At 35.9% G+C, this 133,452-nt stretch overlaps 4 protein-coding genes across 4 annotated transcripts; 1 reads left to right on the plus strand and 3 right to left on the minus strand.

Moving 5' to 3' along the window:
- Positions 1 to 14,015: 14,015 nt before the first annotated feature.
- Scox (Synthesis of cytochrome c oxidase) lies at positions 14,016 to 20,630 on the plus strand. The gene is made up of 5 exons (XM_085960348.1): positions 14,016 to 14,387; positions 15,962 to 16,085; positions 17,494 to 17,575; positions 18,020 to 18,146; positions 19,176 to 20,630. The coding sequence occupies exons 1-5, from the start codon at positions 14,109 to 14,111 to the stop codon at positions 19,329 to 19,331; spliced, it is 768 nt and encodes a 255-aa protein (XP_085816474.1). The 5' UTR covers positions 14,016 to 14,108; the 3' UTR covers positions 19,332 to 20,630.
- A 1,757-nt stretch (positions 20,631 to 22,387) lies between these two features.
- On the minus strand, positions 22,388 to 36,324 carry LOC147078660 (uncharacterized). Its single transcript, XM_085960325.1, has 13 exons — positions 35,890 to 36,324; positions 33,856 to 34,034; positions 32,992 to 33,293; positions 31,985 to 32,126; positions 31,789 to 31,880; positions 31,038 to 31,111; positions 30,666 to 30,885; positions 29,240 to 29,408; positions 28,921 to 29,088; positions 26,981 to 27,111; positions 25,961 to 26,081; positions 24,773 to 24,900; positions 22,388 to 22,988 (listed from the first exon to the last, which is right to left on the minus strand). The coding sequence occupies exons 1-13, from the start codon at positions 36,235 to 36,237 to the stop codon at positions 22,447 to 22,449; spliced, it is 2,616 nt and encodes an 871-aa protein (XP_085816451.1). The 5' UTR covers positions 36,238 to 36,324; the 3' UTR covers positions 22,388 to 22,446.
- Positions 36,325 to 41,842: 5,518 nt separating this feature from the next.
- On the minus strand, positions 41,843 to 61,324 carry LOC147078661 (triokinase/FMN cyclase-like). The gene is made up of 13 exons (XM_085960311.1): positions 60,917 to 61,324; positions 59,021 to 59,087; positions 55,943 to 56,053; positions 54,594 to 54,682; positions 53,029 to 53,121; positions 51,039 to 51,156; positions 49,961 to 50,209; positions 48,839 to 49,068; positions 47,821 to 47,983; positions 45,746 to 45,896; positions 44,241 to 44,343; positions 43,247 to 43,383; positions 41,843 to 42,006 (listed from the first exon to the last, which is right to left on the minus strand). The coding sequence occupies exons 1-13, from the start codon at positions 61,043 to 61,045 to the stop codon at positions 41,889 to 41,891; spliced, it is 1,758 nt and encodes a 585-aa protein (XP_085816437.1). The 5' UTR covers positions 61,046 to 61,324; the 3' UTR covers positions 41,843 to 41,888.
- Positions 61,325 to 70,830: 9,506 nt separating this feature from the next.
- LOC147078662 (phospholipid-transporting ATPase IF-like) lies at positions 70,831 to 115,082 on the minus strand. The gene is made up of 17 exons (XM_085960445.1): positions 114,866 to 115,082; positions 97,737 to 97,935; positions 96,213 to 96,338; positions 94,418 to 94,639; positions 93,404 to 93,586; positions 90,246 to 90,548; positions 88,526 to 88,791; positions 86,503 to 86,844; positions 84,311 to 84,482; positions 82,340 to 82,539; positions 78,194 to 78,475; positions 77,158 to 77,294; positions 76,462 to 76,597; positions 75,081 to 75,226; positions 72,895 to 73,065; positions 71,147 to 71,302; positions 70,831 to 71,020 (listed from the first exon to the last, which is right to left on the minus strand). The coding sequence occupies exons 1-17, from the start codon at positions 114,965 to 114,967 to the stop codon at positions 70,831 to 70,833; spliced, it is 3,333 nt and encodes a 1,110-aa protein (XP_085816571.1). The 5' UTR covers positions 114,968 to 115,082.
- Between the last annotated feature and the right edge of the window lie 18,370 nt (positions 115,083 to 133,452).

Genomic DNA, 133,452 nt, shown 5'->3' on the forward strand with positions numbered 1-133,452 from the left:
AAACACTACATTAACGTTTTTCAAATTGTGTTTTAGTTCAAATTAAAACTTAATTATACAATTAAATTACTTATACAGTGAATTATTGGCGATTTTTAATACATCTATTTTAATAATGGAGCTGTCGAGTATCGACACATAATAATCAAAAAATATATTGCAAAATTATATAAGTAATTGAAAGTGTTCGACTTTTTTACTATTAAAGCTAATTTATGATGTGTGTTTATCTCACTTATCTGGTCAACCCGACTAGCCGGGCCCCCACAGCCCGGGCCCCCAGGCTAGAGCCCTGTCAGCCCTCCCCAGCAATGACCTACACCACTCCGGAATTCGGGTGGACACCGAGAATTTTTTGACAGTTCCATTAGGGATTGGGTTTCTAAAAAAACCTGACATTAGTGTATCGAAATTGTTGTGTTAGAAATTAAGATCTAAGAAATTTTTCTAAAAAGGGTGCCGGAGAATTATTACAAATCATTTTTTTGCCGTGTTTTTATTTGTCTAAGCCCAAAGGTATAGTTTATTGGTTTTCAATTTCAATGTTTAAAATCATCCTGATAATTTTCATGTTTGGGGGGTGCCATAAGATCCTGCAGGTAGATTGTTTATGAAGAAATGTCAATGTCTTCTAAAATTTTCACCTATCTTAAAATAATATTCATATCGCATATTCTGAAAAAAATGTATCAGGCTCGCATAGAACCCTGCAGGTAGATTGTTTTCAAAAAATGGCAATGTCTTCTAAAATTTTCACCTATCTTAAAATAATATTCATATCGCATATTTTGAAAAAAATGTATCAGGCTCGCATAGAACGCTGCAGGTAGATTGTTTTTAAAAAATTGGCAATGTCTTCTAAAATTTTCAACTATCTTAAAATAATATTCATATCGCATATTTTGAAAAAAATGTATCAGGCTCGCATAGAACCCTGCAGGTAGATTGTTTTAAAAAAAATGGCAATGTCTTTTAAAATTTTCACCTATCTTAAAATAATATTCATATCGCATATTTTGAAAAAAATGTATCAGGCTCGCATAGAACCCTGCAGGTAGATTGTTTTAAAAAAATAACAATTTCATCTAGAATTTTCACCTAGCTTAAAATAATATACATATCGATTTTTTTTTTTTTTAATGTATTAGGCTCGCATAAGATCCTGCAGGTAGATTGTTTATGAAGAAATGACAATGCCTTCTACAATTTTCACCTATTTATTACTACGCTAAAAATAATATTGATATTCCATATTTAAAAAAAATGTATTAGGCTTTCATAATATAGATAAGGTAGATTGTTTGTGAACAAAATATAAAATCATCATAATGTTCTATTTTTCAAATATTATCGATGCACTGGAAAAAATGTATTAGGCACTCATAAACTTATGTAGGTATATATTGCTTTATAATCAATTAAAGACAATTCGTTTTTGATTATTGTTTAATAGTTACCATGGTAATTTCTTTTAGAATTTTCGCATTCTTACTAAATTTAAATAATGAATAAAGATATTTTCATACTAGGCGAATGTATTAGGTTCTTATAAAATCCCTGTATAGTGTAGGTAGTAGATGATGGTTTATGAAATACAAAAGTAGGTGTCATGATACTATTTACTTTAGTCTACATTCTTATAAAAGCACTGGAAAATGTCTAGGCACTCATACAACCCAGGCGATGCTTTTTTTTGAAGTTATACTTATATTGGCGCGTTTAGGAAAACAGATTTTTTTGCGTGTGACCAGCCGCGATGTAACACATAATTTTTATAATTTATATTGCATTCTGGTTGCGTAATACTTTGAAATATTTATCGCTGTGTTAGGCGGAATAAAATAATTTTAAACCAGCGGCACTCAAATAAGGGCCTTTTTCTGACTGTGTAATTTAACAAGATAATTAAAATAGTAATAGTAAATAATATTAATAAACACGGAATTAAGCAACAAGATAATTTTAAACCAGCGGCACTCCAATTCAACTTCTTATCAATAAGAAAAACAAATAATTTGGATAGTTCGATGAACAAAAGAAACACTTTTATTTATTTTGTGAACCTGATTCTAAATCACCACGCCAGAGCTAGCCGAAGAATCTAGGTTATTACAAGTTTTGTTTTTGTTTAGACGCCAAAGAAGAATAACTTCTAACGCGCGTACATAAGTACACACACCGATTTATGCAATATTTTTGTTTGTTTGAAACTAAATACTGTAATCTAAGCTCAAATTTTGTGGTGTGAATACGCAAAATAGATGCGATATGGTTGTCTGTTAATTTTGATATTAAGTTTGATTTATTAATGCTCATTGTAGAAAATGTTTTTTCACAAATATAGGTACTTCCAAAGAAAGAAGCGTTTTTAACTATATTTGGATATACCTCAAGTAAAAGTCCTTTGTAGAATTCAATTAAAATCTTATCATGATAAGATGTTTTTTTACTTCCACGTTCTCTTGCAAATCTATTTATTAAAACTGCATATTTACGGAAACAGCGTCTGTTTTACATAAAAAGGGATCTTGAAAAATAGATCCTTAGCAACCAAGGAATTTCCAGACGCTACATAAACATATTGAACAGTATATACAGTGATGCCACAGCATGCGTGAAACTCCACAAACGTTCGTGTAAATTCCCCAAAATCAAAGGTGTCCGCCAAGGTGATATCATTTCACCTAAACTATTCACCGCTACTCTTGAGGACTTATTTAGGACACTTGATTGGGAGGAGAAAGGTGTTCCAATTAATGGGGAGCACCTCAATCACCTGCGCTTTGCAGATGATATTGTTATACTCTCACAAGACCCAAAAGAGTTGCAAGGTAGAATGCAAGAACTCGCGGATGTCAGTCAAACGGTCGGCCTAAAGATAAACGTCTCAAAGACAAAAGTGATGAGGAACTGTTTTTCGGACCCTGTTATTATCTCTATTAATGGCACCCAACTCGAACAAGTCAGCAGCTACTTCTATCTAGGACAGCAGGTGTCCATAGACGGAAGCATGCACGATGAAATTGCTCGCAGAACAAAGCTGGTATGGAGTGCTTTCGGACGTCTGTAACGACGGACTGTAACCGGACGAATAGTATCTTCAAGAGTGACCTACCATTATGTCTTAAGCGTAGGGTATTCAACCAATATATTGTGCTACCCGTGCTCACGTATGGCTGCGAGACGTGGACCCTCAACACGAGAGATGTCCAAAGGTTAAGAGTCGCACAGCGAGGCATGGAGAGGTGTATGTTGGGCATCACGCGAAAGGACCGTAAGAGAAACGAATGGGTTAGGAAGTAGACAGGAGTACGTGATGTAACAGACGTTGCCAAACAGCTGAAATGGAGATGGGCGGGGCACATTGCTCGCCGAAAGGACGGCCGCTGGACAAACGCCGTCATCCAGTGGTATCCAAGGGGCACGAAACGGCCACAGGGTCGCCCTAAAAGCCGCTGGATTGACGAACTGGTAAAGTTCGGCGGAAATACGTGGCAGCGAAAGACATAGGACCGAGAGAGTTGGAAGAAGCTTGGGGAGGCCTTCATCTAGCAGTGGATTGACCCCGGCCGATGATGATACATAGTTCATATCACAGAATAGATTAATAAATATCATTCCGATAGTCTATTCCCCAATACATTACATTTTGAAGCAGGTTTTTGAATGTGTGAGTGTCCTACGAAAATGAATCAAACATTATAGACGTGCAATAGTGTGTGTTGCAACCTTCAATACACCAATATTGAATGAGCGTCAATGCATACACCGAGAGCAGTTGTCAGTATTTGACGTGTGACATTCTTGACACGTCGTGTTTAATTTTATCTCATATTCTTCCACAATCGCGATCGGTTGCCTGTTACTCCACACCAGCACCGTCTTTAGATTAATAAAGCCTGAGCATATCTTTTTGCACAAGCAACGAGCGGTCCACTGTTTAGCTGTCAAAATCAGATCCCAGATTGCTTGACATATTGATTCGCCCTTTCTCGTTTCAAATTGAATTATACAAACATCTCAAATCAAAATATATTAACTATGAGTGTTATTTATAAATAATATACATTCCTGTTATTCATCACCAGGTCAAAGTCAGACTAGTATTTCACACAAAAACCGTTGGTAATATCGATTTCCAAAAAATATGTAGCATTGATCTATGCATTACATTTGTAGAAGGTGTGTTAATGCTAGTGTATTATTTATCATGTAACTTATCTATTCAAATCAAACCATTCCCTGTGTGAACACGACAGACGCGTCAGTATGAGCACTCTATAGAACAATGACAGGTCATCCATAGACAACAACGAGAGGGGCGGAAAAAGTACGACCAGTCGTTGTGAATGTATCGGCTTTCTACTTTAGTCGCCAATGTCCACACTCAGAGTTCCCTGATAGAGTATATGCTTCATAACTTTGCACTCCAGCTCTAGGATGAAAATGATTTAAAATATTCTAAATTTTTTTTTTTTTACATGTTTTGTTTGTCTATTTATTTATTAGTAAATAATATATTATATTAATACAAGTAAATATCATTTGATCTAATTTTATGCGAGGTAATTACGCAAAGAGGCTTATCAGTATAGTAAAGAGTGCAAAAACGTGCAAAGTTATAAAACGTTTACTCTGGCAACCCTTCGATATGCAGTATTAACTAAATTAGCCGTACAATTTTAGAATATTAATGGAAGGCGTTGCATTATTTTATTCTGCTTTAGGGCGGCACTTTACCTAAAGACGTCACTGTGTCTATGTGCTTGGTCAAACGGAATCTTTGATGGAATCTACTAATGTTATTGAATATATATACAATTATAGTTGATTACAGTGGCGCACCCAGGATTTATTATTAGGGGGGGGGGGGGGGGGGGCGAAGGTGGAGAATGGAAATTGGTCCCATAGGTTCTTTTTCTTCTTCATATAAATATTTTTACATAATTTCACAATACACGGCGATATATTTGTACAGTTTCTCCTAGTTTTTATTAAATTGGAGGCATAGTGGCGGTAACCGTTGAGCGTGTCATCAGCGACTGGCGGATTGGAAGTGAACAGCGACCATGCTGGACATGTGTACCTAGTATGCTGAAACATTGCTTAAATAATATCGGCTGTGCTACCCGCTTGGTCTAGAGCAGTGTTTCCCAAAGTGTGGTACGCATACCCCCTGGGGTACGGGAAGAGTTTGGTGGGGGTACGTGCTGCACCGGGTTATGGCTACGCCTGGTGCAACAAGCATTAATACAACATCCATGCTAGGTTTATCGCATGCGGAAGAAGAGCAATTGTTGGAATTATTAGCTTCAGACGGATTCTTGCAAAATAAATATAAGGAGTGTACTTAAACATCATTTAGGTTGCAAATGCAACATGTGTATCCAGTTTTAACAGAGAAATTCCTGAAATACATTGCCTTTTTCAACTTCATATCTATGTGAAGTTGCTTTTTCAGCATTTGTAGACATTAAGTCAAAAAAAGTAACAGCCTTTGGGTGTGGAACGGCATCTCAGATTAAAATTAATAACCAGGGAACCAAATTATGATGATCTGTCGTTTCAACATAAATAATTTCATCCTTCTCATGGTTTATAATGAATGTTATTTTTTATAATATAACTTTTATTTATATTTTATTATGAATGAATTTTATTTTTCGTTTATTATTATTTTGTTTATGTACTACAAAAGGAATATATATTATTTTGATTGTTATTAAAGTACTTATACGCATTTTTCTTTGACGAGGAGTAATCAGTGTTACGAAAATTATAGAAGGGGTACACAGATGTCGAAAGTTTGGTGAACACTGGTCTAGAGAGCTACAATATTTATGCCGAATTCCACCGAAAAAAATGTTCTTTTGATTTACACCACCACCGTAGTGGGTGTAGTCGTTCTTTTAGCCGAATGTTTATCGCATATTTTTGGTTTTTTAATATTGAGGTTTCAACATATTAATTGAAAATGGACAAAAAAGTATTATTGCTTTTAAATTATACACAACCTACTCAATACAACACAGCCTAATATCTCGTTTATCGGTCTTTTGTCTATTGCACTCGGTGTACCTACACCATGGCCCCCACATCCTGAAACGGGCCCTCAGGCTAGGGCAGTGGTCGGCAAACTGCGGCTCTTTGGCCCCTTGAGCGCGGCTCTGCCACAGATGCTCTCTGCCATATTTGATATGGCTACAAAGAAAAAGCAAAGAAAATGGAAGAGGATAACCGTAAATGTAATGTTGAATAGACCGAGACTTAAATGGCTTACCAACCTTTATTTATGTGTCCGGAAAAATTAGCGCATTCAAATTTAGAGAGATACTACAACTAAAAACGCGTAATTTTGCGCTAAATATTCTGTTTATGATGCGAGGAAGAAAGCAGCTGAGGAGAAGAGTCAAGAAAAATAAAGTTCTGTATTTAATTAGGTACTGAATAAAATCTTTCAACAATGTTAATATTGCAAGTTTTGTGATTAGTAAAAAGATTTCCAAGAGAGGAAATCAAGAGTAAATTGAGAAATTGATCTATTGATGAGAACCTGGAATCGTGCTTAAAATTAAATCAACAACATACGAACCTGACTTACCCAAACTTTACAAGGAGATGCAAGGCCATTATTCACATTCAGTCATTGTCATGATTCAATTTTATGGATACCTGACTTACAATTTAATTTTTAATAATAAATAAGATAATTATTACGTATGATATTCAGTTTTATTCCTACCTATAATTTAATTAGGACTTAAAACTTTAACTAAAGTCTATTAAGTGAATTAGCAGTGTACCTACTTACTACCTACGCATATAATTTCAGTTTAAGAAATTTGGCTCTCAAAAGAAATCTCAATCGTTGTACTGTTGATATTTGGCTCTATTGACTAATGAGTTTGCCGACCACTGGGCTAGGGTATTTGACGGGCCCCCTATCCACCGCTTAGATTAAAGACAGTGTGAAACACTACATTAACGTTTTTTAAATTGTGTTTTACTTCAAATTGAAGGTACTTATACAGTGAATTATTGGCGATTTTCAATACATCTACTTTAATAATGGAGCTGTCGAGTATCGACACATAATAATCTGAAAATATATTGGACAATTATATAATTTAAAATGTTGTGATGATGTGTGTTTATCTCACTTATCTGGTCAACCTGACACGCCGGCCCCCCACAGCCCGGGCCCCCAGGCTAGAGCCCTGTCAACCCTCCCCAGCCATCACCTATACCACTCCAGAATTCGGGTGGACACCGAGAATTTCATTAGGGAACGGGTTTCTAAAAAAACCTGACATCAGTGTTTCGAAATTTTTGTGTTAGAAATTGAAATCTAAGAAATTTTACTAAAAAGGGTGCTGGAGAATTACAAATCATTTTTTGCCGTGTTGTTTGTCTAAGCCCAAGGTATAGTTTATTGGCTTTCGATTTCAATGTGTAAAATCATTCTGATGAGTGAAACACTACATTAACGTTTTTCAAATTGTGTTTTTGTGTGTTTGTAGTGCCATGGCCCCTTTCCCCCCACCCCCTCGGTGCGCCACTGCTATATTCTATAAGCACATGGCTGTTCAATTATGTATTACCCATTTAGGTAGATTGGTACATAAATACATAATTAAGTAATATTTACTAGTAGTAAGTAATTCTTTTCGGCGCGCGCAACTTCCGTCCCACGCCAAAAATACACTCTGATCTGTTTTCCCAAACGCGCCAAAAGAAGTATAACTTCAAAAAAATGGAGAATTTGAGAAACTCTGAGAACCATTTATCATTTAGGTTACCCTTTCCTACCAAAAATGCGTACCGAAGAATTCAAGAAATTTAATTTTAAACCAAAGTTAAGGGATTTTTTTACGTTTTTCGAGCAATTTTTTTTTCCAAGTTCTCCAAATCTTCATTGCGAAATTATAGTACTTTGCACCAATTTATCCAACGGAAATATCGATATTTTAGTACTTTTTAGATATTTTTTCCGATATTCAAAATCATAGTATTTTTGGCGTACTATACATGTTTTATATAGTACATAGTACGCGGACCAAAATTATAGTACAAATACTATAATTATAGTAGGGTTGGCAACACTAAAGAGGATGCTAATCTGTATTGCCCTCTGATAAAATATTAAATATACCATAACAATTTTTTCCCTAGTAATTTTTCGGGTTATATCAAAGAGATTGAAAGACTTCTACTGCTGTAGAAAAAAACAATAATAACTTTTAGTCTAAATATAAAGAGTTAGTATTGATGTTTTTAACAATTGTTTATATAAAATAATATCCTCAATAGGTTGACTTCGTAGTAACACTATGTTTTAAAGGCCAACAATTATTTTTCAACACGCAGCCCTGAAATTGAATCGGCTGCAGTGTTGCCAACCGTACTATAATTATAGTATTTGTACTATAATTTATGTCCGCATACTATGTACGAAATAAAACAGCTATAGTATGCCCAAAATACTATAAATTTGGAATATCTGAAAAAATATGTAAAAAGTACAAAAAATTCGATATTTCCGTTCGATAAATTGGTGCAAAGTATTATAATTTCGCAATACCTATAAGAAGAATTGGAGAACTTGGAAAAAAAATGCTCAAAAAACATAAAAAAATCCCTTAACTTTGGTTTAAAACGAAATTTCTTGAATTCTTCGGTAAGTATTTTTGATCGGAAGAGTTACCTAAATAAAAAGGGGTCTCGGAGTTTCTCAAATTCTCCGTTATTTTTTTTCTGAGATACAAAAAACTTATAGTAAGGTAAACGTACCAGTAGTTGACCATTTAAGAAAAAAAATCAACAAAAATAATGATTAACGTTTAGCATTAGACCGAATGTTGGCAAAGCAAGTCTACTCATAATGAATCAAATGTCTTAATTAATATGACAAGACAAAAGTTAAGAAAGGGTCTTTTACAAAAAAATTGTGCTCAATTTTTCAAAACCATGTTGCTGTTTCAGTAGTTGACCATTCAAAAAATTGCAAGTTCCATTAGTTGACCACTATATTTTTCAGTAGTTGACCATGTCTAATCAGGAGGCTTCATGGCAAATCTGTCATCAGAGTTGCCTGAGGACTTCCTGTCAGACCACTCTAGCCCATAGCTACTTGAATCAACTTAGTAGCAATGGTTAGGTTAGAAGAAGATTGAGGTACCAAATGAGATACCTAAAGACAGGAGCAACAAGAGTGCTGCCCTAAACGCTCCGAAGCTGCCCAGTCACGCAAAACCTCGACCCCACCCTGGACCCCGAAATGAGGCTATAGAGATCAAGAACGAGGGGAAGGCTTCGTATGCGGAGACTTTGCGTCGCATCCGAAGCGAAGTCGTGCTCTCTGGCTCTGCCATCCGGAAGACCAAAGCTGGAGACCTGCTCCTTCAAATGAAACGCGGGACGCAGCAGACGGAGGAGCTGGTCAGCTCCATCATTAAGGTGCTGGGAGACGGTGCTAAAGTGCGAAAGCTGACCCCTAGCATCGTTGTAGAAATTCGTGATATTGATGGCGCAACAGATTCAAAGGAAGTCATGGCTGCGCTGGAGACCGCATCTCCAAGGCTTGCGGATGCGTCCCAAATCATATCACTGAAGCCTGCCTTCAGTGGAACCCAGCTGGCGATTGTGAAGCTACCGAGGGATGCATCCGCAGGGATCCTCAAGGCAGGAAAAATCCGCATAGGATAGGTTAACTGCAGAGTCAGACCTCGAGCTCATTTACCAAGGTGCTACAGGTGCCATGGACTCGGGCACATTGCAAATGATTGCAAAAGTCCAGAAGACAGAAGCAAAGAGTGCAACCGTTGCGGGCAGGAAGGCCACAAAGCTGCCTCCTGCCAAAATAGTGCGTATTGCAGGACTTGCGCTAGCCTCAAAAAGAGCCATGAGCACAAACCGGGAGCCGAAAATGCGTGGCATTTGTAACTGCTCTGAAGATGAAGACGAAACAAAAATGATCCGCTTCCTCCAGATTAACCTGAATGGATGCCAGGCTGCCCAGGATCTGATGGCCCAAGTAGCAGAAGAGCGACGAGCGGATCTCGTGATTATCTCCGAGCAGTATCGCAACGCTCTTAACCGGTGGTACTCAGGAGGCGCAGGCTCGAGGTCTGCTATTTACGCACCGTCTGCCCAACTGCGCGTAACTGCCTTCGGTACTGACAGTGGAGGCATCTGGACATGGGTGGAACTTCAGGCCCTCAGAATGTACAGCTGCTACTTCTCCCCCAACTCTTCTATTGTAGAGTTCACGAGCAATCTTAATCGTCTCAAAGATGATGTGAAAACATCATCCCTACCTGTGATTCTCTCCAAAGCTCCAGAATGGGGTTCTTCTAAAACAGATAGAAGAGGAGTCTTGCTCTCTGAGATGGCGTCTCATCTGCATCTACATGTAGCAAATGTAGGAAGCAGCCTCACCTTTGTTCGGGGCGGCAGTGGCTCAGTCATCGATGTCACGTTCGCAGACGAAGCAGTCGTGGGAGGAATCAGAAACTGGCAGGTCATCGAGACATACTCCCACAGTGACCACCGCTACATCAGCTTCGAAGTGGGGGCACACGCCACCAGACCCCAGCCGTATCCCACCAACTCTGGCTGGGGGGTCCGAAAGCTCAACTTGACAGCTCTTGATGAGGCCGTTGCTGAGGGAAGGAAAGCAGTGATGGACACAATTGATGGTAGTGCTGGAACTGAGGATGCTGTTCGCTCCCTAAACAGACTCTTGAAACAAAGCTGCGATGCCTCAATGGTAAGACGAAGCCAAAAAAAACCAGCGAAGGCCAGTCTAGTGGTGGACCGACACTATTGCTGACCTCCGTCGCGAGTGCCTTTACTCTAGACGCCGAGCACAGCGAAAGCCCGGAAACAACGACTACCAACAAATGCATCAGGACACAAGGAAAGCGCTTCGGAACCCCATCAAAGAAAGCAAAGCAAGATGCTGGGCTGAGCTCTGCACTTCGGTCAACAAAGATCCCTGGGGAATGCCATACAAAATTGTGAGGAAGAAACTCCTGACGGCAGTTGCGGATCCCTACCTGGAGATTCCAGCTAATCTGGAGTCAGTTATAAATGGCCTGTTCCCACACCACCCTGCAAGAGAGCAAGTCCACTTGCAGACGACGATGTACGAAACCGTCTCACCATTCTCCGAGGCAGAACTGCTAGCAGCAGCTGAGCGCATCAAGACCGCAAAAGCTCCAGGACCAGACAGTGTCCCAAATGCGATCATTAAAAGGATCGCACAGACCGATCCTGCACTGCTGCTGGCAGTTTTTAACACGTGCTTGCTCGAGGGAACCTTTGCTTCACCCTGGAAGAGGCAAAAACTTGTTCTTATACCGAAAAGCAAAGCGACGCCCAGCGGCCCTTCTTCGTATAGGCCACTTTGTATGCTGGATGGAGCCGGAAAGCTTCTCGAAAGATTGATCCTGCAGCGTCTCCAGAATTCACTGGAAAATGACGAGAAAGGGCTATCGAACAGCCAGTATGGATTCCGGCCTGGGCGTTCCACCATCGATGCGATAGCGCAAGTCGTCTCAACGATTCGTCTTGCCTGGCAGGGAAGCGTGAATGCGAGCAAGCACGTTCTGCTGGTCACGCTCGACGTCAAAAACGCCTTTAACACGGCGAACTGGGAAAAAACCCTCAGGTCTCTAGTTGAAATTGACGTCCCAGCAAACCTCATAAAAATAATTGAGAGCTACTTCTCCGAGAGAGTTCTTGAATACGAATGCAGTGGCAAGAAGTGCCAGCGAAGTGTATCGGCGGGTGTTCCACAGGGCTCAGTTCTTGGGCCAGCCCTGTGGAATGCAATGTACGATGGCCTGCTGAAGGTGAAAATGCCCGAAGAAGCGCGCCTGGTGGCCTTCGCTGACGATGTGGCAATCCTCGTCACAGCCAAGAGGACAGAATCCCTACGTCTTGCCGGAGAAGAAGCCATCAGGCGGGTTAAGAGATGGCTGGACAGCAACGGGTTGCAGCTCGCAGTCCACAAAACGGAAGCCGTTTTCTTCACCAGGCGAAGGTAACTGTTGCCACCCAAACTTGAAGTCGACAACTTCGTGCTGCCGTTTTCCAGGTCACTGCGGTACCTCGGAGTGTAGATCGACGACAAGTTGCGGTTCACCGAGCACGTTGAAAAGGCGGCCTCAAAAGCGACCGCCATAGCAGAAGACCTTGCCAGGCTGATGCCCAACATCGGTGGACCAAAACATAAAAGACGGAAACTCTACTTCGAGATGGTCCACTCTGTCCTACTGTACGGCGCCCCAATATGGGCCGACGCCACCAAAAAAGAACGGACAAAACTCACCCTGGCAAGGGTGCAAAGACGAAGCGCACTGAGAGTCGCCTCAGCATACCGCACGGTCTCGGGAGATGACATACTGGTGCTGACTGCCATCCTACCCATTGACCTGCTCGCTGCCGAAAGGCAGGCAGTGTACAATGGGCAGAAAAGAGTCGATGCCAGGGAACTGACGATGCAAAAATGGCAAGAAAGGTGGAACGCTTCCGCAAAAGGCCGGTGGACGCATCGGCTCATTGGTGAGCTCATGGCTTAGTGCCAGCGGAAACACGGCGAGCTGTGTTACCACCTTACGCAGCTACTCACAGGGCACGGTTGCTTTGGAAGTTATCTTCACAAAATAGGGAAAGAAGTGACCTGTGAGTGCCACCACTGCGGAAGCATCAAAGATGACGCCGAACACACCCTGTTTGCATGCCCTGCATGGGAGGAAGCCAGAAACGGTTTTAAAATCAAAGTCGGCGAGGAAGCAATGACGCTGACAAAAATGGTTCCTTCCATGCTGGAGAACGCTGCATCATAGTCGGCGTGGGTGGAGTTTGCATCGTCAGTGATGCAGAGCAAGGAAGAGGAGGAAAGATCCCGGCGAGGGGACAAAGAGTAGCGGCATAATATAATGCAAGGACATAGCTGCCCTCCTGAAGCAATGCATAAAAGCGGATTCCGGGAGGGCAGCTGGGAAGAGGAGGGGGGTTTTAGTGGGTAAGAATCCCACACTACTACCAGTCAGTCGCCGCTGACTGCTAGTGGTGTCTTAAGAAGATTTCCTCCCGCCGCAAAAAAAAAAGGTTGGGTTAGGTTAGGTTAAGTTAGATTAGGTTAGGTTAGGTTAGGTTAGGTTTAGTTCAAAAAAGATACTTATACAATCTCATGACGGCATCTGCGCCACATTTACCAAAATTTATATCGATGAACCAAAAAAAGATATAAGTACCTAGGTGATGTTATTTGGTTGTAGATTTACATCAACTAATATATTATGAACGATAGCAGCACGAATATATACATATTTATATTACTGCGTTAAACATAAATTATATTGTCACCTAAGCATCATTTTTGCGATTGCCTTCTAATAAATTGTATTGCTGCTACAATTATTAGTTTGAAATTTGTGAATTTCTACCTTTTCTTTGTGCGATATATTATTTAGTGTTATTTTCAAATAGCTGCTATGACGCTCCTATGACATATGGTGATGTGTTAGTTCCTCAATCCGACCACAGATGGCTTCACTTGTCTGAACTTTACAATTTAGAGCAATCCCGCGTCTACGTTTCTTATTTTGGGCATTTTATTGAAAAAAGATCAACTACTGATACAGTCAACTACCGGTACATTTACGTTACCTGCATATTCAACAGATGACAACACGTACTATATTTTTTCCCCAAATACTATAATTTTGGAGGCTCTGTACTATAATTCCACTTTGAAAAGCTGGAAACACTGATCGGCTGCAGTGTTGCCAACCGTACTATAATTATAGTACAGTACTATAATTTTGAATCCGCGAAAAATGTAAAATACTATTATTTTAAGTAAATATACCAAAAATACTATAATTTTGAAGGATTCGAGACGAAAAATGTTCCTGTACTATATTTTTTTCAGAAATACTATAATTTTTACCATTTGGTACTATAATCAACATATAAACAGATGGCAACACTGATCGGCTGTCAAACACAAACATTCTAACCTATAATTATAATTCCGCTGGGTAGAGTGTCTACCTACTCTGTCATTAATATTATTCAGTCTCTAAAATATAATAGCGATGTCTAGGTCAATATTTAACTATTTACATTCTTCGCTTGTGAGGAGATTCGTTGCGGTACCCGTCCGAAACTACGCTGTTGCAACTCCTAGCAAGCCAAAAAATTCGCGAGTGCCAATTACATGGAAAACTGCCGGCGTAACGGCTGCCATTGGCGGCTCATTAATGGCTTTTATGTTTTACGTTAAAAAAGAAAAGCAAGATGCGATCGACAGGGAGCGCAAACGTACTCTGGGAAAAATTGCCATCGGGGGTCATTTTGAACTTGTTGATAGCGAAGTAAGAATATTGTGATGTTTTTTATTTCACCGTATCAACGTTTAACTAGTACATTCAGCATGTTACTAAATAATTTGCCAATTCCAAGAATTGAGACTACTGTGCCACTTAATATTGTCAGTTCTTCAAAAGGGACAAACCGTCCTACGACTATAACAGTGGTATGGTAAAAGTTACCTCGTTTTCAATCAATCTATGCATTGGGTCGCGGGCTTGAATCCTGTATCTAGCATTCCTTTTTTCACTGTGTTTGATTTAGGGTACAGTACGTAAATGAGGAATACACCCGGGATGTAGCCCTCAACTTCTCAAGAACCTCAAAAAATAATCCAGTATTATCGGTTATTTTCAAAATATGTTTGCCGCTGTATTCCCAATAACCGAGTTCAATGATTTTGTCACTACGCCAACGAAACGCCCTGCCCTTTGCTGGCTTTTTTGAGAAGTTGAGGGCTACATCCCGTGTGTATTCCATCTAACCGTAATGAACCGAACAGTTATGTCCAACCTTTAAGGTGTCAAGAGTTTGTGTGAGGAAACTTGTACGTATGCAGTTCGCCGTACCACATTTCACTGTGAAATATTGTATCGGAAATATATGGCAGCTTATTAAAGACCGTCCAACCTCTTTGTGTCATATAGTACTGACATAAAATTCATGTCTAAATAAAACACGGTTCTTGTCGGTTGACAGGAAGCCAGCAGAAAACAAATTTTGAAAATAGCCGATATACTGGATTATTTGTTAGGTTAGGTTTTCATTCTTAAATTCATGAATATTGCCAAAATCAGCCATGAAAATTGAATAAATGTTCATATTGAATCTAATAAAATTAGAGACTTTATAGTATACTATCATCTCTTTCCGATAAGAAAGCTCACGGTGAACTGTGCCACGGTGAAATGTTTTATGTACAATTTACATGTAACCTTGAGAGTTACCTTGGTTATTTCAAAATTTTTGGCATGGCCGGACACAATCATTGTGTGAGTTATTGGTGTTATTTGAACAACAATTATACAAAACTGCGCCACAGGTGACATTTTTAGTGTTGAGTTAAGATTATGGGAATGTGGAATGAATCTGATTCCTTGGAATTATTCTGGTTTAATCAATTTTGTTCAAGAGCGTTTTTAAATACATTCACGGGCTACCAAGTGCTCACGAGTTACTGGTTAGATATCACCAATCTAAAGCAAGGACCCAATGAATTGGGTAAATGGCTAATAACCATTTCTCGTAAAACAGTATATAGGAACAGGAAATATCCTACATTACATAATTTTGGCCCATAGCTCTGCTGAAAATGATAATTCACCGTTTTATCTATTATGGTTTGGTTTAGGCTGCGTTCAATTGAATTTTAAAAACTAACCAACACCATCCGCAATTTGTATTCTTAGTTCAATGAAAATAAATAAGTATGACTGACAAAGGTTAGTGTGCACTATTTATATTGGATCTCCACAGCCTACCTCTACCCTTTGCCAATGGTAAACCTACACTGCAAGAGTTTGCTGTGTATGTTTACTTTTAGAACAGCAATAGGTAATGAATATTTTTCTGTTTACAGGGAAAGGTGCGAACGAGTGAAGAGTTTTTAGGAAAATGGCTGATCATTTATTTTGGATTTACACATTGCCCAGACATTTGTCCGGATGAACTGGAAAAAATGGCAGAAGTCGTGAATATCTTAGGTAAGACATCTCAGCTCATTTTACCATGGTAACAGTCCCAGTTTCAGAATAAATGGTATGCCTGACTTACCCAATACGGGAAAGGAAGTCTTAATTTTAGACACCGGATACACAGTAAAAATTATTTCCATATTGTGAATTTGTAGTTTTCGTTTATAATAATACCAATTTCAATGGGCTATAATAATAGTGGTACCATGCTGAGAGTAAGGTGCACAGATACCATTTCTTCTTCTTTCCGTGCGCAATAAGGTCGGGCTACTTTGCGTATTGTCCATGTTCGCTATTGTTGACAGTATTTATGTCTTCCTCGGCACCCATCCCACTCTTCTACACACTTATTACATGCAATGTAGTATTAATTATAACCAAATTTTCTTACAGAACAAAATCTAACACTAATCTAGATCATGGTTTCCCAAACTATGGGTTGCGACCCACCAGTGGGTCGCGAGCGAATATTGAGTGGGCCCTCGCCACTGTATGTATACATGAATTTAAAAAAAATAGGAAGTAATAATAGTAAATAGAAGAATAACTTTGATGACTATTTTGGGGAAGAGATGAAAAAGTTTGATTCGTTGCGTTGGATTTGTAACCCATTTTAAGACGACTTACCAACTAGTATGTCAACAAAAGCAAGTGAAGAACTCATTGATTTATCAGAAGATACACACTGAAAAATAGTTTCAATCGTAAACAGTTAACGAAATTCTGGCTCTCAGTTGCTGATAATTATTATCCTTGCCTGTTCGATGAAGCTATGAAAGTCCTCCTCCTCTTTACTACCTCATATATTATATGTGAGGTCGGATTTTCGGCTATGGTTAACATTAAAACTAAATACCGAAATAAATTGGATATATTATCAAACTCACTGCGATTAAAAGTAACTAAAGTTGAAGTTGATGCTAAAACTGTAATGAAGAAAAATAAGAAACAAATACATCCTTCCCATTGAAATAACTTTGTAAAAAAACCTTGCAGGTGTAGGGTATTTAAGTATTAATTTTTTTATTTAAGTTGTGTTTCTTATTTCAACAGTCTTTCATTTATATTGGTAACACTTATAAAAAATATTTTTTTTATTTCAATTAGAACAAATTTAATAAGACAGCATTAAGTAGTTCCACGACTCGCTACTAGGGAATCTGAGCATTACCAATATTTATGCCCTCTTTTCTCTAAGACAACTAAGAGGGGGGTCCCAAGATTGGAAATTTTTGTTAGATGGGTCGGAGCCCAGTCAACTTTGGGAACCACTGATCTAGATTATATCAATGCCATTATCAGCTGGAATGTTTTTGTAATTTTTTTTCATTTTCAGTTTCATATATTTAGGTAGGTACCATCTTCTTGAAAGTTTTCTTTGACATTTTTTATTTTAATTAAAATTGCTTTATTTTAGATAAATCAGAAAATCCCCCACCTTTGCAGCCGATATTCATATCTGTTGATCCAATGAGGGATACTCCACCGATCGTTGGAAAGTAAGTGTGTGACTAATCACTCAGTAAAGTATTTACCATTTTTCTTTAGACCACCGATTTATATGATGCAATCTTTTGAAATAACCTTATAAGCCGTGTACACATGCATGGATTTACTGCTCACAGTACATATTATTGTGCAAGTTCCAAGATTGCATGCATGGATCAAAAAAAATTCAGCAGCTTCTGAATTTTTACGTGACAGTTGGAACTTGTGTGATATCTGCGTCTGCGCAGTAGAACGATAGTGGCGAACCTGCCAGAAAAAATACGAACTATGCCAGTAAGCCCATGCACATGTACAAGCGCTATCACTTTATATTTGAATACATTTTGACGTAATAATCAGAAAAAAACAAAACAAACAGTTAGTTTATCTTATACAATAAATATTTAATTAACAGAATTGAAAACTTTAAGATATAATACAATTATATTTTTCAGATACGTTAAAGAATTTTCCCCACGGTTTTTGGGACTGACCGGTTCAATAGATCAAGTGCAGCAGGCGTGCAAAAATTATCGAGTGTATTTCAGTGCTGGGCCTCGGGATAAAGATGAGGATTATATTGTAAGTATTGCAGTGTGCACTCCGTATTATAGAAATGCTAATCAACAGTTTCCTGATACAAACTAATTACATATTGTAATGTGGTCATGATTGCGGTCTACAGTTTTGTTCATACACAACTGACTTGGAGTATGTGAGTGCCGTGACACAGTCGTACATCAGATTTTATGTGCATGTGTCATGATTGATTCGAATGTCATGGTGTATGTGTATAAACTATATTTCCATCTAGTCAACATCTTTCATGAATGCTCTGAAGAGAGGAGTGAGTCATTAGGTACTTTGTGAACGGTGTGAAAGCAGGAGTGAGTCGGGACAGTACCTAAGTAGCTCTGAAGACCGAAGCAAGTCTGAGCGTTTTCTGTGAATTTGATTGATGAGAATTGAAGACTTACGTTCAAAAAATTTACTAGTTTCCCATGAAATGGCTCAATGTAATAAATTCATTTTACTTAGTAGCTGACACTTGATGAGATCGAGCCCTTTACTATTTGCTATTTAAGTAAATCAAGTTATTCACAGCTTATAAAATAATGAAGGAACCTTTGTGTTTATTGAGTACCTTTCTTATCTCAAATATCAACGAATCGACGAATGAATCTCTGATCATAGCCTAATGTCTAATACATCACAGTTTTATAGAATATATAATATATATACTGAGAAGCATTCTCTTAAAGTTTCAATAGAAAAAAATGAATGCTAGAATAATAGATGTAAACATATTCCGTTCGTGCTCTGGGCCCAAACACACTTTGAAAAATATATCAATTTGCTAGTAGACGCTGTATTCGAAACACACGACCAACAGCTTCGTCTATTGTAGGCGTCATTAATTTATTGCCCTCTGAAAATTTTGATAATATGAACACGTCATGTACTATCCACCTCCGGTCGCATTTGAGAGGGAAATATTTTCTCCCTCTCGCTCGGTTGGTGACAATTTTGGGGGTGTAACAATCCGTATATAAAATGAGATGACATCATAATGAACTTTATTATTAATGTTAACCTTTCCATTTGTTTCAGGTGGATCACACTATAATCATGTATTTGGTTGATCCTACCGGCCGATTTGTTGATTACTACGGTCAAAACAGATCGTCATTCGAAGTTTCCACCTCAATGATCATGAACATTGCTAAATATGACAAAGCGTCCAAAACTGGGTGGCTATCTTCATAATAATATGTTCAGTGATTCTAAACTCATGGTCATTATATTTTTGTAATTCTGTTAACGTTGTCCACTAGTCTTGAAATGATCCTTAATGCTCTGCCGTTACAAATTCAGGAATGTAAAAATGCACGATACCACTACAGTTTTTGTACACTAAAATCAAACTAATCATAGTTTCTACTGTGGTGGATATTCATCGGAATGTTTTAATTTTCAAGTGCAAGCCTAGTTTATCAGTAGTAATATTTTTATAACTTTACAACATTGTGATAGTGCCCTACAAGGATTTTTTTTATAATATTATCTCAAAGAATGAATATGGTTCTATAGTGTTGTAAAATAATTGGCTTGAATAATTATGCAACAAATAAGTATTATGTATCTAAAAGCGGCCTCCAAAAACTTATCGGTACACACCTATTTAATTTGGCCTTTGTGACAAGAAAGTTTGCTCATGTAAACAATCCCAGTAAATGCAATCAATTATATACCAGCTCCTAATTTCTTTTCGTTACCGTGAAGCATCCTCCGTCATATTGCCCTTAAAATATTTACGGCTCGTCTTAGGTAAGCGCGTTCGGCAGCGCGCGCAACTCAAACGTATAACCGTAACCAAAGAAAGACTTTGTCTACGAACATTTTCACACACGGTTATACGTTTGAGTTGCGGGCGCCGCTCAACGCTCCGCCGACTTCGCCCAGTTAGACTTGCGTACATAAAATTGTATTTACAGAAAGAAACTATGGAATTTATTAAAAAACATCCTGTTATCTTTTGTTATATGTATAGAGCCCTCCAACTCACAATATTGGTTAAATTACCTATTTATATGACCCAAGCAAACACTCAAAAAATAAACTGACATGCTTATGCAATTCAGGTTTAGAATGAAATGGACGACCGGATTCCAGCTTCTATTTGGCTGACATTACTCGTTGTTCATATGCTTAAAATTTGACCTAGATTGGCTTATGGTGTCTATGGTCTTATAGATTTGAAGCAAAGATGTATTATACTGATATTATCTGAGTGTGAGATTTTAATATTTCAAATTAATTCTATAACAATGTAAAGTTCTGCGATTTAGGTTACGTAATGCATTTACATTATTTTTTAAATGACTTCAGTGTGGTATAGTTAAACAGCTGTTACTCGTAATTTACGAATTTTAGCACTAAGATATTGTTATGTCTAAGAATACCAATTATTTATTTTCGAAACTGTTAAAAATTTTAACATCTTTACGGTTAGAATTAGTTATAGATAATATAGACTAAAAATTGTAAAAAATAAAATAACTCATTAAAACAAAACGTTGTTTACTTTAATATAATTCATCTAACCCCAAAGATGTTGACAAAAATCTTCATTACTATATAGATTTCAGTAGCGAAGGCCGGAGGTAGGCTGTTAAGATCCGCCATAAATAGTTCATATTAAACTTTGTTAGTCGTTAGTATTTGTTTTTATTAAACAAAGACTGCAATTTACAGATGGTGTTGGTTAGTTTTTAAAAATCAATTAAACCCTGCCTAAACCAAACCATACTAGTTTTGGTATACATACTTTGGGCGATACAACAAAATTGTGCACACTTTTTCATTCATATTTATTTGTTTTCGTTGGATTAAGATGTATATTAAACACGTTGGTTCATTTTTTTTAAATTTATTAAGCCCTGCCTAAACCAAACTATAATAGATAAAAAATATTATTCTATCTATAGAATATTCAAAGTTATGAATGATTTAATTGCATAATTTTAGATATTTTATAGATAGACAAGTATTTTTTGACTATTATCTGTTATGGTATGGTTCTCGCAGGGTTTAATTGAATTTCAAAAGTTAATCAACACCATCTGTAAATTATAGTATTATTACAATGAAAACAAATACATATGACTGACAGAGTTTAATGTGCACTATTTATGGCGGATCTTAACAGCCCACCTCCACTCTTCGCCACTGATAGATATACCATCATAATCATCCGGTGTTCGAATTTAGAACTAAGCTCATCGCTGTGGATCGATAGACAGTCTAAATATATAAAAGTACTCATGGACTCATGTTGAAATCAGTTGGTCATTTCGCAATGCAAATTCATTTGTGATGCATTTCATACTATTCCCACTGGCGACTGTCAATAACTGCAGGCATTTTAGTGGCTTCACACAAGAGATCTTCACGTTGACAGTATGATAACAAAAATATGGAAATCCAAACCAACCCGCCCCACACATACTAGTCTTAATCTGGCTTATCACAAGGCCCTACATTTGGTGTGAAGCATCAGCAGTTGTTTACGCCTGGGAATGTATCAGGAGCAGATAACCAAGTCTTGGGTTGTCGCCACGCTTTCAAGTGAGCTTTGACTGAGTTTAATGAAAGACATAATTTATTAATTGGGTGGGAGAGATAACACTATAAACACCCGTACACTGGATCGAGATACACAACGTGTTGATTAATACAAATATGTGAATTTTACCCAGTTAGTAGAATTTAAACCTGTGATCCACTGGTTGTAACAGCAGTGTAGTATTAGGTGGGTAAGGGTATTATGTACCCTTACCCAACTAATACTACACTGCAGTTACAACCAGTGGATCACAGGTTATTTTACTTTATTTACTTACTTATTAAGCTTATTAATTTATTTACTTATTAAGCCCATAGACGATGCTATCACTTAACAAAAACACAATGTAATCTGACGGGTGCACAGGCAGTTTATCTCCATGAAAATTTGCTTACGAAATTTTTCATGATCAGTTTCCAGATGTAAAACACCCACACCCTCGCCATTCTACCTTCCTAGGGCTTTTTATCAAAAAGGCATTAGGGACCTTATAAAAAATTTTGTTATTCGTGGGGTTGTATTATTAACGTCTCAAAAGTATGTTGGCGTCAGCCGTGACAAAGATTTAACGAAACCAATAAAATTCTTTTTCAAATTACTCTCTTAAGACTGTTTTGACTTAGCAAAGTTCATATTATGCTTTGGAAAATGTGAAGTACTGTAGGGGTTAAAAAGGGAGTAAACGAAATATTTGAAAAACATTTTGAAATCCTTATATTTAGCGTCAAATAAAACAAAATCTTATGCATGGTACTATCACGGACTCTCTTCTTCGAACTCATTGATTGTCAGCTGGGCGGGCTGGACAATACCAGAGACGGGCACCCGTCGTATCCTCAGAAGATTTCGCTGGATCTGATACAATTTTTCTTGCGACACAAAATGAGTGTTGGTAACAATGGCGCCGGGCGTATCGCCGTCGGAAGACAATTGATGTTGAGCGGTAAGTGTCGCGACATTCAGAGCGTTCGCTGTCGTTATGCTAAGCTCACCGTTAGCATTTTCGACCGCAACCACATTCAGAGTGTTTGAAGTCAGCGTCAGAGTGTTAGCAACGTTGATAACTTGACCGGAAGATATCACTCGGTCAGGTGTTATATCACCGTTGTCGTTAGGGTCCATTTCGCAGTCAGTGGTGTCTATTTTTTCTTCTTTGGGAATTTCCATGGGTGTCGGAATGGGTATTAACGTGATGGGTTGTAGTGCGATTGCATTGTGAGACTTTGACATGTGTTTTTTGAGGTAACTTGACGTAGCGCAGCCTTTGTTGCAGATTCCACATATATATGGCCTTTCACCTGAAACAAAATTGTAAAATAAATTGGAGAATTTATCGCAAGATTGGGGTGCGTCACGAAAACCATAACTAATATTTATTTGGTTTTGAGTATGAGTAACAAACACCTATTACTGCTATGATGTTTTTCAAAATCCTAGCGAGAAATGGTTAATAAAAAATTGGTATTATTTTAACACCCTACTTTTCTTCTGAGCAAACATGTTGGCCGCGGGGCTAAAGCGTCGCGGGTCCCAGGTTCGAATTCTTGGTCTGACAAGTACACATTGTTTTTCAATTTGTGTATGAGTCGGAGTATGGACCTAATAGGTTAAGCAAGTCGCTGACATGCATTTCTTGTAAAAAAAAATCTGTTAATACAAACCTCCACTCTGTAGAGGCCCATATGATCCTATTAGGATCGGACATGGTCGAAGAAGAAGAGACTTTTCTTATTGATTGTGCGAGAATGGATTATTATTTGAACACCGAGTGTGTGGGAGGACTAATAACAACTTGCAGTAGGTTGAATTGAATAGAGGATTGCCCAATTGCCTGAAAACTTGCCAATTGAGGGTAGATGAATCTACATTCCCTGTTTACACATACGCCGTTTTTCTGTCGCAAAGAGTGGAGGTAGATTGTGGAAATCTAAAATAAATATGTAGTGCTAACTAAATTTTCGTCAGTCATACAGTAAAACCTCGTTAGTAAGAAAACTGATAATTCGAAATTTTCCCGAAAAAAAAGTCCCTTGAACATTATTTTCATATAAAACCATACCTTTAATTAAAATTTTGTAATTCGAAATGATTTCAGAGTCCCTGGCATACAAAAATTTTAAATAAATTGTAATAAAGTACACTATTTCATGAGCCAGTCATTGAAAATTGTGACAGACTTTTCTTAAAAAATCAAAAATTACTTATTTTAAGAAGGTAATAAAAATAATCCTGACATTTTATGACCCAATTCGGTAGGCACATCTATGATCGGAAACAAATTGAATGAAAAACAAAATTTTAATATTTTTCCTTCATACATTTCATAAATTTGAATTTTTTTTTGATTTTCGGTCCCATGGAATTCGTATTAACGAGGTTTTACTGTACTTATTTATTTTCATTGAGAATACAAATTGCAGTTGGTATCAGTTAGTTTTTAAATACACTACAATTATTGATATTAGATAAAAAATATTCTTCCATCTATAAAATATCTAAATAATGCCAGTAAATATTGTCACCGTACAGGCCAATTGGCGTAACCCTCACTTTTCACCGAAGTGGCATTTTGATGGCAATGGACTTATTGCATACTCTTACACAAACTGCCAAATATCATAAATCCCAAAAAAATATTTCATATCAAAATAATTCAAGACTATTTTTTTAGCCATTTGTAACTTGACAAAAAATATTCCAGCCAAATGCTGTAACCCTCTAAACGCAAGCCACTGGTGTGTCAATAAAAGAAAATTCTCAATTTGTAATAAAATAATATAAGTAAATCCAATGCACACAGTTTTTTTCACTTCCTGAACATTTTGATATTTGAGAGTTACGCCAATTGGCCTGTACAGTGACGTTATGTAACTATATAATTTTTGATATTTTATAGATACATAGAAGAATATGTTTATGGTTTGGTTCGCCTGCGATGGCCTGTATACATAAAGTGTGAAGATGCTGTTTGGCGAAGCCACGGTTGTGAAAAATGATAGATATTTAATATTTTATAATGAATTTGCATATAATTATAATTACTAATAGTATAAAATAATAACATATAGATTTAGATACTTACCGGTATGTATCCGGGTGTGCTGGTGTAGTTGACCAGGTGTGGTGAACCTTTTGTGGCAGACGGAGCAGACAAAAGGTTTCTCACCGGTGTGGGTCCGCATGTGAGTCGTCATATCGTGGCGTGCAAATCTGAAATTTGATTTTAAAGCAATACTAAAATTCCACTATTCTACAAAATGTTTCCTACAAATCATGAAGATGAGGATCTCTGCCTCTGCAATTATGTTTCATGTCAGATCATCGCAAATTATCAATATGTATGTGATACCTAATACAGTACAACCTCGATATAATGGACTAACGTTTTATATATATAGTATATTTTAATAACTTGTAGCTTTGAGTTTGTGCGTGTGAGTTGAGCGAGTGCAGATTCGTTATATCGTGATCTTTTTTTAAAACTGGAAATTGTGGAAAGGTGAAATTATCTACCAAATAAAATTTTTAATGTGGATGAGACGGGAATCTATTTGAAACGAATGCCAACACGTACTTTATTTCCATAGAGAAGACTGCTTTTGGATTTAAAGCATCCAAGGATCGTCTAACTCTTCTCTTAACTCATTGAAGAAACTGATGGGAGGTGATAGAGATGCCATACGGGTTTGGTGGAAACAATTTAATATTATAAAAGCTATCAGAAACATCGACGAAGCGTGGAATGAAGTCACCCAGTCGTTTATGAAGGGTGTTTGGAAAAGGTTATTCAGTGAAATTGTTGAAGTTCACTGCAATTATGAAAATGATATTCAAAATATCATCGAAGATCTTATAGCCATATCCGGAGGCATCGAAGGTGTTGATGTAGATGATATTCAGACTTTGTTAAAATCACACGGCGAACTGTTAACTAATGAAGAGCTGCAGGAAATGGACTGCCATACGTCCCTAGAAAATTACGTCTCCGAACCTGTTCCCGTGCGAAAGTTAAGTGTTAAAACCATTCAAAAGGCCCTTTTTCTTCACAATCAATGCATGGAGTTGTTAGAAGAGAACAATGAAGATTATGAGCGAGTGAGTGCTGTAAAACGTGGCTGTAATGCATTACTTGACAGTATGTAATCACAAGTAAGGGTAGCGCGACCATGTTCAGAACGTATCCTCCGCGATGAACGGAGGGTTACCTGTAAAATATATAAATTGCCATGCTGATAAAAGGAAGACGAAATTAGTGATAATATATTCATACCTTTTGTCGCATATTTTGCAGAAATACGGCTTCTCGCCCGTATGAATTCGAGTGTGTGTCGTAAGAGCCGATGAACTCGAAAATTTCTTTACACAATATTCACAACTGTATGGCTTTTCTCCTGAAATTATAAGCACGACAGTCTCAGGATTGTAACCATTGAAGACAACACATACATACATAAATGCAGATATTTTATATTCTATTCTATCTTCCTTAGGCAGAGAGCAAATAGAAAATGAGGTGTACAATTTGCTTGACTCTGGCGGGGAGCTTTCGTGGCAGTCAAAGCACACAATATGAAACTACCCACCCCACTCTGTAGTTATAGGGCCTGTATACGTGCATGGATTTACTGTGTATATTTTAAACTATCCGATAATAACTGTTTACATGTAAAAGTGCTGACTGTCTTTCTAATTTCATTCGATGTTGTCATTATGTGGCGCTATTTGACAGGTTTGTAGATAATCGGTAAACGTCAAAATAAATTTCTGTGTGGAGTAGTTTATATTTGTTCCGGCATGTTCTCCATTATCGTTCTATTGCGCATGCTCTTCCGCCATGCAAGTACCAATTATTGCATGATAATTCAGAAGCTTCTGAACTTTTTTGATCCATCCATGTGATCTTGCAACATGCAGGATGAGGCCTGTTTACACGTGCATTTTCTTGTTATGACAGCGATAATACGCACTGTCGGCAGTAAATCCATACACGTGTAAACGGGGTAATTAAGTCGCAAGATCATCAATAGAGAAGTTATTTTTTCAAATGTGTGCCTTTAATTATCTTGGAAAGTAGATTGATGGCATAGTTTTTTGTAACTGACCACGAAGAATCGATGGTGAAGATTTTTAGATCGATATAACTAATAAAAAATATAGTTTTCGGCAAAACATGACTGGCAACTGGCGAGATTGTACGTCCTTTCCCTGTTATTCATCAATATTTTTCAGACAGATGTTGGGTAATTTAAAGTTTTGGGAAAGAATAATTTTGATACAGAGAGTGACTTACTCGTGTGTGTACGCATGTGCAATGATAGGTTGGAGGACTGGACGAAGGCATTTCCACAAACGGAGCATATGTAAGGCTTTTCACCGGTATGCGTTCGTACGTGTGTCGTCAATGTGGACTCGTGTTTAAATCTGCCAATAAAATATTATGTTTATATAGCATAGCTAAAAAGTAATTGTAGGCATTATTTTACTTATTAATGGACATAGTAACTGAAAAATAAAAATGCCCTCATAAACAATTCTGCACATACAAATTTCATTATTTTGTAACATAGATAATAATGTGGTTGAAAATTTAACTCTACCTACATTGCAATAAGAGTGCATATTGCAAATTCGTATTCATGTCTTTACAACATTGTCGTATTAGTCTGTTAACATGTCAAGTACAATACTATTGTATGCGATTACATGTCAATTGTACGTATTACATTTCACCGTAGCATAGTTAGCGGTGAGCTTTATCGGAAAGAGATGAAAAAAATACGCATTGTCCGTGGAGCATTTTCATAGCCGATTTTGGCAAAATTCATGAATTCAAGAATGCAAACCTAACCTAACCTAACAAATAAACCAGTATATCGGTTATTTTCAAAATTTGTTTGCCGCTGGCTTCCTGTAAACCGAGTTTTATTTAGACGTGAATTTTATCTCTGTACTATACGACCCAAAGAGGTTGGACGGTCTTTAATATATCGAGGGTATACTGACAGAAAGCATTAAGTCAATAAAACAAGTTCTGAGATGATCGCAAAAAGGACTTAATTTTTTTTTTCAAAGCGTTCTCCCACGTAGATTTTTTTATGATTTAAAAACATTTTTTCTACATTATAAAGACTAACCTTTATGGCAAACACAATATACGACATGTTACAAGTCCTGTATTTTGTATACGCAGAACGCATTAGGTCATTATCATGCTTTCTATCAGAATAAAAAAATAACAATATGATTTAATAATGTTTCTATTTTCTCACCATTATATCCTATGCTTTTGTGCGTTTTATCAGGACGTAGAGCGTAAAATTGTATACATTTTGGCATTTAAAACAGAAAAACAGCAAAAACTGAGTTAATGCGTTCTGTCAGTATACCCTCGATATGACCATATATTTCTGATACATTTCTCGGTGAAGTGTGATACTGCGAACTGTTTCCAACAAATTTCCGGACACGATTGTATGTATATTGCAGTGGCGAAGAGTGGAGGTAGACTGTGTAGATGCAACATAAATAGGGCACATTAAACTTTTTCAGTCATACGAATTTGATTTCATTAAACCAATACTACAAATTGCAGATGCTTAGCAGTGCTGGTTAGTTTTTTAAATTCAATTAAACCCTGGGGAAACTAAGCCATAATAGATAATAGTCAAAAAATATTCGTCTATCTATAAAATATCTAATATTATAGCATGAAATCATACAAACATCATTTTGGATATTTTTATCTACATATTATTATGGTTTGGATTAGGCAGGGCTTAATGAATTTAAAAAAAACTGACCAACGCCATCTGTAATGTAATTCAACGAAAATAAATAAGTATGACTGAAAAATTGTGCACTATTTTTGTCAGATCCCCCTAGTATAAAGTTTTAGTTCAATGAAAACAAATATGTATAACTGCCAAAGTTTAGTGAGCACTATTCAGTCTACCCTGACCCTTCGTCACTGCTATACTGTGACACAGAAAGGATTATTAAACTGATTTTTGTCTCATTTCATCATCCGCGTGGGGCGGAGGTGTCGTGCGCTTTACGAAATATCCAAAACAATTGATTTTTGAACAATTCACACATATAAGCAGGAAAAAATTACAAATTTGATAAATGTATCCCAATACTTTGAGGAATAATTTATATTTTCAGTATGATTCGCTGTGATCCAGTAAATGGCAACGTAGCGTAATAATTACTTGAGTTGTGGGGACTTACGTTTTATCGCAGGTTTTACACGCATAAGGTTTGCTGTCGCTGTGTGTCTTCATGTGGGAGTTAAGGAGGCGCGAATCGATGAAGCCCTTCCCGCATTTGCTACAGATCCATGGTTTTTCTCCAGTGTGCGTGCGCTCATGGATTCGTAAGGAGTGACGATCGTAGTAACTACAAATTCAATTCATCATTTTCATTAGAATGAAAATAATATTATGTACTTATAATATATTATTGTATCCAATATCAGTTTGCGCGGTTTCAGGTATTTTCTCAGAATTTCTCAATTAACTAAGCTAAGTAATCGTTTAATCATACTTACGACTTTCCGCAAATACTACAGACATGTTTCTTCTCCCTGGTCTCTCCCGTGTGTTTTCTGAAGTGCCTGGTGAGGGAACCCATTTCGGGGAAGCCTTTGTGGCACACCCGGCACTTGTGAGGCTTATCTGACAGGTGGATTCGAACGTGTCTTTTCAATTGGAGAGAGCCTGTTGATATCACAAATAATTATTAATATTAACCAAACTGCAAAATCTCTTTGAATCAAATATGGTGACCAGTTACAAGATAATAGATTTCTACTTATTATCATAATCACCGGTAATTTGTAAATTTAAGCCATCGTATAGTGGATATCTCTCCTAAATTTATTTATGATGTAATGCAGAAAATCAATAATAAGCATTATATTATAATCGTGTATGCTGTTTCCAACATAAATAAATAAACCTTCCTGCAAAAATTATTCAATAATACTGAATATTTCTCTTCAATCATCATGTAACAAAACCCCAACAATTACTCCTTCTGGAAAGGTATGAAGCCTTAAAATAAACTTCATACATTAAAGAAACATGTATGAATTTGCTGGAATATATTTCTTTTTGACACATTACTAAATATGAAAATAAACATTCAAACAAACCTATAAACTTTCATCATTATGGGTCATTTTGAAAGTGTTTTCACATTTTTCTGTATGGTTTTCTGGTAATTTATCTAGTATAGACTTTTTTCAAACTATATATTTACTAGTGGAGGCTTGTCCGCCAGGCCACCTTCAGCCCAACACTCGGTCGGCCTCCCGGTAGGAGACTTCATCCCCACTACAGAATCCCTTGCCTTTACTGCATGCGCAAAATGACAATATGCACTAATAATGACAATAACTGTTTACACGTAAAAGTGCTGACTGTCTCTTCAATCTCATTCTTCAAGAGTAAGCGAGGCGCGATGTTGTCATTTTTGGTACTATTCGACACGACGTATTGAAAATCGGTTAACGTCAAAATGAGTAGTTGGTTTTTTTACCGGCAGGTTCACCATTATTGTTCTACTGCGCAGGCGCAGATCTTATTTGCGCATTAAAATTCAGAACCTTCCAAACTTGTTTGATTCATGCACGCAATCTTGCCAACTGCAGGATAATACATGTTTCCCCATACATTTTCTTACTGTGCACAGTAAATCTATGCATGTGTAAACGGGGTATGATGTAATATTTCTCTTCCATCATCTCGAGTATGCCATACCAGATTTTTAATCTTCGAGACCTTAATCGTGGTGCAGTGCGTAAGGCGCTGGCTTTCTATTCGGGAGCTCTGGGTTCGATTCCCGATGAGGTCAAAATATATTTACATAATCTAATATGTAAATTCCTCAAGGCTGGGAGTTTTGCCACTGTAATTGGGCTTCACGGCCTGTGGTGGTGTTTAACAAATTTAAATAAAAAAAAGAATACTCACTGTGGAACTCTTTCTTGCAGTGGTTGCATTTGATCATTCCCTGGCCAACTAGATGAATGGAGGAGTGGATTCTGAGGTCTCCCTCGGAACTAAAGGTTAGGTGGCATTGTTCGCAGGGCACTCGATCCCCGTCTTTCTCATCCAGGCTCTCTTTGCTCTTGTCTAAATCTTTGGCATGCTTGCGAGCGTGTCTAGTCAGATCGCCGGATTCATTGAAACCCTATCGACATATTTAAAAACAGTGTCAGCTGAATGTACAAACAAGTCAATTTTAAATAAGGAAGTCTTTAATGCACCCCTAACAAATGCAATTCTGAAAACCACCGGCTGCCACTGATATGTAGTATGGTATTAATTTGTTTGAAAACCTACCTTTCTGCAAATATTGCAATGGAACGGTTTCACTGTTAGATGGATTCTTTCGTGCCTTGTCAGTTTACGTTGATCTATAAGAAAAAATGGATATTACATAAACGCGTGGCAATAATTATTGACCTACCAACAGTAGCGGAGGTAGGCTGTTAAGATCCGACATAAATCAATAAACTTTGTCAGTCAAACGAATTTGTTTCCATTGAACTAAGACTTCAATGTGTATATAATGTTTGTTAGTTTTTAAAATCCAATTAAACTCTGCCCGAATCGAAGCCATAATAGATAATGGTTAAAAAATATTCATTTATCTATAAAATATCTACAATTATGCCATTAAACCATACAAAATTTTAAATATTTTATAGATAGAAGAATATTTTTACTGATTATGGTTTGGTCAGGCAGAGCTTAATGAAAATTAAAAAAACAAACCAACACAATCTGTAATATGTATTCTTAATTTAATAAAAACAAATAAGTATGACTGATGTGTGCATTATTTTTGTCGGATCGCCCATAGTATACCTAAACTATTATGGTTTAGTTTAGGCAGGATTTAATTGAATTTTAAAAACTAACGAGCACCATCTGCAAATTGTATTCGTAGTATAATGAAAACAAATAAGTATGACTGACAAAGTTTATTGTACACTATTTATGTTGAATCTTAACAGCCTACCTCCACCCCTCGCCACTGCTTACCAACCTAGGAAGTGTGTAAATATATGGTGATACTATATTATCTTACCAACGAAACCTTTTCCACACGAACTGCATTGAAATTTATGACTTTCGACTTCAATCTTTGGCGTCAGAAACTCAGAATCCAGAGGACTAAAACTGAAAAAGAAAAATATGTATTTTTAAAAGTAAACGGCGATAGATAAGATTGAAAACAAAGGTATATAATATTATAATATATATTGGTTGAAAATAATAATTACCGGCCGTCATAACTGACTGCATTATCGATTTCGTATTTTCTTTTCACCACATCTTTGTATTTCCTAGATAGGTTTGCCAATGTTCTCAGTGGTCTACTTCTTTGGTTCGATGAGCTATTTATATCTAGAGATCTGGAAGAATCTGCAAAATTACAAGAAATTGGAGACCTGGTGTAACAAATGATTAGTGAACAATAAGACAAAAATTTCAAGTCTTGTATTATGTTAGCCATTATATTCGTATATCGCTCTTAATTACAACTCGAAAAAATTACTAGTTGTCTTCGTAGGGTCAATGATTTTGTCAGTTTAATTAGTTTTGTACAGTTAATTAAGTCAGTTTAGGTATGTCAAAACTTTGATCAATCATGACTCAAAACTACTAATTCCTAGTTGTAGCACTATGAAACTGAGCCATCAATATTATTGGTGAGAAACGAAAAAATCTCAATACATATTCTCTACTTATATAATGTTGAATCTATTATAAAAACAACTGTTTAGAAAGGATGGTAACATTCACATAATATTTAATATAATTGATGCTGCATTACATACAAAGTATAATTATATAGCAAAATAGGAAAACGACTTGTTGCTTTCACCTTAAAGATAATCCTGCCATCATTACTACATGACCAAATATTGTAAAATCGTGAATGCAAATTTGCAAAATACACCCTTATTGCTATGTAGGTACAATTTGTTTCTCAACTAAATACATTGAGACTAACAATTTCAACAAGACGGGCGGCCATGATGCAATTAGAGTATTGCGAGCACATTTGTTTTTCAAGCTGAAGAACTTTACAGTTAATAGGTCGCAGTCTATATGGATCTGTGTTAAGTATGAAAGAATGATTTTTTTAAGAGACAAGTCGAGGGGGTTCGTTATATTATCAATGGATAACATAGAATATAAAATTTTCCACCAATTACAGTGAGGTATAATATTATAAATTAAATGAAGATATCTGTATAGGGCATAGGCAATAAATGTAACTCACATTTCCTACGTTTCCCGCGTCGAACTTCTTTTCTGAGTCTTCCTGCAGGGTTGATTGTCACAGCGGGATTATTGATGATGGATAGTTTTTTTATGTTCGATTTGGATGAGTTCTTTCTGGAGGAATTTTGAAACATCTTTCTAGTAGAGGCACAGTCGGTGGTTACATTCGAGATAACGGGTGACGAGGAACGGTGGAAGTCATCGTCCAGAAATTCCTCATAGTCTGGAGGTTCCTCTTTGTTTTCAAACGAGTTTGCCTGATCGGTGTTGTCTTGTTTTGAACCATCGGGTGAATCAGTTCTGTGAAAAGGTATCTAATGTAAAACTCTATTATAAATCTAATAGTAATTGAAGAGTAAATTCTTCCAAATACTTAATAATTGTAAAATGATTATTCAGAAACATCAGACGATGCCTGGCATGTAATTGAAGACAGTGTTTTACAAGCTGCTAATGCACATTGAAATATAACTCTACATATACATTTTACAATTTCACCCGTAAAACTAGATAATTTAAAATACTTCTATATCTAATTTATTCTTTATGGCATATTTTTTACCTTTGATACAAATTCTAAATTCAATACTTGAAGACAATGAAGACAGATGGTTCTAGTTATTTTTTAACATTATAATGTCTTTAGTATATTTTTTGTAGAAAGTAAATGTTAAATAATCACCTAGTATGGAGCCTTTGCCTCTGATATATATGGTACATTTATTTAGATTTTGATTGTATGTGGACTTAAATAGACACCTTACATTACATCCACCGTTAACTGCTCATTATCGCGGATAAGATTAACATCCGATGTTCTCAAATACTTTTACCTTAAATGAAATTTTGTAAAGATGGTCACCTTTCATTAGCGGTTTCAATAGACGGTTCTTGTTTCATTCCCTGGAGGTGTCCTTGCGTGACCAAACACCGCAGCATTGACTCTGAGCGTTCGCACAGCTGCTTGAAGGCAAAGCACTTGCCCACTAGTTCGCTGCATTCTCCACACACACTCTCGGGCAGTCCGTCTCCGAAAGATAACTGCAATTTAAATACAGTACACTCTCAGTAATCCCTGCTCGATTATCCGACAACTACTATAATCCGCCGTTATTTTTACTAGTTGAAAGCACAAAATCAAGCTCTATAATTCACCGGTATTCGATTGTCAAATTCAGCAGTCCGCCGCATACAAGTATACAATGCAGATGAGACGGGTTTATTTAGGAAACTTGTAATTCGAAAGAATTCTCCTTCGAATGTAATGTATCAGGGAAGAAAGTGCCCAAGGACCACGCTCCAATGCAACCGGGACACACAAAATGAAGCTTTTAGTCATAGGGAAAGCCAGGAATCCTAAGCCACTCAAAAATATCTGCCTTACTGAACAACTGGTTGTGTCAAGTGATTTACTGTTTAGTCTTTAGTTAATAAACTTTGTTTATAAATATGTATAATTTAGTAAATACTTGATTTATATGCTAGTACAAATTTCTGAAAGAAACTATTTTTACGAAATACCTGTTTTAATTTTAACATATTTTGTATGTATGTACTAAAATCCGCCGCTTTCACTGATTGGACACTAGTCTGGTTTTTGGGGTGGCGGATTACTGAGAGAGTGTTGTTCTCATTAATTTTCTTCTTGTTTTCGAGAGCTGCATAGTAATCGTATGAAATAAAACTACAATAGAACCTTGATTATCCGGACTAATTGAGGATGAAGATAATCAAAAAAATAATTTAAAAAACTAAAGAATTAGGACTACAACAGAAATAACATGTAAGGCTTCCTTTCCTCTATTTATAGTACAAATTCTTTGGTTTTTACGCAATTGACTTTCTCACATGCAGTTGTAAATGAGTTTACGTGTTGTATTATTGGCTTCTTATCTACTCATTGTGACGAATTGTCTTTTTGTGACAAGCAAATTGGCAAATAAATCTCATAGAGACCGAAAAGTTTAACATGAGGCCTGGCAGCGGCGCTCGTATTGTTTTCGATTTTGAAGTATTGTGAGAGTGTTGCCAGGATTGAAAGATATTATAATTTAAATTATTATTAGATATTATTATTAATTAGCTTATTTGATGGCACCGTAGAAGTTGATTTGTTTTTTATTAACTATATAATGTTTGTGGACGTATTAAATAGGCTAAATTTATAATTGTATAAATTATCATATTTCATTAATATTTACACATGCTGTCTTTTTATTGTTATTTGTAATTAAGATATTTTTATACATTTGTATTTATTATGTATTATGGCGCATTGGCCAATAGTTGTAATGCCGTAATACTCTTTTTATAAATAAATAAAATAAATAAATAAATTTCCCACTTCCTTAAATAGGTATATATTTTCGCAAATTTCAAATACAATGATTTATACATTTTTCCCAATAACTTATATAGCAACATTAAAATTTCAAGCGTGTAGCGTTGTAGCTGTCATTGCGGCAACTCTTTCGATAAAGTTGTTGAAGAGCCGAATGAGCTTATTTTATAACACGTCTAAATGACTGATACCGCCCACTTATAAGAAACGTCAATGCGTTCAAGGTGAGAGGAATGAATACTGAAACGCGAGAGGAGGGGATTCGAGTTCTTCAAGCCACCGCACATCAACTTAAACTTTTTGCACTCTAGTAAAGTGAGAAGTTCTCATCCAATGAACCTGCAATACGAAGTCACTTGTATCTAGCCTGATCAATAGACCAGAGGTCCTTTTCTTTGCATCGCTTTCATAATATGTTTAAGCTCGATATACAGAAGGTTTTCTTCAACATTTTTGAAAACATTTTACTTCCGGAATAAACCTTTTTAATAACAATTGCTGAAGATTATATGCTAGAGCCAACCCACCGATTTAGCTAGAATGATAATAACGAACCTGTACTGCTGCAAACGATGTCAGCATTTCGGCTATTGTTTCTACTTCCCATGTTTCAAATAGAGGGTGCATGTCTGATTTCTCACACAGGCAAATACGGCATACCTTCGCAATTTGGCTCGTGTCTACTGATATGTATTTATCAAACTCGAGAGGTAGATTGAGCTCAATTTCCTCCGCAGGTATGGACGTAGCATCACCGTTCGGTCCGATAGCGCTTGCTGTTCCGACCACCAGAATTCGATCGAGTCTGGTTCCATTTATAGTTCCTACAACGGCTGACTGTAATGATTCACCGAGAGCAGCATCCAGCTCGTTCTCATCAGCTTGCAAAATAATATCACCCATTATATTATTTTTCAAACTGATAAAACCAAGTTATTGGTCATTGGTTGTCAAACAACAAACCACAACCACTTTCGTGAAATACAAGATGGAGTTTTGACAGCAACTCAAAATGTTACTAGTAAATAAATCGCATCAATATGAGATTAGTGCTACAAGAACTAATAATATTTTTGATAATAATACTTAAACATTAGGGTAATTATATTATAATTTCTAATTTTTTACACCAGAAAACTTTTATTTCTATAAAAACTATATATTTACTATACAATAACATTTCAATATGTTTATTTAATGTTGGATAGGTATATTAAATACTTTTGAAAAACTAGGTAAGTAAGGTGAATTGGGGTTAGTGTAACTTTGGGGTAAGTGTAGCTACTAAGATATCTCAGTATCTTCTACAAATTGGATGATGCCATCTATGGAAAGGTGATAGCAAAGTCACTGATTTATAAAAATAATCAGAAATTGTGTCGATACCATGTTTTTTGAGGAGACTACATGGATTATTCTCCAGCCGACATTTTGAAGTTGACGAGTGAGATAGTAGCTGTTACTGAACTATTTTTTAAAACACGGAAATCTGCACAGTGTGGTTGTAAAATTTGGTGAGTATATGTGTTTTGATACCCTGCTTCACGTGTTGTTATCGTTTTACTTATTGATAAGCATTTTAAAGCTTTAATCGAGTAGAAACACTTTCCCCAGAAAAGTAAACGCGTGGGGTAAGTGCACCTTTGTTTTGTGTCACACTTCCCTTATATAGTTTCTATGAATTTGCATAGACATTATTTTAACTAGTGATGGGACACGATGCATTATTTATATCGATCGAAAAAATGTTCGTAATTCAGGGCTCGAAATTGACCGGAGCGCCGTTCCGGTTCGTGAAATCGGTTAATCGGGAATTATCGCTCCGCCTCGTGGAAAAATAATTTGACCGTCTGATTAATTTATATGTAATTTGATAATTACGAGTAATGTTAATATCTTCAAGAAATTGTCGAGCGCTCCGGTTCGTTAACTTTTCCATTTCGAGCGCTGTCGTAATTAAAATAAAATGTTTATAATTTTATTAATATAGTTTTATGTTAGCTAAGTAGGTACTCGGATGAGTGCATGTGTTTCAATTTAATACATAAGTTTTTAAAATAAGTGCTTATCTAACATGTGATAATAAATTAATGTGCATTTTTTCCACATGTAAATATAAACGAAAGACAGATAAAGAAGCTTACAAAAAAACAGATGAATGTATAAAAAACAATCTATTAACAGGATATGAAGCTGCGAGAAAATACGAGATCCACGATCTACAATAAAATTATTTTTCATGTTTACGAAAGAAGAGAAGACAGTTTTAGCAGAAGTACAATATTACCTAAAGAGATTGAAACATCTTTGGCAGAACATTTTCATACGTTGAAAAAGCATGTCTCACAAAAAAAGTAGTCCTTGAATTAATTGGACAGTATAAAAGAAAATAATATTAACACACCGTTTAAAAACGAAGTACCCGGTTACAATTGGTTTAGGTATAGGTTTAATAAAAAAATAAGTTATCATTTAAATATGATGGTTACTTCAACCCTGACAGCTAAAATTATAAAACATGGAACATGTTTGCCCACTGATTCTCTGAATGCTGGTTGTCCAAATTCAAAGGAAAATAAAATAAATTGCGTGGCGCGGGTCACACGCCATTCCCGAAGCGCCGGACTGAAGCCACTCCGGTCCGCGCTGCGCTACTTCGTGAATTTATTATTTTGTTTTCGTTACCGCTGCCTGTGCGATGTTTTCGTAACGAATCTGCCCGGGTGGTCAAGACAAAAGCATGTTCCATGCTAAAAACCGCAAGCGGTAGAATATGTTCGCAAAAAAGTTTGGATTCCTTTTGTTATCAATTGGTACTATAACTTGTCTTATTAAACAGTACAATCATCAACCTGAATTTAAAAGATTGTCCACAAAGGATATATAATTTGACATAACAAGTTTTTCCCATGATCCTTCAAAAAGTAAACTTGTTAGTTGCATCGGATTTCCGTCAACTAAGATATGTTAATTAATAAAAAATACGTCGTTTTTGTTTCGGGACATCACTAGCGCTTCATACATTAATTAGTATGACACACTTACCCCAAAAAAAAAATATTTTAGTCCATATTTGTTGAAATTCTATACTGTAGTTTTAACTCAAGATCCATATCCATTAAATGAAATATTACCTTTCTATGCATGTAATACGTTATGGTTTTGAACTACTTTTGGAATAAAGATGAATTTAGTTACACTTACCCCAATATTGGGGTAAGTGTAACAAACTGACTAGTGACCAAAAAATATTAAAATGTCGTATTATAGTAAGATATACAGTGGGTTCCTTCTGTACCTACATATTAATTGTAATGCTTTTGTAGATCCTACGGTAAAGTTTTCAACTATTTAAAAGACACAATGTTCATCATGAACCAGGTTGAAATTCATATCATTGAATTATATGTCACACTTACTCCGACTCACCTTACTTCGATTATAATTTGATATGCAGGTAAGTACAAATGTTCGAACAAAAAAAATTATAATGAAATAAATACATACGTATGCAGTGTTTTACAAAGGGTCTTATTATGTGGGTAGGTCCTACCCATATAGGCAGTGGCGCACCTAGGATTTAATATGGGGGGGGGGGCAAGGAGGAGAATGTAAATTAGTCCTATTGGCTCTTTTTCTTCTTCACAGCCTAATTTCTCGTTTATCGGTCTTTTGTCTATTGCACTCGGTGTACCTACACCATGGTCCCCAGATCCTGAAGCGGGCCCTCAGGCTAGGATATTTGGGGGGGGGCTACCTACCGTTAATATAAAAGGCAGTGTGAAACACTACATTAACGTTTTTCAAATTGTGTTTTAGTTCAAATTAAAGGTACTTATACAGTGAATTATTGGCGATTTTTAATACATCTACTTTAATAATGGAGCTGTCGAGTATTGACACATAATAATCAAAAAACATATTGCACAATTATATAAGTAATTGAAAATGTTCTTGGCCATGAAGTATAATAGCGCCGCAGGCGACTTTTTTTACTATTAAAGCTAATTTATGATGTGTGTTTATCTCAGTTATCTGATCAACCCAACACGGCGGGCCCCTCACAGCCCGGGCCCCCAGACTAGAGCCCTGTCAGCCCTCCCCAGCCATGACCTACACCACTCCGGAATTCGGGTGGACACCGAGAATTTTTTGACAGTTCCATTAGGTATTGGGTTTCTAAAAAAACCTGACATTAGTGTTTCGAAATTTTTGTGTTAGAAATTAAAATCTAAGAAATTTTCCAAAAAAGGGTGCTGGAGAATTATTACAAATCATTTTTTTGCCGTGTTTTTATTTATCTAAGCCCAAAGGTACCTATAGTTTATTGGCTTTCAATTTCAATGTTTAAAATCATCTCCTATATATTATTATGCTAAGAGATTTTGAAAAATGCACTAACAGCTCATTTAAGCGACATTTTATTGTTATTTTTACATCTTCACTTCGAAATGTGCGCTACCGATTCATCTACCGATTGAATTGAACACATTTCAGAAATTTTCCATGATTGTACATGTACGTGATGTTTATATCCGATATTTTCTTACACACCGTACGAAAAAGCAAGGACATAGTTATTAATAATTCTAAATTAAAATCGCCATATTTACTGTTTACGCCTCACAGAATGACGTCTTCGTCGCTTAAGACCTTCTAATCCTTTATTTGACAAACGGATTCGATTATTTTTATTCAAATATCGTAATGTAGGCATTGGCGCACTTTTTTCCGGTGAAAAAACCATAATATTGGTACAATTCACTACGTATAATATCTTTTGACAGCGGGGTACGCCACTGTCCGCCATTTCATAGATAACGTGATATTCCAAATTTGATTTTTTTAAAATACTTTGTGGCTGTTCACTCAATCTTTTTTTATTGAATAATTACCTAGGCTACTAATTTCCATAGATCAGATAGTCATATTAAACTAATAAAGTTGCCATTGCAAACAATGAAAGAAATTAATACGAATTGTTATAGTCATCAAAATGTGAGATATTGTATAATATCTACCTATTTTAATCGTCCGTATCATCATCAATCTTGACCTATCCACTGCTGGATGAAGGCCTCCTCAGCCTTATTATACTCCTTACTTACATGAAATGTTATATTTATCAAAATCAGTGATATTATATTATTATCTACCTATCTATATATAATGCCATTATTATCACGAGCCTCAATAAATGCACTGCTGGATGAAGGCCTCTCTACGTTGATTGTATTCTCGACAGTATTGAATTTCTAATGTTATTTATCTACATATTCATATGGTCGTCATAATCATCATCATCATCAACCAGGATCAATCCACTGCTGGATGAAGAGTTCCGCAACCTGATTCTACTACTATTGGTTTAACGAATTTGTGATATTATACATATTTCTATCCATCTTATCATCATCAACCAGGATTAATCCACTGCTTAATAAGGACCTCCCTAGCCTGATTCTACTCCTTTCTGTCATATGAATTTCTGTATTTATCAAAATCGGTGATACTATATTTATCTACATATTCATATTGTCATCATCATCATCATCGACCTGAATCAATCCACTGCTTAATAAAGACCTCCCTAGCTTGATTCTACTCCTTTCTGTCATATGAATTGCTGTATTTATCAAAATCGGTGATATTATATTTATCTCCATATTCATATCGTCATTATCATCATTATCATCATCATCATCATCGACCTGAATTAATCCACTGCTTAATAAAGACCTCACTAGCCTGATTCTACTCCTTTCTGTCATATGAATTTCTGTATTTATCAAAATCGGTGATATTATATTTATCTACATATTCACATCGTCATCATCATCATCATCGACCTGAACCAATCCACTGCTTAATAAAGACCTCCCTAGCTTGATTCCTGATTGATAACTGATTATACTCCGTTCTGTCATATGAATCCCTGTATTTATAAAAATCGGTGATATTATATTTATCTGCATATTCATATCATCATCACCATCATCATCATCAACCAGGATTAATCCGCTGCTTAATAAAGACCTCCCTAGCCTGATTCTACTCCTTTCTGTCATATGAATTTCTGTATTTATCAAAATCGGTGATATTATATTTATCTACATATTCATATCGTCATTATCATTATCATAATCATCGACCTGAACCAATCCACTGCTTAATAAAGACCTCCCTAGCCTGATTCTACTTCTTTCTGTCATATGAATTGCTGTATTTATCAAAATCGGTGATATTATATTTATCTACATATTCACATCGTCATCATCATCGACCTGAACCAATCCACTGCTTAATAAAGACCTCCCTTGATTCTACTCCTTTCTGTCATATGAATTGCTGTATTTATCAAAATCGGTGATATTATATTTATCTCCCTTGCCCCCCCCTATTATATTTTCTGATTACATTATGTCCATTGTTTCAAATAGGCGGATGTCCATTTGTTTCAAGAGGATAAAATAAAAATATGATATTTGTTTTGATTATTTTTATTTTTATCAATATTATTCTGGTGCAATTCAACAATCATAATATTATATTAATCATATAAATTCAAAGACAATAGTATTTACAATGGCTTCAAGCCAGCAGACAAATCCAAAAGCTCCTGCGTCGACTTCTGTAAGATGTTCTTCACTTACATAACTTGCTCTGCCGGCTCTGAGAAAACATAAATAAAATGGCAGATATTAATAGAGAATAATTACCCATTATTACTGTAATATTGTATTTTGTGCAGTCGGAGGTAATTTTCAATGAAACACATGAGTGGTCAGACAGCCAAAGCGTAAAAATATCCTGGCTCCATAACTTTACGATACCTAGCTGATGTACTTTTAACATTCAATGACGTTTTGTCGGGTAGCGGACGTGGATAAGTGGTATTCGATATCATATTAAAGCAAGTATTGTATGCCCCAGATCAGTCTTTCTCAAAGTGGACGATAACGCCCCCTTGTGGGCGCTGGAGGCTTTCAGGAGGGCAGTAGAAGGCTCAAAGGAAATTAGGGGGAGTTAAGAAAATCTAGAGGGGTGACGACAGACAAATTCTATTTATAAAAATCCGACAGAATCTAGACACGACACCACTTGAGATGCGATTTACTAATTTTAGTTTTTAATTTTGGCTGCAAAAGTGAATCTTTCAACCGTAACGTGTAACGATTTCTGATAGCATTCCCATCGTCGTATTTGCGTGAACGTGGATTTAGTGCTGTAGCAACGTTGCTAACTAAAAAGAGAAATCGGCTGCAAGTTACTGAACGCGGGCGACTTACGGCTGTTTTTAAGTGAATTCGAGCCTGATATTAACAAACTCGTCGAAATTCATCAGATTCATCCTTCACATTAGATAAGTTTTAAATTCAAAACCTTTTTTGGATGTAATAAAAATATTTCTAAATATGATTAAGTATGAGTTTTATTTCATCTCATTGAAAAACATTCTTTGATCTCAGAAATAGGATATGGGTCACATTCTAACCCTATCTATCATATTATCCTTATAATAATGCATGTTTAAAAATTATATTTGCAATAACTGCTTTTAAGATACGCAACAGATGGTTATGTAAAAAGGTAAGTTAAAAAATATGGGGAGCACTAGATTTTTTTAAATCTCAAAGTGGGCGGTGGTCGAAATAAATTTGAGAACCTGTGCCCCAGATCGTTGCACCATTTTATGAGTGCCACGGGTCCTCCAGTGGCCACGTCAGGTCTTGCGTAATTATACTATTTACCTACCTACCTAAATAATTGGTATTTTTTTCATTTCTTGTGTGCGTGCCCTTGTGGTGCTAACATTAATAATTTTGTCTTTCACTTTCACTTATGTATACCAATAATTTAATAATATTCAAAATTTATCTGATATCGTGGAACAAATTATTAATACACTCACCGAGCTTTCATGCCCTTTGTCTCCTCGCAGCCCATCTTGGCAGCATCGAGAGCCTCCTTCAATGCATCGTTGATATCGGTGTTTTCCAAAATCACCAAGTCATGAAATTTATCGATGGCTGGTTTCATAGCATCTACCTGAAAAACCATTAGCTGATTAACATACATACTTACATGTAAAATCAGGCACAGTTCATTCAGTAAAAGAATGCCTTATCTCAATAAAATTTCTGATTCCTAGCCTTCCACCAGGCTGTCGCTTTTACCTGCCCATTACTATACACATGGCCCCCACAAGAGGGGGGCTGACATGGGTCTAGACTGGGTCCGGGGAGTCCACAGCGTGGTGGTTCGAACAGTTAAATGAGATAAACACACACCACAAATTTTCTCTAAAAGTCGCCTTTACTTTGAAAGTTTTGGCTGTGTGATGGAATTTCATATCATATCATGATTGATGTAATTAAATAATGATAATTCACGTGTAAAATTGTATTCTATAATTATTTTTAGTGTGTTTTCTGTCTAATAAAAATGTTACTTGGCTATCACAAAAAGTCGTCGCTATTAGTGCTTCATAATATGATGAATTGTAATTCAAGTGGATTTATTTGAAATACAAAAAATCGCTTAAATATACACGGAATGCCCTTAATTTTACCTTGCGGAACTCTGGGGTTCCAAACGCGCCAAACATCCTGACCTAAGGGCCGCTTTCTGGATGTGGGGGCTATGACTATACATTTATCTATTCGTTGAGGTTTTCTGGAATACATTATCCGTGAATATGAAGGTTTTAGCATTGCCTGACTCGAGACACCGCCACAATTTGTCCTTAAGACTGAAGAGCCACATCACAGGGCATTCAGGTGTCGAGAGATCGTGGATATGGTCAAGATCCATACCGGATTGTAGGTTTTACTGTGACATGTTTCTTAAATGCTGTTTTACATCATTTCAATAAAATTAAAGCTAAAATAGCATGGTGGGCTTACAATTGTTCTGTCTCCTATACTAGCTCGGCCGTACTTCATTATTACTTCAACACCTGATGCGCAGGCCTTGCTCCAAACGATGGAGAGAATGTCATCAGATGAACTAGAACACAATTCGAATCAAACAAAATAGTCTATAAAGATCCGTGGCGTACCTTAGGCTCGGCAGGTCTTGCATTGCTAAAAGGCTGCAAACGAAAGCATGGATATTAGAACTTTTGCGAGAAGGCCTCATGAAAATGAGTTATTTATAGTAATAGATTTTTTAGTGATTCTGATTCTGGTTCTACTGAATATCAGAAGATGACGTGTAGGTATGTCATTCTTTTATTGATATTATCCGTTTAAGATAAACGGCAATCGTAGTCAAGTGCGTAAGGCATTGGTCTTTCATCCAGGTGCAGCTAGTTCGATCTTAGTGAGGCCACAATATATTTATATGATTTTCTCAAAGCCAGGGTGTTTGGTGATTATTTCTCTTATATTACTAAACACTACTGTTTCACTACACGTAACACTAGTTGTAGTGTTACGTGTATGCATATATCAGTAGCAAAGGGTGGAGGTAGGCTGTTAAGATCCGCCATAAATAGTGCACATTAAACTTTTTAAGTCATACGCATTTGTTTTTATTGAACTAATACTACAATTTACAGATCGTGTTGGTAAGTTTTTTTAAAAATCAATTAAGCCCTGCCTAACGACACCATTAATAGTTTTGGTATACTTTGGGCGATACGATAAAATTGTGCGCACCCTTTCCTTCCTACTTACTTCTTTTCCTTGGATTAAGAAAAACATTACACATATTGTTTGTTCATTTTTTTAAATTCATTAAACGCTTGCTAAACCAAACTATAATATCCAAAGTTATGTATGATTTAATTGCATAATTTTAGATATTTTTATAGATAGACGAGTATTTTTTTTACTGTTATCTATTATGGCTTGGTTTCGCAGGGTTATTTGAATTACAAAAACTACCAACACCATCTGTAAATTCTAGTACCTATTATTTCAATGAAAACAAATACGTATGACTGACAAAGTTTAGTGTGCATGGCAGATATTAACAGCCTACCTCCACCCTTCGCCACTGGTATTTACAATATACGCGTCCCCAGAAATGAGAGATATTGTAAATATATAATACTAGTAATAATATTCATATTACATAATATTTATAATGCAATATATCTATGGTAAATTAAATATAACATTGATTTTAAAGGTTTTATGTTTATTAATGTAAGTATATTTTAATATACTCATTGGGCTACAACATCACACAACACTTCTACATCGGCTGCTCTTTAAGATTCAATTAGTTATGTACAACATCCTGAGTAGATGGTACACAAGGGAGATCAATTGAGTTAGTTGCAATGTGCAATTGTAAATATTATATTGCTAAAATAAATACTCCACTATGGAGATGGGTTGGAAAACATTGACTGATGAAAGTAATGAATTATAATTAGTTATTAAGTGTGCAGTGTTCTTACTCTAAGAAATATTTTCTCATTGACGAAAAGCACAAGCTGTAAATGGCGCCAGAAGTGCCCCCCATGTTGGTTTCTGCGACTTGCGATAATAGCTGTAAAATTTGCGCCGGGCAGTCTAGATTCATTATCATTGGTAAGATTTCTAAAACACCTGTAACAATGGAGTTATTATAAAAAAATATCTTAAGCGAAGAGACAGGGCCAGCGGCAATCTATCGCAAAGGAGAACGCAATCGATTCCTCAGAAGATTTAAAAGGGCTCCCCGAAACCAGTCATATAATAAATTATTAAATTACTCTAAAGTCTTAATGGTTAAAAATGAATTAAACTCAATACTCAAAGCATAACAAAATCCCTGCAACAACATCAAAGGACCTATAACATATAGATTAAAATTTGCATGAACGAGCTCGGGTAAATTAAATATGGTAAATACATGTACTTATCATGTGGTGTGTAGGCAGGTCATGCGTTGTATAGGGGTGGCAAATGAAGGAACGAATACAAATTTGACAACTTTTGGAAGCAGTAGCGGTTTTCCACGAAGCAGACAATGTCGTCGCTACGTTACAAAGTTATTTTCAAAAATAATCTCAGCATAAAACATCCTGGCAACATAACTACATAGTATTTTTTTTTTTTTTTTTTATAATAACCATACCCTTGCTTTTTCGTACAAGGTGGTTGGGTGGGTTAGTTGCATTGATGTGGGGCTAATTAGGTGCCTCCATTTATATCTTTAATTTTCTTTATGGCCAGGATTAAAGATTTTGTGTAGTGTTCTTGTGTTGTTCTATTGCTTAGTGCTTCGTGAGGCTTTTGGAGGTCAATTTCGTGATTATGTTGTCTACATCGAGTCCTGAGAGTCCATCGCTCCCTTTCTAGTATAGGGCAGTCGTTGATGACATGCCACACAGTTTGAGATGTGTTGCCGTCACATGGACAACAGTCGTCATCCCTCAATTTAAATCTTTTTAGATAAGCTCGCACCGATCCGTGGCCTGTTAGTATCTGTGTGAGTTCGTGTGATATTTTTAAGTTCCTGGCAAGAGTGATGGCACAGTTTATGTTTGGAATAAATTTCTGCGTTATTGATCCTGTGGCGGATGTTGTGTATCTGTGGTTCCATAGCTCTATGGTATCTTCGTTTAGTTTTTGTTTTGCGTAACTCAGAGGGAAGTGTGTATAGGTTAAAGGTCTTTTGTCTGTTGTGGCTTGTTTAGCGTATTTATCAGCTTCCTCGTTTTCGGCTATCCCTGTGTGACTTCTTATCCAGAAGAATCTGGGGTTTGTTCCTATCATTCGAAGCTGTGTTGACAGTGTTAAAATGTCTCTTACAAGTGGGTGTGTCGATGATGGGTTTTGGAGAGCTACCAGACTGGATTGGCTATCTGAGAATATGTTTACATAGTCGTGTCTGTGGAACTTTAATCTTTTGAGTGTCCACTCGAGAGATTCTCTGATAGCAAATATTTCTGCTTGGAAAACAGTGCAGTAGCTTTCGAGCTTAAATTTTCGGGGTGTTATTAATGTTCCATTTTCGTAGGCTACAAAAGCTGCCCCTACTTTGTTATCGATTAGACTGCCATCTGTGTAGATCTCCAATCCTGTGAAACTACATAGTATTATTAACTAGTATTGTATTGACCTATGTACCTAATATAATATATTATAATGGCGGTTTATCATACAAGCACAGTTTTTGCTAGGGTGCTCCCAAATCTGTAGTGTCACATACCTTCACAAACCTGTACCTAATTGTCTGTTTAAGATCACCGAAAATAAGTAATTATTAATAGGTAAGCAAGTAAATTTGAAACTAAAAATGAAAGGGTACGGCCTTAGATTATAGGGTACGGCGTTCTAAATCTAAGGACGTCTTTGTGCGTAAGGGGCATGGTGTTATTTTATTATTCACACACTTCGTTACGTCAATGCCTCACGATGTCAGTCCTAATTCTGGGTACCTACATCGTGAACCATGACTGACGCTTAGCAGTGAAGGACCAATAATATTATATTATATAATTTCCATAAAAACTATGAACTAGTAAATGACACTATGACTCCTTACCTTCCGCCAGACGTTTCAAGGTGGTTCCACAGTCGCCATCTCCACATCCTCCATCCAGCTCATTCAGCTTGGATTCATTTTTGATTAACTCACCAGAAGCGCTGATGAGACACTGTTTTAGTAGACTTTGCTGCGTTTCAGACAATGTATACTGTGACTTTATCTAAAAGAAATATTTAAAAATAAATCAATATCAATAAACTTTCTCTTTTATTCAACGAATAAGACACAAGAATGTAACATTCTATTTATTGAACATCTAATTTGAAAACATCTTATGCAATATCCAATAGAAAAAAATTTGGCTACCTTAACTCATTCGACGCGGATGACACGGATCGATCCAATTAACATGTTATTTAAATACGGTATTTAAATTAATTATTAATTAAAAGTAATTAAAAGGTCCGCAGTGATTGTGTTAAACACAATGACTAGTGCAACAAAAATCGTTTAAAAAATGAGATAACTTCGTAAGTATCATCTACTGAGAACTGAAACTGAAACATACTCTCAAACAGCGATATTTTACATCAAATCGAGACCATACCTAAATAAGATTTGATATAAATAAAAAGGATTTCAAGTTATACACATTTATATTTTTTATAAAAATCGATGTTTTTTAAAATAGATATAAAAAATATTACAACTATGAATTAGTCAAAAATCTAAACGCTGAAAATTTGAAAACTTAATAAGTATACTAAATTTTGTAATTAATTAATTAAGTAATTAATAAAAAATAATATAATAATAACATAACCTATGTACCAAATATGTAATAAATTCACATTTTTTTTACAATTGTAAGCTTATCTTTGACTTAAAAAAAAATATTTTTAATGTTTTCAGATAAGTACATATTTATTGATTAATACAGTTGAAATTGTAAATTATCAATCAAAAATCTCAAATTGCAAGCTTCGTATTTTTCCGCTAGGTTCTCTGTTGGCATTTATGACCCCCCTTAAGATAATTTGGTATAATATTCATAGGTAAGCAGTAAATTAATTACATTTTCTGACGCCAGGTTGTAGTCTATGGTTTTCCACTTCCTTTGCGAGTTGGGTAGTGACATAACTGATCCCACCCAGCCGTGGGCATCAGAAGTTTGATCCAAGAGTTTCAGCCAATCATCTTTGACTTTAGCCGGTAGCCTGAGTAGGCAAACTTGGAAACCTGCCATGTCCAGCGATGTCATGAGCATTCCCGAATACATTCTTTCAACAATTATTCCTCGAGCAGCTGTGAAAAAACGACAATATGAATGTTATTTATCTATTCATTTATTTTATATGTAGCTAATAATACGTAGGTATGCACTGTTTTTTTTTTTATATATTATTTAATATAATAATTATTTACTCTATAGTAAAATGTATGTTTTCTGTCACCCAGATACAATAATATACATATTATATTTCAGTTTATGGTTGGTCTGGTACTCAAAAAATAGGTCTTCATACAGCGTTTTTAAAATAAACAACCTTCACTACTAGATTTCAGATAAAAATGTAAATAAAACAGAGGTGTCGTCGATGAACTTTTCAAGATAATGGAATTTAAACATTCCATTGGTGTGCGTTGTAATTTTCCACATTAGTAACAAAAAGTCGCTAATGGGTCTGGTGTTTGGTATATAATATAATATTATCTTAAGACATTATAAAAAACCTTTCATCCAAGGAATAGCATTTGGTGTTTTTTTTACAGTCCCACGATGGCCCCGCGGCTTAAGCGTCGTAGGTTCCGGGTTCAAATCCTAGTTCTGGCAAGTACTCAATATATTGTTTCTCAATTTGTGTATGAGTCAGAGTATGGAGTATTGAGCAAGTGGCTAACATCCATTAACACGTAACAACGTAAAAACAAAATCTGTTTATACAAATCCAGCTAAAGGCCCATAATATGATCGGACATGGTCGGAATTTTTTTATCCTACGTAGTGAAATATGCAACACGGAGTTTTAAAAATTGATAGTTTATAGATAGACTGACTACAAACGTATCATTCTACACTATCATTTATCATTCTTTTTTTAAATATTTTAAATGGTGTAGGAGTGGTTTGAGAAATGTTATGAAACACTATTAATAGTCGGCAATGAGCTTAAATGTTTTTTTTTTAAATACATACATAACTGTGAATACACTTCACCGGCAACAATACTTTGTTCCAGCTGCGTTGTCGTGCCCAAATTGTTGATCAAAACGGCAACCGATGTTCCATGTCCATGAATATGAAGATATTTGCATAACCTTTCCAGAACTATTTTAACGGCTTCTTTGGCAGTGGTCATCTTTAATTTTTCAATTCCAGCTTCACCATGCACACCGGTACCGAGCTCCATTTCATCTGCAGCCATAGTGAATAAAGGTGGCTGACCTGATGAGAAAAAATATATAATCTACGTGTAAGTGAAAATAATATTTTATATATATAACGAAGGTCCAAAGCTACCGAAGCCGAAGCGGCTGTGGAATATGCCAAATCGCTGACTAGAAGTTACTGGGCGTCTTTCGTGGGCGAAGTCAGCGAAGCGTTGAGCGGCGCGCGCAACTCAAACATAAAACCGTGTGTGAAAATTTTCGTAGACAAAGTTCTTTTTTTGGTTATACGTTCGAGTTGAGCGCGCCGCTCGACGCGCCGCCGAACGCGCTTACCTAAGACGAGCCGTTCGAGAACAAGAATGTTGACCGCTTTATCATTGCTGCGTATTTATATTTTAAGCAGTTCTTAGTACATGTACAACAAATGTCGCGAAAATCTACATTAAATCGACGCCATATTACCAATGACATTATTAATGGACGACGCACTCAGTACAGTAGCTAGCAAGTAAATTCACTCATAGCGACATTCGCACGTGCATAGGTAGACGTCACGCAATATCCATTATGCGATATCACGCATCGGGAATTTATAGCAATATCACCTTTATTGTAATGGCGTTAGAACAATGTTTCTAGTATCAATGTTCGTTTGAGCGAGCCCGTTCGAACCAAACCATTCGGCAGGGCAGACCCAACAAAAAGCATCGGGAATTTATAGCAATATCACCTTTATTGTAATGGCGTTAGAATAGATTATGCCATTCGGCAGACCCGAAAAAAAAGTGAGTGTCATTTTTTTTCCAGATGCTTCGTCCACATTAATGTCATTGCATATTACCCATACGACATAATATTATTAACATGTGATTTCACTAGTTCACCTGGTAAGGAGCATGGTTCCAGACTAATTCCGAGTGTTGCCATATTTAACATTACATGAGTTAGAATGTCCATTACATGTTGTAAATCTCTGCCATTTTCAGCCAAGGCACCACCTATCTGTTGGGAACGTAAACAAAAAAATAATTAGTACCTAGTTATTATTATTACCTACTAACGATATTTCTAACTTCACTTATCAGTGGCGTACGATACTATGCAGACAATACGTAGCAAATATCAGTGATAATTATGTATTTTCCAACAGTAGACAATTAATTATAGAAATCGCCGATATAACATAATATATCGTTGTCAATGATCGCGAATTTACCACTACCCTGTGCTCAAAATGGAAAATTTTACGTACCGGAGCGCTCGATAATTTTTCGAAAATATTAACATCAAAATAAATAATATTTTTTCCACGAGACGGAACGATAATCTCTGGGAATTAACGAACCTGTGCTCCGGCGCGCTCCGGTCCATTTCGAGCCTTGGCTTTGTCCAAAATAATTAATAATAAGATAATTAAAAAAATATATGGCATTCAATCATATAAGTATTAAAAAGATTGTTTTTAAAAATAATAAAAAATTTTATCTAATGATTTTTGATGTATGTTATATAAATGTTTAAGAAAATACATCATTTAAACTCATCGCTCAATTAGATTTCGTCAGTGAGCTATTGAAATTTCATCGATTTAGTGCAGCGATACTCAACCTGCGGCCCTTTAAGCTTTTATGTGCGGCCCGAAACACATTTATTACCAGGAATTTCATATATCTTGAGATTCGTTTCGACTTTTTCGACACCCGAAGAGGATTGTCATTATGATCCACATCAGATCTGGTATAAGAGTGTTACTAATTGCACACGATTAATTTAAAAAACACGCATAATTTTTAAAATCTCAAAAATGTTTTGTAAAAAAGGGGGGGTTTCATGATTTTTTTCATCACACCAGTAGTGATGCGGCCCGCGTTACTTTACAAATATATGTATTTGGCCCGAAGAAAAAAAAGGTTGAGTATCATTGATTTAGTATGTACTTATTCATCAGTAGGTAGTAATATCGTATTATCTTCGTATTTCCCGTAAGTACATAAGTATACCTAACAAATGTGGTTTTTTTCTCTGATCCCACAGTCTATCTCTTTCCAAACGTCACACTTCGCCACTGGTATACGGAACGTCTTGGTCATTATTATTTGTGGCGAGTGGCTTTCGCATTTCTATCTTATTAATCTCTTCTGTGATCGGGACGATTAGGTGCTTCAAACAATATCCTTCCAAAAAACTATTTTTTAATTTGTGATGCTCTATAGCAGTGGTACTCATGTGAAATCTAGCTGTGGCCGCACAATTGCCATTGACAGTTCTATGGAAACGTCTGGTGGCCGCACCAAATTTCACTTTTTTTGATTGAAAAAATTAAAGCAAAATTTTATTTACTAAAAAAATGGATCAATTTATTTATTAAGTCCATTTAATAGAAGACATTTGAACATTTTAGTACAAATATATAAAAATAATGCAAATGGAAATTCCTCAATACTCCTTTTTCCAATGCGAGCCGCATGGCTGCTTCTAATTTTACATCTGTCAACTGGATTCGATATTTGTTTTTTATGAAGTGCATTACACATTTCACAGTATACAGTAGTAGGAAAAATCGACAATAATAACAAAGCAATTGCTGCCAATTCTTTGAATTGACTTGATTCTTGCTTGGTCAACGTATAACTTCGACCAAAATTTTTCGACCGTGGTATTATTAAAATGGTTTTGAAGTATTTGGCCATGACTCATTCCCAATAACGCATATTTAACGTTAGCCCAGGTAATTAAATTAAATACTGAAAATGATGTTGGTGGCCGCACATGAGATCCCCTGCTCTACAGTGATTGTGAACTAGTGGCATTTCGAAATAATTTAATTAAGATATTATATAGGTAGGTAGGTACCTAGTTAATTTAGTTATCAACCTTATATATGAAAATAAGCCCACACATCCCTCGTCTTCCAGCAATAGAATTGTACCCCGAAGCACAGTCTTCTCCAATAACAATAGTGTCAACCTGCAAACAATAATATTTTCAATAATTAAAAGAATATGACATACCTATTCTTATAAAATAAGTATCGCAAGATCGCCACACCTCAAAAGCCTGTCTTCAGATGGTTCATTTCCTGATTTCTCTACGTCGAGTGCTTATGACGTCTCGATTTCAACAAAATGTGTTTTTTACGTTTTTACAATCTTTTCAAAATCAATCAATTCAATCTATTTTTAAAATCGCTGTCTTAACCTAAACGTCTTCTTTGTATTTGTTGAATAATCGTGAATTTAGCTGACCCTCGCGGGACAATCTATTTTTTTGCTTAAAAAGCGGGACGTCCTACAAAAATCGGGACGTCTGGTAACACTGATCATCATCATCAGGGGCGCGACAACCCGGTGTGGGTCCTGGCCTCCTCCAACAGCTCCCTCCACCTGTCTCTATCCAGTGTGGCCGCTTTCCAATTTGGTACCCCCAGAATACGGCAGTCACTGGCAGCTCCATCTAACCAGCGAATCTTTGGCCTCCCTCTTCTTCTACGTCCTATTGGATTGCTGGACATCACTCTCTTTGCCGGTTCATTGTCATTCATACGGTGCACATGACCTAGCCATCGCAGTCTCCCAATCTTAATTGATTGAACTGCGCTGCAATCTTCGTACAGTCCGTAGAGCTCAGCATTATATCTTCTCCTCCAATTGGTGCCATCCCTGATCGGTCCATATATACGGCGGAGAATTTTTCTTTCAAAGATGTTCAGGGCTCGTTCATTTCGCAGAGTTAATGTCCAGGTTTCCGATGCGTAGGTGAGCACTGGCTTTACAAGTGTTTTGTAAAGAGTGCTTTTAGTTCGACGAGATAGTAAGCGGGACTTAAAATGTCTTAACAGACCAAAGTAGCATTTATTCGCAGACATGATTCTCTTGTTGATTTCTTCTGTAATATCATTATGTCGAGTTACAAGAGATCCGAGGTATATGAAACTGTCGACCGTATCAAACTTGTATGCACCAATATCTAACTTTGGTGCGACTTCTCGTGGTGTGACATAGACAGGCATGTATTTAGTTTTTGCCTCGTTTATTTGTGAACCCATTCTTTTGGCAGAGGCTTCTAGTGCTGTGAATGCCTGTTTTAGCGCCAATTCTGATATGGCAATGATGTCGATATCATCGGCATACGCCAGCAGCTGCACAGGCTTAGTAAATATCGTGCCGCTGCCACGGGCATCAATCTTTGCATCCCGTATCACCTTTTCTAGCGCAATATTGAAAAGAAGGCATGCCAGAGCGTCACCTTGCGTTAGGCCATTCAGTGATACAAATGGCTCGGATATTTCCGCTTGAAGCTTTACCCGGCATTGTACTGGTGTCATTGTCATCTCTACAAGTTAAATTATTTTCTTTTATATCTGGTAACACTGATAGGTAGGTATATTATTAATGCGCGCGATTGCAAGTTCATTTGTCCGAATAAATTTGAGTACCCACCTTTAATCCTTCAGATTTCGCTTGTTCCACCGCCATACCAAAGTTCAGACAATCACCCGTGTAATTCGGAATCACTACCAATAATCCACCTGGAATCGTAAATTCAAATGTTAAGTATTATAACGACTGTATACAGTGAAACCCCGATTCCACGGTTTTCAATGGACCCTAAAAACGATAAATGCGGAATATATAAAATTTAAAAAAAACTCGTTTTTCTCCTTGATTTTTTTCGACGTCTTAAATTATTTTCAGTTTCTCAGCTAGAGTTCTAGTTTTCTTAATGGTGGGCATTTTAGTTGAGACTTATAAAAATTCGTGATACGAGATGCGAGGCAAGTCTGAGCGCCGACCGACCTGTGCAAATAAAGCGACGCGACTGAAAGGTCTGTATATATCATAGAAAATTTTACGAAAGCGAAATGAAAAATATTCAACAAAAACGGTCAATCGGGATAATATTTGTGATGGGACCATACTATTTCGACGATAGATCGAGGAAAACGATAAATCGGGGAACAGTTAATGCGGGATTATTTAACATTGTTCTTATGGGTGTTTGGCGGGACTTTCAAAAATGAACAATCCGTGCGAAAAAACGATTTATGATTATATTTATTTATTATAAATCGGGGTTCCTCTGTATCTATAAGCCGTAAACGGACATGCTCTACCTGTCTTTTGACGTATATAACATTGTATTTACGTATTTTTGACGCGTGTAACATTAATAAATCAATCAATCACGTATTTTAACTATGGATTCACGCAGCGCTTGAAATAGAAAATTTTAAGAACCGGAGCGGTTGACAATTTTCCGAAAATATCAACATATTTATCTAATTTTATGTATATTTTATAAACATAAGTGTATTCGATTTGTTTGTTAATATTCCTACCTTAATCGGTCAAATTATTTTTACCACGAGATGAACGATAATTTCGGGGATTTCATGAACCGGAGCGGTGTTCCGGTGCGTTCCGTTCCATTTCGTGCTACGTATTCACGACATGATTTTTCTTAATTATTGATGATCATAAAATAGCTCCAGAATATTACAAATTAAAAATGTCACTAAAGCTTGTAAAATTTTACATGATATTGACAAAATGTTGATATTATATACCACGTGGTAGCTACAGCAGTAAATTCCATTGGCTATTGCGTGAGAAGACTGAGAAAAAGCAGGATAGCGTGTAAATTTCGGTTATATGCCAATCTACTTCATATCGGCTATAAATATTTATATTGTAAATAAATATAGGTACTCACCATAATTTGTAAAAGAGAAAGAAAAAAATTCGAATAAATATGTTACTCTGTCTTATTTTAACGACAACAAATCAACCTGTATAATAATGCATCAGATATCGTAGGGCCTTGATGATATGATTCTTGGGTGGAGAAGCAAACACACTTCCAGCAACTGCACCAGCCAGCATTCCTCTACCAACGTAACCTGAAATATCAAAATTTTGAAATTTATTTGGGCGTATCTTTTCTTTAAAACAAGATTCACCACAACAAGGGTAAATTACCGCAACTTGGTAAAATACCCCAAATGGGGTAAATGTAAGAATTTTGGAGATAATGAAGGTCTAAGTAAAAAAATACTAATAGTAGTACCTATGAATATAAAAAAAGTACAAAATAATTTCAGAATTGAGGGTGTGGAAGCGACAAAGTTGCTGCTACGTTTTGTAACAATTTATCTTTTTGAACACGATCAGGGCTCTAAATGGACATGATCGCACCGGAGCGCCGTTCCGGCTGATAAAATGTCCAAAATTATCGCCCCGTCTCGTAAAACAATTAATTTCACCATTTCAGCTAGATAGATGATGTAAACAAAAAATATAGCAAACTTTTTTTTGTAAAATACACACAAAATTAGATAACTATGTTAATATTATCGTAAAATTGTCAACCGATCCGGTTCGTAAAATTTTCCATTTCGAGCGCTGACACGGATGCTCTATACCATTGGTCTCCAAAGTGGGGTTTACAGCCAATTAAATCTCACTCCATGGGTTTATACCAGCGTTGTCCAACTGGCGGCCAGAGGAATACAACTTAAAGCACCATTACCAATATATGCATGAACAAAAGTATCATTCGTGCACGGGAAACATGAGTATAACACTTGTAAAAACGTTGAAAAATCAGCGAAACTGTCAAACGAATTATTTGATTAATATTATTGTTTTTATTATTTATTTTCTAGTTATGTGTTATTTTAGATTTTTTTTTGTATAAAAAATAACTTTTGAATTGACATTAACTGACTTTTCATTTACCTATCCTCTTTGGTCCCGAAAAGTTTGCTAAAGAAAAAATGGCCCGCGGCCTAAAAGAAGTTGGACAGCGCTGGTTTATATAATGGACAAAAAACAACGAAATGGTAAAGAAAAGGATTCTGGAATATCATATGCGACCAAATGGGCTGATTCTTCTATCTCTTTGACTGTGGCTAATTTTATGTAAACTTAAACAATGTATACCCACCTAACATTAGATATCGTTCGCAGTTACGTTTATTATCATTATTCGATTCAATAACTAAATTAATCAATTATTGTTTTACGTGTTCGGCAATGGAAATCATTACCAACGAACCCCGATCCTTCACGTGGCCCAGTGGAAGGTGTATATCGGTAATAAGACTCGACGGATGTTAATCTTCGGTGATGTTTATTCATCAATTAAACTCAAAGTACAGTTACATGGTGTAAACAAAAGGGAAATAACTCAGAAGAGTTCGATGCGCAGGAGACAACTGGAGAGTAGAGCTGAGTTAAGTTTGAACAAGTTGAATGGTCGCAGTTGAATGGTTTTTGATTGAGTTATACGCCAAAAATATGAATTATTATATTTTGGCCACGACTCTAGGGAACGATCTAAAATTACATCGTACGATCGGGGGTCTGCTGGTGTAATTTGAGCTTAAGAACACAACCAGGCTGTTCAGGTCAGCGGGCTCAAATGCGGGTATCGCTCTTGCCAACTTTTGTTAGGAGACCGCACAGAATATGACTAGGGTTTGCAATGCCGGTATTCAATTATTTATCGATACCGAATACCGGTTTCAAAAATCCAAAATACCGATATTTTCGGTATTAAAAAAGCATACACGTTTTTCAGCGTCCAATATTCCCGTTTGAACCAAAACCTTGTCATGAGTGTATCTTATGAAAGTATCACCAATGTCTAATGTTTTCATAAAGAATGTCTTGCATACCTTTATCATGTTCCATGTCCATGTGTACCGTCCCATGTCAATTGGTATGACAAATTTGGTTTTCGGTTGGGCATACCTTCCTTTATGCGTCTATATTTTGGTAAGACTTCAAAAGTATGGATCACGATAAAATTACGTTGTCTAACATGTTCTCTTATTTCCCAAAACTTGGTATTGATGACAACTTGACATTGATATGATAACTTAGTTTAACACTTTAGTTTACAATTATCATTGCAAGCGCCTTTGACACACTTAGTTGCAATGATCTTACCAGAAATGGTTACATGCTGTTTACCAAAAGTTATACCATGTATCGTCCTCTGGACACCATTTTTCTCTGGCGCTAACCAACCGACAGTTAGATATTGTGCGCGATTTTTCCCGCGTAACAGTTACTTCATATACTAAAAACAACGCAACTGCACTTATGGTTCATTTGCACTCAACATTACCCATTAACTTGAGTGAAAAAAGAACATATCGCGACATGTGTTGTTTTTTCATTGTAAATATTTTAAATTTGTTAAATAAACTAAGCATCAAAAATGAATTGGAGTGACTAGCAGTAGTGGTGTTTTTACACTATAATTATGTGAATCCTACGGAAATTTTTGCATTTAAAACAGGAAATCACAATTTTAGCACTTATGGTTGTTTTGTTCTGGATGGGCGACTTATTGTAGGTACTTATATTAAATTTAGTGTATAAGATTAATGCTGCCAAAACGCAAATGTATTTAGTGAAACTATTTGTAAAAAAAATAGCAGTTCTAAAATATTATGATCTATACATATTTATAAAGGTCAACATAATAGTTAGGTTAGGTTAGGTCAAGTAGGTAGGTTCTTTAGGGTGCTATAAAAAAGTGTTTCATAATAATGTCAATATATTTTAATAGCTATTATTATTGATATGTAGGTACTTCTTTTCTTTTTTACAATATTTTTTGACGAACACATATCGGTATTCAATAAGAAATACCGGTATTGATATATTCATTCGATATTGCCTAAATATGACAATAGTTTAATGTCTGAAATTTAATGTGAAATTTGCTACATATTTGATTTGAGCAGAGCATTTAGCTAGAGCCTAGCTATTCAGTCCCCTTACAATGTACCTCCTCAATTGTTTTCATGAAAAGCTATGCTACACCTATATAACATTCTTAAAAAAATACTTACCTGCACAAAATGGTTCATGGCCAGATCCACCCCCAGAGAGTAGTCCTATTTTCAGGGTACATTCTTCCTGAAATAATATTTAATTATAAACATTTTAAAGATTAATGTATCGTGGACTATTTGGTATCTCTGCTAATAGTATACTTACTACTTGTATTGTAAATAACGGGTAATAACAATTTAGTATTATTGTTATTGCAGTTATGCCTGTATATTGTGCAGTATGTATGATTATTTTAATCTACTCTGCAAGACTGTAGTGACGTCCCTAGTCAAAGTGCCGACCTTAGGCAGACATAGAATGCCGTCTAATTTAATTTTTAGTTGAAATTGTATTTAAAATTCTTTAAGTTTAAAACACAACTGTCTATTTTAGTAGCATGCAACAAATACCTTGAAAAAAATGACATATAATCTACTGAGGTTTTAGAACAGTGTTTCCAAACTCATGGGTCACGGCCCTAGGGGGCTTCTGCAGGGGGCCGCGAAATGTTTCAGTAGAGGTATAAATATTTATTTATGAATATTTTTTACAATTAATTATTATCGCTTTCCTCTTATTAAATTATTTTTGTAGGTTGCCTTAAAGCATAAAAAATCCCAATAACATAACTATTATTGTATTGTAATGGCAGTTTATCGAACAAGTAAAATTTTTAAAATGGTGTCTCCAATCCTGTCAGCTCTACAAACTTCCACTTACCTAAAACCACCATCACCACTAATTATCAGTTGATGGTGTGCATGTCAATTTAATGATTTTTGGTGTTCTCGTCTGTACCTATATGATACTTAGTCGAAGATTAATAATATAATAGTTAAGTAGGTACCTAACAATTTTGACCATCGTGAGCTGGTTTGGCCATATAGCATAAAATCAAACACACTTATTTTTTATAAAATATAATTAAAAATATATAACGAATGTAGAAAGGAAAAAGGAATCCACACAAATCAAATTTTACAGGAGGCACAAAAACGTTTTTGTTGTGGTTTTCAGTCAAAGGTTAAATACAAAATATGTATACATAATCGTGAAGTACCTATATGATAATAATTAATATTTTGGTTTTTATATTCTTAGTCTGATATTAATTATTAAGTTAATTAAAGAAAAACCAACAAAAATTATGGTTAAGTCGTATTTCTCACTTCAATTCCCTCTTATTTTTTTAATTTCCAGCTAAATTTAGATAATAAATCGGCATTTGCAGCTTACATCTTTTGGACAGAACATGTATCTATTTAGTCGTGCACAACGTTATTATCCAATAAAACCTACTTAAAAAAACTGACGGTTACATCCTTTTTCCTTTCTGCAGTCGATAAGTATATTATTTTTTTCGGAAATTTATCAAGCGCTCCGGTTCGTAAAATTTTCAATTTCGAGTATGTCTATCATAGCCAGCGACGTCCCGTGGGGGTAAGCAGATTGAGCGTCGCTTGGGCGCGGCAGTCACTCGAAGGGCGACAAATCGTGGAGAATCATTTGGTATAATACATAGAAATAGGCACCTAAACTTAGCAATAACGAAAATATCTTTCCACTAAAAAAATCAGCTCAATGGTTGGCAACAAAATGTATTAATTAACATAAAAGGTTTAACAGTTATCAGGTGTATCTTTTAAAGACCTCAGAATCTGGTGATTTGTGTAAGAGTCTAAGTTAGTTAAGTATATTATAATTAGGCGCTTTTTATATCTAAATTTAATTTTGTATGTTTTAGTGGTACTATTTTGTAAATAATGTATACATACAACACATTTTTTAGATATTGAAGTCATGAAAGTATGGTAAAAAAATACTGCATAAAAATGGGGCGGAATTTTGGCGCTGCCTAGGGGCGGCATTTTGTCTAGGGACGTCACTGATCATAGCACTGGGAAATTACTCACGTCTGTCTGCGTTATAAGGCGAATATCGTCGTGAAGTCTGAGTCCAGGGTATACCAGAGTCAATCCTTTCAAAGCGTCGTCGACGGCAGTATATGCATCATTCACCAGTTTCTTAGCAACAGCACTCATATTGATGTTAATAAGATGCACCTACTTATATTATTAATATGAACACTCCCCCACACAGAGTAACACAGACACCGATTATATTAGTTGCTAATCTATTTTAGACACTGGAATATTATCCACTAATGTTTTAATACGGACACTGCTATTATAATTATTTACACAATTGTATAAAATATAAAGTACAATTAATAAATAAATGTATGTATTAAATTAAATTGTGTTTACATATAAAACAGGTAATAGTAAATGTAGTAATATATTATAAGCACGCACTACGAGACGAGTATGAATGATTTAGTGCCTAGTGTTTGCTTGCAAGTTGTCATTGCTTGTTTACAGTTTGGTCATTTAAATAACGTTTACGTCACTATTGATAAGTCTGATGTTCACGTATAGCAGGGATAGCGAACATATGGCACGCTTGCCACTTGTGGCACACTAGATGATTTTGCATGGCACGCGAATGTTTTATTTTAAAGAGAAAAAATACCCATAAATGACAGATCGCATTGTATAAAAAAATAGTAGGCAGATAAGACACTCTTCAAGAATATAATTGTATAGGTCGGTCCTTAGGATTTATGCGTCACATATAATATTACCACACTAACCTCTGAACCTCGACGATTTTCAATGTTTGAGACCATTGCAGCGAGAAGATGCCTCATCTGATAAAACAATTTTGGTGTCAATTTGAGCTTAAAGAACCGAACTAAGTAATATAATAACTAACAATTTCATTTCTACCCACAAAAATGGCTGTACCAACTAAGAAACAAAAACTTGGTGGAGTAGTAATTCTGTCAGTTTCAAAATATTGATATACTTACCGAAATGTATGGCGTAATTTAAAAAAGTGATATAGCTATATGTGTACTATGTTCTATGAGTGGTATCTAGAACACCATTATTTTAATAGAATTTTTAAAAACTACTTTTTCCCCATGAAAAACTGCTCGGCACGCCAGACAGTCGAAAAATAGTATTTGGGAAATTTTAGCACGCGTACGTAAAAAGGTTCGCCAACCCTGACGTATAGCATTATTATTAGTTTGAATAATTTTATTAACTCTGTCGTTATATACACACAATAATATTACACATTCTGTCTACGTTCGAATACGTTATCATCATCAGCCGGAGTCGACCCACTGCTGGATGAAAGCCTCCCCTTGCTCCTTTCACTCATATCGGTAACTAATTCTTCGCTGCCACTCACATCCACCACATTATGAGTTCATCTATCTAATTATAGTAAACCCAATTATTTTTCTACAGCCTGACTGTTTACCAAATAAATACCAGATGTGTCCATAAGGTCGATCGCCAAAAATATTTAGTTTATTTATTCATAATTTGGAAATATTTATATTATCCAAATTTTTAATCAACACTCATAAAACACAATAATTATCACACCAATAAAAGGAAAAACATAAGGTGAAAATTTATTAACCAGTTTTAAAAACTTCAATAAAACTGCTCAAAAATTGTAGACAATCTTACAATTGTAGGATAAGTAATTCAAGCTCTGTAGTTTCCGGAAGCTCAAGATAAAATTTATGTATTCATAATAAAATAACTAGTTATGCCGGCTCACCACTCGTTCTGTAGAGGGAAGTCTACGCTACACGCCGGTGCTACCATTTTTTGAGAAATAACATCCGCGTCGCCAAAAATGAATAAAGGTAAAAATTAAATTAAATTATTTAGTCTATAGTTAAGTGCCCATGCGCACTTGCGGCAGGCCGCCTCGCGGCTAGCCGCGGCGGCTAACCGCGAGTCACGGTTGTATTCGCGGTTATCCGCAATGCGGCTGACCGCGGGTACAGCGGTTACGTTGCGGCTAGCCGCAGTCAGTTTCAAAATGAACGTCGAGGCAGTCGCTACTGTTGTTTATTTGTATTCTCGGTTGAAACGAAAAAAGAAGAAAAAACTATATTGGGTGCATCCATTACTACAAACTCGCTACAACAACGGACTATTCGTTACATTTTTTGCTGAATTGAAAAAATATGACGACACGTTTTTCCAGTTTTTAAGAATGAGCAATAAATCATTTGAAGAATTATTAATGACATTGGGCGATTCACTACGTGGAACAGAGACAAAACTTCGTCCTTGTATTTCACCAGAGGAAAAACTAGTGGTAGCCTTAAGGTCAGTAAATTATATGTATTACATTTTTATTAAATCACAAACGCAAAAGAAATTTCAGTGAGAAAAATAAAACACAGATTACATGGTTGTTAATTTATTCAAAAAGTTCCAAAACATCGGATTGCTCAGACATTTGGGAGGGTGATTCTATAGTAATTAAAGAATGTACTGAACTAGGAGATTGTACAGATACGGGAGACTGGACTGGTATAGACGACTGAGGTTCCATTTGAGTTGTATGCGGGTTTGTGGAATTTCTCGAAGGAAAATTTATTCTCTGATCTACCTGATAATAATACGGTGTTTGCGAGAACGCAGTAGGGTATTGAGCATTTTTTATTACTTTCATGATCTCAAACTTGGTGTCCAATTGCAGGTGTTCCGGTATTTTCTTAAAATCCTTAACCAGCGATAAAAAAAATAACCGGACTTCATCCTGCTCGAGATTATGATTTTCCAAATTTTTGTTTAAAATTCCGATTAGCTCTTTCCCTACTTCGTCATCATTTCCCTTCTTGGTCCTCTTCGACGGCTTTGCTGGTGCTCCATAAGGGCCATCGGGTTCATTATGTGCCTGGTCTATCGAAATTCATAATTTGTCACAGTGAAAGAAGTTGCAATAGGAATAAAAAGAAGTGTGATATGATAAAGTATAGAGCAAGGATTAATATAACGACAATATCAAGGTGGGCGATCGCGCTGTCACGTGGATCTGCAGTGAACAAAACACTAGGTAGGTACGTGTAATCACTCTGGCGGTCAGCCGCAGACTAATCGCCTAGTGCGTAGCTCTCCGCGGTGCGGCAGACCGCGGACGGGCCGCGCTGTGCATGACAACCGCTGCGGTAACCGCATAAGTGCGTATGGTGTAGGCTCTTTGCATACAAAAAACGACATGCGGCAGACCGCCGCGGCTAGCCGCGAGGCGGCCTGCCGCAAGTGCGCATGGGCACTTACAGCAGACAGACAGACATTGGTTAGACATTATCACATTATCGAATTTTGTTGTCACCCTGTGGGTACCTACATCCAGACTTATTATTAAAATAATAATTACCAGTAGCAATTTATTATTAGATATTCCTATTGGTAAGTACCATACTATGATACGCCAGGAGCTCCCAACATTATTTTCATCAGGAGCACATTTATAGCCAAAAATGAGATGGTGGGCACATCCAATGAAACTTTATACTTAATTTAAATATACGTACCTACATATATTTGATAAATAAATATTATTAGATCTTTTTTTAACAATTGTTAGTAAATAATCCTATATTAACTCATTTATTGCTAATATTGCCACTGGCGCATTTGGAGTACTTGGACATTAGATATAATTAATTAACGTGTTATTAAAATGTGGTAATTAAAAGATAATTAAAAGTTCAGCAATGATTGTGCTAATGAAGTTGTATAGATATAATATTATCTAATAACATTGTTCAATATAATGAAATATGTAGTTGGTTGTCTTTTTGTGGTACTATTTGACGGGTTTATAGATTATCGGTAAACGTCAAAATGTTTTGCGCGGTGTAGTTCGTATTTTTTCAGTCAGGTTCGCCACTATATTTCTACTGCGCATGTGCAGTATCATGCAAGTTGAAACTATCGCGTGAAAAATGAGAAGCAACTGACCTTATTCGATCCATACATGCAGTCTTGCAACTTGCATGAAAATATGAGTTTACATTTGCTTTTTTTTAATGGTCGAGATAATACGATTTACTGTCAGCAGTAAATCCATGCACGTGTAAACGGGCTATACAGTCACACAATCAACTTATTGATAGATGTTATAATATAATATATTATATAATATTATCTCTTACTTAATAACTCTTTACTTACACAAATAAGCCCATGGGCGCACCAACGCCTGCGGGCACAGGGTTGTGAATCCCTGTGTTACGCAATGCGGGTATGTACTGATAATTAATTTACCATTATTATCTGCTAATGGCTTGGTATCTAGTTGCTTAATTTACGACATTATAATATTTTTTTGTTATCTTCTTATATTGATATATTTTTTTATTAGTTATATTTATTATTTACTATGTTTGAATATAATATTTTATAAGTAATATGTTTTATGCTATCTTGGTTAGTTATCCACTCAAAAAATATTTATAAATTAATTGATTATTTCATTATAAGATCAAAATGTAGGTTTCTTTTTCTGGCATGACCACATCTTGGGGGTAGGTATATATAGGTAAATCATTCTACAGTGGCACCGGTACGCACAAAGTACACAGGTACGGAAAAAGCGACTTGCAGTTGTAGTGGTATTGTTTGTTAGCAATAAATCAGGCATTGCAATAAACAATTCTAATACATACGCGAAACGCATATGGTGCCACTGTAGAATGATTTACCTATACCTAATGCCCGCCTGTGTGGAAATACCAAATCTTTTTTTATTCCTGGCATTACAACCCCGTGGGTCTTCGCATTTTCTAGAATCTCGTCGCCGTAGGATTGGTTTTACGTAGCTCCATTTTTGGCGAAATTGAGTATTTAATGCAGTACATTTTCTTTTATATGAACCATTGAAATCATTACAAAATATTTTTTATTTTTCATTAGAAACAAAGATATTTTTTTCTAAGAAACTACGATACGAAACAATCATTCCGTACTGTTTTTCCGTGTTGGTATGTGTGGACATTTTACAAACCAGCTCCAAACAATACGACTTGTGTTTTTGAAGTAAGTATTAATAGACAATTTTGAACATTTTAATAATTCCCTGTGCTTATTTAAATGCTTTCTCATATATTATTTGAATACTTACCATTTAGTATTTTTTACTTGCTGCTGATTTTAAATTATTCCCAAGGATTAATAAAATACTTTTATTAAGATACTGTTTTTGACTATTTATACTTACCGAATAACTAGAAGCCAAACAATATTTCAAAAAAAGCTATGCGAAAGACATTTTTAGTGACTAATATCCAAACGCTGCCGAGAGTTGTTAGTCAGGATACGCCTCCTCTACTACGTGGTTGGATTCTGCTCTATATCTAAAGCCGTCTTCCTCCAGTTTTGGACGCCCAAAATCTTTACATCCAACATTCCGGCTTTTTCGAATTTCCATTTCTTTATCATGCGTGACTCATCCATCCTTTGTACTTAGCCCAACCACCTAAGGCAGTTTGTAAGATTCGTGGGGTTGCTGCCAAAAGTTGGTAAGTCGATAATTAAGGTATTTAGAGTTAACAACGGATTATGTGTCTATACATAACTATGTATGCTAGAAAAATCATCCGATATATTAATAGAACATGCACATAAAGCAAAAAGAATGTTAGCATTATGCCCGATTTAAGAGGGCATGTCAAATTTTAAATTGTAATAATTAATTAATCCATAACATGGTTTTAAGACTTGTCAAATTTTGGCAGTTACCCCACAATATATGATTTTCGGTTTTGTTATAATAATAAAACATTTATTTATCACAAATTATTTATTTATTCCATCGTTTATGGACTTCTATAGTTATAATATCAAAATGTACATTACAATAATTGGTATTAAACGATTATTCATATTGTATACAATCTTTTAGTCTCTAAAATCTAAAGTATCTAAATTAACTCAGAGCTTATACTATAAGCCTTATGGTAACTACGACAATAAAATAAAAATGTAAAAAATCTTACTAGTTGTACTAAGTGAGAAAATAAATTTAAAATAGATATTATTATTAGGAATTATCTATTATTTTTTTAAAAATATACTTCTTGTTATATCCCCTAACGGAGGTGAACCACCATCGCATCAGGGCGATCTTTGCTCTATCATCACCATCATAAATCGTCAGGTGTTCAAATTTAGAAATAAGCTCATTACATAATAAAAAGTATTAAGGGGGATCCTAATGCCAACAGAGAACCTAGCGGAAAAATACGAAGCTTGCAATTTGAGATTTTTTTTTTGATAATTTAAAATTTCAACTGTATTAATTAATAAATATGTGTCTGAAAACATTAAAAAGGTTTATTATTTTTTAAGTCAAAGATAAACTGAAAATTGTAAAAAAGTGTAATAAAATGTGAATTTGTTGCAGAGTCTCATCTTATTATTACATTATATTTGATGATCATATTTATTCTTAAAATTTGGTTTATTAAGTTTTCAATTTTTTAACGTTTAGATTTTTGACTAATTCATCGTTTTAATATTTTTTATATTTATTTTAAAAATATCGATTTTTATAAAAATATAAATGTGTATACCATGCAATCCTTTTTATTTATATCAAATTTTATTTTAGGTATGGTCCCAATATTGAAGCTTGAAATGCTTAGCAGCTAATTTAAAAATTCCATTTTAAATCAAAATGACCTTTTTTACCTCTTTTGAACAACTTTTTTTCTCGGCTCGCCAATTTTTCTCATATTATGAAATTATAATACTTATTTTACAATTACAATCCAATTTATCGCAAGGAAATTATGAAATTTTGGCTTATTTTTTAATGTTGAACACATCTTTAAGATGAGAATACATTTTTTCCGATATTCAAAATTATATTATTTTGCAGAGCGTTGGAGCGTAGCTTGGAGCAGGAGCACGGAGCACTGGAGCAATGGGATTTTACCCGGAGCATCAAAAATTTGTAGTGCTCCACTTCTCCGGATGTTTTTTTATTATTAAATTTTCGTAAACACTGGAATTATTTGAAATATGGCAACACTGCCGAGTGATAAATGACTTGACTTTTTTGACAGAAGAGGCAAATAATGAGACACGATTTGCTGTCGGTTTTGTTTAATAGAAATAATAATGAGAATGACGATTGTTTTAAAACTACTTTTTTTGATATTTTTTAACATTTGTATACATATTTAATACTTATTAATTGCCGGAGCAAGTATTAGGTCTCGGAGCAGAGTTGGAGCGGTGCAACGCAAAAAAGGGTCCGCTCCAACGCTCTGGTATTTTGGGCGTAATATACCTTTTTTATATCGGACATAGTACGCAGACGAAAATTATAGTATGGTTGGCAACACTGGAGAAATATCAATTACGGAGTCAACATAGAGTAAAATCCTAATCTGTCTACATAGCGCTTGCGGTGTCCAGTCAATGGGCCGAGCCATATATAGATCTCTTTTCGGAGTCATGCCGCTATAGTACATTATAAGCTAATTTCTTCTGAAAGTGGTTAATTAAAGATTATTTATGCCCTAATCATAATAATTAAAATAAAATATAAAACTTACATAACTATTATACACAATTTACACGCGCATGGATTTACTGCTAACAGTATTGTGAACACGTATTATCGTGCAAGTTGCAAAATTTTATGCATGGATCAAAATAGTTCAGAAGCTTCTGCATTTTCACGCGTCAGTTGGAATTTGTGCGATACATGCGCCTGTGGTACGATAGTGGCAAACCTGTCGGAAAAAATACAAACTACACCACACAAAGCATTTTGACGTTGACAATTTTCCACAACCAGTCAAATGTGACAAAAATGACAACAACGCGTCTCGCTTACACTTGAAGAATGAGATTGGTGAGACGGTCAGCACTTTAGCACAACAGTTATTATCGCGATAGTTTAATTTACACACTGTTGGTGCCAGTAAATCCATGTACAGACCTACAAACTTATCTGTAGAATGGCCAAAAATGGAAATACGAACTACCATAGGACGTCATTTTGAAAATGTCATTTGAATGTCAGATTTTGTCCAGTTACGAGTCTTGATTGGGTAGTTTTCGACAGTGGCTCCCCCGTCCCATTCTTCAGATAAGTTTGTAGGTCTGTATATGTACATGATGCGCTATAAGTACTACACTTAACAAATTTATTATTGTCTTTGGTTCAAAAAATAGTATTATTTCTTATATTAAAGAGACTATTGAGCGATTTAATAGATACTATGTTTGGCTTTAGATAGGTACTAGAGTAATTGGGTAATTTCAGCGCTCGAAATTTTCTGATGATATTAAAATAGTTATAAAATTTTATGTGTATGTTATAAAAATAAATTTGTTAGATTTTTTGTTATATGGCCTATCTAGCTCAGATGGTCAAATTATTTTTTCCACAAGACGGAGCGATAATTTTACAGATTTCACGAACCGAAACGGCACTCCGGTACGCTCCGGTCCATTTCGAGCCCTGGTTAATTTAAAATTGTATCTCCAAAGTGGAGCATATCGGCCAAAGCCCAGCCAACTTTATATTTTATTATATATTTATATATACCGACTAGGAAATCAATACGGTCCTTGTTCTAGATTAACACACGTTGGAAAAATGTGCATTTAGGTACAGGACGCGGGATTCAAGCTCTAGCATTTTATACAAATAAAAATGAATTACGTACCTATACTATTACTCGGCTTATAATGTGTGTTCCGGGTTCGAATTCCTGATCTGGCAAATTCACATGTTATTTCTCAACATGTGTTTAGACCCAGAGTATGGACCCAATAATGTTGAAAAGGGCTAACACAAATTTCTCGTAAAAAGAAAAATCTGTTAATACAACTTCCACTCTGAGGAGGCACATATTATGATCTTCTTAGGATCGGACATGGTAAAAAAAAATATACCCATGGCCCCCACAAGGGGGGGCTGACAGGGCTCTAGCCTGGGGGCCGGGCTCAGGAAGGGCCCGGCGCGACGAGTCGACCAGATAAGTGAGATACACACAGATCACAAATTTGCTCTAATAGTAAAAAAAAAATCGTCTGCGGCGCTATTTTCCTTCAATGATATTAATAATTTAAAATATTTAGTTGTACAATGCAATTTTCAACTGTGTGCCGATATTTGACAACTCCATAATTCAAATATTCAAATGGTTGTACATATTAAAAATACAAAAAATCGCTAAAAATACACCTCAATTTTACCGCGTACACCATTTGGAAAATGATACTGCAGCGCATAGCACTGCTTTCACCATTAGCGATACGTAGGGGGGCCAGCAAACATCATAGCCTGGGGGCCCGCTTCAGTATGTGAGGCCATGAATATACCTATGTATAATTTTAAACTATGTATCATATAATTCAGACCATTTCTTGGCAATTTTTTCCGTTGGAAATTTACATTATTCCAGAAAATCGTCTGTGACTACTATACTACATTATACTACATTACGTAGTACGCTGACATATTCTATAGTTTTAGATATTCTTCGTATACGACTGTGATCCATTTAGTCGTAGACAAGAGATTTTGAAAACCTACAACCTACAAACAATATATTTTGTATATTTTTATATGTACTTGCGTTTATTTTTCGTGTAGTTACTACCCCCTTCGGCAAATCCCTCTCTTTTTTACATAAGTAAATTAATTATTTTAGAATATTTTATTTCATTCGGATGTTCGTTGTCTCTGAATTCCGTTGTCAGGGTGTTGCACACCACACACAACAACCCCATACGTCTTTCTAATATATCACAAATTATTAAATTTAATATATTATATACCTACTTATAGAAAAATCAGGCTTAATATTCAAGTATCACAATATTTCATTAAATGTCACAGTTTGGTCCGTGGTGTATGTATCACCAGTCAATATACAACAATGGTTGTCATTCACTAATTCTGTCACGTTTTCCTCCTTTCAAAGCCGCGTTATTTCTGGCAGTTGGATGTCTTCCGTCATCAGTGTGGTTCTCCTCATGATGGACTTGTACAACTTGAAGCAAAAGTCGGGCAGCAGTGAAAATATTACAATGAAAATCAGGGAAAACCAGTAAGTGGCTGATTGTAGCAGGTGGTTGTATGTTCCCAAGATATCTCCGTCGGAAATACTGAAAGAAAAGCACAAAGAGACTGTTGATTATTGCAACTTTAAAAAAAATTTAAAGTGGAATAAGTACTAAAAAATTGCATTTTATTAAATTAAATCAATACTTAACATAATTTTATGTACTTACAATCCAATATTCGAATAAAGGACAGTCATCGATAAGCATACAACAATCGATAATACTATAGTGGCAATGAAAATGTAGCTCTGGTATCTGGCATGGAGCCAAATTTTCAGGTTTACAGTGACCACAAGACAACTGAATAGACACGCTCCGAAGGACCTAAAAATAAATATATATATGTATATAATATCGGCCTGAGACAGTAACGGTCAGTTTACAACGTATTTGGTTTGTCATCACTAATGTTCTCCCTTCTTCGTTTCTCAATGTTTTGGGTTTGTTGCAGAGGCAATTCGTGGATACAGACAACTAATTCTATTAGTATAACTCGGATTGTAGAGAGAAAATTAATCATTACAATGGTTATGAAATCCATAGGTAATATTGATATACTATCATATTATGATTTATTAAATCGTCCGGTGTTCTAATTTAGAACTAAGCTCATCACAGTATTGAATGACATGACAAATGCTATCGTGTGGCGCCCTCACTCATCGGACATCCTATACTGGTGGATCTATAACGATAGCTAAAAAGAATAGTAAAATCTATTTAGAAGAATAAATATTGACGCGCGTGTTTGAACATGTACCGTTTAAAAAAAAATCGGTTAGGTACATGTTCAAACACGCGCGTTAACATAATTTTACTCCCTACTTTAATTATAGTTTGTCAATTTATGGCTATGGCCGTATGTTGTAGCTTAACCACTAGGGAATGACAAAAGAAATAGCGTATTTCAAAAAAACACTACCTTATTCTTAGGTCAATAATTATTATAAAGCAATCATTATTCATAAGATGTTTATCACACTTAAATGGTCAAAGACATAGCTTATAATAAGTATCTTTAGAATCATCTTCAAATGTGTTAATCTTGCCGATTTTTTGAATAATAAAATGCCTAATTCTTGTCAAATTTGGGATCACAGAGATTATCAATATAATTTTTTATCGTGAATATTTTACAAAAATTATCTCGTAATAAATTATACTAATGGTTTCATAAATGCGTTTAAAAATTAATAAACGTAAAAAATCTTAACACCACTGCACAGTTATGTACCGAAATATGACTATATTCTAAAACATTAGAGCGAGAGGTTTAAAAGAATACTATTTTATGTAACAAAAATACTTTATGCAGTCATCAAATGTTCAAAATAACTATAAAGGATAATAAGGCTTCAAAATTATATAAATAGATTATCTACAACGTTTAAGGAGTGTCCAGGATCATGGTTTGAAAATACAATAAAAACTCAATTTTGACCTACGACGAGCACGTGGGCCGTTTATGTATACGGATTGTAAATGAACCCACGAAGAAGTAAAAAGAAATGCTTTAAAAGAGCAATCACTCTTCGGGTGGACAGGGATTGCATTGATCTCAATATAATATAATATATACATAATCAGTTTCATGATCATATCGATCTCACCAGTAGACCACAGACAAAGATATGTATCTCGTTTTAAGTCTCAATAACTTCATGCTCACAGTAGTCGCTTACGACCTTTTAATACTGGGTATTCTCAAACTATTCGAAAGAAAATTTCAAAAACTTATAATGTACCAATTTTTGGCGCGTATTTTTTTTGTGGTGGGCATACTGTTAAATGTTTAGGGATGTAATATTGAAAGAAAAGTACCAATATTTTTTCGACGTCTTTAGTTTTTAGTTGAGGAAGAAACTGGAAGTAAAAATAACTCCATTCATAACCTTTTCTCAGTGGATTTTTCTTACCATAGTCCAGAAGATGTACCATCGGTGTTGATACTTGGTGATCTGATGAATATTTGGTAAAAGGTGTAATATATAATTATCGAATGAATTATCGCCATGATACTCCAGCTGATGAAATTCTTCCACGAGAGTAATCTATTCCTTGTTTGTTTTTCATATAGACTGGCATTGCTAAAAAAGGATAATAAATAATAAATCAAAATTCAATTTATTTAAATCAAAATATAAACCTAAATCAATAAGTAAATTTGTGACTGACCGAATTCCCACAGTATTGTGTTATTGCGATGTTTTTATATACTTAAATAAATACTGGATATATTTAGATTAACTATTAGAGTAGATAGCTGATTAGACTAGATACATATTTATTGTGTAACTTTAATTACTAACTATATTTTCACAATGTTGTAAAGGGTGTAGTAACATGAATTGTAATGTTCACATCGTAAAATCGATAGTTTATGATGTTTTTGTGGAACCTCTGTTGTGTAAGGGGACCTTGATATTCTCACGGATAAGGGTCAAGAGAAGATATCGCAAGTACAATAAATCCCTATCCAGTATTCAACCTATATATCGTAATCAATGTAAAGGGGACTCTTGTTTCAGACGCCATACCGACGCCATACGAAGTTATGTTAAATACCTGGTTTTAAAATTGTCAATTAATTAAATCCAATGAAGTATTTTAAAAAGATAAAATCGTTAATTACCAATTTTGGATAATTATAGCAGCCTGGCTAAATTGTGCAAAATTGAGAACACTACGTATAGAATTAATTATTATTGAGTGAATTATTGATGAAAAAGCTATTTTCTATAATATTATATCCTATCTATTATATCCAATAAATATTATTAAGATTAGGGCAGTTTTCATGTATAAAAGGATTATTTTAACATGTATAGAACCAAACTGGCTTGGAGTGCATTTGGGCGCCTGAATTTTTTTCCGACCATGTCCGAACCTAATAGGATCATATGGGCCTCCACAGAGTAGAGGTTTGTATTAACAGATTTTGTTTTTTTACGAGAAACGGATGTCAGCCACTTGCTCAACCTATTAGGTCCATACACAAATTGAAAAACAATATGTGTACTTGCCAGACCCAGGATTCGAACCTGGGACCCACGGCGTGATAGTCCAACGCTTAAGCCGCGCGGCCACCGTGGGTGTAATAATATCTTCAAAGGTACGCCTGAATAGTATCTTCAAAAGTGATCTCCCATTGTGTCTGCGTAAAGTGTTCAACCCATGTGTGCTACAAACGCTTACGTATGCATATGAAACATGGACTCTTAATTTAAGAGAAATAAAACAAACACTAGTAGCACAACGTGGAATTGAACGGTGCATGTTGAGCATAACGCGTAAAGATCATAAAATAAACCAATGGATAAGGAAATAGACGAGAGTACGCGATGTGATAGAGGTCGCTAAGCAGATGAAATGGCAATGGGTTGGACAAGGCGCTCGGCGAGTGAACAACCGATGGACAAATGCCATCATACAGTGGTATTCTAAGAACACTAAACGCAGACAGGGCTTAGGATGATTTGGCGCCGGGACAATTGGGCGCCACGCAATCGAATGAAATTCGAAAAATTCGAAGTTCACGAATTATAGATACCTACTTAGATACTTTTAAAATATATATTTAATAATATTATTTATATTTAAATTACTATATTATTATTTAATACTTGGTGATAATTTAAATATGCACACGCAAATAATGATTTAATTATGCATATGTTTAAGTTCGAACGAGAACAGAGTTCTTTTATTTTTATATAAAGCCTGAGTAAAAAACATTATGTTACGAGCAAAATGAATTGTTGAAATAGTAGATAGAAACTGATTAAAATTACTCGTCTACTTTATGTATAAAATCATAATGAACGCCTATTTAATTCATTCGACAGTGCGGCGCCCAATTATCCTGGGGCCCAGTTGTCCCATTCCCGCCCTAAGACTTGTTTGAAGGATGAACTCATAAAGTTCGGTGGATGTACGTGATAACCAAGAACTGGGGACTGAGAAGAGTGGAGGCAGCAATGGATCGATCCCGGCTAACGATGATGATGATGTTGGGTATTCTGCCGAAAGGGTGTGGGTGTGGTTGTGGATACGTGGTTGATAGTGAGGGTAAAGCATGCAGTTTAAAAAAGAAGTTACTTACTTCATTAATTCATCTATCGTATGACACTGCTCAGTCAAAGACAGTGCCATTATTGGAGCTGCAGTGAATGCCAGATTATAACATGTCAAAAACATTGAATCAAATATCGACTGCGTTGAAAACCCAGAACCAATTTGAAAAAAAATCTGAAACAGTCATAATGATTATTGTTTTTTATTGCATTTTAGCATTCCATATCATTAATTATGACAACGTTTACCCAGTGGTGGTTTCCTAAGAAGCCGATGATACGAACGCTTCGTTAGAAAGTATCGTGTAAAAAAAATCGGTTTGTGTACTTATGTACGCGCGTTACAAGTTATACTTCTTTGGCGTAACAAAACAAAAACAAACTTGTGAATTGCAAATGGCCGACAATAATAAATTCGCTGTCTAGGCAACGGAACAATTCTAAACTATAATATTATACTGTATAATCGTCACGATTGCAGTATCATACTGTGGCGTAAAGGTAGTGCGTTCGGCTGATAACCGAACAATCGGTGGTTCGAATCCAATCGAGTGCGATTTTTTTCGTGTGAAAAAATAAATTATGTGTTACATGTCACACGCCAAAAATACACTCTGATGTGATTTCCCAAACGCGCCAAAAGAAGTATAACTTCAAAAATCAAAGATTTAAAATCATCCTGGATGCATAAAAACGCAGGTAAAATTTTCACAAAGGAGCATCTAAAACCACTACACCGTTTACCATACTTTTTGTGGGAAATAGGGTTACATGTAAATTGTACGTAACATATTTCACCGTGGCACAGTTCGCCGTGAGCTTTCTTATTGGAAAGAGATGACCGTATACTATACGGTCTCCAATTTTATTAGATTCAATATGAACATAATTCTATTTTCATAGCTGATTTTGGCAAAATTCATGAATTCAAGAATGAAAACCTAACCTAACCTAACTTAACAAATAATCCAATAGGTATATCGGCGAATTTCAAAATTTGTTTGCTGCTGGCTTCCTGTAAAGTGTAAACCGACAAGAATAGTGTTTTATTTAGACACGAATTTTATGACAGTACTATACGACCCAAAGAGGTTGGACGGTCTTTAGTGTACGGCCATATATTTTCGATACATCATTTCACGGTGAAGTGTGATACGGCGAACAGCATATGTACAAGTTTCCGGACACGGGGAAATAGTGGATCATATTGATGATTTTTTCCATACACATTGTATTCCACGTGCCGAACTGTTTCAAGCCCGACTCCCCAAGGATTGATATAAATTAATTATTGGTAACAATCTGCATCTATTAAAAAAAATTCAACTTAATTTCATTGTATCATCCGTACTTCCATTACATTGGTTTATCTTTCTCTATGGTTTGAGTTTAGCGAATCTTTTTACTCACCATTAAATTGACAAAAATAAGGTTTTTATAGAAGAAATATTGCACTAGTGTTGCCAGTCGTTGATAGTACCAATGTCCGTGAACGAGTAAAATTTTTTTCAGCATCATGAATTTCGTAAAAGCGAAATCGGCAGACCTAGAAAGAAAATATAATTACACTGACATAAAAGTGACATACGTTATATTAAACATTTAAGATAATGGCCCCACCAAACCACACCAGCGCAACTATTCTATATACAAGACTGCTATAGACCGTAAATTGTCGTTGTAATTGGCCGTGTAATTGTTAGAATAAGTGCTAATACTAATACAAAAAATGAAAAACTACCCTCGATAGCTGCTGATAGTGGCCTTATAGCAGTCTTGTGTATAGAATAGATGCGCTGGAGTGTCTAAGTAACATTCCATAATAATTCGTTAGAAGTAGGTATGCATTATTTGTTTTTTTTTTTAATAATGTTAGAGTACTCACGAAGAACGGCCGAATGACTCAGGGTGGTCTGAAGTGAGTAGGTATTGGGTTTTGAAAAGAGTTTAGGTATAGGTACGCGAAACATCCACGGGGAAAACAATAAAAACCATATACCTATACCTACTGCGCTAGGCTAAGCTAGGCTAGTTTACACTAGACCAGAAGTAGACCTGAAATATAATTGACTTTACCAAAACATGACAGGTAAAATTGTTCATTACCTCGCAGCCTGTCTTCCTTCCCTTCCAAAAATTCCGAATCCAACGTGTGCTGCTTGAATCATGGATATGTCGTTTGCTCCGTCACCGATCGCAGCTGTTACGGGCTTCGATGGACTTTTTTTGATTAGTCGAACTATCTGCCAAAAAAAATTTTTCATTTATGAATATTGTTAATAGCCTGCGGTGTTTTAAATTAAATGTTATAAATTGACACAGTTTACAAAGAAGTGGGTATTATTCTTGAATAGTTATAGGATGAAGAAGAGAGAACATGTCGTATCATTCTGTGTGTTTTTACTTATTTTTGTAGTCTAGAATTTAGACTACTTTTCTCAACTTTTTTACACCTGCGGACTACTGAAAATCGGAGAAATGTTTCGCGGACCGCTAACACAGAAATAAAAATATGTTATTATTAAGTAACGTATAATGACATCTGATCGCGATTGATTTCATCACGTAATACCATTAATTTATTTTAAGAACAAAAACACTGCTCAAACACTTGTAAGTACACGGATATTAAAGATTTTATTGGAATTTTTAGCATAGGCATTTGGACGCCAAAAATTCGCGGACCGCCAGAAAATGTCTGCGGACCACCGGTTGAGAAAAACTGAGAATCAAAAACATAGACGATAATTTACTGGTTTTGTAATTGAAAATATTTGTATTTTATATCTGGATACCAAAGTGACATACAAATCTATAACTATCAATTGCGCATGGATTGACGTCTCAAAGTTGCTCTTGGAATACTCTCACTTAACTTTAGTGGAGACAAAAAATGTAATAAATAAATAAAGCTGGGTTGAATAGGTGAGCAATAATTTCACCAAGTTGAATAATAAAGGTGATTTAAACCTACACTTAAGTATACGGTTGGCTAATGACATTGCCCAATCTATTATCTTGTATGAGACATGGACTTCATACCTACTCAAGCAATGAATTTCTTCATAATATCATTGACACTATAGACATAAATGACACGTTCTGATATAATAGTGCTTACTACAGTTGTTATTTTTCTTACTTGTGCTTTCTGTAAAGGAGATAATCGACAGCATATCACAGCTTCGCATCTGAGAGAGATCGTCACGAACAACTCTTCACGGTGTGTTCCCAGGATCAGAGCAACACTTTGGCCATCCACCACCAGAGTCAATTGACCTATTCTGTCATCTTCGACGATCAGCCTGCAGGAATTCATCAATGCGTCGACGCTTTCATGTGTCAATATTTCAGTCAGAAACATTTTACGAGATCTCTCTGTTATGTGACCGCAGGACTGGGCCACGTTTAAGGCAGTTTCTATCTGGAAAAAAGGGAAGAAGAAGTTACGAATGTTTTTGTGTAAACTTCAGTGAAACACAAAATGCAGAATTTTGAAACGTTTATTCGCAAGGTGATCAAAAATGTTCAGGGGGTTTTTAAAAGTCATATCGCACACTGAGATCTATAGGGTTATAACAGCAAAAAAAAAACAAAAATGACTTATGAATGCAGGTCGATTGAAAAAAATCTATTTTTAATGCTATATGGTATTAACTGCTACTTGGAAGCAGTGGCCTCCTACACAGTTGTGTCCATATGTTTATTTTATATTTAAAATTTTAATTGAGCTATAATATGTCATTATCTTACATGAGGCCCATTTGCCTAAAAATATTTCATCTTTGGTTCTTACAATATTTATTGTGCTAGACCGCCGTATTTGCAGATGATTTGCATTCTGATCGAGTAAGTACATATGCACATATTTTATTTTTAATGGTCTGACATTGAATAAAACAATTTTTTATATAAAACACTAAGTAATTTTAATAAAATTTTATATGAAAAAGGCGTATTTTGTTTTTTTTTCTATTAAAACTATGAAGCCGCATCTGCAAGTTTGTTGGAAGTTTGTGCGTTAATTTTCAAACTATATGGCCGCAACTGCAAACATCCACAATATAATTTAAAAAAAAATATATTCAAATTATATAGATTTATATATTTAACTACAGTAGGATAAAGTACACAAAATTATTCTAACATGGTACAATTTTCAGCAGTCTACTGCAATTAATTAAATTGTAGTTAATTTTTTAACATTCAAACTCAAATTACTCAAGATCATGTTATTTGTAGTTACGACCCTATATATGTCAGTGTCCGATATCAATGATTTGCGCCGAAATATTGAAGGAATACAATATATAACTTTTACGTTCAATAATTATTTAAATTACTGAAACATTATTCATTGCAATCAAAGAGATTGGACTCCTCCGTCTTCAGTCTTCAATCTCTTTGATTGCAATAATATATTAAGCGCACAATTTACTCGTGCGGGTAATTATTGCGTTCGTCTCATGCGGCCGGGGCACGAAAAGAGAGTATTAGTAAAGCAGAGAACTACATGGATATTATTATAGTCAATGAAATAATAACGTGATAAACATACGTGCTACTTGTAAGGCGTAGCATCTGACAAAAGCTGATTTTACGAAGGGTATCAGATTTTATGTAGCCGCCAAAATGTATAATAATATACACACAAAAAGGGTTACATGTAAATTGTATGTAAAACGTTTCACCGTGGCACAGTTCGCCGTGAGCTTTCTTATCGGAAAGAGATGACCGTATACTATACGGTCTCCAATTTTATTAGATTAAATATGAACATTAATTCAATTTTCACAGCTGATTTTGGCAAAATCCATGAATTCAAGAATGAAAACCTAACCTAACCTAACAAATAATCCAGTATATCGGCTATTTTCAAAATTTGTTTCCTGCTGGCTTCCTAGCGTAAAGTGTACACCGACAAGAACCGTCATGATTTTTTTGTCAGTACTAACGATCCAAAGAGGTTGGACGGTCTTTAATATACGGCCATATATTTCCGATACAACATTTCACGGTGAAGTGTGATACGGCGAACTGCATACTTTCAAGTTTCCGGACACGATAAAAAAGATATTGACATTATTATGAACATAGTATCTCTTGCCGAGATTTTTTCTTTATTTTTTAGTTTTTTCGGTCAAACAATTTCTTACCATTCCACAAATTCCATTCGGATTAATTTTTTTTAGCTATTCCGCCTAACCAAATTTTCATTGACAAATTTAAGATATTCCGCTAAGAATCGAGAGCTTTTTTTAGCTTGTCTTATACCAGAACTTTTTTTACCGTTAATCAGTTGCTCGATTTCTGAAGAATCTCATTGATGATTTCATGAGAAATTTCGGTTTTTTATCGAAATTTGAGATTGGCTGTTTCTGATTATTTCTCGAGAATCCATCTCGATTTTCCCATTACAAACTCTAGCTGCGTTGTCATGATTTGAATACCGACTAGGTACCAATGAATGTTTCAATTTCTGAATAACGTCATAAATCAATTCTTAATAAGTATAGTTTTTAATCTGTTATATTATTATGTTTAATATGTACATTTACATCTGATTTGGTGACGTTAATTCTCCCGAATAAATAAAACAACTCAATTATTTCGATCGATCTTTTAATGAAACGGAAACCTGCCAGTCATAGATATATTTGTCATTGTAGCTTTGCTGAATGTCATTTTTTATAATAATATAACGAATTGGTTTAATAACAATAAAACACAATAAGTTTTCAATTGATAGACGTAATAAGATATTAAAACACCATTTGAAAAACATTCTGTCATTTGAATAAATTCTCAAGCGGAATATAAATCCATAAAATAATGCACTTTGTGAAAATTAACATTTTTTTTTTATTTATCATTGAATATACACAAAATTGAAGAATGTAGGTACTATGACTATGTAGTATTCATTATTCATTGACAATACATATTTTACTCGTAGAATATACCGGTGTGTCGCGAATTTTTTTCGATACTGTAGTAACTACCAGTGGCGAAGGGTGGAGGTAGGCTGTTAAGATCCGCCATAAATAGTGCACACTAAACTTTGTCAGCCATATGCAGTGGCGCACCCAGGGAGGGGAACAAGGGGCCCTGGCACCCCCCAAACATAAAAAATATCAGAATGATTTTAAACATTGAAACTGAAAGCCAATAAATGAAAGCACGGCAAAAAAAAATATTTGTAATTCTCCAGCACCCAATTATTAGATTTTAATTTCTAAAAATTTCCAAACACTAATGTCGGGTTTTTTTAGAAACCCAATCCCTAATGGAACTGTCAAAAAATTCTCGGTGTCCATCCGAATTCCGGAGTGGTGTAGGTCATGGCTGGAGAGGGCTGACAGGGCTCTAGCCTGAGGGCCCGGGCTGTGGGGGGGGGCGGCGTGTCGGGTTGACCAGATAAGTGAGATAAACACACATCATAAATTAGCTTTAATAGTAAAAAAAGTCGCTAAAAAATATATATATATATATAATTGTGCAATATATTTTCTGATTATTATGTATCGATACTCGACAGCTCCATTATTAAAGTAGATTTATTAAAAATTTAAACAAAGTTTAGTGTGCACTATTTATGACGGATCTTAACAGCCTACCGCCACCCTTCGGTACCAACTCTACCTGTCAATCTGTCAAATAAACCCGCGATCTCCACCAACAACCACCGGTCTTCATACATCAGTCATAACCTCCTTGTCAAACATAATCAACCACGTCACCATATAGATACATAGTTACATAATTATAATATGCTTACGAAATAATGAACATTATATGAGCAAAACTTGGCAGATCCACTAATCCAGATGTCTAGACTCTAGGGGAAGAAAAAGTACATACCTAGCTGTACACGGTATTTTCCGACCATGTCCGATCCTAATATGATCATATGGGCCTCCACAGAGTAGACGGTTGTATTAACAGATTTTTTTTTTTACGAGAAATGGATGTCAGCCACTTGCTCAACCTATTAGGACCATACCCTGACTGACACACAAATTGAAAAACAATATGTGTACTTGTAAGACCCAGGATTCGAACCTGAGACCCACGGAGTGATAGTCCAGCGCTTAAGCCACGCGGCCACCGAGGACACATCGATGTCGGTATCCCGTACCCTAAAGACCTAAAGGAAGTAAAGTAGGTAACGATATTTCTTTTACATTCATCGGATCTTCATATAATAATAACGAATCTCCATTTTGAGAGTACATTTAATGCTTCATTCAGATGTGGTGCAAAATACCGAAATAAATCGTATAGCTACCTTATCACCGGTCAAGACCCAAATCTTCATGCCAGCTGCCCTCAGTGCCTGGAGAGTCTCAGCCACGCCATCTTGGAGACGATCCTCGACAGCAGTTGCACCTAACAGTGTCAGACCATCTTCCATGCCCTTCCACCGGTCGGTCGATTCAGAAGCATTTCCGGATTTTCCGATAATATCCAGACTTATTCGGCAAAGCTCTGTAAATGGTAAATAATTCAATCAGTCATTAATAGAGAAGGCGTATTATATTCGCTGTCCAGGTGAGTACCATTATCCATTAAACTAGGGTTACTTAACCTTTTTAAGCCGCGACGTAGATTACTTAGTTTCGGTTTCGCGACTCAAGAAAAATCAGTCCGAGGTTTGTCCACAACATAAAATTTTTCCATCTAGAATCAAAGCCGAGAATTTTTTTAGCTCTCCATACCAAAAACTAAAATACTCAATACGATGATTTTTTTCGCCGAAATTGAAAATTACGTCCAGAACCCATGTCTTGAGCTTTTTCAACCCTTCCTACTAAAAAGATTTTTCCAAAGACTTGTCTGAACAGATCGCTATTTGTTATAATATCAAAGTTTATGTTATTTTACATATATTATTTTGAAAAAAACACTTTCTGATATAGTATATAATAACCAATAGAAAAAATCTTTTTTGAAAAAAGTAAGTCACCCCGACGGGGAATCGAACCCTGTATCTCCCGAGTATACGCCTCATCCGTCGCATTACCATTATGCTACGGCGTGACATACTAATAGCGAACAAATTTTAACTATTGGTCAATTACTATACCTACCCATCAGCGTTCCTTCCAAATCAGCTACTTTGGCAATCGATTTTTGTTTCTTAAATCAAAGTAGGTATATATTACTATTACTTTTGATTACTAACCGACGTCGTGGAATTTCTCCAATATTTTTATAGATGTAGCTACTTGCACTTGCTAATAATTTATAATTAACTATTTCTTTTATTCCAATCCTTTATTGCAATCCAATCAATATGCCAAGCGACCAAACTATCGATACATATATGATTCATTCGAATTGTACTAAATGAGATGCTACCTTAGTCGAACAAGAACTTCTTGTAAACCACGTGTTGAAACTGTGAACCTACAATCCCCTCCAGTGCAGCTAATCGCACTTCCGTTTTCAATTTAGGAACGCCCCAAAATTTATCATTTCATTTTACGCTCCCGTGGTGTACGGGTCTATCAATTTGCGTAATTTGAAGCTTTTTATAATAAAAATATGTTTAAAACGATCAGGAGTGATGTTAGAATTATTATTTGTGAACTTTTGCGAATAAGAAAAAGAGTCGCATCTAAAAGACGGACCGATACATTATTTAAACACGCCTATAGCACGTCGTGTTGCCGCCATGAGAGGTGCGTCACTGAGAAGTCTTCTATATGGGACTACAGCGACTTCCTATTATCGCCGAATATTGTTATCGGACAGCTATAGTATATTATAGTATGTCTTCTTCTTCTTCTTCCGACCATGTCCGATCCTAATAGGATCATATGGGCCTCCACAGAGTGGAGGTTTGTATTGACAGATTTTGTTTTTACGAGAAATGAATGTCAGCCACTTGCTCAACCTGGTCCATACTCCACAAATTGAAAAACAATATGTATTGTGTACTTGTCAGACCCAGAGCTCGAAGCTGGGACCCACGGCGTTATAGTCCAACGCTTAAGCCGCGCGGCCACCGTGGGTGAAATATTACAGTATAGTGACGATATAACCAAATCATTCTACAGTAGTATCATTGATACTGTAAAAGCGATTTACAGTTATAGTGGTATTATAAACTATTATTGACACTGGACACAGGTATATTGTAGCAAACACTGTCAATACACTTTGGTACAGTACGATGCCACTGTAGAATGTTTTAGCTATGTTTTGAATTCCAACAAGGACAAATAAATTAACAATATTGTTTTGCAATCAATACCTTCATTAAGTAGTGTATACTGTTTCTCTGTCAATTGTTTGTATCCAATGGCCAGCGTCCTCAGACCCTCCTCGGCAAAATACTGCACGTGGGCATTCGTCGATTCGATCAGCGGACTGTCGAGGCACAGTGGTAAGATCGCACTTTCCGCGCCCTTGCAGAACAGCCAGATCTGAAAAATGCCGAAGAGTCGGTGCGGGGAGAAATACCGCCGACTGTGTATATAAGAAATGCGGCCCATAAAGAACACAAATTATCTAGTGCAGTACTTCACAAACGTTTTCATGCCAGGGCCCCCAAAATCAGAGAAATAAATCCAAGGCTCCCCTCAAAATTTTTAGTCTTTAGTGACCAACAGTACTTTATTTACCATTAATTATTATTATATGTACATTTTTATTTAAAAAATAAAAACAATTTAATGAGAGGGTGTGATTTCATACTTTTACATACTACATCAATATCGTGTAAATGTTTGAAATGCTAATTCGCAGGGTCCAAAGTCTCCGTTGAAAAACACGACCTGTATTTATTTTAATTACTAATAATGATAAAAATGCTGTTTCTATTATATATATTGTCTCAAAAGGAAAATTATGATTAACTAGCTGACTCTCGCTGGCTAATTGATTTGGGATTTCTCACAGACATCATGGAAAAATTGAATTCTTTAAATTTGGAGTAGCAGGGGAAAGACAAAAACATAGCTGAAATGATAAGCTCTGTAAAGTCATTTAAAGCTAAATTGGATTTGTTGATATCACATCTGCAGATCAATTTTCTCGTGCATTTCCCACATATGAATAAAATGCTAGGTAACAATGAATTAAACGGGTCATTATTTATTAAGCATCTTCAAGTGTTAAAAAAACAATTTGAAGAGAGATTTTTGCAGTTTACAGATATCCTACTACTATAATACAGTTTCCTTCTGTATCAATCCTTTTACTTGCCAAATAAATGTAATGGAAATGGCCGCATGTATTGCATATTTTGTTCAAAGTAAGACAGAAGAACTAGAGTTAGAAATTTTGGAGCTTAAGAATGATATTTTGCTTAAATCCTTAATATCAGAGGACTTTTGGAATACAGTGGACAGAGAAAAGTTTGAAAATTTTTGAAAAAAGCGGCATATAAAATTGAATCATTTTTCGGTTCGACATATTTATGCGAATCATTATTTTCAAACATGAACTTAATAAAATCAAGATATAGATCTCGACTCACCGATGAGCATCTTTATGATTGTTTGCTAACAGGATTATAGTCATACTGTCCTAATTATGAGGCACTGGCCAATGATATGCAATGCCAAAGATCACATTGACATATTAATATTCTATTTTTTTACAAAATGTTTTCTTTGTATTTGTGTTTTTTGTTTACTTTGTTTACGTTTTGTAAATACATTTCTCTGTGTATGCAATTTGAATAATAGCTTAATATTTTGAAACATTTTTGTTTATTATTTATTAATAAATTATGAATATAAGAAAATAAATTATGGGAAAATGAGAAGTTATGGAAGGAGTTTGTCGATTAAAAATAGGTGGTGCCCGCCACCCTACCGATATTTTAGAATGTGCTCTAGAGTAAAAAAAGGTTGGGAACCCCTGCGTTAGAGTATGATAGACTTTCTACTGCTGAATTAAATATTTTTTGTAAACGTAGCCGGATAATGGATTTGACTGATTACATTCATTTAAAAACTGCAAGCACGTGTTGCTGAAATTTATTGTTTTGTGTTAAATATAAATTTAGTGGTAATTATTTTTAGTTATTTTAGTAGAACATAATATGGTTAGCCATGTTGTGTTTAAAGTTGGTAGCCATACCGAGAAGCAACACGATGATATAACGTTTGATAATAATAAAATCGAGGTTCTACTGTGCGTTATACGCAAGAAACATGGCTTCATTTTGCCGAAAAATAGGCGCCCTCTTATATATCATTGCTCTGAGGCCGAAGAGCTTTTCTTTGAAATCTTTTTAAGGCCAGTTTATAAATGCGTAGTCATGCTTTAAGTTCGACGAGTTGATGGAACTTAAAATGTCTTGATATATGTCTTGATGATAACGATTGATTCTCTTGTTAATCAACAATTTTCACATTAATAATAGTATCGTCAAAAAATTAAACGTAGGTACTTTAAAGGTACTTTAAGGTATTTAAAAAATTAATAGGTACATACCTTTCCATTTTCGTCTTTAACAATGATAGACATTCTTCTCCTTGTAGAATTGAATTCGATTAAATTAAGCTTTTCAAACTTTGCAACGTTTCCATTCTTGTATTTCAATATCAGTTTATTCGACTCGTCTCCGTAAAAGATGATGCCGCGATTCGCAGCCGCCTTTACGAATGCAATCTCGTCCGAACTCATCGCCTGATAGTCTGGAATCCCGATTTTAGGATCGTCGATATTATTGTTTGCGTTGAAGCCTCCATTTTTATTAATCTTGGCGAAGTACGACTCCTCGATTTGCACTGTGTGACACAAGGCGAGAATAGTGAAGAACAACGCCAGATCTGGCTAAAAACAACAATAAATTATTGGTATTTTGTATGGTTTTTTTATCTCACGAAGGCGCGCCCCCACTCCACTAACCGCGCTGCGCTGATTAATTAATAATTTAAAGCAGGGGTAGTCAACCTTTTTATACATACCGCCCACTTTCGTATCTATATTGGTAGTAAAATTTTCTAACCGCCCAGCGGTTCCACAGTAATGGTGATTAATATTATAATGATGTATATTAATAATTACTTACCAAATACTTTATGTCAGACTTTCGCTAAGTTTGGCATGAATATTTATAAAACAACTTACTGTAGTTAAATCTAAAATTTTCCTCTTACTCCAAACCCCTACCGCTCACCAAGAAAGCTGGTATGCCCACTAGTGGGCGGTGGGGACCAGGTTGACTAACCCTGATTTAAAGTTTTAATTATTCATTAGATAAAAATATGCTATACTAATTTAGGCATGCAAATAGACACTCAGTCATAAAAAAAATTGTGCCCATGTCTAAAGCTCAAATGACACCAGCAGACTCTCAAGCTGATCGTTTGCCCCTTATGTCCTGCCGACGATTGTCAACAAAAATGACAGTGTAATCGTCGATCCAACTGTCACCAATCTTCAATTGAGTTGTAATCAAAAAATATGAGTTAATTTATTTTGGCCACGACTCTAGGAACGATCCAAATTGACATTTCACGATCGGGCTCAATCGGCGTAGATGATCGGAGTGAGAATCTGCCAGAGTAATGTGTTCAAACTCAAACATCGTTTATAACTTTTTGATACCACAATAATTCTTATATTCACCGTCATTCAGTGTGTTTTTTCATTGCCTTCACAATTCGTAGTGGATCTTGTCCGTTTCCGAAAGATATATTTTTATTATTATTTATGTCAGTGCTTTGCCACAGTCCTACAAACATATCTAAAGAACGGTCAAAAATGGAACTACGAACTACGCATATGGACGCCATTTTGAAAATGTCATTCTAATGTCAGATTCTCTCCAGTTGTCTTGATTTTCGACTGTGGCTCCCCATCCATTCTTAAGATAAGTTTGTAGGCGTGTACGAGATTGTGGCATGGCTTAGGATTGTTATGTCCGTGCTGTCTTGTCTGTTAGACATGCCACATCGGAATACTGAAACCCCATTGAGAAGGCTGCTCGACAGCTAAGTCACGATCCTCAGTCATGAGGTCGTGACACTCGTGACGAAGAAGAAGAAGAAGAAGAAATAATATTCCATTCATTTAAATAATTTGATTTATTTCTATTCCAGCACATCTATTCTGTACACAAGACTACTATCGGCCGCTATCGAGGGTAGTTTTCTTATATTTGTATCGAAGTATTATAATTGTTACAATAAGTGCTAATACTTCGACTCCATTTAAACAGTCAAAACTGTCTATCTCGATCTATAATTTATCACACCCAAGAGAGGTGCTGTTAAAACATAGCACTTATTGTAACAATTACAACTAACTTATTATAATTGTTACAATAAGTGCTAATACTTCGATACAAAACTACCCTCGATAGGTGTCGTAGAGCCCGATAGCATTCTTGTGTATAGAATAGATGCGCTGGTTGGTCCGGACCCGAAACCACCCTTGTATGCGCGCCTGAAACTAAAGCAAATATATTTTGTTTAATTTTAATTACAAATAAAGTTAATTCTATACAAACTTTTAAGGTCTCAATCGATTGAACTGTCTCGCCCGATGTCCATTCACTGTTCAACTCGTAAAGTCGTCCATTGCTCTCAACATAAAGCCCCCCGTTAACAGAACACTTTTGGAAGTACATGTCGTTCTTCGTAAGGGTTCCTGTCTTGTCCGAGAACAGTATTTCCACCTGCCCCAGCTCTTCGTTGAGATCAGAATTGTTTGCCAAAGCGGTCTGCATTGTCTCCGGACACGTCAAATCTTTATCCCATTGTAGGTATAACGAACCTTAAAAAAATATAACAATAAAAATTAAAATAGGTGTTTCGTAAAAATAGTTTTTTTTGAGAAATTTATACATAGAAATCAAGTATTTACTAAATTATACATTAACTATACTAAACTAAGTTTTATTAAAGTACATTGGACGCTCCCAGCGCGTAACAATTAAGGTGGCCATTCGATATAATTAACATGCTATTTAAATGTGGTAATTAAAAAGTAATTATCTAGCCAGCAGTCAATGTCATAAAATTAAAATAAAAAAAGTAATAAAACTAAATATTAAAATATTATTGAATGGCTTAGGATTCCTGGCTTTTCCTATGACCAAAAGCTTCAGTTTGTGTGTTCCGGTTGCATTGGAGCACGGCATAATTATTGTGATGCGGTCCTTGGGCACTTTCCTCCCTGGTACATTACTTTCTTCGCGATGAACGTACGTTTTACGAAGGAGAAGTTTCAAAAATAAACCCGTCTCATCTGCGTTGCATACTTGTGCGCGGCGGACTACTGAATTTGACAATCGAATACCGGGGAATTATAGAGCTCGATGTTGTGCTTTCAACTGGTAAAAATAAGGGCGGATTATAGTAGTTGTCAGATAATCGAGAGGCCGATTACTGAGAGTGTATTGTATTAACCCAACTGCATACCAAACATCGATTTTCAATGTATTTACTGTCACCAATCGGCCAGGAAGCCGATAACGCCAATTTAGGAAACACTGAATAATACGTTAATCAATGAAGGATCTTGTTGTCTCCTATTATCTATTTTTCCTTTCGATTATTTGTCAAACGATTATTTTCCGACTGCCTTCCTTCCTACAAGGCATGCTCGATTTAAGTTTTGTACTATGTATTCCATTTGAGTCGTTTTTTGCGACCCGGGTTTCGCCTAAAAAAGGAGGTATCATGTAAGAATATTATTGAATATTAATTTTTTATGTGACTAATAACCTTTAAAGACTGATATCATAGATACATCTCATTAGTTAACTCCATTAATTCCCAATACGTTACCATTGTTCCCAGAATGGACGATTTTACACCCCTTGAGTGTAGTATTTTTATTGTTTACACTTTTTTTACTAATGAATAATGATCTATTATTAGGTTTTGACAATTTATATATTACGCTTATCGAGTGTATTATTGATAAAGTAGGGGTTTTTTTATAAACATTACAACTATTCATAATTTGTTTGTTATATATTTTTTTATTGTGATCCTTGACTTAATAGGTGATAAAGTTTTTACCTACTTTATTGTATTGATTTGTTATATAAGTTAAAGTTGATTGTATTTGTTGTCAGTATGTAGCTTTTGCTAAGTGTACATAGTGCCTGAAGATGCCGAAAGGCGAAACCCAGGTCGCAAAAAACGACTCAAATGGAATAGTACAAAACTTAGATCCATTAGAAAAAATAGTTTATTTAAACAATAACGTTATATATTTACCTATAAACTTATGCAACTCAATAGTTACGTACAGCGATATGGGAATGCAATAATAATAAAGCAATAAAAATGAGAGAACATCTTGAGCTATTGAATAAAACGAATAGTCGCTGATGATGTGTCCCAAGTATTGCTGATGTCCTGTTCTTATCATCTCCAAATACTTCTTCAATGCGAAGGATATGATTATTTCTGCGACCATTATGACGATGAAGAAGATCAGATAGTTATTAATGTACGCTTCGCATGACGTAAACTTATTGGATGCGAAACGGGAGTTTAATGAAAGTTTGGTTTCTTTTCCTGAAATGAGAGAAAACGAGAAATTAAAAAAAAATAACATTTAAAGTTTATACCTAATTACTTAGTACGCCTTACCCTCGGATCTTTAGATCTGTCATTTAACAGAGTTACAAGATGCGAGTAAGACAGTCACGGCTAGGGATTCCAATCCCGGGATTTATTATTAAATATTTTCGATACATATGAATCCCGGGATTGGTAAACATAATCCCGAAACTTTCGGGATTGATTTTTTTATCAATTTTATGGAAAATAAAGTAAAAACGAAAATATAACAGAAAAAATACTCTTAATAACAAATAACTACATTAGAAATAAACTAAGTTTGAATGAAGTTTGATTTATACCCATGTGTAAGTTGCCGATTTATTTTATTTTTTCACATAAATTAATAAAAATGAGAAAGATTGGAAAAAACAATGCTTCGTACTTTTAACATAGTAATTCCACCATTATCTCATACGTTTTACGGCAGTTCCATATTTGGCTCACTAATTAGATTTATGAAGCGAAAAGGCCATAACTACACCATGCTTATTAGCTTTACTATTTTAAATCTCGCTAACCCATTCATTAAGTCTTTACTATCAGGAACAGCAATCTCGTATTAAATTCACATTATTATTTATATTACAATATTATTTACTCCATTAAACTTATGTATTTCCAAGACGTACAATATTAACAATAAATGTCTTAAATAGTATAAATTATACTAGATTTATTTTTGACCGATTTTATCAATGTTATTTATAAATATAACATTTTTACATTAACAATGGAAAAAAATGCCAATCCCGGGACCAGTCCCGGGATCCCGGGATTGTCAAATTGTAATCCCGGGATCAGAATTTTGGCTCGGGATTGGATTCCCTAGTCACGACGAAGGAGTCCATCGAGTTGACCGATAAGATCACAGACAATATTATGACTAATGCCACCCGTAGGTATTAATACCAGAGAATCATTAATCGATAGCCCAGCATTGAACAGTAACAACTCAAAAAACGTAGTTTTGAGAAAGATTTGACAAGTTTTAAAAGGAAACATATCAGAATGTATCTATTCAAAATTGAAACGTATGGCCAATCGCCAGTTTTAAATGGAAACAATTCGAAATGGATCTGTACAAAATTGGTTTTATTTGATAGTTTGTAAAATTTCATATGGGTTTTTTAGCTCTCAATGTATCTAAATTATTTTATTTCAATTGTTTCTGTACAAAACTAGCAAGACCTCATTTTTACGAATATTTTGATATCAATATCGCAAAATGTTGAATTTTTGACTTGTTACCTACCATTCAATAGCCATCGTAATGTTGTCAAAGATCAACATGGGTCCCGCTTCATTGGTCATCGCGATCCTCCGGAATGGATTAAAACCGATTGCGTCGTGGAATTAGGTTCAACAATAAATTAATTAATCCTAGATTCGGCATTTTATTAAATATATAATAAATCACATCAAGTAATATAATAATAAAACAATACGCACATATGTGCACATTATTCAAATGAAAGAAAAGGGTTATAACTGAAGATATAGTATTTCATTAAAGATGCATAAATTTAATTTTAAATCACATAATATGTATATGAGTCACCTAAAATCTCTATTTATTAGCCCAAAAAATTGTAAATTAATCAGTAAAACAACGCCTATAATCAAGAAATTTGGACTATATACGATAGAAAGAGCAGGGCTCGAAATGAGATGGAGCGCCGTTCCGGTTCATGACATCGAAAATTATCGCTCCGTCTCGAATATAAAATGGCAGCTCTCTTTCTGGTTTGAAATAATATGTTGGATTTCTCGGTGTTTTACGTGATTATGCATATTATTAAGAAGAGTGTATTGTTTTTGGCTAACTACATACAATATTATTGATAACGGAATATCTTTCCGCGAGGTGTTTTTATGCCCGAAGGCAGCCTTGCAAATTGGCAAACAACTGTCATAGAGAAACGCGTGAAGTTATCTTCAAATTTGTAGCAAATTGATTATTAATTGGTCAGACATCCTTTTTGCTTTAATTTCATACATTCAGGCTCTATAGAAGTAGTTTTTTTCGGGTCTTGAACGATTCGGCGCCGGCACAACTGGGCACTACGCAATCGAATGAAATTCGAAAATAAATAGACGTGCATTAAAGGTAATTTAAAAACATATATTGAATTCTTATATATTATTTAATACTTGGTGAGAATTTAAATATGCACACGTAAATAATGATTTAATTGTGCATATGTTTAAGTTCCAACGAGAAGAGAGGTTCTTTTATTTGTATATGAAGCGCCAGGCAAAATAATTCAATCCGCAATAAAAAAATATTATGTTAAGAGCAAAATCAATTTAAAGTGATAGAAACTTATTGAACTTCCTCGCCTACTTTCTGTATTAAATCCTAACGAACGTATACCTATTTATTTTATTAATCAATTTTATATCATTAATGGCGTCCAGTTGTCCCAGTAAGTACCTTTTATTCAACGTGTTTGTCTGTATCTGTATTCGTTATTACCAGGGAACTCAGAAATAATGGGAACTGAAATACCCAACGGATGTGGAGTAACAGGCAACCGATATCGAGTGTGGAAGAATATGGGATAAAATTAAACACGTGTAAAGAATACGCTTGTCCTTCGGTCTGACGACTGCTCATTGTTTATGCATTGACGCTCATTAAATATCGGTGTATTTGAAAGTTGTAACACACACTATTGTATGTCTATAATGTGTGGTTCATTTTCGTAGGACACTCACACATTCAAAACCCTGCGTCAAAATGTAGTGTATTGGGGAATAGCCTATCGGAATTATATTTATTAATCTGCTCTGTGGTTATTACATACCTGTATATATTGTACAACCGATAGCCCATTCGGTATTTTTTAGTCTTGAACCTCTCATGATAAGATTTTCCGTACTGATTGGAGACGGCGATTCACCAGCAACAGTTATTTTCCCATGAAATGTGTAAATGTCCGCCTCGGGCTGTAGACATTCTATTGATATCTTTGTCTGAGAGTACTTTTCTAAAACACAAAGATCATTTTTAGAAATAACCCCACACTGCAACAACAAATGATAATAGCAACCTTATCGTTGGCGGCAATGTTTTTGAAACTGTGGAAATTTTTTTAATCTCGGGTCTCTTGTCACAACCACATATATTAACACAAGATACGAAATCAACCTCGCCTATATGTAGGTCATATTTTGGTAATCAAACGCTACTAAGGCCTTGTCCACATGGCGCGTTTTGACTCGCTCGCATTCCAGGTACATGTGACCTCATTAAGCCGTCCATAAGCACTCGCGCCGTGACGACTGTCTCGCGCGGTCGAGGTACATTCGTCGATGTTTTGTAAAAATGGCAAATAAACCAATATGCTATTTTAGAGAAGGAGGATTTTTAACTTTTGACATTTATTTATTAATTACATGTGGATGATTTTAATGTCTAACAAATTTATAATAAAGCTTAGAAAAATACTGTCTTTATAATAGGCTTTATAATATAATATTTTAAAAGGCCTAATATGTCACATACGCTTTTTATTCGTAACACTAAGTGGATATTTGCCCTTACGATTATCGTTTTAAGTACTTTCATGTACATACAAATTCGCCGTTTTTACACAAGAAAACTAGTGAGGTACATATTTTTTTTTCATTAAAATCTCAAATTCACCAAAATGGTGAATTCGCCCTTTTTACAGAACACCGACGAGTGACCTCATTGAGGTGTCCACATTCACACGCGGTGAACCGCGGCGAGACACGCGCCATGTGGACAAGGACTAAATAACGGGGCAATTGGGCAAAAGATAATGCTAAAGGACTATAATATGAAAATCACTCACCAGGTGTGCTACCAATTAACGGAGTAGGAACCTTCAGCGGCTTCAGGCTCGTTTCCCCGTCCAAGTTGGCGGTCGTGACGAAGCACTTTCCTCTGTGATCTGAACTCCACAGTAGGACTGCATCACACGGGACGTCGCAATCTCGTCCGATTCGAACTAAATCTCCTATTCTCACCTCGTGGCATTTTATTGCTTGTAATGTGGAATTTCGCAATATTGTCACTGAAAATAAATAAATAAATAGATGCTTTTAGTATGTAACCTGATACAATGATTGACAACACAGGGTAACCACCTAATAAATGCGTCATGTTCAACATATCGTCTTTTTTGATGAAATGAAATTAGTTTTGTGGCATCCGACTCCAGTCGAAATATGATGTTTTTAAAACTATTTTCAATATCGACTGTTTAATCTGCAAACCAGTAAACTGCAGTTTTGACTAATAATAATATTTGATGGAATTTTGTTATAAAGAATGGTTATAAATGCGTTATTGTTCTCCACACAAAACGGATGGCAGGTACCAAATTTCCAATATAATAAATGTAACAACTCCGCTCTTTATATAAAATTTCTTTATTTATACAAGGGAAGCTAAAATAGTGTATTAATACATTATGCAGCTCATTTGTAAAAAATCAAGTGTATTTTTAGAATTGTTAAATTCCGCTCGATAGTTAAATTATTATGTTTTTTCTCCTTCCTGAACAATTTGCCCAAATGGCGATATGTGTTTTAACATTTTCAAATCTTGTGAAATTCAAATAAATTTTTCTTATATATTGCTAAGGAAGTGAACATATATGACAGGAGGGTGTATTTTGAAAAGGGTCCCAAAAAATCCGCCCGAACCAAAACCGCCCGGACATTGCCGCCAAAACAATTTAGAAATGAGACAATTCTTATTTTTACATAATATTATATTCTATATACACGAATAAAAACAAAATAGGTACGGATAAAGATATAAAAAATAGTAAATATCCCATTAAGGAATTCAGGTATATGCAGCTGCACCGGATTAAACACGTATTATCGGCATTTTTTTTTTGTTTTTAGTACTAAGTGTTACAAGCTGATGATTTTAAGTTATTACTATACTAACAGCTGCAACAGATTAAATCTCTAAGTACACTGATTATCGTAAGTATGTAAATTTCTATCGAAAATTCGAAAAAGTCGAAAAACCAAAAAGCGCTTTATATTTATATATATTATACTTATATATTTTTTCGAGCGGTTTTGTCTAGGCGGATTTTTCCGGGCGGTATTGACGAGCACTGGTACGGGCGCAATTGCTTTGGCGGCAATGTCTGGGCGGTAATGTCTTGGCGGTTTTGTCGGGGTGCCAACTAAATATGTACTAGAAAAAAACTTTTTGAAAATATACGACACCCAGGGGGATTCGAGCCCGCGCCCCCTGAGAACCGTACTCATGAGCCCCGACCGCTAAACTACGTGTGTCCTATCTAATTGTGACGAAATTACGCGTAGCTTAGCGGTCAGGATTTCTGCAATTTTTTGTTGTAACTTACTTGCACTTGCTAATAGTTTTATTTTTATAAAATATTTTTATTATTCAACGAATAATTTACAAGCTTTATGAATGTAACATGCATACTTTGAAAACGCCTCAGAGAAATATATAACCACTAGAAATAATGCACATGGTTACGAGCTCGAATACCTAGACCGGAGCCTTCGTATGTTCGATAAAATGAAAATCACATCGATGGTGGACAGTCCACGATTGGGTATGGCATACGAATAAAAAGAATATTATACACATACCAGGTTCATTATTAACGACAGAGTCCACTCGATGTCGAAGCCAATCTTCGTATCCTTGCTTTACCATCGTCACTGCAATCACGAAGACGAGAGGCAGTAGACTTGTTACTGGAGATACAGGACTATCTAGAATAATAAAATAATTCACCATAATAGCGCCTGTATACGTGTAGAGTTGGGTATTTCCCGAGAAAATCTCAATCTCGAGATTCGGGATTTCCAGAGAAGAGTTCTCGAGAATTCTCGAGATATCGGGAAATTATAAAAAAACCCGTAAAAATCCTATAATCAGTGTAAAAACAAACAAATTTCAAAAAAATATGATTTTTTTATATTTATCTAAGAAGACAAACAAAATAGAAGTAGGAAAACAAAAATAATTTAAAATATTACTTATTAAAATAGAATTTCAAAAACACAGACCGTCAATCGCTGCGTCGGGCAATCGCGTACGCCGTTGAGATACAAAATTCCGCGATGTTGCCAAAATTGCGCGCATTTTGAGTCGACGTTGGCTTAATTGTGTTAAATACCCCGATCAGTCTTTGAACGTTTTGTGTTTTCTGTCCATTTTTTTCATATAGAAAATCGGGGTTTCAATTAATATTTGATAATAAAGAAATCCCGAAATGTTAAAAATTTCAAATATCTTGATTCGGGATGGTAAATCTCGAAAACTTCTCGAGAATTCTCGAAACCCAACTCTATATACCTGCATGGAATTACTTGCAGCATTAACTGTTTATACGTAAAAGTACTGACTGTCTCGCCAATCTCATTCTTCAAGAGTAACCGAAACGCGATGTTGTCATTTTATAGTACTATTTGACAGGTAGTAAAAATCGGTTAACCTCAAAATAAGTCTCTGCGCGGTGTAGTTCGTTTTTTTACCGGCAGGTTCGCCACTATCGTTGCGCAGGCGCAGATATCGAACAAATCCAACTGTCACGTGAAAGTTCACGTGAAAACTTTTTTGATTCATGCATGCAATCTTGTAACTTGCATGATAATACATGTGAATTTTCTTGCTATGGCCGTAATAATGCGTATTGTTAGCAGAAAATCCATGCACGTGTAAACGGGGTATTATGTTTCTACTGCCAATTTATTAAGTTAAGGGTAGGTACGTAATTTAAGTTTAGATCCCGATCGGAAGATCCAATAATGACCCTTAGTTGTGATTATATTATGCTGCACGTCGCGTATTATTATGTGACGTCACTACGTAAGCTGCAGCTACGGGAAAAGTGTGTGATATCGTTTTCTTGGTGTTTAAAATGTTATCAGACTAATGCTCCCATCCCGTAGCACATTTTGAACCTTTAAACGAACATTGTCAGTAGGCAAAATCTGCCAAAATCACCAGAATAACAATGAGGTCACCTCACGTTGTACCGCACTGCATCGACACCTGCATGACTCAATGAACGTTTTTTTTAACATTTTCTACAGTCATTCGTTCGTAAACATGTAAATGAAGATCATTCACGAAAAAATAAATGTACAAATACAATAAATCATTACCTATTACAACTGCAAGAATTGTTACTATTAGAAAATATATATTTGCTATTCTCCTGAATTGTTCCATCATATTCTTGGGCAGGAATGTTATCAGGGTATACTTTGACGTCGTCATCCTGTTCGTTTTGTTCTTGTCGTCCAATGAAACCACTCCAGCTGTGATTTTTCGTGTTTCGCCAACATTGGAAACACGGTTACCCTGTAACAAAGACACGACACAATATAGTTTTACAATATAACTAGGTTTCCCCGAATAGTCTTAATTAGGTATATGGTAGAGTTTATAACTGTACTGTATATATTATTAAAATCCTAACGGTCGTGAGTGACTATTGGAGGGTTTAGGGTCTTGGAGATCTGAGCCATTGACTTTTGAAGCTCACCACGATAAAACATACAATAAAAACATAGATTCCTCCAAACCAACCAACCCCGCACCACACTCGGTCTTAATCGACCGTATCACGAGGCCCTACGTTTGTATGTAAAACATCAGCAGTTTTTTACGCCTGGGAATGTCTCAAGAGCAGACGCTCTCAAGTGAGTTTTGACTGAGTTTACTGAAAGACGTAATTTAATCAAAAGTGCCATGGGAGAGAAAGGCACGGAGACTTAATAGAAATATGAATTTAATAATAAATAAGATACAACAAAACAAAGCTAAAACAATACGGACAAACAAAATTATGTGAAGAGATCTTGACGACCGCAATAGGACGCCGCATTTCTTCGCTCTCGGAGCACATTCTCGGACATTACATTAAAATAAAACATACAATTAAAATTGTAATCTCAACCCATTCGATCCTTACACCGGATCAAATACACGTTGAAAATATAGTAAGTAGGTATGTTTTTTTGATCAGGCTCTGAACCCGCGATCCACGATTTCATCATTATACATTTATATAGGGTCGCCGTTCTACGTGGACGCGAATAGATTTTTATGACGCTCTAATATCAATACATGGCCCCCACAAGGGAGCGACTGACAGGACTCTAGCCTGAGGGCCCGGGCTCAAGAGAGGCCCGGCATGGTGGGTCAACCAGATAAGTGAGATAAACACATATCACAAATTTGCTCTGATAATAAAAAAGTCGACTGCGGCGCTATTTTACTTCAGGGTTATTAACTATTGTGTCGATACCCGATAACCCCATAATTCATGTAAATGTATTAAAATACAACAGTAGCTAAAATTACACTGAATACCCTTAATTTTACATCGAACACCATTTTGAAAACGCTACTGTAGGGCATCGCTCTGCCTTTAACCTTGGCGATAGGTAAGGGACCCGCCAAAGATCCTACCCTAGGGGCCCGCTTTAGGATGTGGGGGCCATGGTACTCATATATGTGAAGAGGTAGATTTTTTGTTATATGGCATATCTAGCTCAGACGGTCAAATTATTTTGTCCACGAGACGGAGCTATAACTTTATAGATTTCTCGAACCAGAACGGCGCTCCGGTCCATTTCGAGTACTGCGAAGGGTGGAGGTGTTACTGTAACTGTTACTGTACTGGGTAACTGTTAACATCCGCCATAAATAGTGTACACTAAACTTTGTCAGTCATACTATAATCATAATAAAGGTAGCGTAGTCCATATAGTCGATAAAACCATTGCAATAAATAATGTAGGTATACCTCGTCTACACGTGCATAGATTTACTGTTGATAGTACGTATTATCGCGGCCATAACAAGAAAATGTATGGGTAAACATGTATTATCCTGCAGTCGTTGGCAAGACTGCATGCATGAATCAAAAAAGTTTGGAAGCTTCTGAATTTTCATGCGACAGTAGGATTTTTTCGATCTGCGCAGTAGAACGATAGTGGCGAACCTGCCGGCAAAAAAACAAACTAAATGCTTGACCGATTTTCACTACCTGTCAAATAGTACGAAATAGTAGCATAAAATGACAACATCGCGTCTCGCTCACTCTTAAAGAATGACTTGGAGAGACAGTCAGCACTTTTATGTGTAAACAGTTATTGTCACGATAGTTTAAAATAGGTACGCACTATTGCTGCTAGTAAATCCATGCACGTCTACGGTCGCTATAAAGCTAACCAAAATTCATTTTGTCATCATTTGTCATCATATATCCAAGAGGTAAAAAACGTCCACAGGGTAGACCTAGAGACCGCTAGATCGATGAAATGATAAAGTTTTGTGGAAGCACGTGGCAACGCAACGCACGAGACCGAGAGAAGTGGAAGCAGCTTAAAGAGGCATTCATCCAGCAGTGGATAGATTCAGGCTGATGATGATGATGATTTGCTTTGTTTCGATGAATGAATGCACACAACTTAATTATGACGGAGATATTTTATGATCTGATTATTTTGATAACAATTAAAATTAGTGTGAACCTATATTGATAAAAATAAGCGTATAATATTCAGATAAGCACCACATCAGAGTACACGAATAGGTACATCCTTGGTTATCGATAGGAACAAGTTGTTTCTTCTTGTGACATATGTAATGTACTACAATCTCGATTACCTGCCTCAAAACAATCTATTTATTACCTAAAATGGTATCTATTACATCATAGAAGTTATCTAGATTCTAGAAAATTTACTATTGAAAGTAACCTATATATTATTTTTATTAAATCACTGATCATATTATTCACGTTCAATCTGAACAAGTTTTTAGTCGTTTTCATAATGTTAAAAGTTTTTCACTGCTAACGACACGCCAGGCGTGTGGCCATTAGATACTTATACTATACCAAATTTCCTTATCATGATAATTGCTACACGCCAGGCGTGTCTTTAGCAGTAACCGAGTTGTAGTAATTAACTGGTCAGCAGTGAATGTGTTGGTTGCAGCGTCAACATACTTTACGTCTTTACGACATACAGTTTTTGTGTTTTTGCATTGCTAATGACTTTTTCGTATCATTTGTGGCATATTCAACTATTCGGGGTTCCCGGTTCCTACTCGCAGCACCACACATACATTTTTTTTTCCAATGAATTTTACTACCTGCTTACAAACATGGTCATAATTAATTATTCGCCATATAGATTGATGAGGTCTGCACAACAGAGGGTACATCCTTGACAAACATCCTTTGGACTTATTATTTTAAATAAAAATAAAAAAAAACATCGATTCATTCACCTTTATTAAGACGCGACTAAGCCGGGTCGCACAGCTAAACTCGTTTTGACTGCAACACGTCGAATATGTCGATGTGATTTTATTGTTATTCACAAAATACATGTAATTTAATGTACCTCCACATAACTCGAATACGACATTTTAGGCTGAAAAAACAACCGGTGTCGAAAGCAACAAATTTCACTCGACATGGGGCGCAGATAGGTATACGTTAAAGTGCCCACCACCACCCGTCATATATGCACAACCGTGGATATGCACGGCCGCTTTCTATGACGCTTTAAACGTGTCTGAAAGAAGTGATTTTAAGTGCTCATTCCGTCCCGAGACGGAGCCGCACGGGACTGATGCTGCAACCATGCACCGTAGTGCTGAAAGAAGAAAGTTAAGAAAGAAAATGTTTGTTTTTGGACTGGCTCTGCTGTCCGCTGACGTTAAGCGCTTTGTGTACCCGCATACTGAGTGTCACGAATTGAAATGGATGAGTCTACAGAAGAGTCGGGACTATCCCGCTCCCCATACGACGTTGCAAATTTCTCAAATGCCGCAAAGTTGGCCTCGGTTGCTACCAGATCTCCATGACCAATTGGGCCCGTGTGAGGACGGACCCTGGCAAACAGCTCCGCTCGTTCGAATTCCATAAGCGGGCAATCCCAGAGGATGTGTTCAACATCTTGGTGGTCATGCCCGCAGGTACAACCCGGCCCATCTACTATCAAGCCAAACTCGTGGAGTCTGGCGGCGAAGTTGCCATGGCCGGTGAGGAACTGGCTAATCCAGTGCGAAGGTTGGAGTCTTCTAGTTTGGTGCCTGCAGAATACGTCTGGAAAAAAACGGTAAGTGTGCCGCCCCTTGGGGGAGGCGGTCCACCTCGCCTGCCATGCCGCAAATGCGGTCTTGTACACAATGTCACTTACAGTCTTCCTGTAAGGAACGTCCTCGGATCTCTGCGGTGGTGTCAGATGGACACCGGCGAGTATTGTGCTGATCCCCCTCAAGGATCCTCTGACTTGGACGTGCAGATCGAGGGGTAGCACCCCCGCGAGTACGGCAAGCGCGTCAGTAGAAGTTGTGCGGTAGGCTTTGGTAAACGAGATCAGCGCAAGTCGCTGCCCGCTTAATAGTGCGCGTCTCACGAGAGTTAAGGAGTTTACTCGAGAATGCCAAATGCTGGAGGCGTAACCGGCAATTCCCATGAAAATTGCGCCGTATGCAACCTTAAGGGCTCTAGGCTTAAGTCCCCAATTGCTGCCCGCCATTCGGGCCATTCTCTGATAGGCCGAATTGGCCTTAGAGACGGCCGTCTTGGCGTGGTGAACGAAAGACAGCTTGTCATCAAGAATTACTCCCAGATACGTAACCCTTTCGGAGAAACGCACTGAGGTCTGGCCAAAACGAACCGTGGGCGGCCGTCGAGTTATGTTGACCCGAGAACTACCCCTGAGGAGGACAGCTTCCGTTTTGCTCGGGGCAAAGGTCAGCTTGTTCAGCAACCCCCAATTAAGGATTCTGCCCAAGGCGTCCGTGGCTGCACGCTCAAGTGCCGGTCGGCTCGTCGCCCCAATAAGCAGGAGCAAGTCGTCGGCGTACGCAACGAGCGTGCAGCCCGGAGGCAGTGGCAGGGACAGAACGTCGTCAAACAGAATGTTCCACAGAAGGGGTCCCAGGACGGAGCCCTGGGGACACCCCATGGTGGTCCTCCTGTGAATCAGGCTGGGGCCGGAGTCGTAGGTTATCTCCCTATTGCTGAAGTAGCTTTGAACTAAGGTAAAGAGGTCCCCGGGGATCTGTTTCAGCCTAAGCTTTGCCAGAACCAAGGGCCACCACGCAGTATCAAACGCGCCCGCGATGTCGAGAAAAATCCCGGCAACGAGGTCCTTGCCAGAGCTCTCCACAGAATCGATCACAAAGCGAATCGCATCCTCGGTGGACTTTCCGGGTCTAAACCCAAATTGTCTTTGCGAGATTGGACAGTTTTCCGACAGGTGGGACTCAATCCTGCTGTTTATCAATCTTTCCAATATCTTCCCGAAGACGGGAAGGAGCGTAATCGGTCTATACGCTTTCGGGTCACAAGGAGGGCGACTGCCGGCTTTGGGGATCACCGTGAGATGACCCTTTTTCCAGCAGTCGGGGAATATGCCACTAGCAGATAGGTATAATACTAAAATGTTGATCCGGCACATGTGCACGTGATTTATATTCATTTTGGCTAGCCGCATGACGTCTTGTTGCAGCAAATTGCAGCATTGCGACCAGTATTGATTTATATGACGTCACATGATTTTGGATATTTTAACCCCCCCTCAACATCACATTTCGTGGCCATTTGCCACCCTTATTTCACATTTTTGACACCCCCTCCCCTAAACGTTAATAAACGATCCTTAAATCCCCAATCGATGATATACATATTGTTTACTTTGTGACGTCACATTTTCTACGACTCCTCCTCCCCCGTTAGTCACAAATCAGACCCCTTCCCCCCTAGAGTGTGACGTCATATATGGACGGCCCCTATATCCCAGTCGAGATGGATATGCAACACAAAACCTCAGATTCAATGTAAATTTATATTTTCACAGTATCTACCTATCTCACCGAACTAAAAGCGAGTTGTGTGTGTGTAAGCATTGCGTCCACAATCTAACTTTGTGATAGGAAAATTTCACATATTTTTGAAAGATAAGGCATTAAAATACAATATTTTTGGATCTCACCTTATTTCGATTATGACTTCGGATGTGATCAATGACAATGCATATCGACTTCCCCAATCTCGCAAGACATTTTTTCAACAATGAATATATCAAACGATAACACATCATATAATGTTCATTCGCCAGATTCGTAAAATCATGTAATTTCACCTTTATGATACATATTAAAAAATATATTTTATACCTATTGTAAAATATTTTTTTTACGTAGGTGCACACATTATATTTTAAATTGAACGTTTCATAACGTCTTGATCAACAATGTCTGAGCCCTCCATCTCTATTTAGTTTAGAGCATTCATTAGAGTGTTTCCCAACCTTATTTCTGCTAAGCCTCACTTCAACGCTTCAAAAATTTCCATGCCACCCGTATCACAATTTTATAGTTACCTAACAAATTCTGAAAAAAAAATTGCCTCAAATAAAAGATGCACATAGGCAATACTATTTTTAATTTAACTTTCGTAAGTACCTAGATATAATGTACCTATATTACGTTATTAGACAACTATGTAGAAAATTAGTGCGATCCTTGTGCTATGCTTCGACTTCAAAATTCAATCATTTAATGATTTTCAAGGTGACCTTTTTGCCCCCCAAAACATTCAAATTTCCCTCTGGTGGGGCACACTCCCCACGTTGGGAACAGCATAAATCATCGCCAGCGTCCGATAACGGATATGGCACAAAAAGAAGAAGACACACCTTTACAATAATTATTGATTTTCAATCTACGAGAAAAATAATAAAATTTTTTTTAAATTGGTATTCTTACAAATTCTTCGAATAGTCGAATATCATAATATATTTTGACATAATCTGATAAAATATTTTAATCCGATTGTAATACGGAAATAAAAGGCAGGCATATATATACCTACTTACACAAGAAATAAATAGACTGATCCGTATAATTAATTGTTCGATTTCTAGATGCGCGTTTTTAAACAGGAACCTCACCTCATCATTTATTTATTTATAGCATTACAACCCTTCACGGGTTTCGTGTATCGTGGTTTAGTATAATATGGGCTTTATTTTCGAGAAGTTTTGTTGCGATATCGATAATTGAGTTGAAAGTCTTTTAAAAGTTTACTAAATGAATACCGATAATGAAGTATATAACGTGTGCAACTTTCGTCAATATTTTGTCCACTAGTTTTTATTTATACTCGAAAACAGGACGATGTTGTAATTATTATTTCTTGGAAAGATAATTTTCATTCAACAAAAAGAATCATGTACCTAAATGCTTTTTCTCCAGAATTACTAGTTCGTCATAAATTTCACTTAGTATATATTTTTATCAGCTTTATCATTATAGACACAATATATAGATTAAAATAATCTTAACAGGAACTATAAAACCTTTATAATTATAATGTTTATAAGTACATATACGCGTAATCATAATTATTTTTATTTTTAATGGTTACGAACTACTCAATACCAATCAATTTTTGCTTAAAGAATTAGTCACACAGCTATGCACCATTGATCCGTTTAAAAAATGATTTAACCTGTTACACAAACACTTCGATAATACGTTTTATTGAACAATAATAATTATATTTATTTATAATCCGACGGTCGGAAAGATATACTGTGATATAATGTACCTATAACCTTGTAGTCTTTGACCACGTAAACGTCAGGTTTTTTCTCTCTCTCTATTGCAGTAGGCAAAGTTGATAATCATTTTTACATTGATACATAAACTGTCAAAGAAATAAAAATAAAAATAATAAGACTCCCGGTAGCGATACCCAAAGACGCAGGTCGCAGGTTCGATTCCTGTAGGGTGTCTTCCTTTTTTCAAAAAAGATTTTTTCTATTGACTATATCCCAGGGTCCCAGGTTCGAATCCTGGGTCTGGCAAGTACACATATTGTTTTTCAATTTGTGCGTGAGTCAGGGTATGGACCTAATAGGTTGAGCAAGTGGCTGACATCCATTTCTCGTAAAAAACAAAATCTGTTAATACAAACCTCTACTCTGTGGAGGCCCATATGATCCTATTAGGATCGGACATGGTCGGAAAAAAATATTTTCTCATGGGTGTTTTCAAAATTATGTATGTTCAAACTTGGACTACTTCAGCTTCATGCATTTCAATTGTATAATTTTATATTGTATCCATGTCGTCCCTAGATAAAACACCGCCTCTAGCCAGCGCCAAAATGCCGCCTCATTTTTTATACAGTATGTTTATTATCCTTTCACGAGTCCACTATCTAAGACATGTTTTGTATGGATACATTACTAACAAAATATCAGACTAATTATTCGCAAATCTGCACGTGTCATTTCTGGTCATCAAGGACGTCGAAGGGCAACGGAAATAAACTAGATATCGCGAACCCGATAAAACCAGTGAGATGATTTTTTTAATGGAAAGATATTTTCGTTTTTCCTAAGTTTAGGTAGCTATTTATACATATTCCAAATGATTCTCCTCGATTTGCCGCCCTTCGAGTAATTTCCGCCTCCAATCAACGGACAATCTGCCTACCCCCACGGGACGTCACTGATTATATCGACGCACTATTTATAATTCAAAGTTCAAATTTGATATACAGTGTATTTCAAAGATGGCAGCATTGAGTTATTTTGTATGGCTTCACACATGTGTGTATTCTCTATTCAACAGTAAATCAAGGTTGTCTGGCGCCCAGGTTATAGAAGTCGAAGTGGGTCCTTGCCGTGAGCCTCCGAGATGATTGGTAAGGCCTCTAAACAAAAAAGATACCGTATTCATCTCCTGGGATGAGAGTTTGAGGTTGAGCTAGTCAGACAGGCGATTGTTATTACTTATTACTCACTAGACATGGTAAACTCCTTCTTTTTTATTACATTACCTACACTTTTAGCTAATTTAATCAGTAGGCCAAAGGTAATGTTTGCGTCACTTTTACAGTGACGTCCCTAGTTAAAATGCCGCCCCTAGGCAGCGCCAAAATGCGACCTGATTTTTTATACATTATTTTTATCAGCCTTTCATGAGTCCAATATCTAAAAAATATGTTGTATGGATACATTACTAACAAAATATCAGACTAATTATTCGCAAATCTGCACGTATCGTTTCTGGTCATCAAGGACGTCGACGGGCAACGGAAGTAAACTAGATATCGCGAACCCGACAAAACCAGTGAGCTGAATTTTTTTAATGGAAAGATATTTTCGTTATTATTAAGTTTAGGTCGCTATTTCTATATATTCCAAATGATTTTCTTCGATTTGCCGCCCTTCAGTAACTGCCGCTCCCAAGCGACGCTCAATTTGCCTACCTCCACGGGACGTCACTGCACTTTCACAATATCTGTACGCTTCGTAAAATAGGCGGCCCCCGACTTTCGAACGTTCTACTTATTCGCTATTTCGTACATTTCTTAAAACTTCGATTTTTGTTGATAATTCAAAAACTGTGCTTCCATGCAGTCGCTCCTTTATCCTCCGCTCCTAGTCACCTTCTCAAATATGTAAAAGGGTGGTATTCAACCACAGAACAGATTAATTCTGAGTTCCTTGTATTCAACAATCTCTTGGTAAGTTTATAAAGAAAACACCTGATTTCTAATATACCTCGTTAAGTTATAAATATCCATTGATAAACAAATATTTTGTACACTTTTTTCGAACATTCATCATTCGAACACATTTTCATGAATCAATTTGATGCGAAAGTCGAGGGCCGCCTGTATATGTAGTGTATGACCCCCACATCTTGAATTTTGCCCCCCCCCTACCTATCGCTATGTTTAAACGTAGTCTGACGCTCTACAGTGACATTTTCCAAGTGGTGGTCGAGGTCAAATAAAATTCAATGTATTTTTAGCGATTTTTTAATACATTGAATTATGGTGTTGTCGAGTATCAACACACAACAACAAAAAATAGCATCGCACAACCGTATACCTTAAAATGGTAATAGTCCCGAAATAAAATAGTGCCGCAGTCGACTTTTTTACTATTAGAGCAAATTTAAGATGTGTGTTTATCTCATTTAGCTGGTCGACCCGCTATGCTGGGCTCCCCTTGAGCCCGAGCCCCAAGGCTAGAGCCATGTCAGTCCCCCACCTTGTGGGGACCATTATGTAGTTATTATACCAAGGTTTTCTTTAAAATCTTTGACATACCTAGCGTATTTTCACGATAGACGCTCTCGTATATATAGTACGAGTACCTATATATTTTTCACCTAAGTTTAGTACCTACATAATATGTGAGTCTTTATGTAAACAATTAGAAAAAAATATGGCAAAATCGTATATTATGATAGTGTTATGTTTTTTTTGTTAAATAAATCACAAACCTTGATTTTTCTGAGGGTACTTATTATGCAAGGACAATTTTTATTATTAGTGTCTGTTCATATATTCACTCACATAAATTATTACAAATTAATGGATAAAAATACCCAGAAAAACGCAAAATTGGCGCAATATTTTAATTAACAGTGATAATATTTTGTTAATATACATTTTTTTTGCTTAAAAAATTAGGTGGAACGAAGTGTCAACAATAAAGCCCAATAAAACAGGTATTGTTTTTAACTAAAGGCTAACAACCTACATAATTTGAAAACATCGCACCCACTAGAAAAATCTTTTTTTTTGACAAAAAAATACGACATCCGACGGGACATGAACCTGTAACCGCTGGATTCGCCCCAATGTGTTTTTTCAATGAAGCTACGGGCATCCTACTCAGAGGCCATCCGTGGACATGGATGCATGCGGTTTAGAACCGTATGCCATACTAAACTTATGAATTCTATTCATGAAACCTATATTTTCACTAAGTTTGTATGTGTAAGTGTATGGTATAAACTGATACAATCAGATGCTTATATTATACTTTGTGAAAATATATTTCCATGAAAAGAAATCATAAGCTTAGTATGGTACACGATTCTAAACCGCATACGGTTTTAGTCCATGGATGGCCTCTTAATTACGACGATTTTAACAAGTAGTTCTTACATGCCATGCTCATCAAATTGCGTTACAATGTTGGATATCGATTAACTAAGTATTGCAATCTAATTGCGACCAATTTAAACTAATGGCTCTTACAATACCTACTCTCTGAATCGCTTTCTATTGGTTATATGTATATTTTCTCAGAATGTTTTAAAAGTGAATACGGTTGAGAAGAAAGGTGCAAAGTACCAAAAATACAAAAAAACATATTTTACGTGGAATGGGTGCCAAGTACCTACTATCATGCGTTAAATTGCAAAAGGGTCATGCCTCCAGAAGTATTATAGAAAACATTTTATGATCGATTAACAAATGGCAGTGACCGTGTTTGTACACCATTTTACAACGTTTTTCTTAGGTTACGAATTTCGGTAATCGATTATTTGTGGTCGTTTTCCAGATAGTAATGTTTAAAAAACTATGCCGTCGATCTAATTTTCGAGATAATAAAAGGCGAATATTTCACAACTTCGATACGAACATGGCGTCACTGTTCTGGCAGAAGACACTAATTCGAAAAAATGACATATTGAGTTAGTACCAAAATGTTCCTTATTTCAAACTTTACCGTCTGGAAACCTTCTTAATAAATAAACAGTCTTTATTTTAAAGTCATCCTTTTTACGATTACTTAATAAACTCACACGATAGACCATTATTTCAAACATTTTAACAACTTCAAAGTCAAATTACTCCAAACTAGTATTCTCCAGTTAGTGTGTTCTGCCAGAACAGAGACGATGAGTAGTGCGGGAACATTTTTGTGTAATTTGGGCAACGCTTCGTAAATTTTATTATTATTGACATTCTCACCAATTAATCTTTATCGTTGTTTACGGTTTATATGTTAGGTTATGATAAATTTACTTTGGGCACTTAAAATTCCAGGTCGCAGTGCCACCTGTCAACGTTCTTGGAAGTGGTTTAGTTCTGCAACAGTAATATCTTCAATTTGAATCGAGTATATTCGTATAGAATCGTGTTTTCTATCCGAGACCATATTTCTTTATACCTTCCCGTCAATCTGTCATAAATGAATTTTATTGTCGTTTAATACTTTCCGTTTACTCGATATTATAGTACTGCACTGTAAGTATCTGTCAAATTATTATAAGAGTATCCTACCATTTTTTTTTCTTTCACAAGCCGATTAAAACAAACAATAAATCTTTTATTTGCGTGTCAGTTTATTTTTCAAAATTTAGAATTTGCATTTACGTATATGTTTCCTCACCACTTTTAATACGTATTCTCTCTGTCTTACTCTGTCCAACATATTAAATATTATGCTGTATAGTTTATCGCATGCGTATGTCGGCTCTCACATCAAAACTCGTCTTGCCTACAACGTGTCGAATACGTCGATGTAACCTCAAAACACACGTTGCCAAATGGAGCTCCGCAGATTGGTCGAATGCGACTTTTTAGTTTGAAAAAAACATCTACTGTTGCATGCTTCTCGGGCAGCGAGTCGAAGACACCAGGACGTATACGAACACCTACGAATTGGTAATTCCTATACCGGCTCGCCGATCGCCGCATCCATATATCTATACGTTTCGAAGGCTACGCGCGACTGTCGCTAGGTAGATGTGCGCGGTCTTCATATGCAACACCGGATCGACGCTCTTGGAAGGTTTGATTTATGGCTGTGCGGCAGTCAAGGCTAATTTAGATGGGAGAGCCAGCTTACAGACAGATATATAGATAAACCTATACAAATACATTATTATTATATTATATTAATTAATTATATTTATGCCCTAGATAAAAAATAGCCTTACAAATATTTTGTATTCATTGGTTTGGAAATCTACTGCTTTTTTGTGATGTAACTATTAATTATCATCTACTGTGGAAATGCCACACCAATAATCGATGTTGTTCCTTGGTTAATTGGAAGAATAATTAATAATTAACAAATATACTCAACTTCCTCAACACTGAGACAGTTCTCACGAATTACTCTCACGTCAAGCACGACCGAGGCAAAAATTAAAATAAATCTGAAGACACTGAAAATGGTCGAGTCATTTTCATATTCTTTCATTTTTGCTGTTTCCTCCAGGATATTAATTATTGTTATTGGTGAGTAGGGTGGCCAAACGACATTTATATTTACGGGGCATATCCCGTTTTTTAACATTTGATTAATAATCTTCTTAGCTATTTTCAACGAATAATTCAACGATTTGAAAATATAGCACTCTCTTTATTGAACATACATAATTGAATACCATTGAGAAGATAGGTTCCATAAATCAAAAGTGTGTGAAATTGAGAAAAACATTGTATTTGTTAAAAACATGTTTTCATTTTTGTCAGTAAAATTACAATGCAGCTCCGACATTATGTACGCTTCACAGGTTACGATACTTAAAAAAGCAATATGATAATAATAGATAATATGTAAAAAAATTAAGAAAAATGAAAACTAAAAATGGTGTACAACACGGGGCACTGCCATTTATTTTGTTGATCGATCATACTCGTACAATGCATTCTATACTTCAGGAGCCATAGCCCTTTTGCAATTTAACGCATGATAGTAGGTAATTGGCACCCATTCCACGTAAAATATGTTTTTTGTATTTTTGGTACTATGCACCTTTCTTCTCAACCGTATTCAATTTTTAAACATTTCTGAGAAAATATACCTATAACCAATATAAAGCGATTCAGAGAGTAGGTATTGTAAGAGCCATTAGTTTAAATTTGTAGAAATTAGATAAGATGCCTATAGCATTGTAGTCAATCTGCGTTGGCGCGAATCCCGAGAGACGCAGGTTCGATTCCCGCCGATATTTTTAACGATACTGTAATCCCAGAATTCGTGAAGGGTTTACTAGACATTGCTCAAGCGTTAAGCACACAGAACAGATAATAAATAGAATACCGATTGGCTATATTCAATACGCCGCACGTTGAAGCAGGGTTTTGAATGTGTGAGTGTCCTACGATAATGAAGCACGCATTATGCACGTGCAATAGTGTGTGTAATACACCAACATTAAATGAGCGTACATGCATAAACCAGGGCAGTTTTCAGTATTAGACGTACAACGTATTCTTGACACGTGTGTAAGTTTAGCCCGGATTCTTCCTTACTCGAGACGGTTACCTGCTATCGCCTTACCCGTTGGGTATTTCAGTACCCATTATTTCTGAGTTCCCTGGTTAAGCACAAAAAGTCAGACGATTCCGCTCATGTTAGTATCGAAGTAGTGAGCTGTTTACCTGTCATTATCTCGAAAAGTATATCGTCGGCATATTTTCTTGCGAGGAGTCGATTGGTAAAAATTCCAGATAAGAATAGGTGAGCGGCTTGGTCGACGCCCTGCTTTAACCAAGCATCTAGCGGCGTAAATTGAACTACCCACGCACTGCGCCTCCTTCAGTGGGCTTTACGCATTATAGATATGGTATTTTTCAGAAATTTTAGTGGTTTATAAATATATCAATTTTATAAATATTTATTTAAAAAAACTTATTGTAAACGTGTTTAATTCCAGAATGTCGAGATCAAAAGATTGAACATGAAACTGGGATTTGTGTCGACGGGTCGGTCCGGCTTTTCTTCAAACAGGTCTAATCAAAATTATGTTACACACAATATTGTTGAATCATGTAAATATAAAAAATTGTCTGTTGTTGAAACAAATCGCTATTCATACCTAATAAACTAGTCGTGAAAATGCAAACAACTTTCCTACATCTTGAAGCGGGCCCCCAGACTAGGATGTTTGGCGGGGCCCCCTACCTACCGCTAAAGGTTTAAAGCAGTGTAACGCGCTGCAGTATCGTTTTCCAAATGGTGTATGTACGCGGTAAAATTAAGGTGTATTTTTAGCGTTTTTTTGTATTTTGAATATGTACATCCATTTGAAGTATGGAGTTGTCACATAGTGTTGGATCCACACAGTTAAAAATTACATCGTACAACCAAATATTACTAATTATCATTGATGTAAAATTGCGCCGCCGGCGACTTTTTTTTACTATTAGAGCAACTTTGTGATCTGTGTTTATTTCACTTATCTGGTCGACTCGCCATGCCGGGCCCTTCCTGAGCCCGGGCCCCCAGGCTAGAGCTCTGTTAGTTCCCCCTTTGTGGGGGCCATGGTCCCACCCAACAGTGATACACTGACCACATCGTTAACTTCTAACTGACGTCATGGGAGGGGTTTAGCTAAAATATTATTTTTAATCAACGCTTTGGCAATTTTTCATTTAGCAATACATTATAACCAAGACATTATAACCAATTACCGGTTGGCCATTTTGGGCATGTCCAGTGACGTCCCGTGGGGGTTGGCAGATTGAGCGTCGCTTGGGGGCGGCAAATAGAGGAGAATCATTTAGTATATATAGCTATATCTACCTAAACTTGGTAATAATGAAAATATCTTTCCATTAAAAAAGTCAGCTCACTGGTTGTAAACAGAATGTATTAATTAACACAGGGGAGGGCAAACTGCGGCCCGCCGGGTATTTTTTTGCGGCCCGCCATCATTAATTGTACTTCTGATTACGAATAACTTTTTTTACATTTTTTTAAAAAATATTGACAATAGATTAAAATTTGAAGAATTTGTTGTTTCGTTAATGCATTATCTCAGTGCGTCTTCCTTGCGTCTCGTCTCACACTATGTAACCACTATTTTCTATGTTGAACATCGTGACACATTTAAATACTTTTAACTCTGCGTTGAAAGGAAAAAAAATATATGCCCACGATATGGTGAAGAGTTTGAATGGATTTCAATTAAAACTCAAGTTGTTCCTTCGACAAATATCGAATAAGAACGTGGACCACTTTCCAACTTTGAAGTTTCTGAATATACCAGAATATAAATTTGAAGAATATGGTAAAATTATTAAAGCTCTGAATAACGATTTTTTACAAAGATTTGGTGACTTCCGAAAAATTGAGACAAGTTTAGCAACAGTACGCGATCCATTTTCAATAGATATTGATAGTGTACTGACAGAGCTACAACTTGAGATTATTGGTCTGCAGTGTGACACTGATTTAAGAGAATTGCATCGTCGTGAAGATATATCCAAATTTTACAATGCCCTTAATTCAGACAAATTCGAACAACTTAAAGATTATGCAAGAAAAAAGTTCGTTGTTTTTGGATCAACCTATATATGTGAACAAACATTTTCGATCATGAACCTCAATAAAAATTCTTTACGATCAAATATCTCCGATGTCAAGCAGTTTTGAAAATATCAACCACAAAATTAACACCTGAATTTGAAAAAATGTACAACACTTTCATTCTTCACATTAATTTTTTTGTAATGTTTATTTTTCGTGATAATAAATAGTGTATATCTAAAAATGGTATTTTACTTGCGGCCCACCGCTCATTTTGAATTCTTGAATTTGGCCCTCCATCCAAAAAGTTTGCCCGCCCCTGAATTAACATAAAAGGTTTAATAGAACTGTATTTTTTTTGTCGAGTTCGCGATGTCTAGTTTACTTCCGTTGCTCTTCGACGTACATGGTGACCACAAACGACACGTGCACTTATGATAAAAAAATACTGTATACAAAATGGGGCGGCATTTTGTCTCGGGACGTCACTGGGCATGTCAAAACATGGAAATGCATTAATTCCCCCTCAAAGCGTACACGGGTAAGCCACTAAATTGTTTCCATAATAATGAATGTGTGCGAGTGCTAACATCCTTGAAATTTAAAATGCAATTTGAAATGGCGATAAAATAATAACAATAGTGTAAATAAAGAAAATAAGGTCGTGAAACATATCGATTATTTTTGTGACGAATGGCGCGAAGTAGTTAAAAAAATATTTCATTAAAATCAAAAATGTCGAAGAAAAGCTTTTTCCATTGAGTAGCAGAGCCTAAATATTAAGACCGCGGTGGCCTAGCGGTTACGCGTGAGTCTCGGGTTTGAATCCCGGGCCTGGAAAATTTATTATATTATATTATGCCACATTGGCCAATCGCTGTAATGCCATAATACCTCTTTTCTAAATAAATAAATATATGTATATAGGTATAATAGAAAGTATTAAACAACATTACAATTAATTTGCGATCTACCTATTGACGGAAAGGTAAGGAAGTAATAAAGTCTACGTGTGAATTTAATCAAAATAATTTATGTTGCAGAACTTTGTCACATTCCAGAATGTTGCACTGTTACATTGTAATTTATTTCTAGTTAAGTATAACATAAGTACCTACACAATGTGTAAATAAATATGGAAAACACCACAATAATATAATAAATAATTCACTTACCTTTGTAATATCATCTCCATTGTCTTTTATTTTAAATAAGGATTTTGTTAAATGCTTTAAATTGCATATGGCATAATATTTCATGTTATCAATAAGAAACATTAATTAACGTTAAAACTCAAATCACTAACAAGTAATTACATAATTATTGTTATTTCAGTACTTAGTTTCTTCACACTTTCACATTTTTTTCAGTTCACCCTGACAGTACCTAATACTTGTGTCATTTGATAACTCACATAAAACGACTACCAAAATAATAAAATGAAAATATACAGTTATTTATTGAATAATGTTGATAAGAGAATAGTTCTAAAATTATACATTAATATTGTATTTCTTCGAGAAGTATAGTTCTAAAATATATATCGATACTATATTTTAATAGGGAAACAACTCAAAAAAACCTTGTTCCGAGATAATGGCGATTGATTTTGTTGCAGAAATTCTCATTTTAATTGTAAAACCTTGATTTTGAGGAAAATGTATATTTTTATATATTTAGAACAGTGGAATTCAGCAATGCACAATGAAATTTTACAATTTAATAAGGAATTAACACAGAAATTCCAGTATAAAATTGAATTAATGATTAATCTCAGCAAGGGTTTTTTGATTTTATGACACGTTGACGAAATTTTGGACTCTTTTTGCTGAATAGTAAGGAGACTACCTTTTTACATCAAATGCCACTATTAACTCAAAACTTTCAAATTTTGAGTTGTTTCCTTATTGAAATGGGGTATCGATATTATGTATGAATATAGGTTGTAAAAGATAAGAAGGATATAATTTAATACGCTAAAAAATAGAGAAAATTAGTAAATAAAGCAATGATTACATGCTCTTATAATATGAACTTTCAGACAAAGAAACAAAGCGATCACGTGTTTAAAAATCAGTTCGCAAAAAATCTATTTGTAACAATAACGGCAATATCCATTTTGGTCAATAAGAAATCTAGCCGTTGTGACATGGCGGTTATTGTACATTTATCCCAACATCAGTGGGGAAGGATTTAGGTAGGCTGTTAAATTCCGATATAGGTACATAGTGGACACTACGCTTTGTCAGTCATAAGTATTTGTTGTCATTGAACTAGGACTATAGATTGCAGATAGCGTTGGTTAGTTTTTAATGTTCAATTAAACCCTGCGTAAAAAAAGCCATAATAGATAATAGTCGAAAAATATCTAAAATTACGCTATTAAATCATACCTAATTTTAGATATTCTATAGATAGAAAAATATTTGTAAAAATTATGTCGTTGTTTAGGCAGGGATTACTTAGTGAATTTAAAAAAAAGTATTCATCACCATCTGTAATTTATACCTATTCTATTCTTATTTCAACGAAAACACATTAGTATGGCTGACAAAGTTTAGTGTGCACTATTTTTGTCGGATCTTAACAACATCTTAACAGCGGAACAGCCTACCTCCACCCCTTGCCGCAACCCAAAATTGATTGTTACAATAATTCTTTTATTCTTAAATATTTTTTAAATATTTCAATGATAAGCGATTTGTAACAAAATCAGTAAATCCTCCCAGTTTGTAAAAAATAGGGATACTAAAAATGTTTAAATTGCCACACCGCGACGAATTGTTTACATTTTAGATAAATAAACCTCCATAAAAAAATATTTGTTAACTTGCAACGAGCGCTTTTTTCTCAATATTGATATTAAATCTATGGAACAGTAATCGCTTCTATTGTTATACTTTTAACAGATTTGGAAAATAATATGGACCCTATTTACAAGTTTTTTTTTGAATAATTTAATAACAAAAACACTGAAGCACCCACAAGTATACTATTGTTTGCCATATACTCGCACATTTAATTAAAAAAACTATCAATCAGTTCAAAGGACTTATTACATTGTTTTAGTGTTTTATAGAATATGTCACTTTATTTTATTTACGTAATGTAGCCATTATCCATTTTGTAAAAATATATATTTTGCTTTCTGAAATAATTGATTCTATTTTAAATCAATTTCGGCCAAGTCGTTTTTTTCCGGTCCGTAACTTAGAGATCGCGAACCTATACTACTTAGGTGAGTTTGCTCAAAGTAAAAAAAGCCTAGATCACGCTCGTGCAAAGTAAAATGGTCGCTTAGGATAGAATACGCTAAGTCCAAACACTATATTTCGTTGCTCGATGATTATATTGCACTAGGATCCCTCACATGGCGACCTACCAGAGGCATATAAGGCAATAAAAAGGATTTCAAATTATACACATTTATATTTTTTATAAAAATCGATGTTTTTTTAAATACATATAAATAATATTAAAACTATGAATTAGTCAAAAATCTCTTCATGAAATTATAGAAAACTTGATAAACTAAATTTTAATAATAGTAATAATATAACCATAAAATAATATTATGTAAGTAAGATCGGATCCTATTACAAATTCACATTTTTAAGTTTATCTTTGACTTAAAATAAAAAAATATATATTTTTAATGTTTATACTTACTTACTATAGTTTATATAATATAATACATAGTTGTTATATAATATAGTTTAAATTGTGAATTATCAAAAAAATATCTGAAATTGAAAGCTTCGTATTTTTCTACAAGGTGCCTCTGGTAGGTAGAGGATTCGCTTTATTCGAATCTGTTAACCCTCATACACTTTAGACCTCTTATACCCTCAAATATGAGTATCTATCCAACCAGTTTTCATCAGGAGTTCATTTTTTGAGGTAGTTTTCAAATTTGGTTAAATCCACTTTTTATAAAATGAGAAAATTCGACATATTCATTCCTCCTTTCTAAAAGGTTTGTGTTTACTAACCAACAAAATAAACACGTCATTTTCATAATATTCTGCCCAGATTTGTCCACTATCGGATATTTATAAATGATTTTATGTTGAATTTGGCGAATTTCGAAAATCACATAATGCCAAGAACTCTCTGCTGAGATTATTGCAAGTAAAAAAATGGAGTACTTTTGAAAATTACCTCTGATTTATTATCAAGGCCACATCTGCCACACAGGCATTGCAATAAAAACAACGTTCGTTAGATCCTACCTAGTTACAAAGCATAAAGATTTTAATTGTATTATGATCTGTTTCAAATCAAAATAGGTAGGTATCTACCTAAATATTTATTTTGAAAATTATGATTTTTATTAATTAAGTACGTATTGCATATAAAGATACAATCATTATGGTGTTTTTAAATTATTATCTTCGTGGTTTTTTTCCTTTTCCCAAATAAATGCAAAGTGATGCGAAACAACACAATCAGTAAAGCCTGCGTAATAAAAGTATCATAATTGACGTTACGTTGACACGGCAGTGGCGTTACTAGTGCTCCATAACCGCTAAAGAGAGATAGAGAATATTTTTTAGAATAACTATCATGCAGAATCGCAATAAATGCAACTTAACCCAAATGCAAATTTCGTCTTCAAAATCAGTTTTGAGAGCTTTTCCGACCCAACCGAAAGTGTCGATTCGTTTTCAGAAAATTACCGAGCACTCCGGTTCATAAACTTTTCTATTTCGTGCACTGATACCACTGGCATAGTAGATAATATATTATAAAGTCTTTTTCACCGTAAATACACCATAGTTATTCATTATTCCAAATCTTGAAAGTGAAATATAAATTAATAATAACCTATGAAAAAAATTATTTCCACATTTTTTGTGATGCCAGATTAGTCGGCGCTTATCTCTTCAAGGCTTTAAGATTAACATGCAAAGATAATGTGTATTAAGCCAAATAATATAATATATTGTATAAACAGTATACTAGTATGGCCAATATAAGCAATTAGGCTTATAAGACGTATGAAAATTCCATATACCTATTACGTGTACATATGAAAAACACATAAATGCAATATTTAATACCCACGAGAAAAAATACAATTTTCACGTAGAACAACGAGAAATCTGTTCGTAGTTTTCAAACCATAAAGTGATTTTGTTTTTATGGCTACCGATAGAAGATGAAAATAATAAACTTGTTACCAACATATTAAGTTACAACCGCACGAATAATCGTTGAATTTGAAAATCGAACTGTCTTAATAATACGAAATCCATATCCAGAGCTGTGTACCGCTTTAGTAAAAAGGTTGAAAACCACTCATATAGACTAATTAAAATCATGCTTCTGTAATATAATAATAAATGATATCTCTGTCAATATAGTTGTCGTATTAATCGTGGGTGGAACGACATTTCAATATTGTACGTCTAACAGGGCTCGAAATGGATTGGAGCGCACCGGAGCGCCGTTCCGGTTCATAAATTTCCCAAAATTATCGCTTCGTCTTGTGGAAAAATTAGCTTGACCGTCTGAGGTAGATAAACCATATACCTGCCCAAGGATCTAACACAATTATTTTTATAAAATACACATCAAATTAGAAAACTGTATATTTATATATTATGTAAATATTTTCGTAAAATTATCTAGCGCTCCGGTTCGTAAAAAATTACATTTCGAGCGCTGATTCTAATATCTTTCTGTCAATAGCCTTTTTTATTTATTTTATAAGTGGGATTATACTATTATGTTGTTACTATAGACAACTTCGTAACACTTCATAATAGCAACTAAATAAACTTTTTAAATATACAATTTTACAGTGGAGATCTGTTGTTCATGTCCTCTCTCAAATTCTGTTAAAAATCTTTACAATATTATCGAGCTCGCCTGTTTGCCCCAATGCAAGGATAATTTCTTTGAGTTCCTCGACGTTTTCATAGACATCTGAAAGTCGCAGCTCTACTAACTACTCTGCTCTATCATTAAAAATTAGTGCATTGCAAGCGCACATACAGAAAAATGCTTGAGAGTCTTATGAAAAAAAAAAATCCATAATATTTTATTTTTTTTATAAATTTTGAAGGCGGCGGGGTAAGGGTGGGTTAACAAAATCTAACAGCTGGTGTCACTGACTTCCATATTTACCCCTAGATTCTAGTCTTTTCAGACGCGGAATATCGTACTTTTCCTGGTATATTATTACCCATACCCAGACATTCTTTCATTCAAACAATAAACACCTGGCCTGCAGATTTAACTAAGGGTATTTATTTACGAGTTACTCCCAATAAAAAGAAACCACGCCATTATTTTTGAAAGCAACAGTCAAAACAATATGTCAAAAATACTGTTTTCGAGATAATTGAACTTTTCTGTTATACAAATGGAATATTTAACTATTATGTTTATTTTGTAGTTTATAATAAATAGGTACATGATAATGGTATTTATTATTATTATTATTATTAACCATGTCCTTGGTTTTTCGTACGTTCGTTAATAATTTTTAACAATCACAAACACTCAGCCTTTGAGAAAATCACAAAAATATATTGTGTCCTCACTGAGGTCGAACTCAGATCTACCGGGCGGAAGGGCTGCCTTACGCACCGCACCACGAGAGCCGTCTGTATAACATTTATTATTAACAGTGGCCTATCACAGTTATCCCATTATTGCCTAGAAGTTACATAACAATTTTAATAAATGCAACAGTGGCATTTTTTCTTTTAAATGGGATATTTAAAAAATATATGTGATTCATTATGTATGTTTGTTTACCTTTAGCCAATCGATTGGCATACTTATCTCAAAATCGACTTTTTCACTTTATCTCACTAGCTGTTGCTTTCAGGCAGCGGTATCTATAATTTAATTAATAACTAACCGATGACAACGTGTCTCCCGTTGGTTTGAACATCAACGGGAAGAAAATGAGTGCTTTGTGCAATAGCACCTGTCCTGATCCAGATTTCCCTCTGATTATCGACGGGCAAAACATCGAGAGCGTCAACAGCTTCAAATACCTGGGGGTACACATCACGGGAGATGACATTTTGCAGAGAGGGCTCGCTATCTAAATGGGAATGGCTGGAGCAACATTTAACTCGATGCGGAGTATCCGTTACTCTTTTACAACACGGGACAATTTTATTGTAGGTACTCGCTCAAAACCAAATACCGCCTATTCGACTCTTGCATTCTGACGGTGCTACTTTACGGTAGCGAATAAATGCACCATACGAAGGTGAGAGCAACCGTATAATGAGCTTTGAAAACAGATGTTTGCGGCAGTTCAGGGCTCGAAATTGACCGGAACGCACCGGAGCGCCGTTCCGGTTTATAAAATCTCCAAAATTTTCGCTCTGTCTCTTGGAATAATAATTTGACCGTCTGAGCTAGATAGGCCGTATAACAAAAAAATCTAACACACTTATTTTTTATAAAATACACATACTTATGTATGCTAATATTTTCGTAAAATTATCGAGCGCCCCTGTTCGTAAAATTTTCCATTTCGAGCGCTGCGGCAGTTACTGGGTGTGCGATGGTATGACGAGTAACGAGGAGATAAGAGAACGCACCGAGCAGCCTCTCATTACGCTGAGTGGAGAAGCGACATTGGTCCTGAAACGTCCACGTACTGCGGATGCCAGAAGAGAACCTCAACCTGGCTTGCCTGTTCTTCAATCCAACCGGATTCTGGCGCCCTGGAAGGTCGCTAAATATTATCTATCGAGTGTATACGCAGAGCTATGGGATGCCGGAATGACTTGGAACGATGTAAGAAAACTGACGAGCGATAGGGATTCTTTGAGGCGCCGCATGGTGTCCATATGCTCCAACTAAGGGTTGGATATGGCCGAAGAGAAGAAGATTTTTCAGTGCGTAATGCGAATGGCAGATCCGCTATTTTCATTTCTTTTGTTCATCTGTCATGTCACAATTTGACTTCAAAATAATTTTGTTTTTTATTGGAATTGCGCAGGAGACCCATGTATATTTCGGGCTTCAAACTTTGGAAAATGATAGGTATATCGTCATAAGATACAGCGATCTGTTTATAAACTTGCGTATATATTATCTATGGAATTTGCCAATAGGCAATAATGCTGTCGGAGGTAATTGTTTGTTAAATTTAAAAACAAAATTATTAAGTACCAACTCCTGATAGGTACTTTTGATTGCCCATTCCGATCAGTTCAGTGAATTTTAAAAGGTGATTTGTTTTATTGACCGATCACAATTTATGCTGATCGAACTCGTTTCTTCAATAATATAATTTGTTTCCATGGCCACGATCCAATGGCGTACGTGGGTGTCTAGCTTAGGAGACTATAAATATTTATATTTAGGTTAAACACTAGCCGTGAAATATTCCATAATAAACCGGCGACCAAAACGTACGGCCGTAAAATGCACAATATATACCTACCTAATACGGTTTCTTAAATCTTCATTATTTTTATGTACCTACTAGACTTCAATGAATCGCTATTTCTTGTCATTATTTTTATGCTGGGACAGATATTACATAGATTGCTGTATTTTTTATAGTGCAAGCGTAGAGTTTTTAAGTAACGTCTTTTCTGCACCAAACCTCGCTGACAAATATGGAAAGAATTTTTCCGTAAGGAATATTGCAATAATTCGATCTAACTTCGAAACAAAAGAAACAGATGATTATCGTTTTTATTTCTTCGATATTTCGAGGCAAATGTTTGATATTTTATTTTTCATGAATTTCCATGAAGATTTGAAAAATACACAAACATTAAAAATACCTAATATTCATATAATGTGTCTATCATTGAAAGAAATCAAAATTTTGTTTTATTCAAAGATATTTGTTATGAAAAATAGTGTCCCGAAACCCACGATTTGTTTTGCATTTCACTCGTTCAATACGTCCTCCCTACAACACATATTTGAGTTGGATTGATCTTAAACAAATAATAAAATTGTGATTGTTTGACTGAACAATGGTCGTGCAATGAAAAAATGTTTTTACAATGTTGAAGATTAATAAAATATGTCCTTAGTTGGTGAACTGCGATGACTGACCCAGGATATGGAGATGTGTTGCAATTTGGTCACCAACCTTCGATGGAAACCGGCACCAAAAAATAATAATCAACAGGTACATATCGGTTATTGAAATAATAAAACAGTGTAATATATTATTTTGCCTGATATCATACTAAAAACAAAAAGCTTGCTTTCACAGGTTCAGTATGAATGAAGCCCGTGTAAATAAGCCCCATAGTTATTGTAGTAATGAATAGATAGATACCTACAAGTGCACAAGTAACCAAATTGAGATCCACTTAGAGAGACGAAGTTAAATTTGCGACTGTAAATTCCGCTTATGATGGCCGAGCGTAAAGTCATGGATACCGGGCTCGAATCCCGGATCTGAAAAACTCACGATATGCTGTTTTTTTTCAGTGTGTGTTTGGACGCAGAGTATGGACCGAATTGGTTGAACAATTTCGCGTAAATCAAAGACGTATTAAATGGACAACTCATTTCATATTGGCGATCACGAGAAATAGTGCACGAAACTTATTCACAGATGTATAGGTAGACGTCACGTGATCATATGACGTTGCATTTCCATTATACGATATCAAGCTTCGAGAATTTAGAGTAATATAGCCTTTATTGTAACGGCGTATTAATGTCATCGCGTTAGAATTCTCGGGTTACTTACGTCTTCCGGAGATTCAGCGAAACGCTTCCAGGCATTCAGCGAAACGATTCCGTCTCTATTCCAGACGCAAACTGGGAATTCTGCCCTTAATTAATAACTTTAAATATTTTTGTAACTCGTTATTTATATTATTATTCTTTTTGTTGTGTGTATAATAAATACATGCCTTTTATCAATTAATAACACAGTTTCGAAGTATGAATACAGAAGAAAGTAGGTACCTATGATAATAATACAAGAGAACGGAGGTAGATAAATATAACAAAAAAAAAAATAGTCAAACACAATTAAATTTTTATTGAACGCCATTTATTCGAGATAAAAACAAGTTATAAAAATATATTATTATTGTATGTTTGACGTATGTATCTTCGTACATTTATTTTCAAACAGGCGATACCAGTTTCATCATTACGACATTTTCAACTGAAAGTTGATCCGTGGAAAATGTTATAACAACGATACCCGTATATTATCAAATCATGGTAATGATAACAATGGTATTGTTAATTTAATTATTATGACATAAACAATGAATGACAAAACCAGTATCAGTTTATTGGAGAAAATATTATTTCAGCATGAAAATGATAACAATTCTATTACTGTTTATTTAAATATTATAGAATCACAACAAGAAATGAGAATAAAATCAAGAATCAAGTTATAAAAAATACACGATTAACGTTATATTATAGGTGCATGTTTTAATAATTCAGAGAGCAAGCAAACAGAGAAAACAACAGAAAGTAAATAGAAATATTCATAAAAAGTAAATGGAGCACAAGATATGAGATTAATAATTATTAATATTATTGGCAAACATACAAAGTGGAAAATACTATTGAAGTATGACAATGATAACAATTCTATTACGATTCATTATGGCGTTCTAAGAAGAAATAACCGTAATGAACAACAATAATTAAGTTCAACAACAGATAAAACAGAAAAGAAAAAAAAAGAAAGAAGAAGATAAAACAGAACAACAGATAAAACAGAACAAAATCAACGACATATAAAACAGAAGAAAGTAAATGGAAATATTCGGGAGTAAAAATGATAATAGAGATAAATGAGATAATAATGACAATAAAACCGCTAAATCCATTGACATAATACTACTATTCTCCCTTCTTCATTATTTCACTTTTTAATTTGTAGCGATTCAATTATAAAAATATATACTTCCCAATACATTTATCGATTTCGTGACAAAAAGTATTTTTAATTAAACAAACGATGTCAAAAAATATGTTTAATTACATATAATAAATTGAAAATAATATTACCAGTCCGTTCATGCAAATCAATTAGCTGAAGTACGGTGCAAACAGTACTACCATATTTGAAAAATTGAACGAATATATACCTTACTGTCATTACAATACGGACCATATTTATAAATCACCATTTGTGCGTTGAGCCCTCCTAGGAACGGAGAAATCATCGCTGCCTGCGTAAAAATGTTCGGCCATTTCTGTCAAATTGTTCTGTCATTGAATTGCATCGAATAATATCGTTTGTCAATATCTAAAAATGGCATTTTATCAATAATAAATAATACTTACACATGAAAAGTTATCCCATCTTTCTTGGAGTGTTTAGTAGAATTTTTTTTACAATTTTTAACTAGGCACATTGGCATTTTGTAACACAATAATAACGGCGGTGTCGAAATGTAACGGACGCGAACGGCAATTAGTTCGATATTTTGTATGGGCAGACCCAGTGGTGTCGCCAGACCGCTTGCAAGCGGAATGTTCATTTGAGCGAAGGATACCGATATTAAAATATGAATTTCGCCATCCGGCAGACCCGACACAAAGTGAGTGTCATTTTAATTTCCACATGATTCGTCCATATAAATGTCATTGGCGTAAATACCAAAAATCTGTTAATACAACCTCCACTATTTGGAGGCCTACATGATCTTTTCAGGAGTAGATGACTATTTATATTGAAAGATAAAATATAAATATTTTTTAATCTTTTTATTGCTTGGTGCTATTAGGAGTATAAATCGAATAAAAACATTAAAAATACAATAGGTATATTGCTACTAAGAAGATAATAACGACACTTTATACGTTTTTTATTTCCATTTTCCACGCTAGGATTAAAATGCTTATAACTTTTTCTACAACGCTTTCATTATGTTTGAATCTCAGAGTAATGCTATATATAGAGCGCCAATTTTCCGCCAAAATAAAGCCGTGTTTCTTGCGTATAACGCATAGTAGAACCTCGATTTTATTATTATCAACTTAACTATGAAACGTTATACCACTGTGTTGCTTCTCAGTACGACTACCTAAACACAACGTTAACCATATGTTCTAATACAATAACTAAAAATAATTACAACGTTTTTATTAGGTCGTATTCTTATTTGTCCGGTACAAATCTTGCAATCGATATTTAACTAACTTCCCGACTAGCTAGGCATTTGAAACTTTTAGAATATATCAGAATACGATGCCAATGCATTTTTTAATACTTTTAGCCATCTTTAAGTAGAATTGAATTTATTTTTAGTTAATTCTGTTTTGTATGAAAAGTTATTTCGATACGATTATTGGTTGCTAGGGGGTCCTAGCAACTAAATTATTAAATTTAATAATATATACGTGTGTTACTATGGAAATCAATATGAAATGACATTTCATTATTCAGTATTTCTATCAAGTAAAATTTTTTTTGATCGTTTAATCTAGTCAAGTCAAGTTTATATGATTCAACAGAAAATTTAAAAACGTTATATATACCTAAAAGTTCTTTTTATCTTGTAATTATTTTATATTTAAAACAAAACAATAAATTTCAGCAATACGTGCTCGCAGTTTTTAAATGCATGTAATCAGTCAAATCCATATTTACAGGCGATGTTTTCAAAAAATATTTAATTCAGCCGTAGAAATTCTATTTTACTCTAACGCATAGAGTGGATATATAAGCGTGCCGAATGCTTACTCAATCGCACTTACGGTTCGTTTTTGTTCAGGTCTTGGCACCCTCGTTTGAATAATATGTTGATGCATAGATATGTATATGCCATATGGTGACGTAAAAAATGTTTTAAAATAGGTACCTACCTATGTATTATTTTTTAAATCATGTGTCACTCAGTACCTCAATTATTATTGATTAGATTATAAATAAACACCGAAATGGACGCCACTGTTTAAACAATTGATTGTCAAGTTGATTTCAATGGCATGGTATAGTTACTGGTGATAACGAAAATATTATGTATTTTTTTTTTTTTTTTGCTTCGCTACTTTGTTGCTGTGTCACATTACAACGCAGTATTGATTTTTTATTATTGTTCATAGGACATCCTTATTGTTAAATATTGGTTAAATACATAACTGATAAATGATAATTGATAACCATGCTCGTTCATCCATACGCAAATGTGCGGTGCACAGAGGCTGCCGAATTTAGATTGTAGTTATATTATTTATTGGTAATATCTCAGTACGCTCACGATGGCCGAGCGGCTAACGCATCGGCTTATAATAACATGGGTTCCAGGTTCAAATCCTGGGTCTGGCAAACACACGTCATATCGTTTTTAATGTGTGTTTGGAGTCAGAATATGGACCTAATAGGTTGAGCAAGTGGCTAACATCCATTTCTCGTAAAAACAAACATCTGTTAATACAACATTCACTTAATGGAGGCCCATACGATGTTCTTATGACAAAAAAGAAAAATAAACATCATAAGAACAATCACACCTTAGCCCAAACTGATCCAACTACCCCTTGTGTGCGCGCCTTGGCCTATATTTATTTTGCTTATTTAATTGCTCGTTTCTCGACGATTTTAAATGTGATGAAATAACATACACTGGTAAAAATACCATTACCAGCTCGTGACTATAATTTTATGCAAAAAAAACTCGAACACAATAAGAAAGAAGTTGACTACAATTGATTTATAATATATATCGTAAGTATATTATTATAATATCGTAGGATCAGACTATGTACCTATACTATGTCGTAGAGGTAGAGGGTACATTCAAATTAATAGTGCACCTAATAATATTTTAATACGTGCACTGTCTACAGTGTTTTTTTTTATTATTATATCCAGAAAAAAATCAACACTTTCACAAAATCAACGCCGCAAAATGTTATGTTTAAAGACGTGAAGCCAGGGACGTCCCTAGGTAAAATGCCGCCCTTAGGCAGCGGCAATACAGTATTTTTATCATCCTTTCATGAGTCCAATATCTAAGATTCTAAGAAATGTGTTGTATGGATACATCACTAACAAAATATAAGACTGTAAATATTCGCAAACCTGCATGTGTCGTTTCTAGTCACCATGGGCGTCGAAGGGCAACGGAAGTAAACTAGATATCGCGAACCCGACAAAACCAGTGAGCTGATTTTTTTTAATGGAAATGTGTTTTCGTTATTACTAAGTTTAGGTAGCTATTTCTATATATTCCAAATGATTCTCCTCGATTTGCCGCCCTTCGAGTAACTGCCGCCCCCAAGCGACGCTCAATCTGCCTACCCCCACGGGACGTCACTGCGTGAAGCACAGAAATTTTACAGATATCGGCAATGAGCAGCACCTGCACCGTTAATTCTTGCGGAATGTGCATTGAACGAAGGCGGCTGAATTTAGGGGACGGCCAAAAAATATATTTTTGTTTCCGTTTTATGTATTGAAATGAAGTGACCGTAACCCTCCATAGAGATATTCTACCGACCAAACACTTCCATAATAAAGAAATCATCAAAAATAAAACATTATATTAAGTAGTACGTTTAGTATATGGGGGAGGTGTATATTAATCCACCATTCCCCGCGTAATCCTATGTTCTTATATTAGTTTGAAACACCATTCATAATACTTTAAGCTCAGATAAATGGATTTAAATCACAAAAACATTTATTTCAAGCTTCTATTCAATCTAAAATATAGGGGATTGGAAATATGTATCATGCGTTTTGTTAAAATGGGTATCAAGTGCCAAATGTCCGTTGTATGAAATGGTTGAGATTTGTGCTTAAAATACTCGTAACATAGTCCTTCCACAGACGAATTCAGCTGGTGGCACTTAGTCCATGTTTAGGTAACAGTGAACATGACACTGTGATTTTTTCAAATCACCATAATCGATCAATAATCATTATTTGTTTTTAATTTTATAGGGAATTCGAATTCACTAAATAAATAATCAATTTATGAATTTTACAGGCTTATGGCGTTTTTGTTGAATAAATATGTTTCGAAATATTTGGCACATTTCCTATTTTATTACGTGTATTCAAGAATGAAATCAATGTATTCACAGGTTGTATAACCTATTCTCGATTAAAATTGAGCAAAAATCAACCTAACTTATCCTCAGATTTCGGCATAACATTCCTGACGCCGTCTAAAAATTGCATTAGTACATAAATTATTAATACCATGATTCGAAAATACAAAAATGTTAGCCATTATTAACAGAATTTGCAATAACACCTCAACTGCATACGATATGCGATATAGGTATTCAAGTTCAAGTCCCGGTCGGAACAAAATATTTACGAAAAATTGTTTTCTACTAGGTATGTGTTCGAGGTTTTATATTTTTTAAAAGATTAAATTTTAAGAAACGTATCAATAGTTAAAATACATCATAATCAATTTTCACTGGAATACAAATGACATCAGATAATCGTACCCGCCCGTAAAACGGCATTATTGAATCCTGCACTTAGACTTTTTTAATTTATGGCCGGTTTCACTTAAAATTATCATTAGGTCCAATCAATAGTTGCATTTTTTTAACCTAATGTAGTTAGGTAGTAGTAGGTATATAATATGTAGACTGTTATTCTGTCTTGTGATGAAGGGTTTATATTTATGGTCTTACAGTTCAATACCTAGGCAGTAAGTATAATAATTCGCTCTAGCTAAACTAGCTAACAACATCAAACGAATTAGTTCTGAATTGTCATAGTTCTGTTGATCGCTGTTGTGTTTTGTCACCGTTCTGTTTCTTCGTGTTCTGTTTATTCATGTTCTGTTTTGTTCGGTTACCTTTAAAAACATTTCTTATTAACTAGTGATTAATTAATGGTGTCTATCTAAATTAAATGCATTTTTTTTAAATAATGCTTATTTCAAAAAATATTTACGCGGACACGCAAAGTAAAATAATATTTCTAAAATAACTCACCATTATTATAAGTCCGTTTTAATGTTTTATAGTAGACAATACGGTGTTGACTAAATTATAGTGCCGGCATTATTTCAACATACATAAATGATAATCTTTGAGTGCTGTTATCTAATCGTCATATTATTTTGTGCTATCATTAGGTACGGATATCGAAAGATAATGCTTCGATGCCAGCTTATTTTGATGAAATTAATCATTTTTTACAATAATAGGTACTAGCTGAATGATAACATAGCGCAAAACCTTCGTGTATTATGACGTACCTAGTACGCGCAGAGGAGATACGCGTTTGTCAAGTAAAAGTAAAAGATAATATATTATTTTTTTTATCATCTACGCTCCAAGGCCGATATAAACTTCCAAAGAGTGAAAGGAAGTTATCTTACTTATTTGCGAAGAATGGGTATTAGCCACTTGCTCAGTCCAACGAGACCATGTTCTGGTGAGCATGGAATCCGCATGGGTCTGCATTCAGCCAACTTGGAGTCGCATGGAGGTCAAAGCTTTATTATGTGAGGACCAAATGTCGTTTGTTGAATACATGCGTGCCACCTGTGCTCCTGTATGGCTGTGAGACATGGCATCTTACTAAGCTTCAAAGGTATCGGCTTTTGAGCTTTGAGAATCAATTTTTTCGCCGAATCTTAGGGGTACATTGGTACGACCGCGTTATAAACACCCGACTTCGTGAGCGGACACAGCAGCCTTCGGTGATTGAGGTAATCACGAAGAGACGCTTTACGTGGTTGGGACATGTGTTCCGGATGCCGCCAAAGAGTGCGACACTTCGTACCCTTGTGACACAGCCTCAAAGGTTCCATCGTCGTGGTCGCCCCCCCCCCCCTCACCATGCAGCGGTGCTACAAAAGCGATCTACGTGCTGCAGGTCTGGCATGGTAGGAGGCGCAAGAGTTGGCGAAGAATCGAGGGAAGCGGCGCAAATTGTAGAAATATAATACATTCAAATATTATATAATCTGACTGATCTTAAATTTTTTTATTCTGCTTCTAAAAGTGGCCCCTTTTCTAGGTATGTCACTTCTTAATTACCTACTGATTTGGGCGAAAGTAGTTGTATTTTGTAAGATACACATCTGGATGTTAGTGAGACAGTTGTTCTCCGAGATTTTTTTCACCGCTGACGGCACGCACAGCTGTTGTGCCCTCATTAATTGGCCATTCGATATATCTAGCATGTTATTTAAATGTGGTAATTTAATGCTCCGCGGTGAAAGGGTTGAAACATGTCAAAGCTTCCGCTAAACCGGTTAAATGATAATATGAGTCTTCTTCTTTCTTTGGCCATATTCGCCTCTTAGCTGGAGCATATGGACACCACGTGGCGCCTCCAAGAATCCCTGTCGCTCGCCAGTCTTTCTGCTTCGTTCCAGGTCAAACCAGCATTAGGTAGCTCCGTCGTATACACTCTGTAGATTGTATTTAGCGGCCTTCCAGGTCACCGGAATCCGGTCGGCTTGAAGAACAGGCAAGCCAGGTTAAAGCTCTCTTCTGGCATCCACAGCACGTGGCCGAGCCAGGTCCAACCTCGCCCCTTCACTTTCAGCGTGATGAAAGACTGCTTAGTGCGTTCTCTTATCTCCTCGTTGCTCCTAAAGTCATACCACCGCACACCCAGTATTCGTCGCAAACATCTGTTTTCGAAGCTCAGTATACGGTTGCTCTGAGCCTTCATAAGGTGCCATGATTCGCTACCGTAAAGCAGCACTGTCAGAATGCAAGCGTCGAATAGGCGGCATTTGGTTTTGACCGAGTACAATCGTGAGTCCCAGAAATTTCGCATCGAGTTGAATGTTGCTCCAGCCATTCCCATTCGGATAGCGAGCTCTTTCTGCAAAATGCCATCTCCCGTGATGTGTACCCCCAGGTACTTGAAGCTGTCGATGCTCTCGATGTTTTGTCCATCGCTAATCAGAGGGAAATCAACGGCTGGTCGGCCCCAAGTGGACAAATTGATGCCAGTAGATGTGTTCATAGCAAAAGTTGGGAAATGCCAAACTGCCAGCAAGTCCTATCTGCTGGCCTCCCCGCGGCGACCTCCGGGCAATGCAGCGTAAGCTGTAGCTAACAGCAGGGGGCGAAGGGCGAGTGACCGGCGCCATAAAACTGGCCTTCTGGCTACGGGAAGGAAATCCCCGACAGAAAAACCTGGTCGAGCCGACCTTCAGGGCCCTCGTGGCTGAGGCCTCGGGAGCGCTGGGCTAATCACCTTGCCTCCTTAAACGAAACAGATTAACAAAACACCTACACAGCAGCCTCGGACGACAACCGGCTCTGTAAAACGGAACATGTAACCTTGCATGGAAATGGACAATGAAACAGGTAGAGTAATCCTCTCTAACAACTCGAGTATGCGCATTGGGACATATAATGTTCGCACCCTGCGTACCCCCGGAAACGACCTGCACGCCACACGCGTCATGCAAACCTACGGTGTGGACATCCTAGGGCTGAGCGAAGTGCGCTAGAAAGGAGCCGGGAGAAAGTTGATTGAGGGTTACTCTATTGTCTTCTCAGGTCAGGAGCAATACCATCGCCAGGGAGTGGCAGTATTGATGTCAAAGAGAGCGGCCCGTTGCCTCGTGAAATGGGAACCAATCTCGGAGAGACTGATACGTGCCTCCTTCAAGACGCCTGGTAGCTCCTTGACCGTTTTCAGTGCTACGCCCTCACTGAGGATGCCGACGCGCAGATAAAGGATGCTTTTAACGATTCTCTCCACGTGGCAGTCTCCGCCATCCCCCGAAGAGACCGCGTGATTGTAATGGGGGGTTATAATGCGAGAGTAGGAGCAGACCCGGTGCTTGGTCCCACGGTGATGGGACGGCACGGCCTCGGTGACCCCAACGATAATGGTGAGCGGCTCGTAGAATTCGCCACTCTGAACGAGCTCGCAATCGGAGGCACTGTTTTTCCCCACAAAGATATTCACAAATATACGTGGACGTCTCCTGATGGACGCACTAGGACGCAGATTGATCACTTCTTGTGCTTGAAGCACCGAAAGGAACTTCACGACGTGCGTACATACAGAGGCGCCGATATCCATAGCGATCATGAGTTACTTATTGGAAACATTCGAGTAAAACTCAGTCGCCAGGCGAGGCCTCCAAAGCGCGAACGAATTGACTTTGAGAAGCTCCGACGCCGAAGAATTCGGATCGACTTCGAAACTGCTGTACAAGATAATGTAGATCGTATCTACGAGCGGCACAAATCTGAATCCGACCTCATTGAGGCGGACTGGAGCCTCATAAAGAGTGCGATTATGTCATCGGCTCGTACCGTCCTTGGTACCAGAAGGAGTGAGCAGCCAAAGTGGATGTCTGACGAAGCGTGGGTTGAAATTGGTGAAATAGCCAGGCTGAAAGCCCTGAGAGACAAGGAGACAGGGACAAGGGACCCAATAATGCACGTCCTCAGGAAAAACCAAGCCGGGTTTCTACCTGGTCGAGCGTGTGCAGACCAAATTCACAACCTTCGATGTCTTCTCCAGCAGAACCATGAGCTGAACAGTCCGATGGCTTGCTGCTTTGTGGATTATGAGAAGGCTTTCGACAGTCCGCACCACCCCTCCCTCTGGATGATAATGGGAGCATACGGGATCCCTCCCAAGATCATTGCCATAATCAAAAGCCTACACGAGAATAGCGAATGCTGTGTCAGAATTGGAGACACTGTCACGGAATCGTTCGGGGTCACAACCGGAGTCAGACAGGGTTGTGTCCTTGCACCGTTTCTCTTTATCATTCTCTTTGACTTCATACTACGGAAGTCAATACCACCCGACCGAGGCATACCTGTTACCCCCACGGTGAATCTATGCGACCTGGAATACGCCGATGAT

Source organism: Rhyacophila brunnea, unplaced genomic scaffold (genome assembly GCF_057557595.1).
Source record: "Rhyacophila brunnea isolate RB1 unplaced genomic scaffold, BYU_Rbru_1.0 scaffold_11, whole genome shotgun sequence".
Taxonomy (NCBI): domain Eukaryota; kingdom Metazoa; phylum Arthropoda; class Insecta; order Trichoptera; family Rhyacophilidae; genus Rhyacophila; species Rhyacophila brunnea.

Coding starts and splice junctions, on each gene's coding strand:
- Scox (XM_085960348.1), top strand. CDS start 14,109: ATGTCTAGGTCAATATTTAACTATTTACATTCTTCGCTTGTGAGGAGA. Junction 16,086..17,493: donor AGAAGTCGTGAATATCTTAG/GTAAGACATCTC, acceptor GCTTTATTTTAG/ATAAATCAGAAAATCCCCCA. Junction 18,147..19,175: donor ATAAAGATGAGGATTATATT/GTAAGTATTGCA, acceptor CATTTGTTTCAG/GTGGATCACACTATAATCAT.
- LOC147078660 (XM_085960325.1), bottom strand. CDS start 36,237: ATGGGTGATATTATTTTGCAAGCTGATGAGAACGAGCTGGATGCTGCT. Junction 34,035..35,889: donor CATCGTTTGCAGCAGTACAG/GTTCGTTATTAT, acceptor TTTAAATTGCAG/TTATCTTTCGGAGACGGACT. Junction 31,112..31,788: donor GTGTGGAAAAGGTTTCGTTG/GTAAGATAATAT, acceptor TTTTTCTTATAG/ATCAACGTAAACTGACAAGG.
- LOC147078661 (XM_085960311.1), bottom strand. CDS start 61,045: ATGAGTGCTGTTGCTAAGAAACTGGTGAATGATGCATATACTGCCGTC. Junction 49,069..49,960: donor TGAAGTGTATTCACAGTTAT/GTATGTATTTAA, acceptor GTTTTTTCACAG/CTGCTCGAGGAATAATTGTT. Junction 45,897..47,820: donor CTTGAAACGTCTGGCGGAAG/GTAAGGAGTCAT, acceptor CCATTGTTACAG/GTGTTTTAGAAATCTTACCA.
- LOC147078662 (XM_085960445.1), bottom strand. CDS start 114,967: ATGTTTCTTATTGATAACATGAAATATTATGCCATATGCAATTTAAAG. Junction 78,476..82,339: donor GGGTCTTGACCGGTGATAAG/GTAGCTATACGA, acceptor CCTTTTTTCCAG/ATAGAAACTGCCTTAAACGT. Junction 71,021..71,146: donor CTTTATTCGAATATTGGATT/GTAAGTACATAA, acceptor CTTTTCTTTCAG/TATTTCCGACGGAGATATCT.